This window comes from Engraulis encrasicolus, chromosome 1 (genome assembly GCF_034702125.1).
Source record: "Engraulis encrasicolus isolate BLACKSEA-1 chromosome 1, IST_EnEncr_1.0, whole genome shotgun sequence".
NCBI classification, from domain to species: domain Eukaryota; kingdom Metazoa; phylum Chordata; class Actinopteri; order Clupeiformes; family Engraulidae; genus Engraulis; species Engraulis encrasicolus.
The window spans coordinates 40,450,093-40,586,891 of NC_085857.1; the positions used below are offsets into that span (position 1 = coordinate 40,450,093).

The 136,799-nt window shown below is 43.6% G+C and overlaps 5 protein-coding genes across 6 annotated transcripts; all 5 read right to left on the reverse strand.

Annotated features, from left to right (window-relative positions):
- Positions 1 to 22,252: 22,252 nt before the first annotated feature.
- Positions 22,253 to 24,769, reverse strand: LOC134451713 (tartrate-resistant acid phosphatase type 5-like). The gene is made up of 5 exons (XM_063202120.1): positions 24,564 to 24,769; positions 24,101 to 24,300; positions 23,723 to 23,847; positions 22,981 to 23,323; positions 22,253 to 22,681 (listed from the first exon to the last, which is right to left on the reverse strand). The coding sequence occupies exons 1-5, from the start codon at positions 24,652 to 24,654 to the stop codon at positions 22,421 to 22,423; spliced, it is 1,020 nt and encodes a 339-aa protein (XP_063058190.1). The 5' UTR covers positions 24,655 to 24,769; the 3' UTR covers positions 22,253 to 22,420.
- Positions 24,770 to 26,486: 1,717 nt separating this feature from the next.
- LOC134451725 (tartrate-resistant acid phosphatase type 5-like) lies at positions 26,487 to 29,421 on the reverse strand. The gene is made up of 5 exons (XM_063202131.1): positions 29,223 to 29,421; positions 28,751 to 28,950; positions 28,152 to 28,276; positions 27,336 to 27,678; positions 26,487 to 26,916 (listed from the first exon to the last, which is right to left on the reverse strand). Exons 1-5 carry the CDS (start codon positions 29,311 to 29,313, stop codon positions 26,656 to 26,658), a joined length of 1,020 nt encoding a protein of 339 aa, XP_063058201.1. The 5' UTR covers positions 29,314 to 29,421; the 3' UTR covers positions 26,487 to 26,655.
- Positions 29,422 to 32,150: 2,729 nt separating this feature from the next.
- On the reverse strand, positions 32,151 to 39,000 carry LOC134451831 (tartrate-resistant acid phosphatase type 5-like). Of its 2 annotated transcripts, none has more exons than XM_063202232.1 (6): positions 38,928 to 39,000; positions 36,352 to 36,442; positions 35,735 to 35,934; positions 35,030 to 35,154; positions 33,342 to 33,684; positions 32,151 to 32,586 (listed from the first exon to the last, which is right to left on the reverse strand). In XM_063202232.1, the coding sequence occupies exons 2-6, from the start codon at positions 36,440 to 36,442 to the stop codon at positions 32,326 to 32,328; spliced, it is 1,020 nt and encodes a 339-aa protein (XP_063058302.1). In that variant the 5' UTR covers positions 38,928 to 39,000; the 3' UTR covers positions 32,151 to 32,325. The 2 variants fall into 2 exon arrangements, with proteins under 2 accessions (XP_063058302.1, XP_063058308.1); XM_063202238.1 differs by lacking the exon at positions 38,928 to 39,000 and adding an exon at positions 37,216 to 37,230.
- A 1,278-nt stretch (positions 39,001 to 40,278) lies between these two features.
- ilf3a (interleukin enhancer binding factor 3a) lies at positions 40,279 to 73,019 on the reverse strand. The gene is made up of 21 exons (XM_063209154.1): positions 72,977 to 73,019; positions 72,120 to 72,283; positions 71,672 to 71,792; positions 69,109 to 69,314; positions 68,294 to 68,456; positions 66,362 to 66,530; positions 64,319 to 64,410; positions 60,439 to 60,534; positions 51,232 to 51,343; positions 50,481 to 50,578; positions 49,177 to 49,282; positions 47,998 to 48,117; positions 46,974 to 47,218; positions 46,646 to 46,741; positions 45,907 to 46,089; positions 45,315 to 45,458; positions 44,170 to 44,304; positions 43,317 to 43,434; positions 43,104 to 43,184; positions 42,144 to 42,500; positions 40,279 to 41,756 (listed from the first exon to the last, which is right to left on the reverse strand). Exons 2-21 carry the CDS (start codon positions 72,230 to 72,232, stop codon positions 41,629 to 41,631), a joined length of 2,883 nt encoding a protein of 960 aa, XP_063065224.1. The 5' UTR covers positions 72,233 to 72,283; positions 72,977 to 73,019; the 3' UTR covers positions 40,279 to 41,628.
- Positions 73,020 to 78,963: 5,944 nt separating this feature from the next.
- ptger1a (prostaglandin E receptor 1a (subtype EP1)) lies at positions 78,964 to 84,418 on the reverse strand. Its single transcript, XM_063202138.1, has 4 exons — positions 84,138 to 84,418; positions 81,698 to 81,883; positions 80,098 to 80,877; positions 78,964 to 79,365 (listed from the first exon to the last, which is right to left on the reverse strand). The coding sequence occupies exons 2-4, from the start codon at positions 81,833 to 81,835 to the stop codon at positions 79,087 to 79,089; spliced, it is 1,197 nt and encodes a 398-aa protein (XP_063058208.1). The 5' UTR covers positions 81,836 to 81,883; positions 84,138 to 84,418; the 3' UTR covers positions 78,964 to 79,086.
- Positions 84,419 to 136,799: the final 52,381 nt, after the last annotated feature.

Below are 136,799 nucleotides of genomic sequence, written 5' to 3' on the forward strand. Positions count from 1 at the left end.
GTACTTTATTTTCAACATACACCGTATATGCTGCCCACATTCACATTTGTTTTTCTTTACGTGAATATTCCCCACCACCGCCACACATTTTCTAGTATTATTCATTATTAATTTTGTCAATGCAATAATGCCATTTTGTAATGTCCTACCAGTCTTACCCTACTAGTGATAGACATAAGTGACTGCACTTTGGTAAAACCAGTAAACTAGTTAGTTAATTGGAAAATATTAATGAAAATATGGGCAACATGCATTTTCAAAATAAACGACTAAACTTACATAGTACATACTTACATAGTACCTTTATAACCATTTTGGAACTTTTTAGTAGCCAACTTTAGCAGAGCCAGTCATGGCCATGCCCTATTTAAGGCCTATTACCTGTGCCTTCTGGGATGCTGGCAATCCAGCCAAGGCCAGAGTGGATGATCACCCAGTCGGCAGACGTGAATAACTGTTACCTGCTGACATCTGGAGCTGTGAGGTGTCTGTAGAGACGACGGCAGACTGCCAGCGATGACGTCTTCCATTTTGAGTACCTTGTAAAAGTGTTCATAGGCTTTAGCAGATTGAATACAGCTATCTATGACAAATAGAACTTCAAGACTTCACGAACATCTTCTCTTGAGTCAACCCAAAGGTAGGTGAACTCCAAGCTAATTCGCAATGAATAACAATTAGTTCTAGGCCAATAAACTCAAGGGCAACGAAACGTATACACATTGACAAGATAATACGGTATGATACTTTCAAATAAATGAGTACTATCTGGGCATGAGTAGCTACATTTTTCTTTAAGGACAATATTTAAGCGAACTAGCTATCTATTGAGCTTACTGCTAACATTGCTAACAAATTGTCTGCTGTTTTGACAGATGATTTGAGTTTATCTGGAAAATAAATACACAAATAACAATACTGTCACCTTGTATCGAAATAGATGTAGAGTCGTGTGTCAACAATGTCTTGTTCATTCATGTAGTCACTTACCAAGTTGTTTACAGCTTCTCAGAAGGCTAACAAGGTGGAAAGACCGAATGTTGCACATCAATCACGCGCGCACTTGGCGTTCGCGCGCAAAATTGCTACGTTGTGTCTATCACACAACTTGTTGTAGCTCTAGTTGTAGCTGGTTGTATCATGTGAACCTCTGCAACAACAAATTAACATTGTATCCACTGGATAAAAAACAAAGTAGCAATGATATGGCCAGGAAGCTTCACTTCCCCGATGACTGTGGGATCCTTTAGGTAAGGACCACGTAAGTAGAATGTGAATGCCATTTTCCTGATGTAGGGTAGGGTGGGGTAAAACGCCCCCACGGGGCAATATGCCCCCTCACCTGTTTTCCCTAAAAAAACACTAGAGGGCTTAAATATACATTTTCACTGTTTCTATGCATTACGTTGACAACGGGGATATACAAATTGTCCAGAGAAAACGACTGAATCAAAGTATTTTTTGAAGGGAAACGATTTACATGGTATTGATCTAATTTTCAGATGTGAGTAAACACATTAAATGTAGTTAAGCATTATATTGCAGTATTATATGATAGAAGAAGAGTGAAGTCTGTAGTTTTAGAGCATATAGGCTGTTTATAATGAATACAATTAAATTTTAATAACTTGACCATTTTTTGAAAAAACAGCTTGTGGGGTAAAACGCCCCCTATGCAGAGGGGCAAAACGCCCCCAGGGGACTATCACAATATTAGGCTATAATAACATTATTATTAACATTACTTTGTCAAAAAAACAACATTTTTTATATTTCATGGTGTAAACAGATGTTAAAGTCTGAATATTTGAACAAAACCTAAAATATTTAGGCTAAGTTACCTCATCTATTTAAATATGCTAGCAGAGTTAGCACAGTTAGCTCAGGCTAATAACTAGCCTATTGTATAATAGGCCTATTATATTTATTAATGCATGTATTGATTTTCATATATACATTTAGCCTAGTTATTGTGATATAGACCTATATTTATTCACAATATATGTTTATTCATGCTAAATTTAGCTTGTATTTTACATTTGACTGTTCAGATTTATGCATATTAGGCCTATATTTGTTAATTCATATCATCCTTAAATAAATATGAATACGATATACTGCACTGTTGAAAATATTACCTCTCTTTTCTTCTCAGAGGTTAAAATTCATACTCTGGTCACTTTGGTGATGATATATGAAGCAAACAGGCTAGTAACAAAGGGGGGCATTTTACCCCATCTCAGGGGGCGTTTTGCCCCACTGGTGGGGTAAAACGCCCCCTTCACACCCAGTTTTGTTTTTGTTAAAATATGAATAAAACTAATTAATTTTGTAACAATTTCCGTGATGGATTATTAATCATGTCACTGCCACCAAATACTGTGACAAAAACTAAATCATATGGCTTACTTCTGCTTAGAGAAAAGTTACACTTTCCTTAAGGGGGGCGTTTTGCCCCACCCTACCTGTAATGTAATGACGTATTGACGCTATCAGTATATTACGCGGTGACGTACTTCCGGTCACCAGTTGAGTAGTTGGACAAGTTAATGAAGACACGCTTCACGTGAGCTCTGTATTGTACTTCCAAGCTATAATAAATATCCACGACAAGAGACACATATTGTGTGCGTATCGTGACATGGTGTCAGAAGCGGCGAACTGAACGCCGACAGTACGAAGATGGCCAAGTTTGGACCGCCAGAACAGTTTGACTTTACCCGGCCAGCGGAATGGCCAACGTGGAGGCGCCGATTCGACAGGTTTCGCGCAGCTTCCAAGCTCAACAAAGAGAGCGGTGAGGTACAAGTCAACTCTCTTCTGTACTCGATGGGGAAAGAAGCTGAGGCAATTTATGAATCGTTTGTGTATACGGAGGACGACGAAAGTGATAACCCTGAACTTGACTATGAGATAGTTAGAGCTAGGTTTGACGATCACTTCGTGCCTAAACGCAACGTGATTCATGACCGAGCATGCTTCCACAAGCGCGTGCAGAAGGCGGGAGAAACTGTGGAATCTTTTGTGAGGAGCCTTTACGAGCTTGCTCAATACTGCGAATTCGGCATAACTAAAGATGAGCAAATTAGAGACCGGATTGTCATTGGCATTCTGGATACCGAGGTCTCGCAAAAGTTGCAGCTCGAGGGGGATCTTACGCTGGAGAGGGCTATCCAGCTAGCCCGACAGAGCGAGCAGATCAAGAAGCAGAGTGTGGAGCGTGCAGAGTGCTCAGTGAATGCTATTGGACAAAGGGGACAGGCAGGCTGCAGAGCTGTAGAGAAAAGAGTTGGAGCATCCTTTGATCTTTGCCGACGAGTGGTCACGTGGTTTGCGTAGTCTACGCCCACCGCAGAAGGGTCCTATACACCGGGAGCTGTCAATACATTTCATTGAGCGAGAGCGTCCTTTAACGGTAATTATATCAGATTATGCCGCCCCCAAAAGAACGAGTTCGTTTTGTTTTTTGTAGGCCATTTTATGGCCTTCATTGTCATATAAAAACATTGAAGTGTCAGTACCGTAATACGGTAATATCATTGCAGTTACACTTTGGGAGGGAAACGTCATCTTAGCTAGGAAGCTCCATTACTTACCATTGAGATGCTAATTGTCCGTAGCCCTTGATAATGTCTATTTGTTTTGGATTCAGCAGAAGGACATTTTAATGGATAAAATACTTCCAATACATAAAAAGATAAATACATAAACCCAGCATGTCCCAGTTGTAGGCCTACAGTAATATAGCATTTGTTAATTTCAGCCTTTATGATGCTGGTCATCATCAGACCTGTCAAACCACTCAATGCAGGATGCAAATGAACATGAACATGATGCAATGAACATGAAGTAAATAACCCACAGCTGTACAACCTGTGCTTGAATGGTTCAATCTTTTATTTGAAATAAAAAAAATACTCCAAATAGAAACATAAACAGCCCAAACAAAATAACTATGAATAAAACGCATGTCTGTGTACATGACAAGACGTGTGTGTGTGTGTGTGTGTGTGTGTGTGTGTGGTGTGTGGTGTGTGTGTGTGTGTGTGTGTGTGTGTGTGAAATCAATAATGCATGAAGAATTGGAATTCACTGGAACATGCTGGAACTTCCAATGCATTGAAAGCATCAACCTATGACCAGAGAGGAGCAGACAGGAGAAGAAAAAAGAGAGAGATTTATTTATATACATGGCAAGGCTGTTGGTGCTGAAAGGGATTGATTTGAATATTTCAGAAAAGACTGATCTGCTGGGATATTCACACATAACCATCTCTGGGGTTAACAAACAATGGTAAGGGGGGGAATACAGTGAGCAGCGATTCTGTGGGCAAAAATGTCTTGTTGATGGCAGAGGAGAATTAGCCAGACTGGTTGGAGCTGATACAAAGGCAACATTAAGTCAAATAACCACTCAGTACAACAAAGGTATGCATAAGAGAATCCCTGATTACACAGCACATCTTGAGGCAAATGGGTTACAGCAGCAGAAAAACACATTTGGTGCCACTCCTGTCAGCCAAGAACAGGAAAATGAGGCAACAATTTCGACTGGCTCACCATAAACGACACTAAAAAAAATGTTGCCTAGTCTGATGAGTCTTGATATCTACATCTACACTCTCAGGTGGAATTGACAGAATTTTGTCGATAACAACATGAAAAGATGGACTTCTGTCTTACATCAACGTTTCATGTAGGAGATATAATGGCATAGGGATATTTCCTAAGCACATTTTGGGCCAATTAGAACCAATTATATTTGTTTGGAATGCCACAGCCTACCCAAGACTTTGTTTAAAGGTACAGTGCCAAAATGGTAGGCCACACCCTGGAGGGACATTTATTGGAAAGTTAAATGGATCACACAGCAAGAATGGCGGACAATATTGCTCTGGACCCTTTGCTAAACCAATAATTAGCGTTCCTCCCTCCTTCTGGAAGAAATTTTAGAATGTCTTGCTGCTGAAAAAAATATATATATAAACACCATTTTCACCCTCATCCTATAGTATTGCTTCACAGAAGTGGAGAACAGTAGAAATGCACACATCTACATGGAAAGCATATTTTTTTTTAATAACCACAGAGGAATATTTTAAGTTTTTTTTTGGCAACTTAATTTATTGTACTGTGCTGCCCTAACAGCTTGAGCCTAGAGGACCTAGAGGACAAGACCAATGGCCATATTGTTTTTAAATGCCTGTTTACATGTGGATTGTGGAGAAGTGTCACGCTAGACAAATTTCTGTGAAAACAACACAAAAAGTTAGTTATCTGATCTTACAAGGGTGAAAACAGACACTAAAAGTTAGTTATCTGATCTTACAAGGGTGGCAAGACTAGGCATTGCAACTATGCGCCCATTTTCAACTTGTCATTAACATTTATTAAAGTAATACATTTTTAAATTCACTGTGACACAGTACTCCACAAAATTCAAGTGAACACTGCACACTAGAAAATTGCATTTCTGCCTCATCCATGCAAGGGGGCAGTCCCCAATGGCGCAGTGTGGCGGGACGGTACCATGATCAGGGTACCTCAGTCAGGGAGGAGGATGGGGGAGAGCACTGGTTAAATACTCCCCACACCAACCTGCGGGTTGGAGTCGAACCAGCATCCTTTGGGCTACGAGTCTGACACCCTAACCGCTTACCCACGAATACGACACAAATACCATTGTCTTGACACCCTGTCTGTCAACAGTCACTTTCACTAGTCCATACCTTTGAAAACTGTCCTCTGGTATTTCTTGACCCAGTCTTGACTCAATTAACTTGTGTGAATGGTTGTTCGGGTCGTCTTCCATTCTTACCTTGGCTATGTCTCTGAGTGCTCAATACCCTGTGCTTCTTAAAATACTCCTGTCCTGGCACACCTTCCAGGCCATTCACAATCTTGCAACTATCTTGCCTTGCCATTCCCTCTCGCTACCTCGGTTTGTCCTCGACCATCCTCCTCTCTGTCCCTCTGCCCATCTCAGTACCATGGGGAATAGAGCTTTTCAGTTGCTCTGCTCCTCAGCTCTGGAATGCACTGCCCCCTGACTTATTACCCAAGTTTCAAATGCAGACTAAAAACTCATTTGTTTCAGTTAGCCTATTCCTTAGGACTTTTTAACTACCGTTTTTATTTTTTGTTAAAAATGTGTTAATGTGTCTTCGTTTTATTATTAACTTCTCTCTGATCCTTGAATGTTTTGAAAGGCACTTTTATTCTCTTGTTACCGTAGTTTCATTGAATTCCATTGGGATGGCGTATAGAAACAAAAAAAAGACAACTATGTTGCTGTGCACATATATCCGGCCCTACTAGTCTGACCAAAGTCCTATACATTTTGCAGCTAAAGACCTCAATCACCGAAATACAAAATGTTAGACACAGATATAATATTACTTACTGTAAGGGTCCTCAAAAGGTTAGTTAGGTTACCTTATCAGTGCAACTCAAGAAAGCCACCACCTGCAAACTAAGCCATTTCTGGCAAAAGCACTTCCCCATCAACAGCAGCAGTCTCATGCAGTAGGAGCAGAATCATTTCCACCTGTAACACAACTCAATGGGAATACAAAAGACAAAAACAGTGATATTAGTCAAATGTTGAACTGGATCTGGACGGTTAAATATTTCACAGCCAGTCACTGCTGATTGAAAGAAGTGATTTTCAATGAATCTGTGGTATCATTATGACCAAGTGAATAATTACAACAGATGACAGCTATGATTCTAGCACTTGGTAGACACACCACCACCACCAGCCACCCATCCACCAAATGCACTCACAAAAGCGGAGTCCTGTGTGCTATACCATCTGGCCGGATACGTCATCAAGGTGTACTAGGCGGCTCTTTGTGTTCGGCCTGTAAGCCTGCCTTAAGGAACAGTGACGAACGCTGTAACCGGACAACGCCACACTGCTGCAGATGAAGGAGTACAGAGAGGGCGCACTTCACCAGCCATCTACGGATGTATTCCTCTTACTGCCAGCACGTTGAGCAGCTGTTCCGGGCCAGGACATCAGAAGCCCTAATGGAGTGCTCAGTCAGTGAACTAGTGGAAGAGGCCATGACTGTGAAATCAAACCTTCCATCCTGCCATGATGTCAAGAGGAGAGTGATCACCAAATACACCAGGTTGAGGCTCAGGATTGCAGGTAAATGCATCAATAATGAGAAAGGGAAGAACCATGGGAAGGGAAAAAGCTACCTTTGGCAGTAAAAGTCAAGCAAAGAAGGCTCCACCTCCTGCCAAAATCCCTTCCGATGGCTGTAGCGGTCCCCACCAACACCACCAGTCTGCACCAGCCTGCTGTAGCGGTCTCCACCAACAATCTGCTAGAACCTAGATCCGAACAGAAAAATGACAACATGAAACATCACCATTTTCAATGCCTCGCAGTTCATTGTGAATCTAGCTATCGTAAAGATACACGAGTAATGTAAGCTTAATGTCAGCTTAACAAGAAATGAGCAGGTAACATCACCATTTGTATGCTACCCAAAAACAACAAATGACATCCTCGGAGACTGTACTTGTGAATAGCCTGTGTCGACTCGACAGTGACACACGACACAGTAGTATACACTCAATGCACAAAAATCCCAAATTCTACTTAAGTAATACCTGAAGCCATGAACATCAGCATTGAATGCCTCGTAGTCCATTATTGGATCTAGTATTAGATAGCATAAAGATCTCCGTGCATCAACTAATTTGTTGACATAGCTTCCAGCTAGCTTAGAAACGTTAGCTATTTATAAATGACCGATAAGCAAATAGCTCTGAAATCAAACACAACGACTGTATGGAATATTGACAGAAGACAACAGGAACGGTATCTTATAAAATATGTGACATGTCATCGTTTAAAATATAGATTGAAAGGTAGCATCGATGTTTTGCGAACACATCAAATCCAAAGTTGAACCAGAAGCGAAAACGCTAGCTATTACCACACGATTAACGGTTTTTCACATTACCATTGTGATTTTATATTACCCAAACTGGCAAAATTACATCCTCAGAGACTGTACTTGTGATAGCTTACGCTGACAAAGACAGACAACTTTGATTAATCTCCCTATTATATCAACTTACCTGGGAAGTGGTCGACACGCCAACGACACTCAATGGCGTCCCCGTTGCTGCACAGGACCCTTTGAGCAAAATGAAGTGACGGCGAAACCCCGGATGTAGAGCAGCCATGCTCGTCCGCGGCCGTCAACGGCTTTAGGACAACTCTTTCTCTACAGCTCTGGCAGGCTGGAAGCGCGGCAAAGGCATGCGGCAGCGAGACGGACGAAATAGTTCGAAGCAAGACGAGTCCAGCAAACAAAATGGATGCCCACGGTGTGGCAGAACACACACACGCGAGGAGCGTTGCCCTGCACGCGACAAGAAATGTCGGCGATGCGGTAAGCTGGGACACTTTGAACTGTTGTGCAAAAGCAAAATGACTAAACAATTAATGGCTGTTACACACCAATATGATGATGATGATAATGATCAAGCTTTCTTTATCGGAGCTGTGACAAACCAGGCCCATAGAGTAGTTGAACAGCCAGATTTGAGTGACGATTGGCGTGTCACACTGCCCATCAACAAGAGTCTAGTGGACTTTAAGATTGACACGGGGGCAGACATTACTGTCATGACTGAGAAAACATACAGCAAACTGCCAAACAAGCCCCAATTAGCTAAAACCACAGTCAGTGCCACAAGCCCAGGAGGGGAAGTGGTGTGCATAGGCAAATTCCTGGCCACATGCCTGCACAAGGGCCAAAAGTATGCCTTCTGGATAACGGTGATTAAAGGACAATTCGCACAAAATCTTCTGGGGGGAGGAGTTGCCAAATCCATGGGCCTCGTGAAAAGGCTGAATGCAGTCAGCACTGAGTCGGACGACCTATTCGGGGAAATAGGACTGTTACAGTGTGACCCCGTCAAAATTGTGCTGAAAGCAGACGCAGAGCCCTACGTCACCACAACGCCGCGCCGAGTGCCGTTTCCCCTCCTGCCCAAGGTTGAAAAAGAGCTAGGGCGCATGTTAGAGTTGGGCATAATCGAGCACGTCACGGGCCCGACTGACTGGTGCGCGCCCATGGTGCCTGCTGAGAAAAAGAATAAAGACCAGGTCAGAGTGTGTGTGGATCTCAAAAGGCTGAACAAGGCTGTCAAGCGAGAACTGTAACGGTTACCCACACTGGAGGACATTGCTCCCAAGCTAGCCGGGGCAAAAGTGTTCTCCACACTAGATGCCTCTAGTGGCTTCTGGCAAATTCCCCTAGACCCCGACAGTCAGAAACTGACTACCTTCATTACGCCCATGGGCAGGTTTTGCTTTAAGCGGCTCCCATTCGGGATTTCGTCAGCGCCTGAAATTTTTCAAAGACTCATGACCGACCTGCTCAGCGGCCACGAGGGAGTCGTGGTCGTGATGGACGACATACTCGTCTACGGTGCGGACGAGGAGGAACACAGCAGGCGGCTGAATGCAGTCCTCCAGACCATAAGGCGGTCTGGACTGAAACTGAACAAAGCAAAGTGCCACTTCAGCAAGTTGGAGATCGACTACTTCGGACACATAATCAGCGCAGAGGGCATGAAACCAGACAAAAGCAAGGTGAGCGCAATCACTGACATGCCCAGCCCAAACGACGTGGGACAGCTGCGCCAGGTCCTAGGCATGATCAACTACCTGGGGAGGTTCTTGCCAGGCCTCTCAACCGTGCTACACCCGGTCACTGACCTGCTCAAGAAGGACAGTGCGTGGGCATGGGGTGACCTCCAAGAGAGAGCGCTGCAGAAAGCCAAAGAGATGCTCTCATCAGCCCCAGCACTGGCCTACTACGACCCCAACCGCCGCACCGTCGTGAGCGCCGACGCCAGCAGCTACGGCTTGGGCGCCACTCTACTTCAGGAGCACAGTGGTGAGTTGAGACCTGTTGCATTCTGCTCACGCACACTCACAGAGGCAGAGAAACGTTACTCCCAAATAGAAAAGGAGTGCTTGGCAGCGGTGTGGTCGTGTGAACGATTTGTACGTTATGTACAGGGGCTAGACAGCTTTTGCCTCCAGACAGACCACAAGCCGCTAGTCCCATTGATAAACGCATGTGACCTGGACAAGGCGCCAGTGCGGTGCCAGAGACTGTTAATGCGCATGATGCGGTTCAATGTTACAGCTGTGCATGTTCCAGGAAAGCAGCTGATTGTGGCAGATGCGCTGTCCAGGAGCCCTCTGACTCGGGCTGAGTCAGAGACAGAGCGCCATGTCAAGGCGTACGTCGACGCAGTGTTGACAAACAAACCCATGTCAGCAGAGAGGATGGAGGAGATAAGAGGAGCAACGCAGACCGACCCAGACCTTCAGGCCGTCATCTCCAGGGTGCGGAACGGCTGGCGTAAGACACATAACTTTCCCTCCTTCTCAGCATTCTATCCTGCCAGACACCACCTCTCTGAAGCGAGGGGGTTAGTCCTGTACGACGACAGAATTGTGATTCCACAAGCACTGAGAACAGACATTATGAAAAAGATTCACGCAGGTCACCAAGGACTGACAAAGTGCCGCGAGAGAGCCCGGCTCTCCGTCTGGTGGCCCGGCATCGGAAGCGACATCAAAGCAACGGTGTCAAAGTGCAAGTTCTGCATAGAAAACAAGCCGAAACAGAGGCATGAGCCTCTCATCACAACGGCCCTACCAGAGGGGCCTTGGCAGAGGATCGCTGCTGATTTATGCGAGCTGGAAGGGAAACAGTATCTGGTAGTCGTGGACTACTATTCCAGGTATGTCGAAATGGCACACTTACCTTCTACATCAAGCCAGCAGGTCATTACGCGCCTCAAAGCCATCTTCAGCAGGTGGGGCATACCGCTGGAATTAGTCAGCGACAACGCACTGCAGTTCACTTCAGCAGAATTCACTGACTTTTGCAAAGACTACGGGTTCACACACACGTGACCTCGAGCCCTCACTACCCCCAGGGCCAACGGGGCAGCCGAGAGAGCAGTTCAGACTGCTAAAAGACTGCTGAAACAACCCGACCCGTATCTTGCCCTGATGAGCTACCTGGCCACGCCCATTGCAGCAACAGGGGCCAGTCCAGCTCAACTTATGCTGGGACGTCAAATTCGCACCACAGTCCCCACATTGGAGCAAAACTTACAAAAGACTCCAATAAGCCCTGAACAAGTGAGAGTAAACGACTCTAAAGCCAAAAGAGCCTACGAGTACTTCTACAACCGCAGACACGCCACCCTCCGTCTCCCAGAGCTGCCAACAGGACAGGCAGTCCGTGTCAAGCTGGACACAGACAAGGGGTGGAGGACCCCTGCGCAGGTGGTGGCGAGAGCGGAACAACCCAGATCCTACATGGTCAAGATGGACAACGGCACAGTGTTGCGGCGCAACAGGAGACACCTCCAGGCGGTTCCTGAGATCACCGGGCCTGCTGAGATCACAGAGCCTCCAGAACCGCAGCTACAGCCCGGGACCAGCCCAGCACGACCCGCCAGCAGTCCAGTTCCTGGGATGGTCACCAGGGGCCAAAGAGCATCACCGGGGCCATCTGCACCAGAGACTACACAGAGTACACCGGCACGGCCTACTCTGTCTGGTGGCACAGCCAGACTGACCTCCAGGGGCCGTGAAATCCGGACACCTCTCCGGTTCAGACTCAATGATTGATTCTTGACTGCTAATGCCTAACCATTTTTTTTTACAGGTTTCGTTAAGTTGAAGAAAAAAAAACCTGAAAGGGCAGAAAAAACTGAAAAAAAAAAACCAAGGCAAATCACCGCAAGAAAAAAAAAAAAAGGGGAGAAAAGAGAAGATGAAAAAAAAATGTTTCTGCAGTTAATGTTGCAATGCACTTATTGTATTATGTTATGCAAAGTTAATGCGCTTTAAAATACTACAGTACAGTAGTATGTAATATGGATGATTGTTGATGCACTTAAGGCATTGTTTATATCTGTTACAAGTACTACAGTACAGTAGTATGGAAGTTGATGGGTTCTGAAAAAAAAAAGGAAGAGAGGAAGAAAAATGCACTTGGTAAAAATGGATTTAATTTTTAATAAGGCTTAAGTTGCTTACCTGAACCTGCTATTACAGTAAGTCCTGTTTATTTGAATGTGCTTGGGATTCTCTGGATGGACTCAGTACAGGTAAAGGTTACCTTTTGTTTATTGTCTTAAAAGGGGGAGATGTAATGTAATGACGTATTGACGCTATCAGTATATTACGCGGTGACGTACTTCCGGTCACCAGTTGAGTAGTTGGACAAGTTAATGAAGACACGCTTCACGTGAGCTCTGTATTGTACTTCCAAGCTATAATAAATATCCACGACAAGAGACACATATTGTGTGCGTATCGTGACACTACCCTAAGCCTAGGAGCCATTTTTACAAATGCATTTAGGCCTACTTGTTTGATTAATTTGATTTAAATATGATTATTAGCAGTAGTCCAGCAACGACGTTAGGCCTATAATTTTGGGGGGTCAAATCACGATTCAAATATGGTGGCCTTTGTGTGTGCATTCGCGGATTGCCATTGTCAAACTGAAGCACTGAAGTGATGGGATTCATTATTTAACAAATATTACATAAGAAACAATCAAACCAAGTCATTTGTGTCAAGGGCACGGCTTAAATCCCAGGAGAACGTTTTTTCCCCCTTGTGATCCGAACCGACATTGCAGGTTACACTTGTTACACAATACGGGATTTGCCAGATAAGCACTTTTTGGTCCATTTAAATTACAGACAAATTAATTACAACGAATACAGCCCTATTAAAATGCATAGACGGACCATATGACGAAAGGCAATTGCTGGCAATGGCATTTCCCAAGTGTGGGCCCTGGCCTATATCTAGCCTAATGAATTTAAATTTCCTTTATCTTATTCTGGTATCCGGTCGTCGGTGCAAGGTAAGGACACGGCTGACACCACGACTGTGTCCCAAGGATCAGGCTGGATCATCTGACCAATCCCTGCCTTTAGGATAATGACGATTAAATCCCTGCATGGCGCCAGAGCATGTGTTGCGCTCAGCGCCAGGAACGGTGTCACCGCCGCTCTGTCAGGGAGTCAGGACATCAGAATAACGCTGGTGGAAGTGAACAACCGCAAATAATTCGGAGGTTAACCGTTGGAATGCGTTTCTGCATGCTAACTGAAACAAACTTTTTGTGGTGTGCAGCCAATGTAATCGGAGACAACTGAAAGACAGGGACTGGCTGTGATATCCTATCTTTGCCTTGTATTACACACTGTTGGATGTTGGACTGCGCGGATGTTCATTATTGCATTATCATCACGTTTTCTAGTTCTACTGACTAAATATCAATGTGTTGGACCAAAGGAATTATCTCACGTGGAACTCGCCAAACTATGCTGAGGAAAACGCGAGACTTTTCGGAGGATTCCTGATCAACTTTGGATCCTACACACCTGTGGCACAACTTTTTGTACAGTGCTCGCATTTTCATTTTTCTTGGCGCCGGGATGGATCCTACAATTGTAGGGGGTTTTAACAGCTCATATCAGGGAGGAGGAGGAGGAGGAATGCATTCGTTTCAGTATGGCATATACGAGACGCCCATCTACAAGGAGTACAAGCCACCCCCGCGGGACATCATCCAACTCCCCAAAGCGGTGCTGTACTTACTGATGGCCGCGGTCGTGGTGATCGCCGTTGCTTACGCCATAGTCGGGCATCTCATCAAGGACCTTATGCTGGATATTCTAGGTAGGGCAGTGTTGCCTGTCGATGTATTTTTTAAAGGATATGACTTATTTCATGTTTAAATTGTCATTATTTATTTATTGATGTTATCAGTAAGACTACTGGCCTAGAAGTTAAAGCCAAGATATCATGTCCCTATGCAAATACAGTGTTTCAGACTTTTCTGTGTATGTAATGTTGTCATTGTTTAGAAGAGGTGTTAGAAGTCTTTTTTAATGCAAATATTAATCAAATGTGGTTACCATCACACATTTTCAAAGAGTGATAGTATGCAACATAAATAACTGATAGAGAGTGTGCGTTCTATTGGCAGATAATGTTAACAACACTTCCCTCTCTCTCTCCCTCTCTTTAAGAAATAGTAGTAGAATGCAACATAAGTCACTGCCACACACTGTTCCAAACATGTTAACTGGACCCACCCCCGGGCCCCCCCTTCTCTCTCGCTCTCTTTCTTACTCTCTCTCCGTGTGTAATAAATAGTGGTAGTATGCAACATAAGTCAATAAGTCACTGCTGCAGACTATTCTTAACCCGTTAAGACAAGCCGTTATAAATTTGTTGTTACCAGAATGACAATGACCAAGTCGTAGTGCGTTACTAAAGGCTCTGTGTTATGTCATAGTATTGTAGTACTATGGTAGTTAACTTTTCAATGTCTATTACAGAGTGCCACTGGAGGTACGGTGTGCATTAAGGGTCTATGACAGACATGTTAACATGTCTCCCTCTCCTTCTCCCTTTCCCAGACTGTGTCCTCGGCCCTATCGACGATGACACCAAGCAGGACGGTCCCCGCACTCCATCCCACATGCCCCCCATCCTCACCCACTCCCGACAGAACGCCTTCCACGTCTGGGACCAGGACGACGTGGTGATCCCGCTCGCCCTGTCCCCGGAGGAGAGCCCGCAGGCCAGCCCTCTGGCGTCCGTGGTGCCCTACATCTCCCACTTCTTCCCCTACTCCATCAACAGCGCCAGCAACAGCCCGGCGCTCTCCAACCTCACGCCATCGCAGTCGCTGCCGGGAGAGGGCCCCAGCCCGCGAGAGGCCAGTCACATGTACCCCTGACCCTAAAATGCATGATATTTATACTGCAGCGGCCCTTTGGGGGGTGCTATCATGCACTCGTACTCATAAAACTGCATAACATTTACCAGCTCAAGGGAGGCTAGTGCACATGTACTCGTTACCACAGCTGCATTACATACTGTATGCCAGCACTAGGGATACTATATACTCATACAACTGTATAACATGTTCGAGCCCAAAGGAGGCTTGTGCACATGTACTTGTGATAATCATCGCGTACCTGTGACCACAACATATACTAACTCAAAAGAGCGAGTGACCAGCTTACATATCACAAGCTAGCTACCTCTGACCAGAACTGAAAACATACTAAATGCATCCAGGGAACCATCCAAGGAACATGTGACCACCAAGGAAGCAGGCTGCATGTTACATACGTATGTGACCATTTCATTCACCATCTCAATGGATATATACAATACCAGCTACATGTCACCCAGGCCATAACCACAACTGTAACATACAGTATGTCAGCCCAAGACAAGAAAGTTCCAATGCACATGTGATAATTTCATCATATCAGCCATAGGAAAGGAGTTAGAAGATAGCATGCTTTTGTTCAAGCAATGGGAACTACAGTATATGTACCTGTGAATTTTTCATCTCTCTGGAAGAAACCAGCTCAAGCAAGCGAGTGGTGGTCTAAGCAGATTGCCCTCAACCCCTAGAAGACACGAGTTAACTTCGTGGTCATCTGCAGAATTCCAAGACACACATGCCTGGGGTTGTTGTGAGACTACACGGCAGGAGAATGTTCAATCTTCAGGATTGCCTTGGAATGAGGAAATAGGCTACATATGGCAGGTTTTTCTTTTCTTGCATTTTTGTTTTTTTGACTCTCTTCGACTTTTTTTTGTCCTGCCTTGAACTTGTGGTGTCTGGTGTTCTGTGTAAACATTTCCTGAATTCACATTGTTTATATTTATATTTATATATTCATGTTTATATATTATTATTCACTGTAAGTATTTATTCATTTTGATTCCTTTAAATGAGATGGACCAAATATCACATTGGTCCTAAATCATAGCCATAATCAAAATATTTGTATATGTGCACAAACTTCCTTCAGCTAGAGGCATTCAGTGATGTGCCACTGACTACTGTATTATGGGGACCATACTGCCCTAACAAAGGCAAATTACAATAGCTGCACAACATTGTAAATCAGAAAAATGCTTCCAATTTGTGACCATTGAAATATGATTTATGCAATTGCAAAACGTTGGTATACGGTTGGATATTGTGGTTATTGCAAATTTTACATGGAAATATCTCTTAAATGGGACACATTTGGACCATAAGGTTTTGTTACTATGAAGGAAGTGTTATGGCGATCATTTTCAGTCTAAACTCTATTTTGATTTTTAAAAAAAAATGTAGTTACTGCACTTTGCCTTTGTAGGGCAGCCTAGAGGACTGCCTGTAGGGAAGTAAGCTTGTCCTTAGCCATAACCTTGGTCCAACTGTTGGCCAAACCTGGACATGTGACATGGATTGACAGGACAGGGATAAATATGTCCTTTCCATGCCACATCAGGACCTGTTGTGTCTTTATTTATTTTTAAAAGAATGTGGTGTTTGTAAAATATCATCTTAAAGGAAAGCAATGTACTGTGTGTCGTTGCAGTGTGGAATATCGCGTGAATTCTCTGGAGTTATGTTGAAGTTTATTTTTTGTGGCGTACTTTTCTAAGGTCCCCTTAGGACTAGGGGGAGGAAACATTTTCTTAAAAGAAAATGTCTTGGGGTGAATATGTGATATCACAATCCTCTCTTTGTCTCTCTGTCTCTCTTTGCACTCTCCTTTGCCTCTATAAATAAAGCTAAGGACTATTAGTGTTTAGTGTTTTGGATGTTTTTTGGCACACTATGAAAACTATTTGTTGACTCAACTCAATCGAGTTACTTTGTTGCTTGGACACAGTTTAGTTGAGTCAGCGTATGCACGTTATTGAAAAGGATCACACCAACATATTTTTTAATTGAATTTTTAAGGATTATTTTGAGTGTTTCATGAACTTTCTGTTACATATTTTTCCCTGGTAAGATGATGTACAGTAGTAACTCTTATTACTTTGTTATGACGTTCCCTCAACATGACAATTGCAGTTATTCTATAACAATTCAACAAATCCTTTTTTTACAGTGTTGTCCTCTGTGTCATGATGACGTCTGATGGGCTATTTCCAGACTCATTAAGTGGCCCAGTCAGTGTGGGATTGAGTTAATAGACTTACATGAGGTGACCGTGAGGTGCTCTACTGCCAAGACGATTCTTTAAAGGCCTAATGTGTATTTTTAGTAGTTTATTTCCTAAATGTACTACTACCCATTCACAAATGTGATCTCTTTCATGAATGTTTAAGAAATAGAATACATCGTTATTTACTGGTCTGACCACCACTTGTAATTCAAATGATGGAGATGATCCACTTATTCATGTATGAAAAATACTGCAAACTTCCAAGCCATAATCAATACCTAGAAATAAAAGGTGGTAATACATGTGAAAAAGAAGGCATCTGTGAATGGGAATCATAATAATAATTCTACCTTTAACTTGTTTGACAGCAAAAGTAATATGTTGGTGCTTTTTGTGTAAAACAAATCTTTCATTGTGCCAGCTGTAAGACACGTTTGAGGCAGCATGACAACACCACACACACACACACACACACAGAAGTAAGACACGTTTGTGGCAGCATGACAACACACACACATACACATGCGTACACACGCATACTGTACACACACACACAGAAAGAGGTGTAATCTGATGTCCTCACATTATGCTCCATTGTTTCCTGCATCCTTTTATCCTGTGTCAGAACATACTTGAATCGGAAATCTTCCTCCTCCTCCTCATCCTCCTTGCATGTGGAAAGGATTATGGTTGCAAGGACAGGATTGCAGAGTGCGTTGTGCCATGCAGCTTATCCTAATACTACCGAATCCTCCATCATAAATTGTGAATGGATCACGATTTATGCCCTTCAGCAGCCCACTGTCCACAGCAGTGGCCTTTATAATCTTCTCTCATCCACAAAGGGGTTTTCGAACGATTAAATTCTCATCGCAGGTGTTTTTCCGTCAAGGGTCTGTCAGCTTGAACCAGTGATGTCATTCATTCTCGTTTCTAGTTCTTTAGAGTTAGTGACATAAAGAGACAGATGGTGTAAGCCAAACTACTGTAGTTCCTCCTGTCCAGTGGTGAAAGTAGGCAGGTGTGCACAGGTGTGTAGCACCGGTATAATGCTGCCCACATTTGAAATAAGTCTGCTATCTAAAAAGAAAACATGTACAACCGCACACTATGCCATTTGAGACAAGTGTCCTATGAAGAGACACCCTAAATAGTCATGCAGCGATATAGAGCTGTCGTGCACATTTTTATTTAGTTTGTAAGAAACGAAAAATACTTTCACCCCTGCTCCTGTCCTATACTGTTGCTCGTGCCCTCTTGCCTCAAAGTTTTACTACCGTCAACCCAGGCTGAGCAACTTTTAGTGGAGACTTTTCTCCCCCATTCAACATCCCATTTGTAAGTTCTTAGATGATGAACTTTGAATTGCGTTTTTGCTAAATATGGAATTATAACACTTTGATCATCATCAATGACACTGACCTTGTGTTTATAGTAAGTCCACAAGCAACAGGAAAGAACGGGAGCAGAGACTAGTGTGACCTCCACACAGAGTAAGTTACTGTACAGAACATGATGTGGGTGGTGTGAGGTAATCAACTTAACCATCCCTGACAGTCGCGTCCAAACCCCCGCTGTAATGCTTTCGCTGGGTCAGATGGGAAATACAGATTAGCGCGTCTCTATTGCCTTTATTTCAAATTGGATTACTGTACACAGTCTGCCCTGAGCGGGGGCCGATTCTTCAGATGCCAACCTTGAGCGCTCTCTCTCTCTCTCTCTCTCCCTGACTGTGCGACCCTGACTGCGCACTGTTCAACCTCTGATTATTGGAAAGCGCTGTCGGTCAAAAAATTAGCTCACATGGTTGGCTGCCCCTCCTCACAACATCAATGTTTGTAAACAACAAAAAACTGCATTATGAAGAATGTTAACGGTTTGGGCAGTCTGAATGATTCAGTTGTAGGCATGTGAATTTCTTTTGGGAGCTTGAGGGCGTTTAGACTCTTGAATCCAATCCACATTAGAGCTGAAGAAGACTCATGAAGCGATGAAATGTCTTCCAGCTCCCCAAAAAAAGTGCAGTTGCTTATAAAGCTGAGTGATTCACCTTAAAAAATATTAATAAAAATCACCTTCAAGACTTTTTCATAATCATAAGTCACAATTGGAATCAATTCAATCCCCCACTCCCCAACATCACCCACCCACACACAGACACACACACTCCTCATTTGGGAAGAATGAGAATCTTCACAGACAGTGCTTTGTTTGCGCAGTGATGATGTCCTGTGCTGTGTTTGAAAATACAATGTTAAGAGTCCCTAATCTACGCAGCTAACAGCGTCATGACCTGGCTGTGCCCTCCTAGTGACGCAGCACCTTCAGCGTTGCTTCTAGTCAGGCCAAGAACAATACAAATATCATTTCTGCTAATGCTAAATCGTGAACTCCTCCCACTTTGTCGGGAAACAAACAACCATTAGCAAACTAAGGGATCGTTATGCTCTTGGTCAGAACAAGTCTCGAAGAGATTTGAAAGACGATGATTATCAGGCCAAAGAGCGTCATGACCTGAGCTTGGCAGTGGGCAGCGTGTACTGTACTATACTCTACCTCGGCTAAGTTGACCTGGGTCATGTGTCTGCTAAATACTCAAGGTGATCTTCTGTTGCCTGACGCTGCTGTCGCGCTGTACTGTAACAATGTCACAAGCAATTACTCAATACAAAACAAACCAACAAAACGATCCAAAACGTTTCTTAAATGTTCAATGCCACAAACTATTGTAACCAAAACAACACCAAATTATTACTTCGAGGACGAGGAGGGGGTCCTCTGGTGCAGGTTTTCTGATGGATTTGTCAGTTTGAATGTGTGATTTATTGTGCAAATTTGCAGGCATAACTGCTTAGACCACTGTACAAACGACATCGATGTGTGCAGTTTATTGTCCTCAGCTGCAATGATATCTTGAATCACTATATGCGGTTTAATCGGCACCACAGGCAGGGTCGCTGACAGCTTTCGCTGGGCCCGGGACAAAGTCATCTGAAAGGGCCCCCCACCCAATACATACAATGTAATGAGGACCCACTTTTGGGCCCCCTATCTCCCTGGGCCCGGGACAACATACCTGTTTGTCCCCCCCGTCTGGCCTGACTTAATGGTTTATATTTGCGCAACAGTGATGCTCAGACTTGTCTCTCACCTAATTCTCCCACACTGCATTTTAAAACCCACGATCTGGCCTTGGCCCGTGTCTCTCATCCTATTTAGCAGTGCCCACAATTACCCCATAGACTGCATTCATCCAAGGTTTTACACAGTCAGCAACTGTAAGTTCAAGGATAAATGGACATCAGTGAGGTAATGGTGGCTGAACACAACTGCACAGCGATATTGAATTCTTTAAATCATTTTTGGTAAACTGTCCCCACCAAATACACCTGTCAGTTGCAGAAATGAGCAGACATGTGAAGACATTATCTATTGAAATGTCTTTTGTGGTGTTTGAAGTAGATCTGATACCATACATTTTACATGGAAATAAGTTACATAGTCATTGGACGAACATGTAATTCACATTATCAAAAAAAAAAAGTGCTTCAGTGTCTTCACCTTTTTTCCTTGGTGCTCCTCAGTGTAGTAGGGTCTCCCAAACTTGTTCAGGGTAGAAGACATCCGAGGCACTCAAAGTTGCAATTTTGTTGCAAACTTATTTTATTTGGCTACAATGCCTACGCGTTTCGGCCCATATGACCTTCATGGCACATCAAGAGCAGGCTGCTTGTTTGCCACTTAAAGCAATTCACATTGTTCCAATACCTTTCTTTCCTAATGCAAGCTAAACTTTTAAAAGTTCAAAAGTGAAAACTGACCAAAATTACTGCACAGTAGTTGACTAAGTAAGCATAAGGTCGTAAGATAATGCCGGTGCGAAGGAGAGGAAGTAACGCCACTGTAGCAGCATGTGGTCTAGGCCAAACTCCTCAGCAGAGTCCAGCCATCTAAGGTTTAGTGCGTGACTGCAGCCATCTGTCTGCACTGTAGCCTACTAAAATTAATCAGTCTAGGACTGTACTCACACGCACAGGAAACTCACCTAAGATGAACTTGTTCAAAGACCTAATGGAGCATTAGCAGACGTTGGAGCATGCTTCTGAGTGGACATCACTGGATCAGACACATAAAAACCAGTCAAGTGCAAAGACTTTTCCTCCCAATGACTTACACATTTTTTCCCCCAAAAAAACTATGCACACAAATTGGGTTGTCGCTCAAATGGAACGCCTCTGGTTATGCCACCATCATCGGTTTTCAAAACCTTAACCTATCTGAAAGTGCAAGACGTTGGAGCATGCTCCTCGGTTAGAGTGGACTTAATCTGAGATGTAAAACCGGTCAAGTGCAGAGAATGTGTTGAGAGAGGGAAGGGTTTGAACTTCAACTTCTATTGACTACATGCATTGAATTTCCCTCTCCGTTAAAAACATATTGCGCTTGTCCACAAATTTCTGCACACAAAATTGGACTGTTGCTCACACAAAATGCAACAGGTTCTTCCATACGCCACCAAAACAAGTTTTAAAAAAATCTTGACACATTGGAGAATGCAAGATGGTTGTATGTATTTGGGGAGGGGGGGAATTAAAAAAAAAAAAAAGCCCCACTATGAATATGCATAGCATTACTAAAGGCTGTGCAATTTGCCATTAAAAACTTGGAAATCAGTTGAGTCAAACACCCCACCCCCACTTAAAAAGAAACTTCTCCTGTAATTTGATTTAAAAACACCATTTAGGTGCAGCAGACATTGTAAAGTGAACAGACATGTTGGGAATTGTAATTGAGCCAAAGGATGCTGTATGAGAAGGGTTTTTTTTTTACTAAAGCCAACTGATTGCCTAGACATAAAGATTACTTCAGTGGATAAATAGCTAGAGGTAGGGGCTACTTAGCCATCCACACCAAGTGAATTGACAAGGATTAGCCACCCACATACCTCAAATGCCCCTTATTAGTGACCTGTGCCCTACAGAGCAGACGTACACAGGCAAAGTATCTGCAGTAAGGTCAGGCAAATTTAAACCCATTACGTGCAATTTTTAACCCCAATGAAGACCTCCCACTTAAGCTGAGCCAATCAGTAGCCCTCTCCAAGTATCCTGCTTTACCGTCGCCATCTAATGGCCAAGTGTAAACGCACAACCACCACAGGAAGGAAATGAAAGTGCGAAGACACAGAACATAAGTCAAAATGCAACAGTTTATTAAAACATATTTAAAAAATTAAGACTTTTAAATGAAACATTGAAAATGTACATAAAATATTTTAAAACACTTTAAAAAAAAATTTTTTTACACTTGAAGCTATACAAGGAGACGTAAAACGGAGCACTTCCAGAAATACTCGCTTCTAATCTGAATCATTTGTGCTGAAGCTCAGGTCACGTTTGGGGAGGACTGCACGGTAGAGGGACGTTCCCCTGGCCTGGATGAAGGTCATGGTCATTTTCTTTTTGTCAATCTCGATGTGCACGAAGCCGCCTAAGGTTGAGGCCTTACCAGTGAAGAACTTCAGGGAGTTGCGGGGAACGTGCTCGCGGTGGCGTGTGTTAGGATCCATGAAGTTGCCGGCTCCACTCACCACATACCCCACACCAGATTCCTTGATGTACTGCAGATGGAGGACAGTTTGTTACCATTGGGTGCACACTTGGCAGAAATCTAGAGATCAATTAGGATAATTAAAATCTTGCTCTCCTCCAAAGGATGACAATGTGTAGAGGGGCTTTTAAGACTGTTAACCTAAACTTGCTCACTCCCAAGTCAGTCACTTTGGATTGGACCAATTAATCTGGATGAAGAAATTGGTCATATCAAATCTGGTTCACACCAAAGCCTACAAGCACATGATGCAACCACAGCGCAAAAACTGTGCAAGTTACAGAAGCAGACAAGACAAATTGTACACACCTGCAGGTTATGGTCGTGTCCGCACATGTAGGCAGTGGCCTTGTACTTGACCAGCAGAGGGCGTAGCTTCTTCAGCAGGCAGTCGGTGGGGCCGTGCTCGGAGATGGACCACACGGGGTAGTGGCCGGCTACAAGCAGGAAGTCCGCCTTGGACCGCGCCATGCGCTCCTGCAGCCACAGCTGCTGCCGGTTGGCGTGGTAACCGTGCGGCCCACAGGGGGTCTGTTGCAGGAAGTCGTCTGCCTTGCCGCAGAAGAGAACCGTGTCAATCATGAGGATGGTGACAGTGCTGTTCGTCTGGGGGATCCGGAAGTTCAGCTCGTAGTAGTAATATGGGTATTGCCTGAAGAGGAAGACAGTCAGATTGGCTCGCTTGGATTGTGTTAAGATTCATTCAAGTCGTAGTTAAGAGCCTCGTTGTAGGCAATTGGACTTTCAAGTCACAAAAGTTGTAGTTGCATAGTAGCAGTATGGATATTGCCTAAAGCAGGGATGTCAACTAAAGACTAGGTGCATTAAAAAAAAAAAAAAAAAAGATTTTGGCCCACAGTGATTTAAAGTTTTACAACACTAGCCTAAAGGAAGGGTCAGGAAAAGACTGCGGTCAATCCAAATGGGGCCCTTCAGATCATCTTAGGCAAGAGTTTCTATAGGCAACTGGACTTGTTTCAAGCACCAAAAAGTACAGTTGTTAAACTTTTGATTCCACTTCACACCTTTAGACAAAAAGGAAGGAACTCACCATCTTTCAGACCTCTTGGAGTACTCAATTTGAGCCTGGACATTTCCATAATGGTCGTGGTTGCCCGCAATCACAAACCATGGCACATACAGAGACTTGGACGTGTACACCTTTTCAAAAGTCTCCTGTAGAATAGCAAAAGCGGTAGAGTCCGTGATAAGGGTTAGGAATTTCAAATCACTTAATGCCAAAGCAGTTATGATCTAGTGCACTCAATTTACATGGTTTTACTAGTTCACGTCCTTCAGGGAATGTCAGTCAACTCAAAACTACACAACTGAAATGTGAAGGATCTTATTCAGAGAACAGTTTTGTAAAATTGATACTAAATAGCACCTAAAAGAAAACAATGGTGGGAAGCAAATCAGCTATACGAACCTCAAATCTGGGGTCATTGACATCGGTCACCCCTCTGTAGTAAAAGTTGTCGCCTAGCGAGATAATGAAGTCTGCTCCCATCTGGTCGGCAATCTTGCCCATCTCTGTGGCCGTGGCCTGCTCAAGGGGCGTAATATACGGAGGGTACGGCAGACCACCCCAATCCCCGATTGCCAAGAACCGAAGGGATGACCGATTACCTAATGTTTGGATGAAAAAGAGAACACAAAAAAGGTCAAAAATGGATGTGAAGACTAATACACAATTGCAACATTCAAAAAACAAAAGACTAAAATTAAAACATTACTGGGTGCACGAAGTCAAAGACACAAATAACACCATTGATTTAAAGGCTGCTTTACAACTCCCAACACAGTTTCTAAATTTCAGAACACTGGCACATTAAAAAGGGAGTTGAAGTCATTCTAGAAGACACTTGTTCAAAAGAGCAATAATTACTTACCGCCTTTGCCTTCAAGGTCAATGTAGGAGGTTGGGTAGCAAAGGATCACTGGCAGAAGAGCAAGCAGGACAGTTAGCAGCAGCGCAGCCATATTTGCAAAAAGAGGAGAAAAGAAAGCGAAACTCAAATGCACTGATGTTCAAACCACCAAGGCCACACTACTGGCTCTCTATCTACCAGCTCCTATCTCCACCACTCTCTACCTTCTTGAGCTGCAACCTTCTCTTTTATATCAGAAAACCAAGCTCTGATGATTGCTGCATCTTGCTCCACACCTAACGAGCCAGTTGCCTATTGGTCAACTCTAATGGATCATTACAAAATCATCAGCCTACAGGTCAACTCTAATTGATCTGTTTGTCAGTTTGTATGTGTGATTTTTTTGTGCAACTTTGCAGCTCAGCACAACTGCACAATTGTCATTTCAACCGTAGTCGACTCACTTATGCAATGATTTCTTGATTCACTTTTTACGGTTTAATCGCCACCACTGTTGTGTCCTAGCTTGTTTTTATTTTTACCAGACCACATTCATTACTTCGTAATTCATTTTTGGTCTGGGTCCTCGATGCCTCGGAGCACTAGGGTGGGATCAGTGAGCTCAACTCTGGTTTGAAATGAGCTCTGACCAATCGCTGACAGTTGACGTGGTGCATGATATGCTCCCAAGTGCATTTGCTTATTGGCTGGTAACACCGGACGTCTGGCGGTCGACTGAAAACCCCCCTCAGAGAAGCGTAATCAGACCATTCGTGTATTACAAAGTAATTCAAAATTAATGGTCTGGCTTGTCAGGCTAACGGTGTCCTGCTGACAACTTAAGGGTTTATTTGCTTAAGAGTGATGCTCAGACTTTGCTCTCATCTAATTCTTCCACACTGCTTTTTAAAAGCCATGATCTAGTCTTGGCCTGTGCCTCTCATTCTATTTAGCAGTGCCCACAATTACCCTATAGACACCATTCTGCAGGTGGTACACATTCAGCAAATTGTAAGTTCTAGGGTAAATGGACAATAGTGGGGTAATATGTGGCTGAACACAACTGCACAGCGAAATTAAATTCTTTTTAGTACTCTTCCCAAATACAAACGGTATGAATGCTTTTGCAGTTGAGCAGACATGAGAGCATTTCTATTGAATTTGTTTGTTTAAAGCAGCCCTGGTACATGGAAATGCGTATCTCAATCGGAAGAACATGTAACTCACTATTGTTCAAATAACTTTTCCCAATGACAGCTTAATTTTAAAGTTCAAGTGAGGCTGGGAATAAGGCTTCTCTATGAACATGCAAAAAAAAAAAGCTACGCAAATTTGACTCAACTTAAAGTTTAAGGACAAACACCCCACCCCCACTTAGAGCAAAGTAACTCCCTGTAAATTCAGACCTTGAATAACTAGCAAAGTCAAAGGTAAATTGTAAACAAGTGAACAGAAAATGTGGTGTGCACTGAAAAATTGAGCCAAATTATGCTGTATGGGGAGGATATTTTTTAAAAGCCAACTTTTTGTCCAGTGTCAGGCTTGAAGAGTGATCATTGGGTCTTGTCAAAGACAGTGTACCGAGCGAGCCTCAAAGTACTGACATTTCTTTAAGGTCACAGATGAAGTATCATTGCTTCAGTGCCCAAGTAGCCATCCACACTAAGTGAATTGACTAGGATTAGCCATCCGCATACCTCAAATACCCCTCATAAGTGACCCGTGCCCTAAAGAGCAGACAAACACAGGCTACAGCAAAGTATCTGCAGTAAGGTCAGGCAAATTTAAACCCATTACGTGCAATTTTTAACCCCAATGAGCACATCCCACTTAAGTCGAGTCAATCAGCAGCTCTTTTCAAGTATCCTGCTTTACGTCGCCATCTAATGGCCAAGTGAAAACCCACATCCACTACAGGAAGGTACAGAAGACACAGGACATAAGTGAAAATGCATTAGTTTATTAAAATATATATAAAAAATTAAGACTTTTAAATGAAACATTGACATCTGCATAAAATATTGTAAAACAGGATTTTAAAATTGTGATTTTTTTTCACACTTGAAGCTATACAAGGCAGCATAAAAAGGAGCACTTCCAGAAATACGCGCTTCTACTTTGAATCATTCTTGCTGAAGCTCAAGTCCCGTTTGGGGAGGACTGCACGGTAGAGGGACGTTCCTCTGGCCTGGATGAAGGTCATGGTCATTTTCTCCTTGTCGATCTCGATGTGCGCGAAGCCACCCAAGGTGGAGGCCTTACCACTGAAGAACTTCAGGGAGTCACGGGGAACGTGCTCACGGTGGCGCGTGTCAGGATCTATGAAGTTGCCAGCTCCGCTCACCACATACCCCACGCCAGATTCCTTGATGTACTGCAGAAGGAAGACAAAGTTTACCATTAGGCACATACTCTGGCAGAGTAAAAGCCCCATCACTCAGTCCGTGCACCTTACAAATGAGGGCCCCAATTAGCCTTCGATTTGTGAGCAAATCAACCTTGGATTTGTGCCTTTCATTAGGCACAGCCAATTAAAATGCTTAAAAATCTTGTTTGCCTCCAAAAGACTAAATATATATTGTAGATATTAAAGCCCCTCTACACATTCTTCCTCCAAGTATGTTACTTTGGACCAATTAGTCTGATGTTCCCCCTAGGAACAGGTTGAGGAAATTAGTCAGATCAAATCTGATTAACACCTAAAGCCTACCAGCACATGTTGCAACCAAGAATAGCAAAAAGTTGTGCCAGATACAGAAGCGGAGAAGACCAAAGAAACTGGTGTACACACACCTGCAGGTTATGGTCGTGTCCGCACATGTAGGCAGTGGCCTTGTACTTGACCAGCAGAGGGCGTAGCCTCTTCAGTAGGCAGTCGGTGGGGCCGTGCTCAGAGATGGACCACACGGGGTAGTGGCCGGCCACCAGGAGGAAGTCCGCCTTGGAGCGTGCCATGCGCTCCTGCAGCCACAGCTGCTGCCGGTTGGCGTGGTAACTGTGCGGTCCACGGGGCTTCTGCTGCAGGAAGTCGTCTGCCTTGCCGCAGAAGAGAGTCGTGTCCACCATGAGGATGGTGACAGTGCTGTTCGTCTGGGGGATCCGGAAGTTCAGCTCGTAGTAGTAATATGGGTATTGCCTTAAGGGGAAAACAAACAAGGTCAAATTAGCCCACTTAGATTGTCTGTGAAGTTTAATTCAAGTTGTTAAAGTCTTAGTCAAGAGGCTTGTTGTAGGCAACTGGACTTCCAGTACCCAGAAGTTTTTAATCAACAGAATTATGAGTGGGTCTAGAGTCAGACAGTGTAACTGCACGTAGTAGGGACTGTAAATGTATTTTTGCCCAACTCAAAGCAGTAAGTGTAGGTCATGCACAATCTCAGTGCATTTTTTACATAAATATTGACCCACATGATGGATTTTGGCCCACAGTGAACTTAGGTTTGAGAACCCTGGCCTAAAGGAAAGATCAGGAAAAGACGACTGATTTGCAGACAATCAAAATGGGCCAGTCAGCTAATCTAGGGCAAGAGTTGCGATAGGCAAAAAAAAAAAAGTTTACAATTAAACTGTTGATTCCACTTCAAACCTTTAAAGAAAAAAAGAACTCACCATCTCTCGGACATCTTGGAGTACTCAATTTGAGCCATGACATTTCCCCAATGGTCGTGGTTGCCCGCAATCACATACCATGGGACATACAGAGACTTGGCCGTGTACACCTTTTCAAAAGTCTCCTGTAGAACAGCAAAAGCAGTAAAATCAATTTAGAAGGGTTGGCAATTTGAAATTACTCGATGCCGAAGCAGCTAGCTCACATCTTTCAGGGAATGTCAGTCAACTCAAAACTACACAACTGAAATGTGATGGATCTTATTCCGAGAATAGTTTTGTAAAATTGATACCAAATCCCTAGCCAGACTGTGCCAGTGACGCAACACTTTCAGCGTTGCAACTAGTCAGGTCAAGAGCAATGCAAGTATTTTCTGAGTTCCTGAAAATACGGGAACTCCTCTCACTTTGTCGGTAAGCAAACAACCATAAGCAAACCAAGGGAGGCGGGTCAACCATGCAGTTTGAGTAATGCTAATTGTTATGCTCTTGGTCAGACCAAGTCTTGAAGACATAAAACATTAATGATAATCAGGCTACCAAATCGCACCTTCCAAGTCAAACAGTGATGGGATGCAAATTAGCTATACTGTACGAACCTCAAACCTGGGGTCATTGACATCGGTCACCCCTGTGTAGTAAAAGTTGTCGCCAAGCGATATAATGAAGTCTGCTCCCATCTGGTCGGCAATCTTGCCCATCTCTGTGGCGGTGGCCTTCTCAATGGGCGTAATATACGGAGGATATGGCAGACCACCCCAATCCCCGATTGCCAAGAACCGAATGGATGACCTATTACCTAATGATTGGATGAAGATGGAACACTAAGGTCAACATTGGATGCGAAAACTAATGCAAAATTGCAACATTTAAGAAACAAAAAAGACTGAAAATCAATCACTCAGTGCAGGCAGTCAAAGAGACAAATACCATTTTAACATCATTGATTACATTTAAAGGCTGCTGTACAACTCCCAACACACAGTTTCTGAAATTCAGAACAGTAGTACATTAAAAGGGAGTTTAAGCCATTCTAGAAGACACTGGCTCAAAAGAGGAATAAATACTTACTGCCTTTGCCTTCAAGGTCAATGTAGGAGGTTGGGTAGCAAAGGACCACTGGCAGAAGAGCAAGCAAAGTAGTTAGCAGCAGTGCAGCCATCTTTGATTTTGACTTTCTTTTCTCCTCTTTTTGCAAAAACACTCAGGTTGGAACCACCAAGACCACACTGCTGACTCTATCTACCAGATCCTATCTCCACCACTCTCTACCCTCCTGGGCTGCAACCCTCTTTTTTATAGCAGAAAACCAAACTCTGCTGATTGCAGCACCTGGCCCCACACCTAACGAGCCAGTTGCCTATTGGTCAACTCTAATGGATCGTTACAAAAATCATCAGCCTATTGGTCAACTCTAATTGATCCGTTTGTCGGTTTGCATGTGTGATGTTTTTTGTGCAAATTAGCAGGAATAATTGAGTAGGGCTGCGTTTCCCAAAAAGTCTTAAGTAGTACTTCAGTCTAAGTAGTACTGAAGTATGAGGTTCCCCTTTGGCAATATATCATAAATAGATCTCACATCATCATCACTAAAAGTTTATACTGTCATGCACTATTTTACCTAGCACATGCACTTGGTGAAACCATTTTATTTGCATGTGCGAGAAAAAACATTTTATGTAGGCCTATAAAATGATTGTATGCATAAACTTTTAATGATGTGGTATATTGCCTAGGATGCCCCTCATGCTTAAGTACTACTTAAGGGTTTTTGGGAAACACAGCCTAGACCACTGTTGAAATTACAATGGCTGTGCATCTGTACCCAGCTGCAATGATATCTTGATTTCCTTTATGCAGTTTAATCGCCACCACTACATCCTGCCGTACCTCTGACAACTTTGTGCAACTCTCGCTATTTCTCAAAGTCAAGTGTTCTAGCCTTGGTAGTGCGTGAAACGCCTAGTGATTGGATACTCCTCGGAGAGCATCCAATCACTGGGCGTTTCAAGCACTACCAAGGCTAGAACACTTGACTTTGAGAAACAGTGAGTGATTCACAGACTTGACTCTCACTTAATTCTCCCACACTGCATTTTAAAAGCCATGATCTAGCCTTGGCCTGTGTCTCTATCTTGTCCTGTATATCGAGCACTTGTGTCAGTGCTCTGACGGTTAGACTAGTGCATAGTGCTACTTCAGATCATCAACACTTCACTACAAACTGGCATATTCCCAGGCTGTCTGAAAGAAGCTGTTGTAAAACCATTACTTAAAAAGAACAACCTGGATCCATTGGTACTTAATAACTATAGGCCCATATCTAATTTACCATTCATGGGTAAAATAATAGAAAAAATAGTTTTTAATCAATTAACTGCCTTCCTAACGTCCAATAGCTGCTTCGACAAGTTTCAATCAGGTTTCCGTGCCAACCACAGCACTGAAACCGCCCTGATTAAAGTTATGAATGACATACGACTGAACTCTGATGCTGGCAAAATGTCTGTTCTGGTGCTTTTAGACTTAAGCGCAGCGTTTGACACAGTTGATCACGCTATACTATTACATAGACTCGAACACTGGGTTGGCTTCACTGGCATAGTGATCAACTGGTTAAAATCATACCTACAACAAAGAAGTTTCTTTGTCGCCATTGGTAGCCACATCTCATCTCAGATGTCCCTGAACTGTGGGGTCCCCCAGGGTTCCATTTTGGGACCACTATTGTTCAATCTATATATGCTCCCACTGGGACATATTATCATGAATAACTCAATACATTACCATTGCTATGCGGATGATACCCAACTTTATTTATCCATGTCCCCCAATGACTACACCCCCCTTGAATCACTCTATCATTGCGTTGACCAAATTAACAATTGGATGTCCCACAATTTCCTCCAGCTAAACACGGACAAAACTGAAGTTATTATATTTGGGAAAAAGGAGGTAAGACAAAAGATTGCTACTGTCCTGGAAACTAAGGGGCTGAAAACAAAGGATACGGTTAAAAACCTTGGCGTCCTTATTGACAGTGAACTAAGCTTCACCAGTCACATTAAAGCCATTACTAAGTCTGCATTTTACCACGTAAAGAATGTTTCTAAATTTAGAAGCCTAATGTTAAAGCATGATTTGGAGAAGCTAATACATGCCTTCATTTTTAGTAAGCTTGACTACTGCAATAGTCTTTTTACAGGCCTCCCCAAAAAGACCATCAAACAGCTTCAATTAATCCAGAATGCAGCAGCAAGGGTACTTACTAAAACAAGGAAGTTTGACCACATTACTCCAATCTTGAGATCACTGCATTGGCTCCCATAAGTTACAGAATTGATTTTAAGGCACTGCTTCTCGTGTTCAAATCACTAAATGGAATGGGACCCACCTATCTGCTGGATATGTTTCAGCTCTATGCACCAAATAGGTCACTAAGGTCAACTGAGAAGAATTTGCTGGTAATGCCTAGAGTCAAAACAAAGTGTGGTGAGGCAGTTTTTAGCTTCTATGCTGCAAAGCTCTGGAACCATCTTCCTGATGATATAAAAAATGCACCATCTGTTGCAAGTTTTAAATCTAGACTCAAGACGAAGCTTTTTGCAGATGCCTACCCGTAACCTTAATTTTATGTATTTAATTTTAATTTTTATTCTACCATATGTTTTACCATAGCGCTTTTTCTTTCAACTTAGCTAAAATTATGTGTTTGTATTTATTTATTTCCATTTTCTTTTTATCATATGTTTTATCTTAATGTTTGAAATCTTCTTTGGCTTTTAAATACTTTTAAAGGCTCTTTGTATATGAAATCTTCTTTGGCTTTTAAATATTTTTAAAGGTTCTTTGTAAAGCACATTGAGTTGCACATGTGTATGAAATGCGCTATATAAATAAAGTTGACTTGACTTGACTTGACTTTATATCGCTTTCTAATGGCCAAGTGAAAATGCACAACCACCACAGGATAGAAATAAGTGTTAAAGAGACAAAATATAAATGAAAACGTAATAGTTTATTAAAATATATAAAAAATGAAGAACTTTTAAATCATACATTGAAATTTACATAAAATATTTTAAAACAGGATTTTAAAATCTTGATTTTTTTTTTTTACACTAACAGCTATACAAGGCGACATAAAAAGGAGCACTTTCAGAAATACTCGCTTCTACTCTGAATCATTTGTGCTGAAGCTCAGGTCCCGTTTTGGGAGGACGGCACGGTAGAGGGACGTTCCTCTGGCCTGGATGAAGGTCATGGTCATTTTCTTCTTGTCGATCTCGATGTGCGCGAAGCCGCCCAAGGTGGAGGCCTTACCGGTGAAGAACTTCAGGGAGTCGCGGGGAACGTGCTTACGGTGGCGTGTGTCAGGATCCATGAAGTTGGCGGCTCCGCTCACCACATACCCCACACCAGATTCCTTGAAGTACTGCACATAAAAGAACAAGGTTTACCATTAGGCGCATAGTCGGCAGAGATTAAATAGGTTGAATAGGTAAGAGTGAAATCCCCATCACACTATCCGTGCACCTCACACAAATGAGGGACCCAATTAGCCTTCGGTTTGTGACAATTAGGCATGCTAAGATGCTTAAAAATGTTGTTCACGTCCAAAAGATGACAAAATATAGTCTTAAAAGCCCCTCTACACACTCTCCCTCCAAATAGGTTACTTTGGACGACTGATTTGACCAATTAGTCTGATGTTCCCACTAGGAACAGGTTGAGGAAATTGAGCAGATCAAATCTGGTTCACACCAAAGCCTACCAGCAGCACATGGTGCAACCACAGAGCAAAAGTTAGTGCCAGTTATAGAAGAGGACAAGACAGAAGAAATTGGTGTACAGTAGTAAGGCTACGCCCTCCTAGTGACGCAACATCTTTAGCATTGCTTCTAGTTAGACCAAGAGCAATACAAACATTTTCACTCCGAAGAAATCGGGAAGCAATGAACTTTGTGCAGCTCCAACGGCCGTGGCTAGAGGCATGTTCAAGGCAGTGGTTTGAGCGTAGGCGTTCTATTGGGACTAAGAAAATGTTTTAAACTTTGGCACAGCCTTTTCTGGCCTCGACCAGTAGCAAACTGAGGCTGTTTGAGAAATGCTATTAATTTCCTTCTTGGTCAGACCAAGAGCTCGGTACAAGATTTGGAAGTCGATGATAATCAAGCAAGGTGTACCCACCTGCAGGTTATGGTCGTGTCCGCACAGGTAGGCGGTGGCCTTGTACTTGACCAGCAGAGGGCGTAGCCTCTTCAGCAGGCAGTCGGTGGGGCCGTGCTCGGAGATGGACCACACAGGGTAGTGGCCGGCCACCAGGAGGAAGTCCGCCTTGGAGCGTGCCATGCGCTCCTGCAGCCACACCTGCTGCCGGTTGGCGTGGTAACCGTGCGGCCCGTGGGGCTTCTGCTGCAGGAAGTCGTCGGCCTTGCCGCAAAGCAGGACCGTGTCAATCATGAGGATGGTGACCGTGCTGTCCGTCTGGGGGATCCGGAAGTTCAGCTCGTAGTAGTAATACGGGTATTGCCTGAAGGGGAAAGTACAGGGTCAGATTGGCTCGCTTGGATTGTCTGAAGATTCAGGGTGGGGGTGCAGGTTACGATGTTCCTGGTGGGGACTCCCCCTGGGTTCTACTCTAAGGTTCTATAGTCTATTCAGGAGGCTATTCAGAGACTATAGAATCTATTCAGAGACTATAGAACCTTACAGTAGAACCCAGGGGGAGTCCCCACCGTGACATCATAACCTGCAAGCTCACCTTTAAGTCATCTTAGTTAAGAGCCCTGTTGTAGGCAACTGGACTTTCAAGTCCCATACAGCATTGTAGTAGTATGGGTGTTGCCTGAATGGAGGGTCAGGAAAAAATGGGATGAGATTGGTCCATTTGGATTGTCATTCAGGGCTGCGTTTTCTAAAAACTCAACTCAACTAAAGCCTAAGTAGTACTTAAGTATTAGGTGCCCTCTAGGCAACATACCCAACATGATCTCCAAAAATTCCGTGCTCCTGGACACAGATGTTCAGGACATGAAATCCGTGTCCAGGAGCACGGATTTTGCCAAAATTGTTTTCCGTACTCCTGGACACGGAATTGTTTTCCGTGATGGACACACGATCTCTCTATACTCCCACAGCTCTATGTTTCCACAGTCTTTGACCTCAGTCAAATATTTTTTCTAAAAAAAAAAAACATTTCTTACTGACAGGTTAGGGTTATGGATTGTTTTGGTCTGGGCACAGCTAGTATTCTTTCATTCATTATATGAAATTGATAGCCTATCAACCAACTGGAAAAGGTATTTCTCAAAAATATGTCTTGACATGTTAAGGTTAGGGAATGTTTTGGTCAGGGCACAACTTAAAATTGCCATTATTTTGCCTAGGATTAGCATTTGGTATGTATTTTCTAATGATAGAGCTAACACAGTGCTGTGGGAATATAGAAAGCACTTCCGTGTGCCCATCACGGAAAACAATTCCGTGTCCAGGAGCACGGAATTTTGGCAAAGTTTCAATCGAGCAGCATAGTTGCAGTACCTTTTTTGACCATTTCCTGCACAGTGTACCTTTTAAGTTTATAAATAAATACATTATTTTACCTCGCACATGCACTTTGTGCATGCAAATGCATGTACCAGAACAAAACATTGTACAGGCCAACACAATTATTTTATGTAAAGACTTTTGTTGATACAGGTGGCACCTCATACTTAAGTACTACTTATGAGTTTTTGGAAAACGCAGCCCAGGTCATCTTAGGCAAGAGTTTCTAGAGGTAACTGGACTTATTCCAAGCTCCAAAAGTGCAGTTTTCTACATCTAAACTTTTGATTCCATTTCACCCCTATACAGAAAAAAGGAACTCAACTCACCATCTTTTGGACATCTTTGAATACTCAATTTGAGCCATGACATTTCCAGCATGGTCGTGATTGCCCGCAATCACAAACCATGGCACATACAGAGACTTGGCCGTGTACACCTTTTCAAAGGTCTCCTGTGGAACAGCAAAAGCAGTACAGTCAGTTACAAGAATGGACATCTTGATGCCAAGGCAGCTGGGATCTAGTGCAGGGATGGGCAACTGGAGGCCCCGGGGCCACATGCAGCCCAGCTCGTCATTCAGTGTGGCTTAGATAAAACACAATTAAAGAAAGAAAGAAATGATGACCAGATTTTTCAAAACACTACTGTATTGCCATTGTGATTAAACTGTTGGCAGATAGAGAACACTCCCATTCCATCCAAATTATACCAAATATCGACAGTCAGTGAAAAACCAACTGCATCTTGAGCTATGTGAGTTGCAGTCTGATCCCTGGTCATGTGGCCCTCTGATGGTGGCGATGAAAAAACATGACCCTCTGTATCACGAAAGTTGCCCATGCCTGATCTAGTGCAACAATTTAATTTACTTGGTTTTACTAGTTCACATCCCACAGGGGGACTTAAGTGAACTCAAAACTACTCAGCTGAAATGTGATCTTATTCCGAGAACAGCTTTGTAAGGCTAATACCAAACAGCACCTCCACGAACAAATGAACAAAGTTGTGGAAAGCAAATCAGCTATACGAACCTCAAACCTGGGGTCATTAACATCAGTCACCCCTTTGTAGTAAAAGTTGTCGCCTAGCGCCAGAATGAAGTCTGCTCCCATCTGGTCGGCAATCTTGCCCATTTCTGTGGCGGTGGCCTTCTCAATGGGCGTAATATACGGAGGGTACGGCAGACCTCCCCAATCCCCGATTGCCAAGAACCGAATGGATGACCTATTACCTAATGATTGGATGAAGAGGGAACACTGAGGTCAAAAATGGATGTGAAAACTAATGCAAATTACAACTTTACAAACTACTAAAATTCCCACCATGAAAAAAAATCTGAATTTCAGAATACTAGTACATTACAGGTGCACTGTTTAGAATGGTGGCCAGAGTAGTTATTGCCACTATGATGCTAATTGAATCTGTGCCGTCTATTGCCAAATTTGATCTTTTCATGAATATTTACTAATTTATACATATTTACTAGTATTACAGCAAGCTCTGCAGTCAAAAATGGCTGGAAATTCAAAATGGCAGACGTGCATTTTCATGTATGAAAAGTGCAATTCTCCGTCTGGAAATAAACTACTAAAATTCTTACACAGTGCACCTCTAAAAGAAAAAAAAACAGTTTGGAATCAGTACTTACTGCCTTTGCCTTCAAGGTCAATGTAGGAGGTTGGGTAGCAAAGGACCACCGGCAGAAGAGCAAGCAGGGTAGTTAGCAGCAGCGCAGCCATCTTTGCAAAAAAGAGGAGAAAAGAAAGCTGAAATCAAACACACTCAGATTTGGACCACCAAATTGGTGGCTCTATCTATCAGATCCTATCTCCACCGCTCTCCATCTTTCTTTTTTCAAACCCGGGTCACCCGGGGGTCATCCCTATGTTCCCCGCAAACTGGGAACTTAGGACCCTTTTTTCAAAAAAGGGTTCTACTGTATGTTCCCCGCTGCTTACAAGTAGACTGCTGCCGCATGGCAAAGCGCATGTTGTTGTTGCACCTCTGACAGGTTAGGTTTAGGGATAGTTTTGGTCAGGGCACAAATGTACAACTCAGAAAACATTGTATTACTGACAGGTTAAGTTTAGGGATGGTTTTGGGAAAGGCGTAGATACAATGCGGGGAACAGAATCCTCTTTTAGAAAAAGGGTCCTTAGTTAAGGAACATAGGACCCGGGGAACATGGGTATGCTCCCGTGACCCGCATAGCAGTCCGGTGTCCAGCCGTCAGAGCCAGCTGGGCCACCACTCTACTTTTTTGATTAGCAACTAGGGCTGCACGACGATATTAGAAAAATATGCGATACATGATAACATGACTGTATATCGCAATATCGATATTACTCGCAATATTTAATATAAACATATATTTTCCCCTCTCTACTTGCCATTCTACACTTTATCATGTATGAAACAACTGAGAGCAATGTTTTATTTCAAACATTATTTTTATTCGGAAAAAACATGGCTAATATACAGTATCAACTTAAAATGTCAACCTTTTTAATACCTTTTTTAACCTTTTCACCAAATTGGCTGTTATTAAAAATTAAAAAAGTAAATATCACGATATAACCAAGCCGTGATATTGCGATATCGATACATTTTCGAAATATCGTGCAGCCCTATTAGCAACCATCTGTTTTATACCAGAAAACCAAGCTCTGATGATTGCAGCACCTGGCCCCACATCTAACGAGCCGGTAGCTTATTGGTCAACTCTAATGGATTGTTACAAAATCATCAGTCTATAAGTTAACTCTAATTGATGATTACAAATAATTCACTCTCACCTGAAAAGCAAAGGCAGAGTGCAAGTTGTCAGATGGAAGTTTACAATTTTTCGATTAAAAACAAAACAAAAGTAGGGTGAAACTAATTACTGAAATGTGTTGTAAGTCCATCTTGAGTGTTTTACATTCCACAGGTAGCTACCAATATTTGTCTGGGTTAAAGGGAGACAGGTGGCAACCTAGCGCCAAATACCCATGTGGTTGTGGAAGTAAACCAAAACAAGAACACAGCAATCAGAGCATCAGACAAAATGCAGATGGGATTTAAACGCAGAGGGCTTCAAACTGTTGATGAAGTGCCACCAGTTACATGAAATGTTTTGTGTCTGCCACTTACAGTTGCGACTGATGTGAATTGTAGTAAATCATTTCAATGACATATATATATATATATATATATATATATATATATATGCATGGACCCATTTTTGGTGTAAAGGTTTCCTTTCTCATGATTTAGTCTTACTAGCTAATTTTCCTCAGATATCAAACGTGTTATGCTCTATCAAAGTTGGGGGAGTATGATTTTGTGTTGTATTAGTTGAATTAAGCATAACTAACATATCTGCTGCAGACAATGCTGTCTCTTTCACACAGCAATTACGTATCTGCCTTCAATATGTTTAAAATTCCCTTATTTCACACGTTTTATTCTTGTTTGTCCAGTACATTGCAGGCCATCCTACTCTACATGACAACAGCATTTAAAAACCACAATAAAACCACAATGCACATGTCTGACTTGACTAAATACTATTTGTGGCCTTGAGGACATCTAGTACTCGTCTTTTATTTTTGTTTGTCTGGTTCATTGCGGGGCATCACAAGTACTTGACAACATGTACTTAAAAAAACTCAATAGTAGACATATGCAAGACTGGACAAAACACCATCTATGCTCTTGAGGAAATGTGGGACAATACCAAAATGCAGAGTGCAAATAGGCAGAGCAATGTCATCGCTTCTGACAGTGTGCCGTAAAAAACAATCTTCAAACCCAAACACCTCTCTTAAAGTTGCCCCAAGACTAAGATAAATCCATCCTCTGCATAAACACATCTGTTCTCTTATCTATTCTACATTACTTGTATACTGCTGTACTCTGTACTTGCTTGAATGTCCTCCTTGCAAGTCACGTGTCACTATAAATGTAATGTAATCATTTTATAGTTACTTCAGCTAAATGCTCCCTTTAAATCCCACACCTAAATGTTCCAATAAATGCACATGAAGTCATCTTTAAGTAATTTCAACAGAATGCTCACAAGGCATAAATGCACATTACATTACATTGCATTTGGCAGACGCTTTATGACCAAAGTGACTTTCAAACGAGGACATAATCAAAGCCAACATCACATGAACTCATCTTTAAAAAATCATTTCAAAAGAACGCAGCACATAATAACGAAGACGATATTGTACTCACATTGATGTAATTGAAGTGGTTAAAGTGGTTCAAGCCCCAAGTGGTTGAAGTCCCGAAGTCGTGGGAGATGGTTCTTTATAGTGGCTTCTCTCTTGCCCACTCTACTGTGCGGGCTCCTGCTGTCACAACACTTTTATATTACCCAGTCGTTTAGGCGTGTATGTGTGTATGTGAGTGTGTGTGTGTGTGTGTGTGTGTGTGTGTGTGTGGACGTGAGTGTGTGTCAGTGGACGCGTGCCCTGTAGAATCCCAGTCATGAGCGTGTGCACGAGTATAGCATGAGGGCAAAGCGTGTTCACACACACACTGACTGACTCAGTGTCTGTTTGAGGATGTTGGGGATGACCATGTGACAATGGTGATGGGCCAACAGCGATGGGCCCAAGGGCCAAAGCTCTGGATTGTCTCGTCGTGGTGCTACTTTGATCTTCCTCCGTCACCATCACTGGGAGCGTCTCTATCACTATCTCTCCTCTTTCCCTCTCCCCCGCCCTCTCTCTGGGTCACATTTCTGGCTGAAACTGGACTCCCTTAAAAGAGACCAGAGGTCTGGTGGTGGTCAATACACATGTAATGGTGCTTATTGGCAAGCGTTGGTGATCAATACCCAGTACATTCAAGTTAAACAAATTTCCCTTTCTTTTAATGTTCTGTAGACATTCACAACTGGATACCTAAGGATTCTGTTGTCCTAGAGCACATCTAAATGTTTTTTTATTGTTTTTTTTTTTAATACAACAGCAACAAAACTGTTTTCTGAAAGATAGAAAGATGGAGGTATTGGCAATGTGTCTCTTAGCAGTGTTCCCACTGAAACCATAGCAGCAGGCAACAGCACTTAGAGTATTGAGGAATCAATTTATCTACAGTACTGTGCTTTTACTTATGAACCTTGGGCAGAAGGGTCCCATCTGTAGTAGTATCAGTATGTCTTTTGAAATTGAACAGGCTGTATCAAATCATTGCCTGTACTACTTTACCATCAGATGTATGCTCCAGTTTAGATTGAATCCTTTAATTTGACTATTGATTATGGTCACTGTTTCAACCTACTTTCAAATTCACTAATTAATCGAGTAGCAACAAACATGCGAGGAGTGTTGCATACACTCTCTGACCCCACTCGCTATAGCAACTGTACACGAGTCGTCGTTTTAAATGTGCCCAGCCACACTGTTAAGTTTCACAAACAAGTGTAAATTGGTGTTAAAAGAAGTGAAGTTCAAAAGTTTACAATCTCAACTTGACCCACATGCCTTGTCGGCAGCAGCCCTCGAACATGTCATATTTCACACTCTTTCACACTTTAAACTTCCCCTTGAAATAATGCTACACATCATTGCAGGTTGAAAATACAAAAAAAACTTTATTTTTTGTTCTTCCAGAAATGTCATTCATTTCAAACAAACAATAACAACCTACTCATTTTTTTAGAAATAATCTTGTAATTGATAATTCAGTTATTGTTTGAAAAGATAACGCCCCACCATGTGAGGGCAACATTCACATTAACTAAAGTGATGAACAGAGAACAGATTTGAGTCTGACAAAAATAAAGCCAGCAGCAGTGTCTTAAACCGCTTATACAACCTCTTATATACACTTTCCTGACAACCTACTGTACCAACACACACAGTTTCCAGTGGAGGAAAGAAGGCCATGACAAATCATTGATGTTTTTCCCCACCCCAACCAAAAATAAAGCGTTTTCCCCCCCTCCTCCCCTCGCTCTGTCTCGCAATGATGCATACAGTACTGACTTCCCTTTCCCATTTGTGGAACAGACTCCAAACCACTGTTGTTACAATTGATTTCCAAAGACACTTTATAAATATTGACAGATGTTTGGGAAAAATTGTTTAAAACAAACAAACAAACAAATAACCGAAAAATAAAACCCAAGACATACCTGCTGTCACATGCTGTCAACACAAGTCAACACATCAACTAAAAAACTGAACCAAAACTTTAATTGAAAACACTACAGAATGAAGAAAGTAAAAGGCCCTTCATAAAGACAAAAGGGAGAGGGAGAGCCATGCATTTTGATGACGTGAAGTGTTGATGTCCGTCCAAGTGCAGTGAGGAGGGTGGACCAGGGCTGAGGGGAGGAGAAGGTAGACTGGGCTCGCTGCCATAACTAAGGCAAAGTGCAGTGACTACACATTTTCTGTGCATTCCAATATGCGACCTTGCGTCCTCCACTTGTGCTTGTGGCCTCACGTTTTACTAGTGCCCCGCCTCCGTGGAGAAAACAATTAAGTTTCCCCGCTGTCAGACTAGCCACAACAATTTTTGGGGGACTATTCTTCATTTACCATACAGTTTGCAAATGAGAAAATGACTTTACAATTGAGCTTTTGTGAGATATTGAAATATAATGCTGTTGTCAGTGATGTCATCCTGATGTACTACATCCTGGTATGAGGCCACAAGCACAAGTGGAGGATGCAAGGTCACATATTGGAACGCAACCTTTGTGCAAACCGAGTTTAGACTGAAAATGGTCTCCATAACACCTCCTTTATGTTGTGATAAAGCCTTATGGTCCGAATATGTCCCGTTTTAGAGATATTGGCATGTAAAATTTGCGGTAACTACAACATCCAGTCTAATATTACTACTTTGACGGTACTTTTCTCCGTTTCAAATGTTGGCGTAGTTACTGCACTTTGTCTTTGCCAGGCAGTGGAGGTCTTCTCTATTTGTAGGTGTAGGTAGAGCCAGGGGTGGTGGTGGAGGAGTAGCCTCCGATGTTGGGGTAGGCCGACTGGGTGTAGTTGTAGCCTTGGGCTGGGGGCATGCCGTACGACATCTGGCTACCGTAGTCTGGAAGAGGAGCAACAGTACACAGGTGATTAATTACAGGTTGTAAAATGCTTTCAGCTTCCCCTGAAATGCGAGGGATGAGCAGCCCAGCTGATTTGTGTAATGTAATGAATGCGTTTTTTTAATAATTCACAGGTGTATAAAGGAATGTGAAGGCAATGCTCTGCCAAAGAAGACTCCTGAACTGCAACAAATATATCTATATCTATGAGCGCAATCAATGATGCAAGTACAATTCAAAAGCTTCAGGGCTTGTTTACACGTAAGTAAGATTATTTTTTTGTACAAAGTTGAACGGATTCCCATACATTTTAAAAACATACAGACGCAGAGAGAACACCCCTGTCTGAAAACCGTCACCAAAACCAGGCCAGTTGAGTTACTCACTTGCGTAGCTGTAGTCCGTTGTGGTCTGCTGTGCTGTGCTGTAGTCCATGGTGCTCCTGGGGTAGCCGTAGCCATAGTCCGGCCCCACTACCGGCGTCTGGCTGCTGTCTGTGCCAGTAGCGGCTAGAGCTCCTGTGGCCGCGTTGCCCGTGCTCTTCTTGTAGGGGGCGTAGGGCTGGCTGTAAGTGGCCGAGTAAGCGCCGGCGGTGGCGGCGATGGCGGTGTTGGTGGATGGAGTAGTCGCTTTGTTAGCCGTGTTGTTGGTGTAGCTGGAGGCGTAGTCCAGGCCGGAGTAGGTGCTGCTCGTGGTGGCGGGAGCGGAGTAGGAGGAGGCCCCGCTGGTGCTGGATGTGGCATCTGGTGAGAAGATGGAGCAAAAAGTTTAAAGGTGCACTGTGTAGGATGTGGCCAGAATGGGTACTGCAACTATGATGCTCATTGAGACTGGGTTGTCTATTGCCAAATTTGATCTTTTCGTGAATCTTTACAAAGTAATAAACTAATATTTACTAGTATGGCCAAAGTACATTGATTTTTGCAGCTAACACTGTCTATTTCTGGAAATTCAAAATGGCGGACCATGGAGATGATCCCCTTTTTATGTATGGAAAGTGCTGTTTTCTCAGTCATAATGAATACTTAGAATTTGATGGTGGTGGTAAGTGAATGGGTAGCATGAATTCTGGAAATAAACAACTAAAAATCTTACACAGTGCATCTTTGAGAAAACCTCTATATTTGAGATTTCACATTCCTACCTGCTTTAAGTTACAATTTGAAAGATTGTAAATGTAGTAGTCAGTAAGAGCCATTTGATATGAACACATTTGTGGAAACAAAAGGTGTGTTTTTGACAAATTGCTTTAGTTCTGAATAAATATTATGTTAGAATTCACCAGCTAAAATGACACGTTATGTTGTGAGTGTTATGTCGGCATCTTGACGAGATCCCATCATTACCGTATGAGGTGCTGTATAAAGATGTGGATGATGTGAAGGAGGTTGCAGTGCTGCCATATCCGTATGTTCCCAAACCTCCAGCTGAAACAACACCACAGCGTTATAGACAGCAATAATATTGCATGAATATTGCATGAATGTTAATAGATTTTCCATTAATAGTTTGTCGGCTAATATTGCTAGAAAACCCCCGTTAAGAAACATTGGTCTCACCTGTGTAGCTGCTGGTGCTGGTACTGCTAGCGCTGGAGTTGTTGTTGTTGTAGCCTCGTCCTCTCCCCCGGCCCCGGCCACGCCCACCACCCGACGGCGCCACGTAGCCCAGGCCGAACTGTTGACATCAGACACACAGACATTTAGAGACAGTCAGTTAGACAGCGTGTGTGAGTTGTTACTTTAACCAAATCAAGGGTGCATTTCTCGAAAAACATAGTTGCTAACTACATTTACTACTTTGTTAGCAATGCAATTTGGCAAACTGGCCAACAACTGAGCTTTCGAGAAATGCACCCCTGCTGTGTTTAGGATTAGGTTTCTCGAAAAGCACCTTTTGCTAGACAGTTAGCGACTTAGTCGGTTGCTAGGCTGGTTTACTTTGTTACAGTAGCTAACGTACCTAGCAAGGATGGTTTTGAGAAACACACTCCTGGATTTCTGACCCCGCCATGGAACTTCATTCATTTAACTTTACCGCGTTGTAGGGCTGTGTCATATATCGAATTTATATTGTGACATCAATATAGCTGTCAAGCAATATCAAATTTCATAATGTCGATTTGAAACAATATTTTTGTCACTTGTCTATACTGCCAAAAGATAGGTTACGCTAAGCACAATACATTCTCCTCCACTTCAGCCATTGCGAGCGCAGAGTAGACTTGCCACCCAACAGTATGCAGAACACCACGCTATGGCTCTCTACTCACACTGCTGAAAGGAGGGAAGATTTTGAATCATTGAGCACAAATATTTGTCTTTAAAAGAAATATCGTCTAAAAATGTCGTGATATCAATATTGACGGAAATAATTGTGATATAGATTTTTGTCATAATCGAACAGCCCTACCGTGTTGGGTCTCTTGGGCCTCTTGTAGAAGGAGCTGGACTGTGCAACCTTCTCCAGGGCGGCCATGGCAGCGTTGGCCTTGGCCAGCTTCTTGCTGGAGCCCACACCCTGGTACTTCTGCCCGTCTACCTCCACCTGAGAAGACAGACATACATTTAAAGGGGCAGTGTGAGGACCATGTACAGGACGGTTAGTGCAATGAATCACAATAAATGTGGATGTGGATGTATTGTGTTGACATCTTATTTGATTCTGCACAGATACCAAACTAAAAGAACATTTGTCTTTTACCTTTTCTAGTGTAACGTACAAATCAGAGAAACATATGCAAACTATATTAAAGTAGTGGCCGAGGTGCTTTGAGGAGAGCTCTGATACTGACAACATTCTTGACCCAGAGATTGCACTCACTCACTCACTCACTCACCCACCCACGCATGCCAGCCTGCCTGCTCGCAGCTTCTCGAATTTGTGTGAGCAAGCGCGTGCTGCAGTCACTACGCCAGCCTGCTATCAAACCAGTAACATGCTGATGCCAACAATGGAGGGGGATGCCGCGCCAACTGACCTCAATATTAAAGCTCTTGACATGGCTGCTGACACCAGTGGTGTGTTCCAAAGTGTGTACTACTTGCCGCCCTTTCCGCACACTGTTTGGGTATGAAGGGCGTTCCATTTCTTATCACGGCTAGATCAAGTGTACTGTACCTGGATGATACCCTCAAACCGGCTATTTTTTTTTTAAAGTGTGGCGTTTTAGTACACATTTTGCAATCAAAGCCACTATGTTGGTTATGCATATCACATCTGTCCAACTGCCGATTCTCCGTAATAACAGCACAGTTTTGATTCGCAAGACAAACGGCATAAACATATGCATAAGAGTCAGGGTTAACAAAAAAAAGTCAACACAACGAACAGTGTTTTCCGTGATGAATTGTTTGATGAACAGTTGGTAAACTCTGATGAAACACAGCAACTGTCATTTCTGTTAAGTGTAACAAACAGAAGGTGATTTGGACCAACATGTCACCCCCAGTGCAGTGCACCGCACAGAATTTGGAACACGCCACGCCACGCCTTGTAGTTCATGAATCAAAGCAATGTATTCATGTCATCTGAGGTCATCCAAGATGCCAACTGACCTCGATAACGAAGCTCTTGACGTGGCTGCTGCCGGTCTCGGACACCAGGTCGTACTTGAGGCCGCGGCGCAACTCGTTCAGCTCCATAACGGGGTTCTTGCCGTGCTTGGTGAGGAGGGGGCCTCCCAGGAAGCCAGCCTGAGCCTGGAGGGAGATCACGAAGGGGAGACACAACAAGTGGGATTATTACTTATTTATTTTAAAGATATTTGAGCTTTTTTGCCTTTATTAATGTCGGGATAGCCAGAGAGGGGAAGGAAATGAGTGGGGGGCGAGAGACTCGAGGGAAGGTTCGGCAAATGACCAGGGTCGCTGGTGTACCAGTCCAGTGCCCAGCCCAATGAGCCAGGCCTGGGCCGGGTGGGATTATGACCTCCTTGAGCGTGCACATACAGCACAGAAAACTTTGGGGAATGATGGGTGGTAAGTTGAATTTAAGAGTTGTTGGGTGCTTGTTGGAAAATGTCATTGATTTAAAACAAGCATTTTATGTCTTTTAAAACAATAGGAGTCAGGTGCAATGAGCAACCTGCGTAATGTAGACTCAAATAAGCTAACAAGGTGTCCTGTCCTCCATCTCATCTCATCTCACCTCTGCGCTGTCCTCCTGCTTCGCAGTTGCTGCTGTGAATGTAGTAAAGGTCGTCTCAGCAGTAGTCTCCACCGGCTCCTGCTTGACTGCTGCTGCCGCTGCTGCTGTCGTCGCCGCTACAGGTGCCGCTGCTGCTGGCCCCTTCTTCTTCCCGTCCAGACGCACACCCAGCCCCTCCAGAGCCTGTTACACAGCGGTACAAGATTTGGTTACCAAAAACACGGACTTGTCAAAAATCTTTTTAACTTTATTAATGATAGTATAGTGAAGATGGTGACTGGAAGAGAGTTGGGAGAGAGAGACGGGGAAGGGCCGGCAAAGGACCCAGGCCGGGAATCAAACCTGATTTGGCCACATAGTAGGCGAGTGCCCTACCATTAGACCACGGAAGGGCCGCACCACAGGTAACTTATCTGAGTAACCAGTAGACCTGTGCACTTGTCTTATCAAGGGAACCAAGCAGCCAACGAACGCCAACGAGCGCATGTGGAAAACACCAACAGACACGGATGAAATAACACACGCCAAAACAGAGAAAATATATGGCCATGTCCACACAGACTTGTTCACTCACACATGCAAACACATAAACACACATGCAAACACATAAACACACAGACTTGCTCACATACACAGACACGCTCTCACACTCTGACAAGTACGCACGCACAAACGTGCACGCACACACATGCTTGCACTTACGCACACACACGATCACACGATCACACACACCCCCTACCTTCTGTGCCACGTGCAGCTTGGCCAGTCTCTTGGAGGGCCCCGAGGCCTCATACGTCTTGCCGTCCACGGTGAGGACACACGGACACACACACACGCACACCCCTTACACACACTCACCCTCACACATACACACTCACCCTGACACACACACACACTCACCCTCACACACACACACTCACCCTCACACACACACACACACACACACTCACCCTGACACACACACACTCACCCTGACACACACACACTCACCCTGACACACACACACTCACCCTGACTCACCCTCACACCCACACATGGACACACACACACGGACACACACACACGGACACACACACACGGACACACACACACGGACACACACTCACCTTCTGTGCCACGTGCAGCTTGGCCAGTCTCTTGGAGGGCCCCGAGGCCTCGTACGCATTGCCGTCCACGGTGACAGCCATGGTGAAGACAGGCATGTGCACGGGCCCCGTCTGGGACACGAGGCGGTACTGCAGACCCGGACGCATCTTGTTCAGCTTCAGCATGACCACGATGCTCTGCCGCATGGGGCTGCGCTCCGGAGAGGCTACAGAGAGGGGCAGGCAGGGCAGGTGATCGGTATGTGGCAACAAACACAACGGACAGCTTTTAGCATGACGACGATGCTCTGGCGCATGGGGCAGCGCTCTGGAGAGGCTACCGAGAGGGGGGCAGGTGATCGGTATGTGGCAACACAACGTGGTTGTATGTAACGGACAGCTTTTAGCATGAAGCTCTCCAGTCCACAGCACGCTGTAGGAGGGGGCTAAAGTCTGGCTGCAAAGTAATGGCCCATTCCAGACACAATCCAAACTAGTAGGAGATTGCATTTCTAGCGCTCCGCACGGCAACTGCCGCGGTTCAGCTGACTTTAATGAGGTGTTTTGATACGAGCCAAAAGAGCCATAATAGCTAATATTCTGTCATGTGTTACATTTATGTTGATACAATATCGTGTAATAATATTAAGAATATGTTGAGTTAAAATCACTGTATTTGGAACAGCTGCACACGAGAAATTAAGTTTCACTTAATTATTGTCATTTTAAATAACGGCTCCATGGGCGCCCCGCGACTTCACAAGTTGGAGCTTCCACTTCAACTGGCATTCCAGAGCATTTTTCGTGGTAGGAGGTTAGATAATTGCGACCTCCTAACAGTTTGGATTATAGGTCATAGCAAAACATGGCTACCCTTGCTTGGAAGTATAACGGTGTGTATGCCTGTACTGTGCTAAATTGCATGTTATTAATTTACAGTATTTCAATACACCTGACAAACACACTTGAATTATGTAATGCATTAGGTCCAAATGTATTTGCATACCTGCTTTTTCTGAAGGCTTCTGGGTTTTCTTCTTTTTGTTTGGGTTTTTTGCGGTAGTGCTGTCTCCATCCTCCAGAGGCCTCTTAGAGGGCGGTGCTGGCATAAGGTTCGCCGGCTTCCCTGATGAAAACAAAAAAAAACACAAATCACATGTATAGACTCATTTCACATTAATCCATCAGCAGCTCACAATGCAATAACTGTGATTATTCTTCGAAAGCCCTCTGACAGACAGTAATGACAGTAATTACAGCGAAACTCGCCTCTGATTCTCAGATGAACAATGTTTCCACTAAAAATCTAATCTTAAATTTTGAAAGGTCAGAGTTTGTAAGCTATTGTGATACATGGCTGTTTCTGCGGCAGCTATGGCCTTATGGTTGTTGCTGGCATCATCAAAGCATGGTAGACCTGTGGAACTAGCAACTAGCGATTTCCCTCGTCCATAGTTGAAGCAAAGAGGATTCAAACCCCGCCCACCCAATGCAAAAAAGTGTGCTCAAATTGAGTCTCCTAAGGGGGCACTGTCCACCACCATCTACAGCGCTGAGGGGACTCCATTTATTCTCAACCTCAGGACTCCGAAGGTCTCCTAAAGGGGCGTTCACCCGACATAAAGTGGATACTGGAAAAGAACTAGAATGACGCATCTCTGTCTATAAGATCTCTGGTTGAAGTGATCCTGACTTTGCCATTTCTATAAGTCACTGACATCATAATGCATTTTGCCAAAACTGTCATTTCAGGATGAGGAAACATCCAGAACACAATGGGAGGGTGATGTGACACTAAGGTCCCGCGTTGACCACTCCCTTGTATCGGAACAAATGGCTGACCCCAGATCGCCAAAAAGTGAGAGAATGCTTGCACATCAGTAACATGGGTGCAGGACCAAACAGAAGATAATCGAAAGGAAATGATAAAGGTCCGCAACACTTATGTGGACCTTTGTGTGATTAGGGAGGTGGACTTAGGATCAGAGCGTTGCAGGTTCGAATCCCACCCTTACTTCTCCCTACACCTCAATCCATGGCTGAAGTGCCCTTGAGCAAGGCACCTAACCCCACATTGCTCCAGGGACTGTAACCCAAAAGCCTGTAAATAACTGCAAGTCGCTTTGGAGAAAAGCTTACAGCTAAGTGTAATATAATGTAATGTAATGTGATGATGTGTCCATACCTCCTCCAGATGGGGGTCTTCCGCGTGCAGCCTTTGCTGTGTATTTGAGGCGGTCCATCCCCAGCACAGTGTGGAACTGGCCGAAGGCCACCAGTCGTAAGGCTTTCTGGACACAAACAGATGGAAGAAAACGGTTGTTATTTACATTATTACGTTACATTACATAGCACTTAGCTGCCGCTATTTTATCCAAAGCGACTTAGTTATTTAGGTACAGGGTATTGGTTACAGACCCTAGAGCAATGTGGGGTTAGGTGCCTTGCTCGAGGGATGGGATTTGAAGCTGCAACCCTCTGATGTAGGCCAGTGCTCTAACCATTGAGCCATGGCTGCGTCTATTATTGTTATTTACTAATCCTTGCAGAAACGCACCCATGCAGTCTCAAATAACTAATACTTTGGTGGTTTGAAAGAGGGAGAGAAGGCAGTGTTATTTACCATCTAGATTTAGTAGATAGATGGGTTTAAAGGTCAAATCCCATCTTAGTCAATTTCGATGTCCAATTTTGTGGACACTAAAGTAACATGATGGTGCCCATTCCCTAACACGCAGAGTGCTCCTTTTAGCCATGTGTGGAGTGTAGTGTAAAGCTGCTGCTGCCAGGCCTGGTTCTCCCCAAGGGAGCTTAGTACCAGCGCACCAAATTCCCCAGCCGGGTGAAGACACCACAGCGGGCCCTCTGCCTCCTCCTCCTCCTCCTCTGCCCACTGCACTGCGCTGGCATGGGGGTCAGGCAGCCTCAGGCTCGTGACCCACATTTTGACCGTGTGGATTCTTGACTCTCCGCTCACGGGCCAGGCCCTTGACTCTTGACTGGACCAGACTCTTGGGAGCCTGCCGGGTCAACTAAAACACACCCATCACATAACACCAGCCGTCCCACTTTTTTGTTGCACAAAAGGGGGTCTGGTCCAGTCAGCTGTCAAAGCTCTTGTGCACCGATTTTGTTCAATTACATACATTATTTGACACTTTGATACACTCTTGGTGACCTTGTCATTTACTGCACCTGCAACATTTCAATGCCACACACATGGACGTTTTTGACACGCACAACCTTTTAATAAGCCAATTTTAAATTCACACCATTTCAATAGTTTCATGTACCAACATTTCTATCTGCGTGCTCAACTGAGGATCCCTCTGCAACCTCTGATTGCTTGGAAACTGCTGCCACTCAAAAAATGCACACACATGATTGGCTGCTTAGCATCTTTTCTGTAAACAGGAAACATATCTATTCACAGCACAGGCAACTGTTCTGTGACCAAATAAGGACGTATTTTCCTCTTCTCTGTATTACCTGGGCGCTCATGGTGACATTCTCCCGGTCCTGCGGCGTCATGTGAGCGGAGGCGTCCGTCGGCTCAGACTCACATGGGTCTGAAATGCCTGGGCCATCTGAGGACACACACACGCGCACACACACACACACGCACGCACACACATAGAAATACACGCACGCGCACACACACACAAATAGAAATGCACGCACGCACGCGCACACACACACACACACACACAAATATAAACAGACACACACAGACACAGAGTTAGTTATTCCATAAAGTGTGTTCATCATCACCACTTCCGTCAGACGAGAGAAAATAAAACTGTGACTCACATGCACTCACCAACACAATAGCCTAATCGCGCCACAGAAAAGCGGCAGCTTTGCATGCAACATCGTGTAAAATATCAAGGTCACTTGACCAACATAGCGTGCCAACAGCAATGCCTTGTCCAACAAATCCACCAACTGACAGACATATGGTTGGACTGACTGCCATAGCATTGTTAACTAATTACTAATTAACTAATTAGTAATTGTCAATTAATGTACTGCAATGAACTTGGTTAGATAATCCATTTTAATCCATACAACAGTGGCATTAGCTATGGTTGCACCACCCTAACGTTTCCACCACCCCTGATGTTTACGACTACTTGAACGTCAGCGACCCAAACACACTGTGGTTGCATCACCTTGACGTCTCCTACTACTTGAACGTCATTGACTGTCCTACACGTGACTGAAAACAACAGACACTTGCCTTCTAGCAGGATTCCAGAGGCGACACACTCCAGAACTCTCCGCAGGGCTTCGGCTACTCCAAGGGATCTCTCGCAGGTCCTAATGGCACGCTCACACAGCAGCTCCAGAGCCTTGGGCACAAACACAACAACCATTGGGATCAATCGACAAGAAAGTACAGCTTTGACCATAAACAATGAACTAAAAACTTCTTATTTCTGAATAAAAACATAATCAGAATTTGTGAGAAATGAAAAGCAAACAGCCTCAAACATCTCAGCAACTTTAATTGACTGTCAGAGCCATCAAATGTGTGTTTAAGCACGCGGCCATTTCAGCCAATCACAAGTGTCACAAACTGACCACGCTCCTCCTCTTTCCGTTTCGCACCTCATTTAAACGATTGATAAGACAGCTGATTTTCAACCAGCTGATTGTACTATTGAGAAACAAAAACATGCCGTCGAAAGCTTGGCTATATTTCTGGAAATATAAGGAAGGAGCGCGCTGCAATATCTGCGATAAACTAATAGGCTATCATGTAAGAATGGCAATACATCCAACCTGTTCAAACACCTGCTCTTGCATTCGATTAACTTGCGTGCAGAGAGTTGCAGCATCTTTACAACGGCAACACCGTCAACTTCAACTATGCCTGCTGCAATACCGTCAACCTCAACCATGACCTCTACTCTTCAGGAAGATGTCTCTGACTCCTTGGAAACATGTTTTTCCATGAAAATAGCTAACTTAGAAAGAACTGGTCTTGTGTTGGGGACGTACAAATGTAGCCTATTTAGACCGTCGGTTTAATTCGAGGGAACAAAGAACACAGCGACAAAAAAAAATTCCTCTCTATCCGGCTGGAGAATAACGCCATTATTTACTTGAAGTAGCGGCCGCTTAAGGTTAAATAACTGTGGATTGAAAGAACATAAAAACGTTCCGTAAAAAATTGTAAAAAGCTAAGAATCTCAGCTTTCGAACAAGCCCTAACACATGTCTATAGGTCTAGGTTAAGGAGATCGCTGGCTGTTAGGAAAAAAATGACGAGATAAAAAAAAATGGTTGTAAAGCGCTATTTTTTCACTTGCAACAGCGGCCGCTTACAGTTCAATAACTTTTGAATGAAAGAACATAAAAACGTTCCGTAAAAAAACTGCAAAAAGCTAAGAATCTCAGCTTTCGAACAAGCCCTAACACATGTATGTAGGTCTAGGTTAAGGAGATCGCTGGCTGTTGGGAAAAAAATGACGAGATTAAAAAAAAAAATGGTTGGAAAGCGCTATTTTTTCACTTGCAACAGTGGCCGCTTACAGTTCAATAACTTTTGAATGAAAGAACATAAAAACGTTCCACAAAAAACTGTAAAAAGCTAAGAATCTCAGCTTTCGAAAAAGCCCTAACACATGTCTGTAGGTCTAGGTCAGTGTTTCCCAACCAGGGGTACGTGTACCACTAGGGGTACGCGAGCACACTGCAGGGGGTACTTGGAAAAAAATTATTTTAACAAACATATGGAGCTTAGTTACATTGGGATGGAGAAAGCGATATAGAACTTGACTTAGGGGGTACTCATGGCACAATGAAAAGGCTTAGGGGTACACAAGACAAAAAAGGTTGGGAAACAATGGTCTAGGTTAAGGAGATCGCTGGCTGTTAGGGAAAAATGACGAGATAAAAAAGATGGTTGGAAAGCGCTATTTTTTCACTTGCAACAGCGCCGCTTACAGTTCAATAACTTTTGAATGAAAGAACATAAAAATGTGCTGTAAAAAATGTAAAAAGCTAAGATTCGCAGCTTTCGAACAAGCCCTAACACATGTCTGTAGGAGAAGGAGGTCGCTGGTTATATATATACAGCTCCAGGCCTTTTTATTAGAATACCATGAAAAAGTTGATTTATTTCCATAATTCCATCAATAATGTTAATCTGTCATGGATTGTAGATGCATGGCCCAGTTTTTTAACTATTCCAATCATTATTTTTTTTCTTTTTATATACGTTGGCCTTCCAGCTCAAAAAACCCATGAATTGGGGAATTCGCATTATTAGAATATTGTTATAAAATCACATTTTTCTTCATCAAAATTCGGGTCACATTAAATCAGTTGAAATTTGGTACTTTCTACATAACATGCAATGGTCAATACTTGGTTAGGACATTCTCTGTCTTCATAATGGCCATGATGCATTTAACATTGAAGTCAATGGCAAAAACAGTGCATGGGAGTTATGGAAGCCCAGATATCCTTGATGCTTTGCTGTCAGCTGTTCTTGTTTGTTGACCTGGTGCCCCACACTTCCCTCTTCAATATGCCCGAAGATTTCCATGCCACGTTTTGGTGTTAACTCACCAGTTTAATTCTAACTCAACAGAAATTAAACCCCATTCATTTTCAATGGGGTTTCATTTCTGGTTATTTAGAATTAAACTGGTGAGTTAGCGCCAAAACGTGGCATGGAAATCTACAGGGTATATTGAAGAGTGAAGTGTGGGGTACCAGGTCAACAAACAAGAACAGCTGACAGCAAAGCATCAAGGATATCTGGGCTTCCATAACTCCCATGCACTGTTTTTGCCATTGACTTCAATGTTAAACGCATCATGGCCATTATGAAGACAGAGAATGTCCTAACCAAGTATTGACCATTGCATGTTATGTAGAAAGTACCAAATTTCAACTGATTTAATGTGACCCGAATTTTGATGAAGAAAAATGTGATTTTATAACAATATTCTAATAATGCGAATTCCCCAATTCATGGGTTTTTTGAGCTGGAAGGCCAGCGTATATAAAAAGAAAAAAAAATAATGATTGGAATAGTTAAAAAACTGGGCCATGAATCTACAATCCATGACAGTTTAACATTATTGATGGAATTATGGAAATAAATCAACTTTTTCATGGTATTCTAATAAAAAGGCCTGGAGCTGTATTTAGGCCTATATGCCGTTTAGATTAGGACTCCAGCTTAGATTCACCATGGCGTGAAAGCTCAGTGTTGTCGCGGCTACTTGCAGCAGCTGATCATACGGCCCAGTTCTAGTCCCTGTATGGAAATGCGTGCGAGACAGCACCATCGAGCCCCCGTCAAGTTTCATCAATATTTATGAAGCCTAGTTGTGTTAGAACAGTTCTGCAGAACCTAGTAGAAAAGCCCCAGCTGTCGACAGACTGGGTAGCGTAGGCTACTACATTAAAAAAATCATGTCAGGCACGCTTGGCTCTGCTGTACGGTGCAACTTCACTTCTGGTTACCAATCCTATATTGGTAACCAGAACTGAAGTTGCACCATACAGCAGAGCAATTTTAATCAGACATGAGTACCATTATCAGTATCAAAACTGTTTATTATACTTGCCAAGCCATGCCGAGAGGATCATGAATGCTGTATAGAATTACAGTTTTTCTTGATTGCTTTGACACAGTTGTCACTCCAAAAAGCACATTTTCATACCAGTTCACACAATGGGCTAACCAGTTAAACCGATTCTCCAAACACAACATCTTTGTTTGCAAAAGGCTACTACGTTTCCAAAATATTTAACATATGCAATAAAAGCAAACTGTGTCTTCAGTCCAATACACAATGCATAGCAGTGTATGAACACTCCTAGTCAGTCATTACACAATGGTCGTAAAAATCCAAAACACGGCTATCATGTTGACACAATTTGCCGTTATTTAACACTGCTGTCAATTACATTGAAGCCAGTTCCATTTTTGTTTATTTTACTCAGCCACTGTCTCTGCTTGATCAGGATCTGACTGAGAGATAGCATGCCCAGTAAATGCTTTGCATAAAGATTTTGAGTTGTGTGTCTTTTCATATGTAAAGTTGTCAGTAGGCTAGGTAGTGGGTCCGTGTAACAATAATTTCTTAAGGCAAAGAACTGGATTGAGAACCAGAATGCTTTGATTTAGTTTTTGTTTGTTTGTTTGTTTTCCTTTTTTTATTTTTTGTTTTACTGTAAGAAAAAATGTACTAATGGCTGATAACGGTATTACAGAAAATATGTGTAAAGTAAAACACGATGTTGCAGTACGAAAATGCACTTACAGTAAATTTGCAAAAGGACTCCATGCCAAGAACAAACAAGAAGACACTGTGTATGAAGACTGATTGCTAAATTAAGATTTTTGAGAAGGAGTGTCAAATAGGTGCTCTGGTGTGTTCACATAACTGACGTTAATTTTTAAAAGTCAGGAGTAGATTTTTTTTGTATGGTTATCAGAGCTTAAACAATGAAATGTGCACTACTTAAATGGCACATGGGTTAACTGTTTAGCAAAAACTGTGTTATATGAATGGGAAATATGTCAAGTCAACAAGAATGTGTTAACACATATGCACAACGTGTCTTTTGCTTTGTTGAAATAGTGATCATGACGACTTTGTGTGAGTCAGTTTAAAAAATTGTGTTAAAGCGATCAAGAAAAACTGTAAATGCCTTTAACCCGCCATTGCTTAAGTCACGATGAGCGCCGCCTTATGGCAGGCAGGGAAACTCATGATTTACAGACCCGTTACGCCATCTACTGGCCACTTTGGGTAACTGCAGGTTTAATTCAGGGTTTCTAGGAACCGAAAATGGAACCGTTCTGGTACCGGAACCAAAACGAAGGAACCGGAAATGGAACCGGAACTGAAAATTGTCAATCAATACCCAGGCCTAAACATGGCATGTTTGTGAAAGATAAGGAGATATCCCGTGTTCCTGTAGCCACTCCCAGAGGCTGCCCACTCCACCTATGGACCAGGTGAAGAATCTTGCCAATGTGAAGCCGTACCAAACAAGTTCCCGTCAACATTTCATGCAAATGTATGAAGCGTTGAATCTAGCACTGTGTGCAATGTAAACCAGGCTAGATTATCCATAAGGGCCAGTGGCACAGTGCCCAGGGGCAACAACCAATTTTGACTAGTGAGGGGGGCACCACAAGACACATATTTCACACATTTGTTTATTAAGGGGGCACGAGTGAGGCGTAATACGGTCCTGAATGTAAAAGGGTTTTTTGATATGACACATCTGTGGGTCAGTAACAGTCTGCTCCTCCTACCGGCAGGGGAAAAAACTATATCAGCGGCAGATTTCCTCTGAGGTGGATAGTCAGGACGAGCTGGTGGAGAACTCGCTTGCCACAACTCCCCCTTCAGGTTTAACTGGGTAAATAGAAGACTAAAGAATTCAGCTTGTGGGCTTGTTAAACCATGGAGATGTCTTTAAAAGGTGCTGTTAATCGTTCAATCTAGGGATGCAAATTATCGATCAATTCATTAATCGTTAGTTGATTGCCTTATCAATCGACTTACGATTAATTGGCGTTTTCCCCTCGAAATCTCAATGTTTCTCGGAAAAAACTACTAAATCTAAATATTACAGTTAAAAAGTGAGATAAAATACTAGATTTAAATGAATTTTATTGAAATTCTTTAATCCAAAAGGTGATTCAAATATTCCCACTATTCACACCCCTTTTCACACACACTCTTCACATGCCCATTTCACCTGGGTCTCGTAAGTTGAATTAGCGATAAATTGCGATTAGTGATTTTTAATCGATTAAAGCATTCATCGAATAAAGTCGATTAATCATTTGCATCCCTAGTTCAATCCTATCCAAGTAACTTTGGACTGTACTCTGTCTTAAAGATTAACATTCGATAATTACGTACATCCTGTTCCTCTCCACAACACTTGTATGTTAGAATCATAATTCTCCAAGCTGTCACATACCTCCATAACTACAGAAGCAAGGCAGAGTTCATCAGCTCTCCATAAACACCATGCAAGCAACAACTCTCTAACACATGTATGTGCTGTGCGCACACACACACACACACACACACTGCACATGCATAGCAGCAGAACCAACACACACACACACACACACACACACACACACACACACACACACACACACACACACACACACACACACACACACACACACACACACACACACACACACACACACACACACACACACACACACACACACACACACCAGGGATTAAAGTAAAAAAAAATCCTGAGCCTGAACTTTTTGGTGCGTCCACGCGACCCTATACGATACACGGTGAAACGAGAATTTCATTGCTTTTTAAGCTTAGTACCGGTATTTACACTTATGTTTATCTTATTTATCTTATTCTTATGTGGGTGCCATGTCAGGGTCAAAATGATGAATGACTTGAATGACTTTTGCAACTTGAATAGGGCCTACCAAGGAGACCAAAAGGGTGTCAATAGCGCTAATCATTATTACATACTTATTATGCATAATATTAGTTACATAAGCTATTTCATCACAAAAGCATTAGAAAAGTATGTGTAGCAGAATATGAGCAACAAAGATTGAAATACCATGACATTTTAGATACATAACAGAGGTAAAAGAATAATCTTTGGTTACTTAGGCCTAAGTGTTTAATCCTGCCTTAACCCTATCCAGACCGGGCTTTTTTGGCATTCCTGGGACCGGGGGGGGGGGGCTCTTTTGACCCCCCCCTCATAACTTGGGAACCGAATGGCATATGACCACCAAACTTGGAGGGGATGATCTTCAGCCATTAATCTCTGATTGACATAAGTTTGGTGTCATTATTGGGTATTATGACGTCATTATGACATCATTTCCTGTTTTTATTGCCCCAGTTGTCACCTAATTGTATTTTCCATCTAACTTGGGTAATGCACATCAATTTTAGTTATTATGTGCATCAGACCACTTCAAATGTTCACAAGGGTTTCTGATGCAAATGAAAATGTAAAAAAATTGAAAAATTATTTGACAAAATCAGGTCGTATATATGGCAAAGCGGCTTCGGTTTCATATAACATTGCCGCAAGCAGTCAGCCCTCAACAACTGGATGCATTATTACCAAATTTGCAGGGCATGATCTACATAAGACACACAAGCAATGAAAAATAAAAAGAAGAAATAAAATTGAGGTGAAATGTGCATTGGTAACGATAAAAGCAGCTATTTGATTATAAATGTGATGACGTCGTCAAATTAGCTAAATTAGCATAAATTAGCATACATTAATGATAATTAATTAAGCTAATATTATATTAGGTAATGTTATGCTAATGTAATGGAATAACTATACCATAAGTAGTATGCAATAAGGAGTGTACACTGATGAGACTTAGATCAGTGATTTTTGGTCAGACGTACCTGTCAGAAAACCGTTGCCATGGCAACAGCAAAAACGATAAACCTAATCTTTTGGTATCACATTGTAGCCAACTTCATTTTAGGAAAAGTCACCAAGTTTCGTAGTCATAGCTTAAGTCATTCAGGAGTTATACGACATCAAAGTTGGTGCGGGCACTTTTAGCCCCCCCCCGGTCTGGATAGGGTTAAAAGAAAAGAAAATGCAAATGACTGGACATGGCTGAATAATAATGCAAAATACTTTTAGTTTTAACGAATTACAAATGCAGATCAACTTAATTCATTAATGTCATTTTGGTGGCTACTATAATGGACTGTATTGTCTGTGTCTGTAGATAGATGGGTTCTATGTTTCTCAGCTGTACAGTTAGTCAGTTAAGTCAGTCTGAATAGAGCCATGGATAGAGCTAGCTCTAGGTCAGAATTTGTGATGCCTGCCCTGCAAATATTTGGGCTACTCTCCTATTGGGCTAGTCTCAGAAAAAAAGACTGCCTTGCTTCATCATCAAGCTCAAGTTGTTCTGTCCATCACCAGAGAGCAGTGTTATTGTTAGCCTTCAATCAATGACTAGCATTCCACTGAAAACTAAAGCCCATTGACAGATTGTTAAAGCCATCAACAAGCCATTATGTGACATATTATTTAACGATCTCACAATCATCATGAAAACGGCACCTTGAGATGTGAATGTAGACGTAAAACGTACCAATGACAGGAATTATACACCCAATAACCAAACCTGTATTATACTGCAGCCAGTGGGATGAAACTTGCTGATGTTTGCATGCAGACTGCCATCTTGCTAGGCGCTATTTGAGTCACTTTAAGTTGAACACAGCGCCAATGTCAATACTTCTGCATTGTTTTTTTTCCATCGGAGATAATATCAGTTAATATGCAGGTGGTGTTTATAAGTATAACCAGACTCCTCTTAGCTAAACATTAGCATAAAAGTTCGGTAGTTAGCGCGCTAACAAAACTCAGCATGAGTGTGGCATCTGCAACATGCTGGAGCTTTTTTGTTAAATTCTAACTAATAACAAATTATTCTCTTACTGTTGGCTTTCTCACAAGTAGTTGTAGATTGAAGCACATCTTCCTACAACCTCTTCCAACAGCCCCAGAAAGTAATCTGGTGAATGATTCATGAATCACGGTATCCAGCCATTATTTTGAATGGAACTACCGGTAGCATAATGCACAGGCAGTGGTTGACATTAGGAGATGAGACACAGATAAACGTTCCGCTCGCCCGCTCCACACTCCGGGAGATGCTGTGACAGCTCTGGGTTAAGTTTTAAGTTGGGTTCAGAAATTATGAAAAGACAAAGAGGGATCGAACGTCTGTGGAAAAACCTTGAGTGTTGTTGACAGCTAATTATTAGCACTGAGCAGAGAAGTTATCGACATTCTGCATGTCCAAACACAATGTCCAATTTCATTTATGTTTTTGACGACAACGACATCACCAATCCAAAGCATGCAGTTTAGTTATCTTTACACATATTTCTGCTCATAGAGCAGTAAACGGTGCAAGGCTCCGTGCCATGTAGAGCGAGTTGTTGACACTGCTCTGTGACCGCGGCATGAGAGCGGCGAGTCGGCGATCCGGTGGTCCGACTCGAGCAAGATACTGAAGTAGCACGCTTTCCTAAGACCTGCCCCTTCTTCTTCTGATTGGTTAACAATGTTAGTTTTAGTGCGCTCCTTTGCTACCATTGGCTGACAAACGCAGGAGGGATTTCGGTTGTCTTTTTATTTATTTACTTACCGTCAATTTATTTTCGAGTACTTTTTACTTTTTTAACACGCGGTCAATCGCTGCAAGCCGGAAATCCGGCACGGGGCCGGAGAACTTTAATCCCTGACACACACACACACACACACACAAACACACAGAACTCATGTGCACTGCACGTGCATAGCTGCACCAACACACACACATACATTCATACCTGCACGCTTGTGCACACACACGAGCACACACACACGCGCACACGCACACACACACACACACAGTGCTACTCACCCATCCCCTGAGAGGCACCCAGGAGGGCACAGCGTTGCTGAGGTCCATCAGGATGCGGATGACCACCACGCAGGACTTCAGCTCACTCGCCCGGGCCTGGAGACACCCAACCAACCAGCACACAGCCACACCACACATCAGCTACCAGCATCGCCAATCACACCACGCACTTACTTACTTACTGACAGGCACTTTCCACTGCAAGAATTCTCAAAGGCGAAAAAAAAATAAAAAATGTATTTTTTTTCTTTTTTTAGGATTTTTTTCCTTCTTTTTTTAACGTTTGTATCCCAATTAATTTACAGGCTTGCAGTCAGATGTGTATTTCCGTCGTTTACATACCCAAATTTGTTGTGATATTTGAACGTCAATGCAAAGTTTTGTTGTTTTGAACATTCGGCATGTTTCGAACATGTTTCCAAACAATCAAATGGGAGTAGTTCACCCACAGTTCAAAGACTACCACAGTAGTAGTAGTTAGTGATTATCTGAATTGCTAGTGTTATCAGAAAGTAAAATGAAGAGAGGTGGAACGACACCAAAGCATTAAAGGGGCACAAGGTAGGATGACGTCGTTTGCGCGGTGCCCGTGGCATGCCTGTCTCAACGTAATGAAAAAAATGCTGTTCAAATAAACTCCCTGTGAGAATGTTTTTCATCACAGAATGCCAGCAGTTGATACAAATCTGAATATGGTCTCGCGACTAACTGATTAATTAAACTTTTAATCCTACCTGGAGCACCTTTAACTCCAATTTGTTTTATTAATGCATTGGCACATCCTGAAACCCTCAAATTGCTTTTTTGATAACCTGTATATCTCTAAGCTGGCTCTTGCCAGATCTATGCGTTTCCACACCGCTCTGCCAGCGGTGCCTCACCTCCCCTCAGATATCTAGGAGGAGTCCCCTATTTGATAAACTTTGCCGACCTGGACGTGGAGAAATCAATCAGGACTGGATTTTCAAAGATGTGACGTAACTAGGGCTGGGTAAAATAATCGATTCACAGGGCAAAAAAAACCAAAACTTTTTTTTTTGTTCTTTTTCTTTTTGATCTTTTTCTTTAATTTAGGCCTATGGAAAATACCCAGTAGGTATTAGTCATTTAGGCATAGGCCTACTTATTACAAATTAGCAATCTGTTAACACTGTCAAGCCACAGCCCTTTTTAAAAAAAAAAAGATTTTTAGGGGCTTTTATGCCTTTATTTATAGGACAGTCGAAGAAGGAATCGAATGGGACAGAGAGACAGGGGAGGATCAGGAAATGACCCCGGCCGGACTCGAAACGGGGTTGCCGTGGGTGGGCATGCAAGCCCAAATGTGAGGGACTTAGCACGCTGTGCCACAGCACCCCCAGCCCTTTTTTATATAAGGTAAGCGTACCCATTAAGCCCATGTACCCTTTAAGCCCACTTTCAACTTTGAGGTCAATTTAAAGAAAGGGAAAAGGTGAATTTTGTTGTTCATCACCCTATCCAATTAAAGGGTTTAGTAACTGACAAAATGTTTTTTATTGCAAACAAATCACATTTTTTATCGTCGAGTTATCCCCGTCCAAGTGAATCCAGTCTCAGGACTACTGACAAGAAGTTGCCTCAAAACTTTGCTGTTTTGGGACATGTCAGAAATCATAGAATATCAGCTAGTTTAAGTCAAATGTTTTGAAAATACTTTCATATTTAGTGAACTAAGAGGTAAATGTAATGATTTTTATATATATACATGCAGTGTTTTACTAAATTATAGCATTTCCCTTCAAATGGAAAGATGTGTTTTATGAGCGAGCACACGCCGATATTTTCTTGATACAACCACACACCATCTTCATCTTACTCTACCGTAAGACTTAAGGTGGTTAGGTATGAATTCTAAGCATATTCCAGTTTGTTTGGCATTGGTCTTTAAAGAAATGCATCATGAAATGTTTTGTGGAGTTGATTATTTCCATAAAATAGCTTTTTGTATAGGCGGGCTTAATGGGTACAAGGTGGGCTTAAATGGTACACCCCATTGAAATGCATGCAAGTTTGCATGCATGCTTATGAAAAATGCCTTTGAGGGACATAAAAAGTGCTGTACAATCCCAAGTTGTTGCTCTAAAAGGCGTAATGTAATGAACTAACAATAATCAATAAGAAAAAATACATTTCTCTGTTTGGATGAAGAATTTTATGAAGTATATGAAGTAAAAGATGCCGTAATATTTAATTAGGTTTTATGCACTATTTTTTGAGCAAATCTTACATTTTTGGTCTGAAACCATTTATGCCATGTAGGCTCCACTGTTTAAACTCAATTCACACACCTCACCAGGTATTTTGATAGATAAATAACAATATGAACTTAATTGGAAAACAAGTGGGCTTAAAAAGGGACCAATGGTACCCTTCAAGCCCATTCAGACTTTTGCCCTAATAATTCTTCATTTTGTACTTTGAAATATCCATCAACTCAGTGACAAACATTGAGAAGAGAGGTAAATCTTACTATTTAACAAAATATTTCACAAAAAAATTATGTGAAGATGATTGAAAAATAAAGAAATTTAGATTTTGGTGGGCTTAATGGGTACGCTTACCTTAAAAATAGGCAACAGCGTCTTTTGGGGGAAATCCTGGCACTTCAGAATAAATCGAATCGAATTGAATCGTGATTAATCGATTCAAAGCCCTAAGAATCGAAATCGAATCGACACAGGAACATGGCTGCAATACCCAGCCCTAGACGTAACCAAAGAGGTTAAAAAGTAGCGGAGGAGAAAAAGGGAAAAAAGTCAGCGAAAAGCAGCAGTTGCTTCAGGCAACACAGTGCCTCACACATCTGCATCAATTTTGCAATTTCCAAATGAACAAAGATACCATGTTAAGCTTTTCAGCATGGTTCAACCACCGTCTATCACAATATTTTTCAGAGGTGCTACCGCCACCTGCAGGATAATGTGTGCATCGTCTGGTCACCAATTGATGGTAACATTATGCCATTAAAAATAACAGACAAGTGGTTCCTGCAAGGATTTTTGACAAAGCCACACGGCAATTGATCTAGATGAGTGTGTGTGGAGCAGTAAGTTCATATATGTTAACAGACTAAAAGGGCTGCATGAATTGACGACCAGTGGTCCGTAGAATAGACAGCACAGAAACAATGAACCAGCTTTAGTCCCATCATCACCATTCGCCCCAAGAGGATATGAAATGATGATATGGTGAACTCGGAGCCATGGAATTCATAGCTGTGACAACCAGGGTACCCGAAAGTAAACTTGCCACTTGCTTCAGTGTAGATTGAATCAGTGCCCGGAAGCGGCTTTCTTTGCGTAGACTAACACAGAACGACTACATAACAAGCCAATATTAAGGAGAAACACACTACATTTCTGGGTCAGCGTATTGAATTCGCTGACATTACGTATATCTGTACAATAAGACCTATTTTATGATATGGGCTATAGTACTACACCATGCCACTTCCTGGAACTGAAAGAGCACCGTGGGCAGCCCGATAGAGGGTGGAGTTTAGCCCGTAACTGTCCTTTCCCCCCAGTATACATGGGGTTTTTTTTTGTCTATAAACATGGTGTTGTGAGGAGGGGCAAGACACTGGCAGCCAACCATGTGAACTAATTTTTTGACTGACAACGGTTGCCAACAATCAGAAGTTGAGCTGTGCGCATTTTTCTGAACGGGTCAATAGGGATTACTCTGACTCCCCCATGTATAGAGGGCTCTGGGTGAACTACTCCTGAAATACACATGTGACTGAAGTCTGAAGGAGAAGACACTTTTTTTTTTTTTTAGTTTTTTTTTTCTTTTTTTTTTTTAGATTAAATAAAAAAATAATCAGAACAGGCATGGACAATAAAGGCATGGTGCAAACCTGAAACCACTTGGTGTGGCGTAGAGACGCCAAGGCATCCAGGCATTTCTGCCTGTCCAGGGCGTCCGGCGCCGGGCTGACCGATTGCGTTTCTAGTGGCGGAGTGGGAAAGTGGGAGAAGACAAGGCACAGTTTGACCAAGCGGGGTTCTGTTACGTGTCCCGGGAGGGTGGGGGGTGGAGGAGAGGAGGAGCCAGTGTTCCCATGACAACCACTAACAGTATCACAATCAGGGCTAGAGGAAGGGCTTCTCCTTACTTACAAACGTGCTTCTCAAACGCACCTCAGCTATCCCACTTACATAACTACCAAACCTAGTAAATAATGTGTAAGGTTTGTAAGAACATCTGTCAAAAAAGCAATTGAAGAAAATGTGGTTGTACTATAGGCTTATCCACAGAATGTTGTGTAACATTACAGTATTTCGTTTACTGTCACACTCAAACCAAAAGACAATGCAGGGGAGCATTTCTCAAAACCAAAGTTGCTTACTACATTAGCTACTTTGTTGTTTTCAATGCAATTTCCCATTGACAACTACAGAAGTTGCTAACTGGCTAACAACTATACTTTCCAGAAATGCACCCCTGGCAAGCGAGGACATTTTTCAAGGAATGCATAGCTTATTAAATTGTGCTTCACTAACGCTTATGTCAACGCTTAGTCATGTCCTATCATTCCCCACCCAGAGCCCCTCCACTCTCCATGATAGTTTTTAGGTACACTGCTCCCCGCCCCCACCCACCCTCCAAAGACAGTCAGCATCCAGTTGGTCAAAGGTCCAGCATCCCTAAAAAGTGGACAGACTTACAAGTTTGGATGAAAAGAGTCAGATTTTGAGAACACAGGCAACAATGTGTAAACGACTAAAAAAAATACCAAAATAGGTTATCAGGTCCTTACTGCAGCAAAACAAGAGTGTTAGGTGGACTTACAATTCCTATTCCATGGCACTGCAAAAAAGGAAACTTTACTAGTAAATGAAAATAGGCACAGCTATAACAAAACTACCATAAACACTTCTCAATTGAACGAGTAGCCTAGTTGTTTAGTCTGTGTCATCGCTCAAGGTCATCGCTCAAATATCTTTCAGGGTGTTATGGCATTGTTTAAAAAAAAATATATATATATATACACTGTATACACTTAACAATGCATTTCTTAGTTCACAACTATGGTAATCGATTAATATACTCTCATATGCAATCGCTCAATGACAAAAGAAGTGTGTTGAAAATGTTCTACTATGAAAAATACTTAATCGTTACTATAATTATACAATCATTTACTGAAGTCCACCTTCATTAAAACATATAGAAAAGCATACGTTGTCAATTCTTTTGCTGCAATACAAACCACTGGAGCCACTAAGGTAAAGCAAACGCGTACCGTACTAGTGTTACCATGGGAATTTGTGTTCCGAAAAAGCCTGCCCTGCATAGAACCCTACCAACGCACGATGAGGTTTTGTCTAGAAGGGAGAAAAAAAGAGGTGGGCAACGTCGGAGTGGTGCACTGCCCGCTGACCTCTAACCTCGAGTCAGTGCTGCAGGAGGGAAACAAATGAATCCCAGAAGAGCAGTAACCCTGCCAACAACACACCAGACGCGACCTGAGCTACAAAGAATCGCTGGACTGTATTTATAGCAAGAGTGGCACGAGCGATAGAAGCGACAGAATATCGTTAAAAGCAGAATGCAAGCATTCCGACATTCCAGATGGCTACGGTGGCTGTCGCGGAACTGCATCATAGCTAATAAGCATAATATTTTCTGAAGTTCAACTACAAACTGTCGCTCAAGTCGCTCAAATCACCTCTTGTCGCCCAAATTGCTTTCGTCTCTTCTGTCGCCAGCGACTCTTCTGTCGCCAGCAATTACTTCCGTCGCAGGTGTTGCTCTAGTCGCGTCTGGTGTATTTGTGCCATAATGATGGAAAACTACAACGACACTACAGAGTTGTGGTTGTCTTTTGCACCATTAGTGACTATAAACCAAAATAAGACTGTTACGAGGCCAGCGCGACTGATGTGGACTCGCGTACCTTCTTCTTCTTCTTCGCCTTCTTTGGCTGTCTCCAAAAGTTGGCGGCGGACCTCCGGGGAGGTGACGTGAACTTTGAGAGTGAGCGCCGGCTCCTCCACACTGGTCTTGATGCTGATGCAGGCGTCTTCTGGACACGCGGTGACCACGTATTCCTCCTCGGTAATCTCCTGTCACGATTACAACAAACTGGTCAGTCAGGAGAGAGCTTTTAAATTAAAGTGTTCATCTTTACCATTAAATCCAGATGAAGCTATTCTCAGATGCTGTCTTTGTTAAAAAGGTAACTTTTGTGAATGGGCAGCATGGATTCCAGAAATGAACTACAAAAAATATTACACGGTGCACCTTTAATGACTTCGATGTTTAGATTTGTTTTTAAACCTCATTTTTTTGGCTTCAATTCTTATATTCATATGCTACGTTGTTATGCTTTTATCTACTAGAGTATCTACTAGACTAATGCTTGAGCTGACCTAGCCCTATGGCAGACATGATGTCTTGACAAGATGTGTGTGTGTGTGCGTTTGTGTGTGTGTGTGTGTGTGTGTGTACTCGTTATTTAAAAAAAAAAAAATGAACCCTTCTTAGCAACTGCACTTGTTGTTCTGTATATTTCCTGTGCACTTTGTATTTGCTTGTGATGTTGGCTATGATTATGTCCTCTTTTGAAAGTCGCTTTGGTTAAAAAGCGTCTGCCAAATGCAATGTAATGTAATTTATGTGAGGCATATAGAGCTGCTCCGGTGTTTGAATGTGTGACCACCACATGCTCCTCATCTGTAATGTCCTGTCAGGATTACAGCAAACTCATCAGTCAGGAGAGAGATACACGCTCATCTGTGCTTTGGACTCTAGACTTTTGACTTTCTCGACTTGTATTTTTTTTTTTACTATTAACATTTTCATTTTTTTTTAAAAATAATTTCATTCTTATTTTATCTGCCATATTCTCATGATCTTCTTGTGTGCTAAACCAGTGGTTCACAAACAATTTCTTCTGAGATTCTCTACAAACTGAAGAAGCAACCTCAATGGGCGAAACGTCGTTGTACAATGGAATAAACTTAACTTAAGTATTTCAAGTGTGCTGACGCCTCACTCCAAATCCTTGACAAGTGTGTCAGTAACTCCCCCAGGGCCCTTATTCTGTAGATAAGGAGGCCACCTCAACAACACCACGCCTCCTACCTCCCAAGACGTTCCAATAATAAACTACTAAAATTAGACCCGTCCTTATAAAATTGGATCTGGGGTGATAAACATGAGGAAATAATGCATAGTATAATACATAAATAAATACAATGAATACGCAAAATAAATAAATACATAAAATAAACAGATCTGTTGCACTGAAAAAGTGGACATTGAAAAATCTAAAATAGGATCTAAGTCAGCAGAAATGTAGCTTCAATACAAATGAACATGAAGGTATCTGCGGAGCTTTGGCTTGTTGCTATGGTACCTTAAGCTGCATGGAGATATAACAAAGTAGACTTTGTCTGAATGCACAGTACCATGTCACACATTTGAACAGTCTTGTGCCTCTTTTCCACTGCCGGTTTTCTGGTAGGCCTACAGCTTCACACAGCGCGACTCGCCCGCCACTTTTTGCTTCACGATTGAGCTTTGTTGTGCCTACGTATTCGAAAAGCAAAAAGTGGCAGCCGAGTCGCGCTATGTCGAGCTGTAGGCCTACCAGAAAACTGGCAGTGGAAAAGAGGCAATTGTGGGCATAAAGTTTGCTACAGTTGAGGTGAAAGTTTTCACCCGTCAAAGTGACTAGTGGGTTGAAAAATTTACCAGCCACAGCTGAAATTTACCCGTCATTACCCGTCATTGACGGGTGGAAAGTTCCAACCCTGGTCTGTAGGCAAGTCAAATGACAAATGTCAAGTCAAATGGCTGGGCTTGGCGCTCCGCTTCCGCCTACCTTGAGCTCCATGGAGAGCTTGCCGGTGACCATCATGAGCAGGGAGTTGGTGGGGACGTCTTTACACAACAGCACCAGCTCCAGGTCCAGGCTGTCCTTCAGCAGCAGGCCCTTGGCCACCGAGCCCACGCGGAACACCCCACGCAGCACAGGACTGGGCTCACTGAGGAGGGGAGAAGGGGGAGAGGAGGAGAGGAGAGGAGGGGGGGAGAGAGGAGAGCAGAGGATAAGGAGACGAGGAGAAAAGAGGATAAGAGGAGGAGGAGGAGGAGGAGAGCAGAGGATAAGGGGAAGAGAAGAGAAGAGAAGAGAAGAGAAGAGAAGAGAAGAGAAGAGAAGAGAAGAGAAGAGAAGAGAAGAGAAGAGAAGAGAAGAGAAATCACACCAATGGCATGGAAGTGTTGTGCATGGAATGTATCAGGAGAGGAGAGGAGAACAGAGGATAAGGAGAGGAGGAGGAGGATAAGGATAAAAGAAGAGGAGATGAGAGAAGGAGGAGGAGGATGAGGGAAGAGGAAGAGGAGGAGGAAAGAGGAAGAGGAGAGGAGAGAGGAAGATAAAAGTAGAGGAGAGTAGAGGATAAGGACAAGAAGAGAAGAGAAGAGGAGAGAAGAACAGGTCACACCAATGGCATGGAAGTGGTGTGCATGGAATGTACTTGTTTAATTAGTAACAACAACGATAAAACGAGTGTTATCTCTCTCTCTCTGAAAAAAGTTATGGTCGTAATGCCCACCTAACGTCGTCCACCTCTGCTGATTCCGGCCTGAGGTCCTTGAACTGTTAAAAGCTGTAGTCGTAATACTAGCACCCACCTAGCGTCGTCCCCCTCTGCCGCCTCTGGCTGCTCGGTGCTGGGTAGCGTGTTCATCCAGTCGGAGACGGCCTTGAGGCCCTGCTCCACGTGGCCCACCATGGTCTGCACCGCCTCCAGGTCCTCCGCCGCCGGGTATATTTCCGCATGCTTCACCATCACGTGCCGGTCCGCGCTGGCAAACAGGCGGTTGGGCGGCTCGGGTGGCTGCCAAGGTCGGAGAGAGAGAGAGAGAGAGAGAGAGGTTTTAACACTCATTTAAAGCAAATCATTGTCATCAGCTAGAAAATGCAATGTTACATTCCATAGACAACACACAACAGAGAGAGAGAGAGAGAGAGAGAGAGAGAGAGAGAGAGAGAGAGAGAGAGAGAGAGAGAGAGAGAGAGAGAGAGAGATTTTACACTTATTTACAGCGAGGAAGAGCAGGATTTGGTCTTGGATCTGTGACACCTCGCTGGCAGAAGGCTCCTATAACTGAGCGTCGTACCCTGGTGGTGGAGGAGGTGCGGCGACAGGAAGAAGCAGCCAGATGCACCAAAGCTGTGGCACAAGCCAAGCAGGGCCGCTGGATGAGATGGGAGGGGGTCGAGAGAAATAAGCTAAACTGGAGTGAACTCTGGGGAATGGAGTCGAACAGGTTGAGCTTCATCATCCGAGCGACCTACGATGTGCTACCCTCTCCTACTAATCTCCAGCTGTGGCTTGGAAAGGACCCATCCTTTCCCCCTGTGTGCAACCCCTGCAACACTTAAACACATTCTGGTTGGCTGCAAGACCAGCCTCACTCAAGGGAGATATACTTGGAGACACAACCAAGTCCTCAAGTGTCTGGCAGACAAGCTGGAGTGCAAGAGAGTCGTAACGAACAACAAGCCCAGCAGCATCCAGAATGTGCCACAAGCAGCAGCTACTCTTTATGTGGGAGGGGGGTAAGCACAGGTGCGGTCCCTCAAACCAGGATCTCTCCTCACTAAATGCCGCCAGGGACTGGCAGATGAGAGTTGATCTAGTCCAGAGGCTGATTTCCCCCCCAGAGATCGCAACAACAACTCTGCGTCCAGACATCGTCCTCTGGTCTAATTCCTGCCAGCTCGTCTACATCATAGAGCTAACAGTCCCCTGGGAAGATGCCCTTGAAGAAGCCTTTGAGCGCAAGAAACTGCGCTATTCCAACCTTGCTGCTGAGGCAGAGGACAAAGGATAGAAAGTAAGGATGCGTCCAGTGGAGGTGGGATGTAGGAGTTTTTTGGCCAGCTCGGTGGCAAAGCTCCTCTGGGAAGTTGGAGTAAGGGGTCGGACTCACAGACAGGCCATTAAAGAACTGGCCAGTACAGCAGAAACAACAAGCCATTGGCTGTGGCTCAAGAGAAGCGACATCACCTGGGCTGCTAGGAACAGCCAACAGTGGGACACACACTCAGGCCTGATCAACCTGTGGTGGGCCAGCCTCAGCGTGGAGTGTTTTGTGATTAAATGGCCGAAACACCCAATGACGTTCAGGTACAAAACTGATGATGTGTCCCGCTGCAAACGCTGTGTAGCGCCTACCCATCCTACTAGTGCAATACTTGGGATATTTAACACCAAATCCTTTCAGCGAATCTAGCAAATCGTTATTATCAGCTATAAAATGCACAATATTACATTCTGTGGAGAACACACAACGACAGAGAGAGAGAGAGAGAGAGAGAGAGAGAGAGAGAGAGAGAGAGAGATGGGGGGGGGGGGGCACTCATTACTTGCAAATTGTTGTCGCCGGTTAAAATTACACATTATTACATTACATAGACTTCCATTCATCCATACCGCAGAGAGATGCTGTCGAGGCAATTGAACATGCGAAGTCAATTTTGCTAGCCAGTGAAAAAAAACATAGCTGATAAGAGTTCCCCAGTTCATGAAGGCTAAGCAGCTATAGCAGTGTGGGGAATTTTGAGCTAAAGTACTTATACATTAGTAATGTAATGTAGTGTGTAACTAATACTAGAGAAAAGCCTTGGATTATTGCAGTCATATGGGAGAAGAGCACAACACCAGTGTGCCTAAAACTGATCAACATTGTAAGGCATTGTATATTCAAAATGCTTGACTTGTTTAATATCCTTCAACAATGTTATGCAGTAACTGCGCCAACATTAACACAGAGAAAAGGGCCTTCAAACTGTGGGTATTAGGATATATTGATATATGGATATATTGTAGTTACTGCAAATTTGACATAGCAATATCTCTTAAAACGGGACACATTTCAACCATGAGGCTTTGTCACAAGATAAAGGGTGGTGCTACGAAAAACCATTTTCAGTCTAAATTTTGACAAAATATGTAGCTACTGCCTTTGTAGGGCAGAATAGTGTTCAAATGCAAGCGTCTTTGCCCTTCTGTGGCCTAACGGTGGGCACTGGGTCACTACGTCGGCGACCCAGGTTCGATTCCTGCCCGGGTCATGTGCCGATCCTTCCCCGACTCTCTACCCACTTTCCTGTCCCTCTTTCACCGTCATATCTGAATAAATTCTAAAATGTCCAATAAATACGTTTTTAAAAATGCAAACGTCTTACAGCTTGTGCAGAATACGCCAGCTGGGTCTCATGCTCGTGCAGGGCTGCGATGTAGTCGTTGTAGTTCCTCATCTCCTCCTCATAGCACAGGCAGTCATACCAGTAACGCAGGTCCTCATATCTGATAAAGAGACATAGAGCCGACAAGATAACATCACTCAACATACCTAATATATAGCTTCACTTGTGTGTATGACCGCTTCTGTTGACTTGCACAGATCCAGGTATTAGTTGTAGACATTGCAGAAAAAAACACCTCAAACTAGCCTGGCAAACTACTTTGTTGATACCAAGGGGGAAATTGATGCGTTGAGTAGCTCACATATAGTAATTTAAAACATAAAAAAACATTGCAAGACAGGTTAACATAAGGCACACCTAGACAATATTCTCTGGGGTTGGTTTTTTAGTCACTAAGCTACCTTCACTTTACAGGTCCCCATTGTACCTGTCAAAGTCCTGAGGGTGTAGTCGGCGACCCTCCTGAATTAGACTGTCCCAGTACAACAGTTCTTCATAGGCCTCGTGTTCGTCCCAACGAAGCGCCGCTTCGGACTGCATGTTGTCTCGGTCTTCCTTTTTGACTCCCTTCGAGCAACGCAGGACTTTCCTCTATTTTGCACAGGAAAAGGTACATTATGAGTTGTCCTTAAAACTAGGCAAAATGTAGACCACCAAACCAGAGATACAGTAGCCTATGCGGTGTGGTTTGAGAGAGAGTGACAGGACAATCAACACCATCATTATTTTTGTCCCTCTACAATATTTTGTGGCGCGATTAAAACATGCAATCTTCAGTATGCCTAATCTGTGACAGGTGTGTTATGTGGTGTTGCCATAACGGCACGATGTACCGGTAATGGAACACTTTGAAGGCGTCTGCGAGGCGAAAAAAACAAATTACAAATTCGACAACGACAGAAACTGAGGTCAGATGTTTACAGAATAAAACGCAGTCCATATGTTGGTGTATTGCATTACGCAACATACGTCTCCAAACATGTATGAACGAATTTTAGACTACTTCGAGAAAGCTAGTCGATAAGTTCCTTGCTAGCTTGTGAGCTAAAGGAAATAGCTTGCCCTTATCATGGCAACCAAACGAGAGAGCTAACCGGAGCTAACCTGTTCAGATTAGCTGCGTATTTAGAAACGGTAGCCCAGTCGAGGAAACACTAAAAGTTACAGTCTTTGGAACACCATGCAGTACATGGCTTGCATGGTGAATTGAAATGTCTGGTGTTCTGGTCATCGAGACCGTTTTGTTAATTTTGACATTGTTAGCATTGCAATGGCACCACTCACCTCTGCTGTGCTGTGCAGTGTGCAGTCTTCGTTGCCCGCCTCCTGCTGCACACGTGAAGGGTTGGAAGGGGCGGGGCGATACTGTATTTGGCCCAATGCGGTTGTGTACATTCCTCACAGCAACAGCTGTCTTTTTTGACACTTTCATAATTTTCCACTCCATACTTAACCAATGTCAATGGACTTCTGTAAAACCATCTAGGCCCTATATCTTTTTTGAATGACTATACGTTTGCTTGCTTGGGCTCTCAGCCTGGTCCACTCCTGTCTATGGGTCCACATGTGTTATTGAATAATTAACATAAAGGTGTTTACTGTCATAAAAATCCAGAATGTGTAGGCCTAAGAAAATCACCATTGTGTTAATCCTGTGTGTGTTTTTGTTTTGTTTGTTCATAAACTTTGTAGGCCTAAAATGAGGGACCACTTCGAAATGTTGCCTTTTTTTCTGATTTTACCATGGATCGGTAAGTAAAATAAACATTTACTGTTTCATTCCATAAACTACCAACAACATTTTCGAATGACAGTATTGTCATGTAGCCTAGAGCATTTTTTGGCAAAAAAAAAAGACAAATGGTCGAAATAGCATGCAATATTTTCAAACCTAATCTAGCCTAATCTACATAATAGGGCAGGCTATATTATACACGTACTGTATATATATTCTATGTATATATACACATGTAAATTCATTAGGCTTGCCAATGTCATTACCATTTATAAACTGATGATTACATTCTTATCCACTGGGAGACGCTATCAGTCCAGGATCAGCTGAGGATCTCTCTCTCTCTCTCTCTCTCTCTCTCTCTCTCTCTCTCTCTCTCTCTCTCTCTCTCTCTGTGTTTTACACTTCACCCATATCAGAGAACATTTCTTACAAAGATACTGGCTACTCTAATTGCCAGTGAGAACTGGAAGGGGGGTGACCAGAAAGGTCTGCAGCTGAAGTGGAGTGAGTGTGGGAACATGGTGGGTCTGGTACGGCGGGTAGGAGTCTTAGTTCTGTGAACAATAACGCTGCAAGAACTCCTGGGTCTCAAATCAGAACATCTCCATTCACTTCTCTGTAAGGTCAATGGTATGAAATGGTATTCAGATATGACATTTATTACAAGGGCTCCCCCGTCATTGTCACGCCCTCCGACACAGAGGACACAATTTTGGACACCAAACAATAATTTGCTGAGAAAGCGATGCATTTTTCCTTCCATTTATTTCTCAATGACATGGTCCACATTTTGAAAAGTGAATTTCCACCCTTTGTGGCTGTGACTGATATGGCTTCTCCTATAGATGTATTCGGTTTGTTATATATATCATTACCATTACATTACTTCAACTCAATACTTATGTTATGCAATACCTCTTTATATCACAAAACACACGTGGTATCTTTAAATAGTTTAATTTGATAAATTTTTACTTTGTTATAAAAGTTCCCCAGATAATTGAGGAGAGAATTAACAGGCAATTTCTATGCATTGCGTTCATACATTCATACATATACATATTAATGTACATTCATAACCTTATACACATGTATAAGCACAACAAAAGAATACATAACAGTTTACCATTGTCTTTGATAAAACACTGCTCACAATGCAATACAATACAATACACACAGCTCAAGCTGTTAACAAACATGTATTAGTCCAACGACAGTTGAAACAATGTCTTTTCTCCAAAAAACATGAAGCGTTTTTTTATAATTACATTTTATGATAGTTCAGTCAAAATGAATAACATTGTATGCAATCACCATAATTTTTGTTTATGTCATGATGACCTTTGACCTCTCTGCTGATTGACGGGCCACCGTGAATGTTTAAAGTGAGGAGTCCACGTTTCCAGCTTCAACCATTGTCTTCAACGGCCGAAACGTAATCCTGCCATGGAATAAAACAATAAGTTGGGTTTCGCCACCGCTCATCTGTTTAGAAGGTGCAGGATTCAGTTGAAATTTCTGTATATAAAGGAGACAATCAGCACACTTCAGGTCTTTCTTGACTTGCAAGCTTTCGGCAGAGCCTGATGAAGGTCTAAAGACCGAAAGCTTGCAAGTAAAGCTTCTTCGCACAAAAAAATACCTGAAGTGTGCGGATGGAATAAAACATAAAAGAAAAAAATGATTTTAAGCGTGCAGACTCTTCACTCTAAACTTTCAATCAACCTTTTTCCTGCTCCTTTTCCTGGGATGTGCAAATTTTTTGCCCTCAACTGACAGGACAACCTGCCATCTGGTTTCGCTCAGGAGTGTCTTTATGCATGCTTGGGAAGACGATATGAAGAGCTCTTTTCGTAACGCTAAAGGCTATACATTTGTTATTGTTTTATTGTTTTTATTGTATTTCTCTGTTAATATCACTGAAATCAGTGTTTTAATCATTGGAATTTGTTATGGAAATAGCCGATAACATTAATTGAGTTCCGATTTTCCTGGTGCTGTCTTAAAATCAGATTTAAAAATATTATTTATATGAAGTATATAAATGACTTTTGCTTTTTGGAAAACGGCTCTTCATATCCATCTCATAAAAAATTGATCAGATAAAAATGAATGCAAATGCATGCAACCACCACATTATGTTAATAATTAATCTTCTGAGCTTTGACCTTTCTGTGAATTGACAGTCAACCTGCCATATAGTTTGGCTCAGTTGGTCCTTCAATATGCATGGGAAGACAATAGCCATCTCTACATTTAAATTTGATATCAGTGCAGTAGTCTTTGAAAAATAATGAATGCTACCGTATGCAGAAACCACATTGTGTTAATAATTAACCTTTCTGACCTTTAACCTCTATGTTGATTGAGAAGACGGCCTGTCATGTGATTTGGCTCTGAGTGTCCACAACAGTATGCAAAATAACAAGACCTCAATGACCTCAGCCATTAAAAATGAATGCTACTGCATGCAGCCACCACACTGTGATAAGTGAACTTTGACCTTTCTGTTGATTGACAGTCAACCTGGCATATGGTTTGGCTCAGGGGATCCTACAGACTGCATGATGCGTGGGAAGGGGGGCACAGTATCAAACTCTGCACTGTATACATCTCTGCATTTTCAAATCCCCTTAATGACAAGACACTGGCTGGTGTCCAGACACTTGTGGTGCCGTGAGTAATGTAGTTTCCACTCTGCGAGTAAATACTCCATTACAGTGCATTGGGGATGTACTGTCCTCAAAACCGAATGGCGTCAGTAATGCAAGTTGTGGCAGAGTGCCTTGTTGTTGACAGATTTCTGATGCGTTATTGTGCAAAAAAAAGAAACGTGCATAAAACCGATGAGGAATAAGAGGACATAATCATCCACGATTTAGTTTTAGTCAGCCTCCTTGCATCATGTGTATCCAATTCCATTATTACCCATACATTACACATTTCAAATGACATTACATTATGTAATGTAATGTAATGTAATGTTATTTCCCCTCCTGCAAATTATGTTCCAGGACAGCATTATCTTTCATGATGCAACTGCGGTCGGATCTCGAAAAAAAAGTCAGGAATGGGTATTTTACTATTCGGTTCATATTTTGAATTTCTGGGACAGAGATGTATTGAGGGTGAGAACATTGCCATTAGAGTTATTTGTTATTCATCACATGCCACTCTATACATCACTATGTCGGTCAGCTTTTTGAAGTGTCGGCAGGCAGGGATGTGGTCTGGGACCACAAAGCGGCCCGATCATTTTTGGCATAGACCAGCCCCCCACCCCCACACTACAATTAGGATGGGCTCAGTATATTTAACCCCTGAAGATACAGCGTTATAAATTTGCTGTTCCCAGAATGGCAATGAGCAAGTCGTAGTAAATATGCGTGTTATGTCTTGAGGGCAATGTTTTTATTTATGTGTGTATGCTACTTGACACCTTAATTTCCCCCTGGGATCAATAAACGATACTCTACTCTACTCTACTCTAGTGCATTACTAAAAGCCCTCTGTTATGTCATAGTATTGTATATGGTACTTAAGTTTTCATTGGCTATTACAGCGTGCCACTGGAGGTACGGTGTGCATTATAAGGGGCTACGGATGCACTGATGGGCCGCCCCATCTAAATTGTGGGCCGGTCTCTGTGGGAAATTTTGAACAAAAACAGAAAAGCATTGGCTCCTGATGACTGTCGGCCCATGCCTTGTATGCCAGATTACCAGTCCAGCCTTGCTGGCAGGTGACCAGAAGTAGGTTTGTCAACTTTGTTTTTTTTCACCCAGCATTCAGAGCTCAGAGCAATAAGTGTTTGTTTAAGTATCCATTCCCATTGGGGCCCATCAAAGCAGATGTTTTTTGTTTGGTTGTTTCTTTTTTTCAGTCACGTGCAGCGACTCTATACACAATTACGTAGGTCAGTCGGTCGGTCAGAGGTTTGCTTTTAGTAGGGCTTGCAGGTTAGCAGTTCGGTTGACCTTGTATTTCCCAGCAGCTGTTTCGGACGTTGTTGATGCGGTTTCCTCAGAGCTTCGGAAGAAATTGGATGTTTGGATGATTGGATGTGAAATTGGATTGTTTGTTTTAGTATCCATCTTCACTAGGGCTCATCAAAACAAATACTTCTTTTTTCTTCTTTTTGCTTTTCCCAAAACTCACAGCCTTACTATCACACAGTGTTGCTAGATGTACGATAATTTTTTGTCCTCTGTACGATCAAAAAAACATGATTGTACGATAATTTCAGAGTTGTCATTCAATTCATTTAGATGCCGTGAAACAACAATTTCGGTCTTGTACAATAATTTCCCCCAAAAAAGCCTCCAAAAACGATAATTTTGATGTTTGGTACGATAATTCAGCATTTCCATCTGGCAACACTGCTATCACATGTAGCAACTTGCGCCAGTATGTCAGTGGGTCTGTTACTTTTTGAAGGATTAGCAATAGGCCTTTTTTGTTTTCTGCGTCCCAAGTCTTCTCCAAGCTGCATGATGAAGAAATGCATTGAATATTTGTGCAGCCATGTTGGGCCATGAAAACAATGGCAAATATCTTGATGTGTCTTTTTTTTCCCTTCCCATCAGTTACCGACCTTCTTGACAGCTGTCTATCTCAGATTTTCTTGACAGTGGTCTTCTGTGAGCTTCTCCCAATTGGAATCTTAAAAACAGATGTGTCCATTCTTGTCTGTTAATTTCTACAACAGACCTTCTCCAAGCTGACGAAGAAATGTTTTGACCGTTTGTGTATCCATCTCCATTTGGGGTTCATGAAAACAATTAAAAACGTCTTTTTAATCTGTTATTTTGCCTCAGACTTTCTTGCAGGTTATTCCTCTCAGACCTGGGGAAGAAATGCACTGTTTGTGTATCCATCGCTTTCTTTAATGTCTTTCTTTTGACATTTTCTTTTCCCCCACCAGCAATCTCAAATCAGACCTTATTGACGGTGGTCTTCTCTGAGTTTCTATTGTCAGATCTCAGAAAAGTGTTCTTGTGACTGTCTTCTCTGTTTTTGTTTCTGTTTTTTTTTCTCCCCCACATTAATCTCAGACCTTCTTGACAGCAGTCTTCTCCTTGAGAATGACATTGAGTGTTTATGGATTCATCTCCATGGGTGGGGGTGGGGGGGGGTATGAAAACAATCTGTCAGCGTCAGATCTTCCTGGATGGCTGTCTGTCTGTCTTGATGGCGGTCCTCTTTGAGCTTTTCCCCATGGGGGTCACAAAAACATCTGTATCTTTTTGTTTGTTTGCTTGGTTCCTATTTTCGAATAGCTGTCTCAGACCCATAGCTGCATTGTCCATAAGGCATACAGGGCATTCTGCCCGGGGCACTATAGATGATTTTGGCCTGCTCCTCCCCTCAATGTATGGCAACAGTCCTCATGCCACTACAGCGGACCTGTCCGAGTCAGATTTAAATATTCATTTTTCCTGTTTAGGTCAAAACAGCTCGTAACGGATGACTGAAAATATTGTCACAGGCTTCATTGTCTCTCTCAATGCCTGGCGGATCGGTCTTGCCCGGCCTGATTTTTTTTTGTCCCAGGTCCAGTCCTGCATCAGACCTTATTGATGGCGGTCCACTTTGAGCTGCTTTGGGCCACAAACACTTGTTTGCTTGCTTGTTTCTGTGTTTTCGCATGGCTGTCTCAGACCTTCTTGACGGCGGTGGCGGCGGTCTTCTCGGAACTGGGGAAGGAGCCGATCTCCCAGCGCCGCAGCGTGCTGGCCTTGAGGTCGGCCTGCCGTTTGGTGATGATGTAGATCTTGCGCAGCACGGCGCGGCGCAGCAGGATGTAGACCCAGGGGTCCAGGATCTGGTTCCAGGAGGCCAGGCGGACGCCCATGATCATCAGCGTGCGGTAGGTGGCCAGGTCGTCGCCGATGCGGTCGCCGTACGAGTGGGTCACCGTCATCAGCCCGAAGATCTGGTTGGAGCAAGATGGAAATGATGACGCAAGGTTAGTTAGCTAAAAATATACAGTTAGCTAAAAATATGTATTTTAAAGAAAACTATTTTTGCCAAATGGCATCAGACAACATGGAAATTTGACCCATGGTGTCAACATTTTATGTAAAAATAGCAACAAACAACAATCAATCTTTTATCTTTATATAAGGTCACATATTTAGTGGTGCAAGAATAAATACACAGGGGTACAGCACTTTTTAATAGCCTAGTATGCACTAAAGCTGTTTTAACCTTTTAAAGAGTTCCCTGGACACTTCATCTTTAGTATTATTATCCTCTCTACAAAACAGCACATTCACATAGCCTACAACTCAAGAACTACGGCCCTCCTCTCTGTTCAGTCCTACAGCACTTACACTTGCTGGTGTTTGTCAGTAGGTTTGAGGCAGGTCACAATGTATGTTCTATGTGGCAGTTAATCAATTTTTATTAAATTCAGAGAGTTTGAAATACAATGTAAGTAAAAAGTGAAGTTAAAAAGTAAAGTTTTAAAAAAAACTTTTTGACAGCAGGTTTGAGTTAATTCCTCAGATTTACCAGCAGGGGGCTCCAGCTACACAATTTAAACATGACACAACTTGAACAGTACCTATAGGCCTACCTGAAATACTATAATACAATTTTTTGTTTGTTTGTTTGTCAACAGGTTTGAAAAAATAAAAACAACAGGCCATTTCCTCCAACTCACCAGCAGGGGGCTCCAGCATATACAGGAAGTGACCATGATCCCCACCAGCTGCACCACCATCTCGATGTCGTGCGACTTGGCCGACGTGCGCCGGTGGTGGCCCATGTATGACGAATTCCTCCGCACCCGCGCCCGCACCAGGGTCAGCCCGCTGATGGTGTTGCACACAAACGCCACCGCCAGCGACGCCAGCCCCAGGCCCGAGAACAGCATCACGAACGCCACATCGGCCTGCCGCGTGTCCTCAAAGACGTTGATGAAGCACCACGTGCCCGGGTGCTGGTACTTATACGAGCCCAGCTGAAAGCAGGGTAGTAGGGCCACGCACAATGCCGCCAACCACACCGCCGAGAGGGACAACTTGGTGCGCGTGGTGCTGACCAGGCGCGCATGCAACAGAGGCTGCGTCACGCCCAGGCAGCGCTCGGCAGCCATGGCGCAGCCCAGGAACAGCGGGCAGAGTCCGAAAAACACCATGCTGCCGCCCAGGAACTGGCACAGCGGGTCGGACGAGTCGTAGTCCTGCGGATAGGCGCCGCCCGCCAAGTAGAGCCGCAGCACCAGGGCGCCGGGGATGATGTGGCCGGCGAAGTCGGTGGCCACCAGGGAGGTGGCGAAGAGCAGGAAGGTGGCCTTGGAGCGCCGGCGCACGTGCTTGGTGGCGTTGGCCAGGATGATGAGCGCCACAATGTTGGAGAGGACGCCGAGCGTCATGGAGAGACCGGCCACGATGATGCCACTGGCCGGGGGCTTGTTATCCAGGGTGATGTTGATGGTGCCCTGTACAAGTACAAGCACACACAGCATAGTGAGGTTTTTTATTTTATTTTGTTATTTTGTATTATTATTATTCTATTATTATTTTCTTTTATTTTTACGGGCATTGTTGCCTTTATTTTGAGACATTCATTCATTCATTCACAGGACAGTGTAGACATGACAGGAAGCAAAAGAGGAGAGAGAGGAGGGGAAAGGATCCGGGCAGGTAATCGAACCCGGGTCGGACGCATAGAAGACAAGTGTCCTACCATTTGCCCACAGTAGGGCCATTTTTGCCTTTATTTTGAGACAGGATAATGAAGACATGACAGGAAGCAAATGAGGAGAGAGAGAGAGACGGGGAAGGGTCGGCAAAGGATACGGGCCGGGAATAGAACCCAGGTCAGCCGCATAGCCGACGAGTGCCCTACCGTTAGCACCACAGTAGGGCCCACACAGTACAGTGTTAATTCAACACCTAGCCCCTTAACACACACCGTTCCACCAGTGGAATAGTCACTGAAAAAACTTTACTATCACAGTACTACACCACTATGACCACATCTCCCTCTACCCTGACATTTACAGCTTTCTCTTCATGGTCTTGTTGAAATAAATCCATAAGAAAGGCCCAAGCTCCTGCCGTGGCTACCCAGTAGGGCACTCGCCTGCCATGCGGCTGACCAGGGTACGATTCCCGGCCCGGGTCCTTTGCCGACCCCTCCCCATCTCTCTCCCAATTCGCTTCCTGTCCACCTGTCACACTGCCCTATCAAATAAAGTTTAAAAAAAGACCAAAAGAAATTGGGTGAAATGCACAGCCTTGTATATAATACCCTACCTGGTGGTGATCTGTGGAGAGGGCGGACATGGCCGCCCTGTCCTCCTCTTCTCCTCCTCCTCCTGCTGCTGTCAGCTGGAGCGACGGAGGTCCGATGAGGGGGCCCGATGAGCAGTTGCAGTGGTGCACCGATAACATCACTCACGGGGCTTTTAGGCCGGAGACGTCCGTCAACCAGAAGGGATACTGAAGCAGCAGGGAAACAATGTTGTTATGTATCAGCAAAAAAAGACACAAAGACAGAAAGACCCAAACATCGGAGAATCAGGAAACATACTACAGTAATACACTGTATATGTGAATTGCAATTAAATTATTACTGGGGTGCAGCAGCTTTTAGACTGGGGACATCCATCAACATTAAGGGATACTGCAGCAGTGGGGCACCAATGTCGTTATGTGTCAGGAAGGAGCCATTATCAGTGAGAATAATGTTGTATATCTGTAAATACCCCATTATAAGTGACAAAGACATAAATCTTTTTTTTGTAGTCTGGGATTGTGCAAGAAAATAATATTGTCATGCAACAGTAAAGACCCCAGACAACTAAGGCCGTGGCTTAACTTTGGGTTAAACATTGGTGCCGTTCAAAATAAGGAAAAACAATATAAGTAAAATAAGTAATGCTGTTTTTGTTAATTACAATGAAATTGTTATTGGGTGTAGGGGCTCTTAGGCTTAGGGCGTTCATCATCGAGAAGGTGTTGTCATATTAAAGACCCTTTTAACAGTGATGAAGGCCCATTTTCAGATACGTTTTTGTTGTCCTGAGTACTGCAGGGGAAATGATGATATGTATCAGTAAAGAAAGGCAAAGGCACAAAAATGTGACAAAGGCACTTTTTCGGAGAGTGGATTTAAGATTAGGGAGTTCAGAATCAGCATAAATTATATACGTAATATGTGTTTAAAAACACAATGAAATTATTTCTTAAGGATTATCGGGTGTGGGGGTTTTAGGCTTGGGATGTCGATCAACGGGCCCCTTATACCCCCTGAGAAATGATGCCCCCACTTAAAAATCTTTTGAGATCTGTTGATGAAATAAAATACAAACAAAATAAACACAACAGATGCTATTCTGTCAGGCTTGGCTCAAAGCAAAAGATTGGTTTACATTTCTTCAAGAGTATTTTAACCAAACAAAAAAATACACAATTTACTCCTACATCTGGGGAAATGTGTGTTCTCTCTCTCGACAGTCAAATGAGAAAAAGGACAGGACATTCGCGAATTAATTGGCATACATTCGGCAGCAGCACAATATATTGTGGTCAGCATTCTGCACTGACAGGTGGAAGTGAATGGAAAATTTTAATCATCGTACGTAGTCTGACTGACTGTACAGCTGCTGTCGGGGGAGGACAGCCAAACGGCCCACAGAGGGTTGGAGAGACGCCTCAGATTATAATGAATGAATTAATTTATCTTATATTCATTATATAATAAGGTTGCTCTTCTTCAGTTTACTTTCTATATATTCAAACAAATTATTTAAGCCAAATATGCATGCAGCTTAAAGGGACACTGTACAACTTCTGCAACCTGTCCAACCTTTTTTTTATAAAAGGTGACAAAGGTGACTCATAGACAAAGGTTTCTCATGGTCTTCTTCTTCTAAAGACTTTTTTATTTTAAAATAAATTATCCAAACTTATTATACATGCACAGTATCTTAAAATTTGAGTTATGCAACATTTATACTGCTGTTGGGGAAGATGGCCAGTAGTGGGTTGGTTGGAGGTACAGCTCAGATAATAACACATTCATTAATTTATCAAGGGTGATTATAGTCAAAGGTAGCTCCTGGTCTCCTTCAGATCTTTTGTTTATAATAAATCAAATGGTGTAGCCTCTTCTGCACTGCTGATATGCACTGTGTCGCCAGTGGAAGGGTGTACCTATCTTACCAATGAAAAGACTTCACTGTGTCATAGGCATTAGTAATACTGTACATTACGACTTGTTCATTGCCATTCTGGTTACAGCAAATGTATAACAGGGGCCATGTCTTAACTCATTAAAACTATTATATGCAACTCAATTTGTGACACTTCATAGGTTACTGGTTACTGCTACTGGATTTTGTGAAAATGAAACGGGCTCACCCAAAGCAGGTGGCTCAGAATAATTCTTGCTTTGACAGACAGGGTTCGTGTTTTGTAAACGTGGTAAAGGACATTTGTTTGTGGAACACTGAATATTTCCTCCTCCATCGGGAAAAGCAACAAATAGTTGTGTCTGTCTGCGTCCAAAACCAGACTCCCTTATGAACACACACTCATCTTAACCGTAAACCCAGGAATTTTGTCAGACATGGTAAATTGTGCAATCGAGCTATTGTTTGCAGAAGTTTCCCTTCTGCTATGGTAAACGAGTAACGTTTGCAAATAACTTATAAGAACATGAAATAAGAACTTGTCGGGGTGGAAAACTCACCATTATTTACTGTATCCCCTGGAAAGGAATATCCACGCTGAGGAGTCACGGACGATTCTCCTCTGCCGTTGTCTCCAACGTGTTTTATCCAAAGAACACCTCGAAATAATCCAAACGCGCACGGCGAGGTTTACGCAAACACAAGTCCTCAACTGTGTTTACCCTGCACCATTTTAATCAATTAAGTCTGGTTTTAATTTATCCCATTTTCTTCTTGGCGTTTTGCAGGTCTGGGAATTGACACGTGAAGCTTCTATTCCATCTCGTGCACTTGGAAACTCCTCATGAACTTCTTCAGCGTTTTATATCGCGCGCGCAAGTACAACCCCTAGGCGGCTCTCTGAGTCACTTTTAGTGCGGCTGATTGATATTTAGGCTATACATCAAATGAGTCACCTTCTGACCCGTACTGTTGCACACAGTATGCTATGTTCACTTGACTTTACCATTGATCCGGATGACTATTTCAAGTGTAGACGAGAAGCTATCGATAGTCATTTGGTTGTTTATGATAGCTACAGTGTCGCTGTTGATGAGCCATTTGCTGATCACTGTGATTGCTGGAAGGGGAAGAGAGGTTTCTGTAAATGACCTCAAGAAATGAAGTAGTCTATCACCCCTGAAACATGCTGGCGGTGTTGTGTTGAAGCCCATATTTGATCTGTGAATATCTTGAATATAGCCTGACAGAATGAATCATGGAGCGTGCACCCTGTGCATATCTGAAGAAATGAGGTAGGCTACATTGCAAAACCCCTTTCACATTTAGACAGACCACCTTTAAAAATGCCTGAAAAAGTCATTATGGATTGAAAATATTAAGCCAAAATGTCTTGTGGGTTGCAGTGGCGCATCATGCCTCATACCATGATCCGGCTACTTACCCGTGGGGGCCCAGGTTCAAGTCCGGCTTGGGTCATTTCCCAGGCCCTACCCTATCTCTCTCTCACACTTTCCTCTTGTCCATAACCTTAATTTTCCTATCAATAAAAGGCACAACATCCCCTAAAAATAGAATAAATAATAATATCATGAATTTCCATTAGTTCTCTAAGTCGGTGTGAGGCCTTGGCTTTGCACCAGATCAGTCTGATGATGAAAGAGGCCTGTTCTGTTCTTGCACTAATCCATTAAAGTTTGGAACTGTGGAACTCTGCTGACGCATGCTGTGCTCTTCTGGATGTGGTCCGGATGCTGATGCTGGGAAGGGGGGGTTAAGGGGGGAGTCTTCAATTTTGCCAAGTGAAGAGTGTCGTAGTCTCTTACTGCATATGGAGTATCCGGCAAGCCTATTCACAGTTTGCTGAAAATACTTAACTGCATCATAACATCATTGCTAGGACATTGCCGAGCCTTAAGTAACAGATTAGGCATAGCCATTATAATTTGGGTGATTTTAGGGTTATAACATAGGCTCTGTGTTAAGGGCTTTATATCCTTGCAAATGCTCGGGGCAGCTGATAGCTTTTGCTGGGTCGAGGACAAAGTAATCTGAAAGGGCCCCCAACCCAATACATATAATGTAATTGGGACCCAATTCTGGGCCCCCTACATCCCTGGGCCTGGGACAACATACCTGTTTGTCCCCCCTGTCGGCGGGCCTGCATATGCTGCATGCTGTTGAGAATTGAGGAAGTATGTATGCACGTCTACTTTAACTACCGCTTCATAATCCCTGGCAACGGAAAGTGAGGGGGGGTGGGGGGTGGGGATCTTCCTTTAATCAAGCTATCCATACAGTAGCTTAAAAAAAAAAAAACAATAATTAGTGTGCTCCTGAACTGTTCAGAATTGAGGAAGTACTGTATGTACACATCGTCTATAACTTCCATTTTATAATCCCATGCAGTCTTGGTGGAAAAAATGATATACAGTAAGCCATGACCATTTCCCTCAAAGTATACCCCACCCTCCACATCACCAGCATCCCCTTCCCCCACCAATGACTGACAGTGGCACAGAAAAGGTGCGGGGGCCTGGTCCCAGGGTTGGACTGGGACCAGAAAATGACCCAGGCATTTTTGGTGTAGACCAACGCCTCACACAGCCCCCTGTTTTCTACGACATTATGATTGGCTCAGTCCAGGGTCGATTTTAACGAATGGGCTAATAGAGTTCTTCAGTAACGCGGAAGCATGTAGTAGATTGTAGTCTTTCATGTTAGCATTTAAGGACTTCCTGGTTCGTATCGGCTTCCGGCCTCCATTGGGAATGAATAGGGGCCAGTTTCAAATAAGCTCCGAGTGCAAGCACGCGCTTAGCGAACCCCCGCAAACTGTCGAGGGTGTTAAAAATAGGCTGTAGGTATGACATGGTTGATCATTTTGTGTCAAACTTCGACATAAATACGATGTTGCGTCCATATGCTAAACCCGGAAACTTTTGGCGACTATAGAAGCGGCGCCTGTATCTAACGTCATGTACGTGCGGAGGGTTGTACCCATGGCAACCAAAGGAAAGCATGTAGTTCGGAAGTTTTAATGATCAGAAAAGGGTTAGCAATATTGAATTAAAATCGTCATGATTTAACATGTGAATACACCAACATGATGATACGATCCGTTCCACTAATGAGAAAGGGATGCGGGGACACGCTAATGTTCGTTGTTGTCGTGCAACTTATATTTTTGCCAAACCTGAATCTCTATGGCGTGTTGCAATGTAAAAAAATCGCCATAGAACCGGAAGTCCAAACGCCGCATACAAGTTGACGTCAACGCTGAAGAACTCTATGGGCTGCCCCATCTAAATGGTTGGGTGGTTTCTAAGGGTAACAAAAAAAACAAACAAACAAAAAACCCAAAAAACAATAGCATCGGCCCCTGATGACTGTCGGCCCACCGGGAAAATGCCCTATATGCCAGATGACCAGTCCAGCTGTGCCTGGGCCCCTTGTTTAATCAAGCAGAGCTAGTGGTTCCTTATGCATGGTAGACAGGTGCACGTGTTTGTTTAACTCCAACACCCTTTGGCTGCAGCTCGCCGGAGCAAACTGAGACTTTGTGGTCTGGAAGCCGTCTTTAGAACAACATTTTACGGCTACACGGGCACTGCCTTCACCAGTCAGAGCTGAGGCAGGCGGGCGGGCAGACAGGCAGAGGCGATTCTAGGATAAGTTGGGGCCTCAATCAAAAATTCTAAATCTTGAATATTTGCAACAGATCACTACTGCAGTTTATTGTCTTAGCTGTTATTCACCACCTGTAGCTTTGGGGGCCCCAAGAGGCTGCCTGCCTGGTGACAAGATATGCCTCTGCAGGCAGGCAGCAGGCAGGTAGGTGGGTTGGCAGGCAGGTGGGCGGGTAGGCAGGCACGCAGATGGGCAAGCAGGTAGGCAGACAAGCAGGCAGACAAACATACAGGTAGGCAGACAGACAGACAGAGACAGGCAGGCAAGCAGATAGACAAAGAGGTAGGTAGACAAGCAGACAAGCAGATAGGCAGGCATACAGACAGTATGTGTGTTAAGGCCAATTTATACTTATTGACGCTGACGGTTGCAGAGCCTGTGCAACTGTCTGTGCGCGACCACGCGCAGAGGCTCTGCAACCGTCGTCGCGCGCCTCAAAATAATCCTAACTACGTGACAGACGGTTGCGAAGGTCGCAGAGAAAAGGCGAGAGCCAAACTGTCAATATTCTGTGGAATACAAACGCTTTCGAGAGCCAAACTGTCAATATTCTGTGGAATACGAACGCTTTCGAGAGCCAAACTGTCAATATTCTGTGGAATACGAACGCTTTCTTTCTAGTGTGTGTAAATAAATGAAGCTACAATGACTGAATAATTAGTAAGTAACAAACAAACAATACATCAGTTTAGCACTCGCGGCACAATGCCTGCATCTGACTACTGTACTGTAGCCTTGTAGCTATGTAGCCAAATGTGGCTAACGACATGAAACCTTGTGCGCAGATCTATAACGTCAACAGTGGTTAGCGACCGTAACCAACAGGCGCCGTTGCGGAACTATAATCTGCCCTTTAGGTGGGTGGGCAAGCAAGCAGGCAGGCAGACATGCAGGTGTGCGGGTAAGTGGGATGGCAGGTAGGCAAACAAACAGACAGGCAGGCAGACAAACACGCTGGCAGGCAGACAGACAGACAGAGAGACAGGCAGGCAGATAGGCAGGCATACAGACAGAATGTGGGTGAGGTGGGTGGGCAGGCAAGCAAGCAGGCAGACAGACAGGCAGACAAAGAGACAGGCAGGCAGACAGACAAACAGTCACGGTACATACACACACAGACGGCACGTTTCCTTATTGTCTCCATGAGCAGTGCGAGTCCGAGAGGCTGCCTTTCACACTGCACAGTTAACGTCCACGTTCTATCCGCGGGCAGTAGCCATTAATTTTCAATGGGAGCCGCGCATTGAACGTGGACGTCCGCGCAGGAAAATAGACTCGAGTTCTATTTTCGCTTACACCGCGTTCCTGTGTGCAAGGCATGATCTGTTTTCATGCATTCTAACTGTTTCGGACTGATAACGGACACGTGAAGTGGAGGTACTGTGGACGTCCGCGCCGTTGGTGTGTATGCACCGTCAGACAGGCAGGCAGGCAGGCAGGCAGGCAGGCAAGCAGATAGACAGACAGAGAGACAGGCATGCAGGCAGATAGACAGAGAGGCAGGCAGGCAGACAGACAGAGAGACAGGCATGCAGGCAGATAGACAGAGAGGCAGGCAGGCAGACAGACAGAGAGGCAGGCAGGCAGATAGACAGACAAAGAGACAGGCATGCAGGCAGATAGACAGAGAGGCAGGCAGGCAGGCAGACAGACAGAGAGGCAGACAGGCATACAGACAGAGAGGCAGGCAGGCAGACAGACAGACAGAGAGACAGGCATGCAGGCAGATAGACAAAGAGGCAGGCATGCAGGCAGATAGACAGAGAGGCAGGCAGGCAGACAGACAGAGAGGCAGGCAGACAGACAGACAGACAGACAGAGAGACAGGCATGCAGGCAGATAGACAGAGAGGCAGGCATGCAGGCAGATAGACAGAGAGGCAGGCTGACATGGCAAAGGGGTACTGCTGGGACAGGGCCAGATTTTCTCCAACGATTCACTACTGGCACAGAGTTTCAAACAGAAAACACACATGGGAGCAGAAACAGACATGGAAAAACACACACACAAAACTTGGACACACACATGCGTGCACACACGCGCACGGACACACGCACGCATGTGTACGTGTTCACACACACACACACGTGTGCGAGCGCGTGTGTCCACACACACAGACACACACACAGACACACAGACACACACACACACACACACAATGGATGTATTATAAACTGGTGAATATGCAGTCAGTGATGTAGTCCAAAATGGAAACATTAGCACTGACTTAACTTGACTTACCAACTGTAGTCCTTTAAATCATATACAGTCTATTTAGGATGACTGTCCTCTTGTTACTATCTGTGGTGCATGTAATTCTGCAACACATACAAAGTAGTGATTTGGAATACAAGCGCATATGAACATAAGCATCATACGGACATTTGTCAGTTTGGTTACCACATACAGTATAAACCTTGCCTAAGACAGCACATCAACACACTGTGAACATTTCAGAAGCCGAAATAGCTGAAACATAAGTAAGGAAAGTAGGGCAGACCAAAATATTTGAACTTCAATGTGACATGGGTCGAATTTATCACTCTTACTCAAGTCCTTCTCTGTAAGTGCTAAATTAACACTGCAAAACATACTGTGATACCTGTAACATTAGAGCAAAGTAAAATACTGCTGGCAGACCAAAATATTTGAACCTCAGTGTGTCAAGGGGGTATTTATTGGGCGCCTAATGCAAGCTGACAGCCAAAACAGAGACCCAGCAGCAGACTCGGGGAATGTTGCACTTCAAAAGCTCGCAGTCGCCGCGGTTTCTTTTCATACTGTAGGCCCCGACGAGCTTGATAACATAGCAGAGGGTCACCTAACAACCACACCCTCGTTTTTTTAATGATTTTTTGGGGGTCTTTTTCGACTTAATTGACAGGACCGTATGAGAGGTGGACAGGAAGCGAATGGGGAGAGAGATGGGGAGGGGTCGGCAAATGACCCGGGACGGGAATCAAACCTGGGTTGGCTGAATGGCAGACGAGTGCCCTACCAGTTGGCTATGGCAGGGCCAGCCACACCCTCTTGAAGTACACAAAAAACATCCAAGTAGTTCTCAGAAGTTCAAGTCTCTCTCTTTCTCTCTCTCCATTAGTATCTCACTAAGCCCTCTCAAGCCGAAGTCCACACTTGAATATATTGACCTTGGATGTGAAATGCAGGATGGAGACCACAGAGTTCTTTTATATTTTTTCTTCTGTTCCTTTGGCTTTGGGGAAGTCAAACGTCTCTTGGCCCATGGCATGACATCCGCTCCCATTCCTCTTCGGAAAGGAAGATGAAGAACTATCCTCCCATTTTCTTTTCAGGAATTGTTTTCGATTACCATGTTGGCCCTTGACACCTTGCAACCCTCCAAGACCAAGTCTGCACCCCGAAAAATCTTCCATCATTTGCTCCAGGCAACCACAAAACAATCACAGGGTGAAAAGGAGAAAAAAAACACAGACTGTTTCGTGATCTTTCACGTAAACCTGCAAAGTTCAGAATGTCTTCTTCTAACCTGGACCACTAACAGCTTTTTCAGATCGATGGGCAACCACAAAACAGTCACTGGTGTGGTGAGAAAAATCTGCAACGTTCAGAATGCATGCCGTCTTCTAACCTGGGGAGCAAAAATGTCTCAGATAGGCAACCACCAAGCAATCACTGGTGGAAAAATACAATAACCCTGTTTCGTGATCTTTCAAGTAACCAGCAAAGTTCAGAATGGTTCCTTCTAACCTGGAGAGTTAACAACGTCTCCAACAGGCAACCACAAAACAATCACTTGCAGAAAAACTGTTTCGTGATCTTTCGAGTTAAGCTGCAAAGTTCCTAAACAGCTTTCTCAGATAGGCAACCACAAAACAATCACTTGCAGAAAAACATTCACTGTTTCATGATCTTTCAAGTTAAGCTGCAAAGTTCAGAATAATGCCTTCCTCTAACCTAGACAGCTTTCTCAGATAGGCAACCACAAAATAATCAAAGGAGGAAAAACTCAGGAAAGTGGCTGTTTCGTGATGTTTCAAGTTGTTGTTTGAACTTGAACTTGTTCAACAGAGCAAGCCCCTTTTATTTCCTGAGAAGCTGCTAACTCTCCAGGTTAGAAGATTAGAATGCGCCATTCTGAAACTTTGCAGGTTTAACAATTTAAACCTGCAAAGTTTCAGAATGGCGCCTTCTAATCTTCTAACCTGGAGAGTTAGCAGCTTCTCAGGAAATAAATGGGGCTTGCTCTGTTTGACCTTCAGCGCGCCCCGTTGATAGACTTGGAAGCGAGCCCTCGCATGTTGGAAAAGGAAAGGCGCTGGTTTGGTCCAGGCTGGATTGGCTATATAGAATATCATTTTTGAGTGAGAAGTTCACTCTGGATTCCAAGGTCTCTAGTCTCACCCCTACTTTATGGTCTGTTACTTCGCTCACCTCTGTCTCTCACCCACTCATTTATGCTCACAACTAAATCCCATTGCCTCAAATAATGGAGCAGACATCTGTGAAATGGACGGCTATGGCAAAGCCATTAAATAATATGTGATTTATTGTAATTAAGTCATATCATCAATATTACCTTCTCAAATTGAGATTTCATTTTAAAGCCTATTGAAATGAAATGTATTTTCCAAGTCTCTCATTCTTATTCCACATCCACAATGGTAGACTAATTCTGTGTTGGTGGAAGATGAGAACTTGAGCATGCAGAGGATTTTTTCCCCAGGAAAATTATACACACACCGTTTGTCTGTCCAGACGTCAGCATGTATATGCATATGCGTTGGCCCTGCTGTGGCCTAGCAGTAGGGCACTCGTCTGCTATGCGGCCGACCCGGGTTCGAATCCCGGCCCCTTTGCTGACCCCTCCCAGTCTCTCTCCCAATTCACTTCCTGTCCACCTCTCACTCTGTCCTATCAAATAAAGTCGAAAAAGACCTAAAAAGAAGAGAACTTGCGCATGCAGAGGATTTTTTACAGGAGAATTTGACCCATGCCGTTCGTCTGTCCAGATGTCAGCCATAGATATGCATATGCGGGGGGCGTCGTGGCGCAGCGCGCTAAGCCCCCCACATTTGGGCTTGCATGCCCACGCCACGGGGAGTTCGAGTCCGACCGGGGTCATTTCCCGATCCCACCCCGTCTCTCTGTCCCACTCGCTTCCTGTCACCATCTCAGACTGTCCTATCAAATAAAAGCATAGATGCCCCTAAAAATATTTATATTTTTAAAAAGATATGCATATGCGTTGTAAACACATGAGCAAGAGATTGGAGTGGAATCTGTTGTCTTTGGATTTTCTTTGGGGAAGAACAGATCTGGCTTTCTTAAACACGTCCGCCCAACCCAGACCAGTCCAGACACAGTAGTTCATGATTTACCACAAAGAAAGAAGGCACACAGCTCTATGCTGGCGGCCAGCCTTTTGAAGGAAAAAAAAAACCATCCCATGTTCGCAAATTCTGATTCCAACCTTGGAAATATAGAGCGCTACCTGTTTACTCTGGCCTGCGATAGCCTTCACCCGGACACCAGATGAATATTTTACTGAGGAGTGGGGCACAGGGGCCTCCTATTCTGTCCTAGGCCTAGTATAGACATTAACCAGCAATAGGTCAGATGTGCTGTAAACCCTCATATTAAGCTGTCGGATTCTTTATCTATCAAATTTTAACAATAGTAATAATCCATAACAATGCACTGACTGGCCAAGCAATGCAGAGAAATAGAGTATCAGTTACACAAGTACTCTGACATGCCCACTGCAAGACTGCAGAGAGACATCACATAACAAAGCATTCACTGGATACATTTCTATTTAGAACAGTGGTTCTCAACCTTTTTTGAACAAACGCTCCCTTTAACTCAGCATAACCCTGCCAATGCCCCCCTTAGTATTGAAAAATACAATAGTGTGCCCCCCAATGGGAACTACTGTAAGTCCTGCCTCCACTCAGCTGTATCCTTCTCAACGCCCCCTAGGGCTCCTCAACGCCCCTTGGGGGTCTGTAGCGCCTCCTTTGAGTAGCACTAATTTAGAACTATTGGACGGCTAGCGAAGAAGAGAAGAGTTGACCCGCCGGGATCTCAAACCTGGGCCTTGGGGGTACTGAACTGGGGTTCTTCTGACTAATGCACCAAATATGCCAGGCTCTTTGGCATGACAGTCAGGGCACACCCACAACTCTAGTGATGGTTATGCCATCATAGGACCACACACACAATGCAATGAAACATTGTTTGCTGGACCTGTAAAACTGTAAAAACAAATCCACATGCAATGTTCTCTGTGTGTGGCAGAAGAAAACATGTAGGCTACTACCACTTGCTTGTTATTGCTAGCTGATAGTAAATTTTGTTAGTATTATTATTCATTATGCTACAATAACGTAATAACCTTAATCCTATGAAATAACAAACATATGGGGATGTTAATTTGGTCGGTCACACTTGTACCTGCATAGGTGGATAATATGAGTGATGCCTACGGACACTCATATTAAAGATGGAGTAGGTGTGGGCATCCAAAACAAATATTAAACACAGGTGCTTGACAAGCAAAGCGAGTATTTTACAAGAAGTGGTCTGCACAGTGTTCTGGTACAAAAAATATATATTTTACTTCAAAGAAAACAAGGTGGAACAGGCCCGGTGATGACGCCGAAGAGTTGATGGGTTTGAAGCGTAAAAATAAAAAGTCAAACAAAACAGTGAACAGACCACCTTTCTTTGAGTGAAACATTGTGCAGAGCATCTCCTGTAAAAACGTCCAAAGAAAAACACTTTTCCATGAGGATTTGAATCTCACTTTTGTTTGAGTTTAAGATCTTTACTTTGCTAAGCAGATTAAAATGCAACCAAAGTCAGTCAATCAACAGGCACTCCTGCATTGTTGGTAAATGAACACTTTGAGAACATTTTCGAATCTGAAACCACAGTATTGCCTGGTATTTAAAAAAAAATCATAACCAAAACCATTACAGTACTGTAGTTTATTATTGTAAATTGAAAAAAAAATCTTCTTAAGTGTGAAGTAGACAAAAGCATGTAAATGAATGTAAACCCTTCTGGATGAGAGCCTTTTCTAAGTGATGGTCTAATAGGTGGTCTGACTGACGTAACAAAACGACCCAATATGAGAGTCTAGAAAGATTAAGAGTATGTTTGTGTGTTATGATGTGAATGTGTGGGGGATGGACTCTTAAAAGCACGTCTTCTCTTGAGCCAGAATTCCATGGCGTGGAAAAATAAAGTGTTTCTGGCACCCATAGCGCGTTTTTAGGACAGCCATGACTTTGCTCAATTCTTCTCTTGAGGGGGTTGATGATCGTCACACAGCCTTTCTGATGGATACGATTCGGATTTGAAGTGCTTGGCTAAACATGGCTTTCACGCCGCATTTCCCCTTTTATGACTTTTTATTGGCAAAAATCCCACGCCCAGCACATAAACACAACACATACTTCAATTATTGTGTAACGCTTGTTAGCGAATCGCCAACCAGTTCCCATACGTCTATTGATAGTCATAAAATCCCCCCAGAATCTCACAGGGAGCCCCTCTAATAACGCCGCTATACAAACTCCTCGCAAAATATTTAAACAAATTTGACCTATACGCACTGTGTGTTAGATTTGTCACGTCATGACATTTGCAATTCAACATAAACATGGATGTTTGAAGGCAAGTCGTTTCCTTTCATTTGGCATGTAGCCTATTTTAAAGGGAGCTGCCCTATAGATTGACAGATTAGAGCAATTTCCACTGAGTTTTCTGTTGAAATATTCACAGGGGCGCTGACAGCTTTGGCCGGGCCCAGGACAAAGTCATCTGAGAGAGCCCCTCCAGCCCCATAGATAATGTAATGAGGATCCAATTCTGGGGCCCCTCTCGCCCTGGGCCCTGGGACAGCTGTCCCCTTTGTGCCCCCCTGTCGGCACCACATATTCCACCACTCCCTCTTCCTAATAGGCCTCTGAGAAATCAAGGCCATGCAGGCAGACCTTCAGGTTCGGTCATGTTCAAATCAGCATGTCATTTTCCCTCATCACGATTAATTGGACATGGTGTTTATTACACAAACACTAATAGCTTCAAAGTGCGCCGTGCACTCGATGTGCGTTCCGCAGCCAGGTCTGAAATATAACTTTACAAGACAAGGCCCTCGATCTTACCTCTTTGAAACCCCTGCCCATAACCCCAATCCCCAAAACCGTCAAATCTCTATACCCTGGAGGTCTAGGTCTCGAACATTCGCAGAGGGTTTAACCTTTTTTCACTACACGCCGACCACAAAGTAGGCCTCTAACTTCTAAATGTCTGGAAGGAAGGAAAGGAAAGGGGGGGGGGGGGGGGCAACAGAAGAAGCCCCAAAGTCATCCAGCAACATCCCTCCCCACACCCCCCTCCAAAAAAATTCCAGTCAATACATCTCCCAGGAAAACCGAGGCCGGTACACCGCAGGCACATAAAAATGTCGGGGGGCCTTTTGAAAAGCCCTTTCTCTCCGCTCCGTCCACGACTTTTTACTCCTCCTCGCGATGGAAAGCCAGTGTGGTTCTGTGGCTTGGACGGCGCGAGGTACAGGAGCCAGTGATTTAGTAGCTCCAAGCATTAGAACCATGAGAGATATACAGGGCTTGCCTGGCCATCTGGCATACCGGGCATTTTCCGGTGGACCCTGAAACCTTGTGTGCCCCTATTTTCAGTTAACATTTCTGAAAATAGGGGCCCACGAGCGTGCGGGGCCCACCGGTGAGTCAGTTCTGCGCTGCTAATTATGAGGGGGGCCCCTTAAAACCAAAAGTGCCCGGGCCCTATTTCTCCCCCAGGCCAGCCCTGGCCATGAGACATATAGTTTAGCGAAGCTTGAGCTCCGTAGTGTACCAGAAACCGTTTCGCAGTGACCCCTCTGGGAGCAAGGCCAGATGCAAACTGTAGTGTAGTCAGGGAAGCTGACTGGGGGCGGACAACGGGGTCACTTGTCCCGGGCCCAGGGAGAGAGGGGGGCCCAGAAATGGATCCTCATTACATTGTATGTATTGGGTTTGGGGCCCTTTCAGATGTCTTTGTCCCGGGCCCAACCAAAGCTGTCAGTGGCCCTGAGTGTAGTGCCATATCGTATAATAGAGGAGACAAACCTGGCCAGCTTTCAGGGTAGATAAAAATGTACACTATGTCTTGTTGTCATCGTACAGTTGAATTGTGCCTGCCAAGGCCCCAAGTGCAGTATGTGTGGTGGCTGATTGGATGAGTCATTTTGAATAAAAGAAACAACGTGCAATGCCAACACTGAATAATTATTACATTACACTTAGCTGACGCTTTTATCCAAAGCGACTTTACAGGGTATTGGTTACAGTCCCTGGAGCAGCGTGTGCGGTTGTGTTTAGCAGATTAAAAAGTATGAGGTCAGTGTATATAACTCGCGTGCCAAACATTGTGTAGCGAAGTAGTGTTTCAATATGTGGAGGGACAATAATCATTTTGATAGCTACACTACATTACATTACATTACAGTGTTATAGTGATTCTTGTTTATAGTGATTGTGACGTGTAGAGTGATTGTTGCTTATGGAGATACAGTATAAGAACATGAAATAGAGTTGTATCCCAACAGTCTGGATTGTGAATTAAGGGAACAAGAGCCAACTAAACTGTTTACCGACCACAAAACATGCACACACATATGCATGTACATGCAGACACGTCAGAACAACGGATAACAGGCAAAATCTGCAGAAGACCCCTCTCCCAACAACGTCAATATGAAAATACATATTCACACACAGAATCTCAGTTACTGAACACAATGTCCAGTTGCTTTTTGTAAAAAAAAAAATACAGTAGAGAGATGAAATCACATTCAAGGTGTTGTTGTCTTTTGGTAAGTTTGTCCTCAGTCTACACATTCAGTGTAGTCGATACACATTCCTATCCCTTCTATTACGGTTAAGGAAATGGCATATACCTTTATATTTATAGCATGGAACATTGTCTTTGAGTGTGACTCTTGTTCCTGAATACAATACAGTAGAAAGATGAAATCACATTTAAGGTGTTGTTGTCTTTTGGTAAGTTTGTCCTCTTTTATAGCATGGGACATTGTCTTTGAGTGTGACTCACTCACTTGTTCCTGAGTGAGTGACAGCTTCCTGCAGATAGTAGGCTATGTCTCTACCGTCACGTACCATCCCTCACAGAATCTCTCTCTCTCTCTCTCTCTCTCTCTCTCTCTCTCTCTCTCTCTCTCTCTCTCTCTCTCTCTCTCTCTCTCTCTCTCTCACACACACACACACACGTACACACACACACACACACATGCACACACACGCACACATGTACCCAGACAGACAGACAGACACACGTATACACACACACACACACACACACACACACACACACACACACACACACACACACACACACACACACACACACACACACACACACACACACACACACACACACACACACACACACACACAAATGGAACCCCAAACTCAGAACCATCACAAGTGTGAAATTGACTTCCTACAGCTGTCAGACCTCGTGGTCTTGCGTAACTGCAGTATAGAGAGAGAGGGACCAAATATGGAGCTGGAGGAGCAACATAGGTTCAGGAACTGGAAAACAAACAAATTATCACCATGACTGTGGTGCCTGCAGACCTGGAGCACCCCTGTAGAGAAGGTTAACAAGACACATCCAGTCTGGGGGGATGCCCATGATATACTGTACATATAATGACTGTAGAAATGAAATTGCCTCCATAACTTTCTTAGCCTGTAGTGACAAGTCAGGCCATAACATGAAATATTCGAGTCGTGACTCGTGCCAAACCATGGAGCCAATAGTTAGGTTATGTATGCAAGTAATGGACAGGCGCAACCAGGGCTTTGAACCGGTTCAAGGAACGAAAACGAAAACCGGGAACTTTTTGTATTTTACAGGGAACAGAAACGAAACCGGAAACTTTATTATTTTTTATGTTCTGGAACAGGAACACTTATTTAAAAATAAAGGTAACCGGTTAATACCGGTTAATACCGTTCCTCAAACAAAAAAAAGTAATTATTTTCCTGTGCTCGTTACCATGACGGCCGAGGTTCACGTCCTGTGTGACATTAGACATTCTCTGACTGAATGGAGAGAGCTGTGGATTACAAAGTCTCCACTCCACATCTTATAAGAGAAACCACTGTCATACAAAAAGGCCAGAGTTTCCATTGCATCATTGTAAGACATTGCAGAGAAGCGTGTGTAAAGCGCATCGAGAATGTTCTACGTTATTGGGCATCCATGGCAGCTTCAAATCACAAGCTCACAATGCTCACAAGCGCTCCCTGTGACCCAAGTCAGCGTGGAGCACGCATTTTCATCATTGAGGTTTATTCTCCGCTTCTCTGCTTAGGTCGTCCCTGAATGACAAAATTCTGGAGGATATTCTTTTCATCCACTTGAATAAAATGAATAAAATTTTGAATGTAGGCTGACTCATTTGCACTTCCGTCTTTTTTGGTTAACGTCAGTTAAGCCTATGGGTACTAATCAGCTGACAGGAACGAAATTAACCGTTCCAGGAACAATATTTTTTTGTTCGGGAACGTCAATTTATTGGTGGAACTCATAACCGGAAACGTTATAATTCCGTTTCTTTTCGGAACGGAACGTTTGGAAAAAAATAACGGTTCAAAGCCATGGGCGCAACCCATACCTGTCAACTTTGAGGTTCAGAAACTCTGGATAATTGCCAGATTTTACGCCAAAAACCGTGAAATTTTCAATAGGCAAAATCCTGACAGTCAACGGGGCGACGGTGACAAGTTGGACGGTGCATTCTACTCTGCTTTCAATGACAGTCCGCGTCGCGTGCAAGGCCAGTCCTGTCCAAAATCCCCCCACTGTGCATGTTTTAAAAGGAGCATGTATATCGTAAAATTAAATGAAATATGCGTTTCTCTTTGTTGTTTTGTCACTCAAATTGTCTGGGGCTGATGCAAAACTTTGTGCTGGTTCAGGTTGGTAAATTCGCTGTTCAGAGGCTTGTGTTCACTATATGAATATCATTGTTTGTATCAACCGAAGGTTTCTGCAAGGCAAAGAGTGGGCACCTGCGGAGCATGAGGGTGATCTCGTATTTTAAGGTGCATAAATTCTTGGTGGTATCTTTCAAAAGACCCTCTCTCCTTTCGTACGGGAATAAGCAGGCCCTAGGTGTGGCTTGTCGGGCTAACTGACAGAGCCGTGGGTAGAATTTCTGGACCAACGGTTTTTTTTTTTGTTTTTTGTTTTTTGATAATGTGAAAAATCGTGATATTTTTGGGGAAAATACCAAAGACAGCGGGAAGACAGCGGGAAATACGTTAGAAATGGGGAGTGTCCCGTGAAAAATGAGAGGGTTGACAGGTACAGTAGGGCGCAAGTTGCAACAATGCCGTTACTGTGGTGAGAGGAGAAAAAAAATCTCACAAAACAATCTCACATCTCTGAGTTTTGAACAGAACATCCAATACAATATCTTTTGAAGTACAATGAAATTGGGCATTCCTTGTTGATTGAAGCAATACATCAATAAAATAAAAAGGTTAGAAAAACACTTTAAAATAATGTCACACAGATCTCATCTCATACCTATGTAGTCCAATCACACACACCCATATGTCTATTATACTTCACAAACCTCACACACCCCATCCACGAATATCACAGTCACACACGTCTACATATGCTGTAGGTATAACACTATGCTGTGGTAGCATAATTGTGTTTGTGGGACAGTGCCAAGCACTAAGCTGGCTGAGGCACGCTAATTTCCCATGGTGCAACCCTAGACCAACCCACCAGGCAAATTTGTTTGGCACAACGCTATAGGTTTCATCTAGTTTACTGTTCGCTGTAACAGTCTTCTTTTCTTTCCCATATCTGTCTCCTGTTACAGCGACACAAAGCACTTGGAGATCGAATCTGAGAGAAATCAAGGGTGGTTTTGCAGTCTGCCCTTAAGCCCTTAAATCGCCAGAAGAAGGTTCAGCATTCAGCATTATAGTCCTTCCTTTACCTATCACTGCGGATCACTGTTTGGCTGTATGAAGAATCAGATGAGAGATGACGGGCCCCACTTTACTGAATAAACTAAAACAACGGCAGCTATGCAGTGTCTGTCGACGGTCTGGTCTGGTATACCGTACCCTACCGTAGGCAGGCACACTTTTTTCCAACAACTGATTCAATATTCGCTTGGCCGGGACTGGCCCGCAGCTGCAAAGTAGAGCCAGTGTTGCCAGATTGGGCAGTTAGTCGCCCAATTGGGCTACTTGGGATAAAAACGGGAAAAAATTGGCCATTTGGTGTTTTTCTGCAGTTTTGTGCCCGTAGAAGTCAATCCAATTTGTTGAAATTGGGTGGAATTTAGCACATTTTGGCAGTTTTTGAAAACCTTTTTTGATCAGACACATCTGACAACACTGAGTAGAGGCCAGACAAACAAATCGTCCCTCTTCCTCTCCTTAATGAGGCCTGGTGGTGGTGGAGGGTTTTTTTGTGATTTTCTTTTTCTGTTTGTAGAGTTACTTGTGCACAATCCCTGGTGCTGAACAAAAAAATGTCTTATTTTTTGGAAAAAAGGTTCGCACACTCCTTTGGATTATTTTCTTTTTATTCATTCATTCATTCAATGGCAAGCATGAGGACGTTTCGACCTCTCGGTCTTCCTCAGATTCCAGATTTTCTTTTTCTGTTTACCATCCAACCTGGCAGGGCTGGACTGGGACAAAAAAAATCAGGAGTGCATTACTCAAAACCTAAGTTGCTTACTACATTAGCTACTTTGTTGTTTTCAATGCATTTTCCCATTGGCAACTACCGAAGTTGATAACAGGCTAACAACTTCTCTTTTGAGAAATTAACCCCAGGCCAGGCATTACTGCCAAGACCGGTCCACCAGGCATTGGAGAGAGACATTGAAGCCGTGATAAAGTTTTTTTCAGTCGTCTATTACAACCATCTATTTTGTCTGTGTGTATGCTATGAATTAATGTGTCAGTGTGTATGTGAGAGAGACAGTGAAAGAGAGAGAGAGAGAGAGAGAGAGAGAGAGAGAGAGAGAGAGAGAGAGAGAGAGAGAGAGAGAGAGAGAGATTATTGTCAATGTCTTATTTAAATGTTTTTAGTTAAACTGCACATTGGAGACTGGTCAAACGCAATTTCAAACTTCTGTGCTAACCCTGTTACATAGATTTTTGACAATAAAGTACTCTTGACTTGACTTGACTTGACCACAACAAGCAAAATTAATATATAAATCTGACTCAGAGAGATCAGCTGTAGCGGCATGAGGTCCGATACCACTAAACATTGAGGGGAGGACCAGGCCAAAAGCATCAGCAGGCCACCGGGCAATTGCCCTGTATGCCTTATGGCCAAGCCAGCTATGCATCCTGGGTAAGAACGAAGATGGCGTGAACAGACCCCGAGAGCCCCAATGCCGGCCGCTGGCCGCCGCCATTAGTTTCCAGTCATTCTTGGCAGCTTCAACGTTTTTTGTGATTGTCCGCTTCCAAATACTTCGCAGATGACCCGCTCCGCTCCGCTCGCTTACAAGTTATTCATATGTGTGGATTGGTGCGATGTGCCAACAGACAGAGAGAGGGAGAGAGGGAGTTTCGAGGAGGAGAATGAGGAGGGAGGATAATGAATGCTTGGTCAGGGAAGGGCATTTCAGCTGTCTGGGTGCAGGCCCAATTCCACTTCCACTCAATAAGAGAGAATTTAGGGGGAGCGGGGGGGGGGGGGGGGGGGGGGGTGGAGAGAGAGAGAGAAAGAGAGAGCGGTGGCGAGAGAGAGAGAGAGAGAGAGAGAGAAAGAGAGAGCGGTGGAGAGAGATACGAGGCAACTGCAATAGAGGCAATGCCAGTTCTACTCATGGGCCCAAGGTAAAGTATACTGTAGATATCGGGCCCCACTGAATTATTTTTGCTGGTACCAGTACTAACCATGAACCGGATGCAGTGGATGTGTACTAAACTTGATGCAGTGGAAGTGAGAGAGAGAGAGAGAGAGAGAGAGAGAGAGAGAGAGAGAGAGAGAGAGAGAGAGGGAGAGAGGTGGAGAGAGAGAGAGAGAGAGAGAGAGAGAGAGAGAGAGAGAGAGAGAGAGAGAGAGAGAGAGAGAGAGAGAGAGAGAGAGAGAGAGAGAGAGATGTGGAGAGAGAGAGAAAGATGGAGAGAGAGAAAGAGAGAGAGGCAATGCCAGTTCTACTCATGGGCCCAAGGCAAAGTATACTGTAGATATCGGGCCCCACTGAATTATTTTTGCTGGTACCAGTACTAACCATGAACCGGATGCAGTGGATGTGTACTAAACTTGATGCAGTGGAAGTGAACTAAACTTAATGCAGTGGATGTGTACTAAACTTGATGCAGTGGAAGTGAACTTACTTACAGTAACTTGATGCAGTGGAAGTGAACTTACTTACAGTAACTTGATGCAGTGGAAGTGAACTTACTTACAGTAACTTGATGCAGTGGAAGTGTACAGCACTACACTACCTGTCGTGGGGAACTGGTGCATGTGTACATGCAGTAGCAGCAAGCAGCAGCAGGAACAGCAGCACAAGCAAACACAGCTGCGATCTGCAAGAACAACATTGGCACTCTTAAAAGTGAGAAATGAACAGCCACGGTGGGCGCACTCACTCACTCACTAGACTAGCTGCAGGAGACCAGAGAGGCAGAGAGACAGAGAGGCAGAGAGGCAGACAGACAGAGAGACAGAGAGGCAGAGAGGCAGAGAGGCAGACAGACAGAGAGGCAGAGAGACAGAGAGGCAGACAGACAGAGATACAGAGAGGCAGAGAGACAGAGAGGCAGAGAGGCAGACAGACAGAGAGACAGAGAGGCAGAGAAGCAGAGAGGCAGAGAGGCAGACAGACAGAGAGGCAGAGAGGCAGAGAGGCAGACAGACAGAGATACAGAGAGGCAGAGAGGCAGAGAGACAGAGAGGCAGACAGACAGAGATACAGAGAGACAGAGAGACAGAGAGACAGAGAGACAGGCTCAGAGAGGCAGACAGACACAGAGACAGAGAGGCAGACAGACAGAGACAGAGAGGCAGACAGGCAGAGAGACAGAGAAGCAGACAGACAGAGAGGCAGACAGACAGAGAGGCAGGCTTGCAGAGCAACGACTTACTGCAGAGAGATTTATGAAGCGAGGGCCTCTAGTGAATTTAAGCACAAGTACAGATTGATGAGCGAGAACACACATCCATGCTTGCATGCTTGCTTCCCCCCCTATAACGGAGCTCGATAACGGAACGGAAGGGAGGTCTGTCGCAACCGGGCAAGCAAAGAAGGCAGTTGCCTGGGGCCCCCTGCTGACAGATGGGCAGGGGCGTCGCTAGACCTATTTTACAGGGGCACGTGTCTGGGTATTGATTTGCTGTGTCCCTGTATGAGTTTCACAAAAAAGACAACCTTGCTACCTTGGAATTTAGCTCAAGTTTAGCATACGGCGTAATCTACAAAATACACACAAAATAGCGCACATGCACTATGTGCAATAATATAATTAATCTACGAGCTTTTTCAAATAAATAGCTGCAAAAAAATGTTACCTCACGGTGCCCTACTGTGCCCCTGTATAGCATCAGGTCAGCTGACACCCCTGCAGGTGGGCAACATGATCTCCAAAAATTCTGTGCTCCTGGACACGGATGGTAGGGGCACAAAATCCGTGTCCAGGAGCACAGATTTTGCCAAAATTCCGTGCTCCTGGACACGGTATTGTTTTCCGTGCTCCTGGGCACGGAATTGTTTTCCGTGATAGACACAGAGAAGTGCTCTCTCTATAGGTTATTTCTCAGGATTTTTCTTATTTCAAATATTTTGTTCTCAAAAAATACATTTCCTACTGACAGGTTAAGGTTAGGGATTGTTTTGGTCTGGGCACAGCTAGTTTTCTTTCATTCATTATATGAATTTGATAGCCTAGCAACCAACTGGAAAAGGTATTTCTTAAAAATATGTCTTTAATGACAGGTTAAGGTTAGGGAATGTTTTGGTCAGGGCACAAATTAAATTGCTATAGCATTATTTTGTTTAGGATTAGCATTTGGTATGTATTTTCTAATGATAGAGTTACACAGTGCTGTGGTAATAGCCTATAGAAAGCACTTCCGTGTGTCCATCACGGAAAACAATTCCGTGTCCAGGAGCACGGAAAACAATTCCGTGTCCAGGAGCACGGAATTTTGGCAAAATCCGTGCTCCTGGACACGGATTTCGTGTCCTTAACATCCGTGTCCAGGAGCACGGAATTTTTGGAGATCAGGCTGAGGTGGGCCACCTGTTAATGACTGGTTATGCACTTGTATTGAAATGACAGTGATGACGAGTTTGTGAGTGTGGCAAACACATGCCTAAATTCAATTACTAAAAAGTGTAACTAATGATAGCTATCGAAATCTCTCTTGCTCAATAGCTTGAAGAGAAAAAAGGCGCCCCAAGACTCTCTTTGCCAAGGGCCCCCCCAAAAACCTTGAAATGACCCTGATGGGCACCACTGTTCCATTCCGGAAGCCCCTCACTCACTGTGAGCAGCACCATGGAGGCCTCGAAGCGATCCTTCTTGCTCTCCCCCGTCTTGCTGAGATAGTTCACATCGCATTCTCTATCCAGCAACATTAGAGCCATCTGAGAAATACATGGACAACAAACTAGTGAAATAATACTAGTGAAATCTTACTTTCTAACGTATGACTGAAATCTTACTTTCTGTATGCCAAGGGCCCCACTAGTACCTTGAAACGGCCCTGATGGGAGCCATACGTGAATGAGGCACCACTGTTCCGGAAGCCCCTCACTCACTCACTCACTCACTACCGGGAGTTATACCACCAGATCAGCGCGTGCCACACACACACACACACACACACGTGCAATTAACGATTAACGGCTGGGAACTCAATAAACGAGGTCCAATGACTGATCGTTCGTGTCGGGGGGATGTTTATGTACCTGAGGGTTTAAGTATTGCTGATTACACGGGGCTGTTTTTCTCTTCTTCTTCTCTCTGCACAGTAAATCCTGCAGTGTTCATTCAACACTTGGAGAGAAGCACCAACTAGAAGAGTGTTACATTAACACCGCAAGATTTACTGTGTTCTCGAACAGTCTTTCTCTATCTCTCTGTATGTCTGTCGCGGAAAACACATGGACACACGCACACACACATTGACTTACCGGTATTCACTCTCTCTTGCTCACTTTTCTCTTCTCTTGCTTACATCTCTGTCTCTGACACACACACAAACACACACGCACGCACACACACACACACACACACACACAAACACAGACACACAGACACACACACACACACACACTCACACACACACACACATATTCACTCTCTGTCTCTCTTGCTCACTTTTTCTCTCCATTGCCTGTCTCTTGGCTACGGCATTTCTGTAAGCATGAGAAAGGTATGCCTCATTCCTCTATGAGACCATGATGTCACAATTTCCCCTTCCCGTAACAACCAAGGCATTATGCATACATTTCAGCACAACCTAAATGTGATGTAGTGCCCTGCAGTGAATGCTCTTACATTCCTACATTGCGTTTTTGCAACATTTCAGTCAATGAAATAAAATCTGTTGTTAATATCTGATCAAGGAGAGGAGAAACATTTACAAAATACTACAGCAATAAGCTCAACCATAAACGTAATGCCATCATTTCTGCCACCTTGAAATGTAGCATTTTTGGGAAAAAAGTAAACGCAAACAGGTAATTGGAGTGCTTCTGGGTCTTCACCTTTTTTCCTTGGTGTTCATCAGTTTTGAGGCACTCAAGGAAGCATTTTTTAATATACTCTTTATTTGGCTACAATGCCAATGCATGTTGGCCCTTATGGCCTTCTTCTCTGCGTATAAAGTCTTCAACATTAATGGTTATGCAAACTCTTGAGTGTCTGTTCGATGACACACAAAAAAGGGATGTGACTGTTCTTGGTTTCTCACAAGCAAGTGGCTCAGGGCCAGACAGAGGCTCCAGAAACTCCAGCCAAAAGAGAACAAATCTCCGCAAGGAAGGAGGTCTGTTCTTCATGGAAGTCAAACAAATCACGCCCCTGTTTCTGCAACAGGGAACCATCCAGTCTTCCACAGGGTGGTTTCAAGGTATGTAAGGGGGGCCCCAAACTATTGAGGAGTTTTCATTCTCAATAGTATCACTGCACTTGTCAGTCATTGAATTTAGGGAGGTGTGTCCACACTTACCACATTGCCATTGCTGTCATTTGAAGTATGGGCGACATTGTATGCGCATAACTCAACCTTTGATTGTTGGAAACCGCTGTCGGTCAAAAAATGAGCTCACATGGTTGGCTGCCAGTGTCTTGCCCCTCCTCACAACACCGTGTTAATAAACAAAACAAAAACATGTATACAACCAGTCCTTACCTGGCCCCCTTTCAGCTGAGGGCCCCAGATAATGTTCTAGTTCGCTGGCCTGATTGTGACAGGCCTGGCTTTGCAGTACATTTGGTGCTGAATCACTCCCACAATTAGCCACAACAGCATGGACAAGGAGCAAACAGCAAAGATGCTGCTGCCAACGTGGATCTGGCAGTCATTATCGACACACCTTATAAAGGCCTTTCAGTGTACTATAGAGGGGAGTTCTGTGGAGATTAAATGCTACTGCTGGAAAACCACACAAGGACGAGTTCATGGAACAAGGGGGCTTGCTTGTTTCACCTTCATTTCAACAGAGCTGTTGGCGCTCTGGAACTGGCGGCATAAATGGATGCAAACTGCCATTAAATGGGGAGGAAGAAGAAGAAGAAGAAGAAGAAAAAGAAGAAGAAGAAGAAGAAGAAGAAGAAGAAGAAGAAGAAGAAGAAGAAGAAGAAGAAGAAGCAAAGCTCTTTTGTAAACACGACAGGACTCTGTGAAACCTCAGAGGGCGCGAAAGAAAAACATTCTGCTAGCTACCAGAAACGTTCCAGTGATGAGACTGAGACGCAATTTTGTGTGGGTTTTTTAGTTTGTTTCTTAAACACTGCAAAACAGCTGCTTGCTTTCAAGATAGTGAGGAGGAGGAGGAGAGGCACAAAGGAGGTGAGGCGCCAAAGAGCAGACAGCACTGCTGAGCTTGATCTCAATCGCTCGATAAGTGGACTCCACCATGACCGCTCCAGTGACAGCAGAGGTGTTACAGTACAAAGCTGCCATGCATCTCCTGCCAAGTGAAGTGACTCAAAATGTGTGAGCAACACACACAGCTCAGTGAATCTCTAAACAAAACTAAAAATAACAACTCCCATGACTTATAGGGAGCAGCATGCAACAAAGAAAAAAAGTATTACATGACCGGTGTTGACTGTGTCCACAATACCTTTGCCACAGGACTGTGACAAAGGTCAGCTTTGTGTTGTTATGTCATAGCTAGTGGTAGTACATGTGCACTGTAAAAAAAAAATGTGTTAATTAACCCCTTAGTGCAGAGCCTACAGGATGTTATAACCTTACTGTCACACAAATTGTAATGGCTATGTCTCAAAGGCACCCAGAACTGCCAGCCAGCAAACTGGTGCTATGGGAACCATCATCACGTGGGTGTTGGTTAAGAGGACGTCTCATAACATACAGTATGTGGACATACTCAAGAAGGACGCAGGAGCCCAGAGTAGGAATACCAGCGAACTGAAGAGATGTATGGAGAAACGGTATGACTGGAAGCAACGATGGAAGACTCGTCTGAGGACGACCTAGAGAGAGAAGGCTCTCAGTAATGTCATAGCAATGTTGTTATGATGTACCGTAGTTGAGTATTTCCAGCAAATAGTGAATAGGCCGGCCGACAACCCCATCTGCATTGAGAGGCTACACACTGTCCTGAGTATAAACTGGTCCCAATCAACTTATAGTGTTATATCAACTCTTTGATCATATATGGCTTTGCTGTCTAAATCCAGCACTTAAAGAGGTGAATTTAACACTTAACCTGTGAAGGCAACCCGTTGTAAATTTGCTGTTACCAGAATGACAATGACCAAGTTCTAGTGCATTATTAAAGGTCATGTGCTATGTTATATTAGTGTACTACCGTTAACTTTTCAATGACTATTGCAGCGTTCCACAGGTGGAAGGGCATGCATTATGGGGCTAAGTCGAATGGGACCATGCATTCATGCATTCATTCATTCCATGCATTCATGCATTTTTACAGAGTAGTATATTTGAAGAGTTCATCGGCATTGCCTTCCTAAACAGACCTAAACAGACCTTTAACAGGCGTCTTGCCTTAAGAGTTAAACCAGGTTCCAATTGGCCCGGTATTACCTTAGATTAAAGTTTTTGTCCAAGGAAAATGCTAACGCTATCTTCTCCTCCACCTCTCTTCATTCCTGCTTGTGCGTTAGGTATTTATCATTGAGTGGCCACCTGAGTTTCATTAATGGGGGGAAAGGAAGAAAAAAAAAGAATTAAAAGTATGTGATGAAAAAGCCTGCAGGAAAAGGGAAAATCCCTGTTGCTCTACGAGCAGAGTAGACACCGAGGCTTAGGAAGGAGAAACACCATGCAATAAATTCTGCAATGTTAATTCAACACTTTGAGAGGCGGATTTAACTCTCCTAGTGTTGGTCCTAAGTGTTGGACTAACACTGTGACATTTTACTGTGGCGAATGGAGCTTCAGACAGCCAGATCAACAAACACATGGAAGAAAAGACGGACAGAGAGCTCTTCACAAGGTTTGCCAACTTACACAAATCATTGTGTCAAAAAAACTACACACCCCTCTCACTTCACTAAATCTTCTAGGAAAAAACTGCACGCTTACATTGTTGTTTAACGAAGACAGCGTGGCGGTACATCATTTTCAACGCAGAGGGTTTATTTTTTCGGGATTATATTTTTTATTTGAGTTTGTTAGAAAGAAACAAACAACTCAGGAACACAGAAACATTTAGTCACCATAGCCAATTAACCGCAGCGAAAATGTATACAACACCTAAGACCAGCAAGAGAAGAAAAATAAATGTTTTTCCTCCCCTCTGTGTTACAAGAGACAGAGAGAAAGGCTCGCGAGGCAGGGGGCCAGGCATTCCATTACTTTCCATTATTTCTGACTGACTTTCTAGCCACGAATACCATTGATGAAGCCAAATCCACTGTGGATTGGAGGGGAGGGAGCAGGGCTGGACTGATCATAGGGCATACAGGGCATGTGTCTGGTGGACTCTTGATGATTCTGGCCTGTCTTTTTTTTTTGGTCTTTTACGACTTACGATTTAAGATTTGACAGGACAGTTTGAGAGGTGGACAGGAAGTGAATGGGGAGAGAGATGGGGAGGGGTCGGCAAATGACCCGGGCCGGGAATCGAACCCGAGACGGCCACATGGTAGACGAGTCCCTCCTCTTTATGTAATGAAGAGGAGTCCCTCCTCTTTATGTAATGGTATCACTCCTCATGCCGCTATATAGCCTACAGCAAACCCCTCCGAGTCAGATTTAGATATTTTGCCTTTTGTTGTCAATAAAACTCTTATTAGCTGACTAAAAATGTTGTCACAGGCTTCATTGTCTCTCTCAATGCCTGGCGGACTGGTCCTGGCTGAAAATGCCCGGCCTCTTCTTTTTGGCCCAGACCAGCCCTGGGAGAGGAGAGGGGGTGAGAGGTCTGAAGCCAGTGAGTGTTCACCCAGTAGGTCATTTGAGCTCTTCTTCAGCAGCCTTGATTTATATTGCCATCCCAGAGGAATTTTATTAGGTCTCCATTTTTTTTGTCCTCATCATTGTGCCCTGGATACAGTAAATATCATCTTGCTGTCATCCGATCGGTTTCTAAACTGCTTAGGAGATAATGAGTTCTATTGGGCATGGCTGAGTGAGACAAAGACTACTTTAGGTCTCACTGATGTTTTTTTCGTCAATCGTTGCTCCTAAAGCCCTCTGTATGGGATCTTATTTGTTTACACATTCCTAGAATTCTTCAAAGGGTTAAAACAGTTAACAGTCACGTTATTCAGATATGAAACTAGATGGGCCGGATGAAATCTGATCAAGGCCTTCACGACAGAAACATTGTGATTATCATGAAGATCGCATTGTGTATGTATGGCCTCATACGGTTTGCTACATAGATAATCATACTTGATACACTTGAATTCACTCTCTGCGAAGCATATCCCAGGCTAATTGCAACTTATTCTCAAGTAAAAAAAAAACCCATCACCCTGTATTTTCCATTAGCTTTCAAACCTTGGTAATATCATTGAGTTATGGCAAATCCTTGACAGCAATAACTCAATGTCCTATTACTCAGCCAGTGGTTTTTGGTGACCTCTGTTCTACCTCCAAGGGTGCTTTAGGAAGTATTTAGGTTTTGGAGAGGGCTAGCTCAGCAATGGCGCTTCAGTGGCATATCTGGCCAAGGTTAGAGCCCTGGTGATTTTATGAGCGCTCAAAGCAGCCATTATTAGTGGTTAAACATGGTCGTAGGCTAGTCGTTTTAGTTGAGTGACAGCACAGAAAGTGTAATAACTTTTGCATATATCAATGTCTGAATCCCATATTTTTCACCTAGGACTGCTGCTTGGATAGTCCCAGTCTCCACTAACCTGTCCCAGTTTGAGGCTTACTTGATTCATAAATGGTCTGTCCGAGGAAAAAGAAAATCCCCTGGACACTGAATAAAAAGCACCATCTTTACCAGAAAAATGGCCATTTGGGTTGTCGAAATGTCTATTTTTTTTGTCAGACAGAGGTGGCAACCCTAGTTCAGAATGAACCCGTGTGTGATCTGAACAGTCTCTCTCTCTCTCTCTCTCTCTCTCTCTCTCTCTCTCTCTCTCTCTCTCTCTCTCTCTCTCTATCTGTTTTGATCTACAGCTCTTCCAGTCTTTCTTTTTCTCAGAAGTCACGGCATACTTTGATTTGTTTGACTCCAAAAAGGTTTGTCGCAGTAAAGTCATACCAGTCTTGCCAGAAAAGCACTCGTAAGTGCTCTCAGTTGAAGCTGCTGCTCATAGGCACACACATCCATGGTGGTGAGGAGTAAGTTGACATAACACAAACTAGTCTCGATTCACCTTTTGTTGATGTAATGTTGAGGATATAAGCGTAGTTAAACCATTGATTTTCTTTCGGCTGTGCATTATGATATGAGTGATTCTCCGATTCGGCTACGCTTTTAAGTCCATGGATTTTATTTGCCAATTCCACTATTAACTGCATCCAATGATGTTTTGGACATTAGAAAACATTTATCTTTCATATAATACAGAAAGTGTAGACATGGCATTATTTCCCTCCGCAAGAATGAATATTTAATACTGGTTTTGGACGTTTTCATGCCGTCCTGTTTTCCAAATGTCAGATTCAGTCTTCATATTAGCATGTAAAGAAACTTGTTTTGCCCAAGACGATTACAAATGTTGATTCACAGTAATCATCACAATATGACAAAACTGTCAGAAAGACCACTGTCCTTTCCATTATACATGAAATTTGCCATTTTGTGTGTGTCCACGAAAACTGTGTTAACCGTGTCACAGTCTGAAACCCCCTCCATAAATCAGTAATGGTTTGGTCTTAGGCCATACGAATAACATCACGTGATGTCATAACCTCTTTGGCAGGATATGGGAAGACTTTTTGGTAAGCTTTGAGCTCCATCCTTCCATAATTTAATCCATTCTTTTTCATGTTCTCATAGCGGGAAAATTGCCTGTCAACTGTGTTATCAACATATTCATAAGAATCTGAATTAGAATTCACATGTAGAAAAACACAGATAAAGCATACAGATACATGAATTGATTAAGGTGTTGTGGTGGAACTTCTGAGGTCCTCAGTTAGCACAACACCATAAAAATGGCTGAAATGTCAACTGTGTTACCGTCAATGGTGTTACAATTAGCTATGACAGTCAGGGATGCCAGATGAGGCTGATGGTCTCCATATTGACAGACAAACAAACAAAATAATTTGTGTTCTAGGGAGATGGGTTTGTCTGCTCTGTTTTTTCTCCTAAAAAAGTGCCGACTTGTTCCCCTGCACTGTTGACCATAACACAGTTGAGTAACACGGTTGACTGTTTTGAAAGTGTTTTTGAGCTATTGATCCCTTATGTGTTGGAAAAATCATATGAACAGACACTAGGGATTATCTCTGGAGAAGGAAGTCTTGTGTAAGGAGGGTGACTAAATTCAAATCAGACGTTACAGGGATTTATAATGAAAAATGTGTCAGTATGTATCACAGTGAATCATAAAATCCTACTTATGAAGCTCAACAATCACATTTTCTATATCAGTTGCACAGATTAATGACAACATTATTGCTAAGGGACATAAGCACTTTCAAACGTATATTGTTTCAACTCTGTAGTATTTTTATATATGTTTGAAATTACATAGTATTTGTCCATAACACTGTTGACAAAATAATTAAGCAAATGTTTGCTTTCATTAGAGTATTTATCAAATGATTTAAGATTAAGCTTGGCAATTTGTTTGTTTGGAAACTTAAATATATACACTATGTAAACATCTAGGTCATTTAGTTGGAAAAAAAAAAAAGCTGATAATTGAGATTTTGCTTTTGCCAAAAGTGTAGGCGAATCGTAGAATCACTCATATATGCAGAGAGAGAGAGAGAGAGAGAGAGAGAGAGAGAGAGAGAGAGAGAGAGAGAGAGAGAGAGAGAGAGAGAGAGAGAGAGAGAGAGAGAGAGAGAGAGAGAGAGAGAGAGATACATTAACCCTTATTAAGAGTACATTTGGGATAGAAGAGACTGAAACCCTTATGACAACAAACCCCATTCCACCTCATCCCTGTTAATATTTCCAGTCTTATCCTGTCCATACAGTTTACACACCTTCCCTCACACCGCTTCAGTACACACAGGGCCGCTGACAGCTTTAACTCAGCCAAGGACAAAGGGCCCCCCACCCTGTACATACAATGGGGAAGCTATGGCTCAATGGTTAGAGCAGTGGTCTTCAGATCAGAGGATTGCAGGTTCAAATCCCACCCTTACCAGCACCTTCATCCACGGCTGCAGTACCCTTGAGCAAGGCACCTAACCCCACATTGCTCCAGGGCCTGTAACCAATACCCTGTACCTAAAATAATTGTAAGTCGCTTTGGATAAATAAAGCGTCAGCTAAGTGCAATGTAATGTTAACAGGCCCCTTCTCTCCCTGGGCCCAGGACAACTGTCCCGTTTGTCCAACATTGTCGCCTTTCCACGCTGCTTCATCATCACTACTATACATGGATGGCACCAATGTGTCTGTTTCTTCTTCTCCTGACTCATAGCGGACCTGTCTTCTTCACAACGCCACATTCTTGGCATAACCAGCTGCTTACAGTAGTTACGCGTTCGTGGTAGGTGGCCCTGCGCTAATTGAACCGCGAACAAATCCCTACGGGGATAAACAGACTAGCGATAGCAAAGAGGTGGGAATAAACACCCGGAGCTGGAAAACACAACCTGCACTTTCCACAAAATGTACCAGCGATGTGCCTGGCCTGCTTACTTAAGTTAATATGATATCATGCCGTGCCAGGTTGCGGAGTCACCTCTGGTGGTGTTGTGCTCCTGAGGACAGTGTGTATGTATGTCAATAGCCCTCCAACGGTTGCTTACTCCAACCTTCTGCAGCGTGTCTTGAGGCTTGATGTCAAGCAGAACATCTCAAACCACAGAAAGGTCAAGGATGAGGAGTGAGGACAAGGGAGGTGAGATACGGTAAGTATGATGTTTGGTTCCTCCAAAAACATGGGGGTGGTGTGAGGGGCTGGTCTGCGCCAAAAATGCCCAGGCCGCGTTTGGATCTCAGGCCAGCCCTGTCTGTCCATCCCTTCTTCGTTTCCTCTATGTGAGGAGGGGCTACTTACAACACAGCACAGGGTCTATATGTGTTGTACTAAGTAAATACCATGAGTATGAAGTGCATGTACCCACTATTTTAGTCCATTTAAAAAAAAAAACAAATGTTGAGTACGGCCATAGGTTTTGATTTTGGCCCCAAACTCAGTTTGAGTTTGACAGCCCTGGGTTACACCGCAGCACAAGGCCAGGTTGAATCATGAGGTCAGAGGCTGAAGGAAACAACATGAGGAGGGATAATGATATGCAGCCAGAGTCTCAGCATCTGACACCTTACACCAGGAAAACATCAAAACATTTCACATGGTGTTCCTACAGTTTGTACTATGCATCATATAGTGTGACCTATGGACAGACAGGGAGTCCTGTTTGTTATGGTGTATCAGGTGGTGACCTCTGCATCAGTACAAAAGGGTGTTGAGTGTACACTGAGCGCTAGGTCAGACACAGGCTTTATTTAGGCATAAATACAGAGAGAGAGCCTCAAAATACAGTAGCCCCCAGGTATCGTGTGTCCAATCATAACACATTTAGTACAAACATATGAGAAGCATATACAGGGCTGTGAATTGACAAGCCATCTGGACTGTCAGTCCTGAGTACAAACGAAAAACACTCTTTTTGTAGCTTGAAAACGTTTCACGTTGCTCATTTTACAATCTTTTGACTGTTTTGAGTCAAACATGACCTGGGTTAATGACACCTTTCAGGCATACTGTATACATATACAGTTAGACAGATAGAGCAGATTGGTGGCAGGCTTGCGCTAGATGGAGCTAGCGAATTTAGTCAAGGACTGTCAAATGCCAAATGTAAAAATAAACTGACAAAAATATATAAATATCGTATATTAAAACTTAAATAGGCCTATATTTATATATATAAATATATATAAATATATTAAAATATATTCATATAAAAAATGAAATAATGTAAAAGTATATTTTAAAGATCCCAAAAGAGTACCAGGAAAGTGCTGCATCGGGTCAATTATTTGGAGAAAAACATGGTGCTCATTGGAAAAGGACATCATACATTTAATCAGGTAACTTTTGACGATCCCAAAAACTGCAGGTCCATCATAAAGGCCTAATCGCATGCTCCATGTTGTAAATCAGTGATTCTCAAAGTGTGGTCCGGGGACCACTGGTGGTCCACGACAGAACTCAGGTGGTCCTCGAAGGGAATTCTACATCTCCAAGACAAGCTAGCAGCTATATTTGTAGCACAATCACAAAGCTAATCATAGCTTTAGTCTTATATTCACCACAATAAGACAGGCTTGTAAATGTGAGTAAAAAGTAAGTGATCTGCATCAAAATTAGCTGTGTCAAATTAGCACCCGTCAACTGTCAATTCAGTTGACAGGTGGTATCTGAACATATTTTGGGGGGGCAAAGTGGTCCTCGGTCTGAAAATAGTACATTGATTATGATGAAAATGTAAAAACTTTACATGCCTTATACAGGATAACGTCTAAGCATCTTGACTGCACAGAGCCTTCCTCAAGGCTAACTAACAAAGATCACAATTTCTTTTTTTTTTAGATCTGTTTTTTTTTTCTTTTTCGACAGGACAGTGTGAGAGGTGACCAGGAAGCAAATGGGGAGAGAGACGGGGAGGGGTCGGCAAAGGACCCGGGCCGGGAATCGAACCCTGGTCAGCCGTATGGCAGTCGAGTGCCCTACCGGTTGGCCACGGCAGGGCCCAAAAATCACAATTTCTGAAGACACGATATCATTCCACCATTGCCAAGTCAGCTAGCTTGCAGCGTCACCATTCTGGCCCTGGGTGAGGAAAAGCAATGGTTGCAACTTCAGGGAACCAATTCCAAGAGTGAATGTTGGTCCATAAAACAACAATTGGCTCTTTCATGCTGTGTGGCTGTCTGTCTGTGAGGAGGACGGGCTGACGGGTGGCAGACCTCTCCAGCTGTATCCTGTACTCATTTACAACGTCTATACAACATCTGTACAACGTCTGTACAACGCGTTTACAACATCTCAAAAAGACAACAACACTCAAGGGATGTGTTTTGTTTACCGTCAGCCCATTCCTCCAAGAGGAAGTCATGGGAAGGACTTTTCAATACAGATATTTCTTCCAAAAAAAGTTGCATAACATAACCACAGAAAAAGGGTGGTAGCCTACTTTTCATATTTCTCTCCTGGATTCAAACAACGAAGGGATTGTTTCAGGAGATTTGAGGGAGATGACGTCAAAAGGATTAAATATGATCAATTAATGGGTAAGTGGTTAGGCCGTCAGACTAACCCAAAGGTTGCCGGTTCGACTCCCGACCCGCCAGGTTGGTGGGGGGAGTAATTAACCAGTGCTCTCCCCCATGGGGTACCCTGAGCATGGTACCGTCCGGCCGCACTGCTCCCTTGGGGTGCCATTAGGGGCTGCCCCCTTGCACAGGTGATGCATGAATGCAATTTTGTTGCAGTGAACACTTGTGTGCTGTGTCACAATGATAATGGGAGTTAGAGTTTCCCAGTTGGGATTTCACGCTTTCACAGGGAGATGAGGGGAGTGTCTCCCCAAAATTCTGAAAGACATGAATGACAAGTGATAAGTTATATCATTAAGTGAATTCAAAACATTAATTGCCCCTCCATAAAAATGTATTACTTAGTACTTATCTACTCCATAAATAACTGATTCGAATTTGAACAACTATGTTTTAAGACTACACATTCACAAAAAGACCTTGCCTGGTTTGCACGACTACCAAAGCTCTAGTGTTGTGTCACACTTAGGATGGGCAGGGCCAGGCTAAAAAAGACCCCACCCCCTACCCCCATTTCTGACATCAGATCCCTAATGAAGATTAAAGGTTTCACTTAAAATCCTTTTCTTCTTTCATCTGCAGAGGCATCTTTGCAAAGGTCCTTAGATTTTTATCAACAGTAGCACGGCTTTGATGGTTATCAGATTCAAGACGGGGGAGTGGGATCCGAACTCAAGTCAAATTACAAGGAGTGAAAACTTGAGTCGCGAAAACCAAGACAACGGTGCGTTTTTAATGTCCGCAAAGCTGCTTAGTCAGTCACCCTCAATTGAATGAACACATAACCCCAGTACGTAGACAGAGAAGAAAGCACACACACACACACACACACACACACACACACACACACACACACACACACACACACACACACACACACACACACACACACACACACACACAGTAAAATAAATGAAAGCTTCTTCAAAAGCTTTCCTTTGGATCGTCGGGGAACCGAACAGTTCTGTCCCTGAGTTCCTTGAGGTCCCTTCAAGAGAATCCCGGGGTTCTTTTGAGAACCAATTTGTCACATATACAGTGTAAGACAAGTTCCTTGGAGAACCTTAAAGGGTTCCTTTACAGTGGCAAAAATGAAGGTTCTTCCCGAAACTTCAGATTTTTCACAGACAATGATCTTATGGTTCTCTCTGTCTCGTAAAGCTCCGGCTCTCCTCTTGTGGGGAGGCTCCTCTAGGTGTAACTGGGCGTTGGAGGACGGGCGGGCCGTGAGGTGTTGGCTGCAGGTGGAAGGTTTACTGGCCATCGGTTGAAGGGAAAGAACGTTCTGGAAACATTCTCGGCCTGACCTCTGAGTTCAAATATCTGCTTTAGTTCCACCACTCCAGTCCACTCCGGCCGTGAGCGTGAGTGTGAGGGAGGCCCTGGCTAGGCTGGGCTAGGCTGGACTGGGCTGCCGTGGGGTTTAAGCTCACGGCATACGGAGGTCGATTCACTCACACAGCTGGGGAAGTCGAGAGCACAGATGCGGGGTAATGGTTTGGCAAACAGAGGTGCCAATAAGGAGGCCGACTCGAAACCCCTTTGATGTCAGCTCTCCTCCGGTGCGGCTTTGAACTCTCTCGCTTCTTTCTTTCTTTCTTTCTTTCTCTCTCTCTCCAATCCAATATCTCACTCTTTTTGAGGTACTTCAGCTTCAGAAGTCTAGGAAAGTGAAATATCTTTTTGAGAAACCTGAACAGCCTCCACCCACCTGTGGCAGGCCAAAAAAAAAATCTCTCAAAGATGTAAAATGATCAGATTGAGATATGACGGTGGATTTAATGAGAAGGAATATGGTCAGAAACAGCACGGTAGTTTTAATAACATAATTCAAAGCATAGACTCAGCAGATGGACTAAGCATGTGTGTGTAAGAAATAATTTTGTGTACGAAATAATTTAACAAAATTCAATAAGATTGTTCCGTATCAAACATCACATCTTGGAACTTGGGTCGGTAGAACTGTTGTTTTTTTGTGAGGCAAATGATATGCAAACACTTACAGGAGCGTGGAGCAAATAGACAGACCCATCGTTCGAAATATAAATAATTAATCTCGCACACATCTGGAAAATGAAACCTAATAAATCATTGTCAGCCCTCCGTGTTATTAGCCCACAGTGGCTGGATTCATTCTCCTGGCAATGGCGATCGGCCTGGGTTTTGGACAAAGGAGGCCCCCCAAATCATATGCTATTGCCCCAAGAACGCTGCTGAAAGACCGGACTTCCAGAATGCTCAAATACGAGTCCGCTGAGACAAAAGAACCGTTTCATTCGACACAGCTAATGCTCAACAAGCACGCAGAAAGACCCCCTTTTTTCTCTCATTGACTCAAGACTTTTCTCTCATCGACTTTTTTTCTCATCGACTTACCCTCCATTAGCTTGTCTACCACTCACGTCAGTCTCTTGGAGTTTAATGCAGACATCATTTTAACACAATGTTTGTTTCGGCTCACAGGACGGCAACAGCACGCACAACAAAAATTTGATCAACCTGATTTGATCATACGCAGGTGCTCCACATTACCCACTCATTTTTTTCTATGATTTTTTTAAAGAATTTTGTTTTTGGTCTTATTCGACTTTATTTGATAGGACAGTGTGAGAGGTGGACAGGTGGAGAATTGGGAGAGAGACAGGGAGGGGTCGGCAAAGGACCCGGGTCGGGAATCAAACCCGGGTCAGCCGCATGGCAGGCGAGTGCCCTATCGCTCTACCCACTCATCATCCAGTGATTCCCAAACTAGGGGTAGGGACCCTGGGGGTCAGACGGGTAGGGTAGGGTGGTATGGGGTGTCGCGGAGGTACAGTACTGCAAAATTGCTGCTTGCATACAACAACCCATTCATATGTACAGCAAACAGTATACGGGCATATTATGTCTGAAACATTTTCCGTTTGGAATATGGCAGGGGGAGGGGGGTTGCGGAAATATTCTTGTTCCCAGCAGAACAAGTTCAGGAACCACTGCCGCAGAAGATAAATCCCAGCACACAGGCCGAACCTGTGGGAAGGTAATAGATGCGTGACGCCAAGTCAACCATGCCAGGCCCGCGATTTCAACAACGCACAGCCAAGTACAGTTTGTTCAGCCATGATCGAGGCTCACTGAGCAAGCTGTGTGAGAAATGGCCTTAGTGCAGGGGTCAGGAACCTTTTTGGTGGAGAGAGCCATAAACGCCAATTAAAAAAAAAAAAAAATCACAAGAGCCATACCATGGAGACAGCAAGACTAAGTACATCTCTCACAGCCTTCAAGAAACAACTAAAGACCTTGCTCTTTCGAGAGTATCTACTAGACCAGGGCTATTCAAATGGCGGGCCTGGGGCCAGATGCGGCCCTTGGACAGCAAGGTTCTGGCCCCCCACAAGCACCATGAAATACAGAATCATTTTTCGGAATTTGGAGATAAAAGTATGGGTTCTGTATAGAGCTGAAACGGGACACAGGACGTTAAAATGCAGGAAATTAGATTTAAGAAATGCAAAACTTTCTGGGGGAGGACCCCCTAACCCCCCCACTTCAATGAAGTCTCCCATATATTTTTCATTGACAGTCGGCAACTATAATACATAGTTCGGCCCCTTTACTGGGAGGAATTAGAAAAACTGGCCCTCGTTGACATTTAATTGAATACCCCTGTACTAGACTAATGCTTGAGCTGGCCTAGCCACAGGGTAGACTCTTGACATGATGTTTAGTATAGTTTGTGTGTGTGTGTACTCGTTATTTACTCTTTGAAAAAAAAAAAAAACGAACCCCTCTTTGCAACTGCACTTGTTGTTCTGTATATTTCCTGTGCACTTTGTATTTGCTTGTGATGTTGGCGTGATTATGTGCTCTTTTGAAAGTCGCTTTGGTTATAAAGCGTCTGCCAAATGCAATGTAATGTAATGTAATAATGTAATTTAAAAAACACTGAATACATTTAAAAGCATGTATTTCAATTGAGCCCAAAAAAATTACAGTTACTTTCATTGATAACAAGTAAGTATGGAGTTGCCAACTGTCGACTTCATTATGGCAAGGGTCTGGGAGTCCTCGCCCTGAAAATTTTGTATTTCTTAGATGTAATTTCCAGCATTTTAACGCATTTTAACCTCCCATGTCCTGTTTCAACTCAATATGGAACCTGTACTTTTATCTTTAGATATAGGACGATTCCTTAGGCCTATTTCAAGGGATGGTTGGCAACCCTAGATAAGTAAGAGCCATATACAGTTCCCAAAAGAGCCACATGTGGCTCTAGAGCCATAGGTTCCTGACCCCTGCCTTAGTGGTGCATACGTCGATTACAGTACACCAGAGTGATTCATGAGGGTTCCTCCTCTCCGGAGGTAGAGTAAATGAGGAATCGACCATCGCAACTGGAGCACACACAGCTGATTTCCATTCCAGGCATTTGGCCATTTGTCATTGTGTCATCTATAGCAGACCACTACATGTACATTTAACCCAGTACATAGGCCCACTGTAAAATTTCAAACCCAGATTGGCTGAGTGTGGGGATAGCACCATGCCTTGGGGTCCCTCGTTGGGTAAGGGTAGCATTTCTGGGAAGTGTTGGTAGATTCAACCTCTGCTCTGACCATCTAACAATGTCACCTGTGAGATTCAAAGCCCCCACCCTTTCTGCTGCACATCTCTTATCAATGGTTAACTGACAGGCCACCAGTGATGGTTTAAGGGACCCATCCATTGTCATTCTTTTATTTTCCACCGGCAATACATGTAGTAGAAAAGTAAAAACGATTTGTCCCGGGGCCCTCCTAGCCGCGAGTCCCTGGGTTTCTTGCCCCTTCACATCCCCTCCCATACACTTTCCCATCTCCACCAATAACCATCTCACATTGTCCCTGATGATCACGCTGGGGCCAGGGCTGGACTTGGATGAAAAAATGGCCCGGGTATTTTTGGCACACACCGGCCCCTTAACACATTCACAAGCTACTTTCATTCACTTGTTGAACACACTGTCTATATTGTCGATGGAACAATGGGTCTCCCCCTCTAAACTGTGGGCCAATCCCCATGAAAACAAACAGCATCGGTCCATGAGGACTGTCAGCCCACCGTGAAAATGCCCTGTATGACAGATTACCAGCCCAGTCCTGTCTGCGGCCTACTTGACAGCGTCCTGTCATAAGTGAGTGTGGAAATACTAATAGGGTGAAAAATTGTGATGAATTGAATTGCAAAGCATTCTGGGTGGGTACCCCTTCTAAGTGGGGAAAAACACTATTAGTCCATTCACACTGCATTAAGCCCATTCATAAATGTTCCTTTTAGTTCATACAGAGCTCCACTAAATGCACATGACAGTGTTGGCTGCCGTTTGACCATTTCTGGTTCATTTCCATTAGAGAGCCGAGAATTATAAGTCTTTCAATGGCGTTGGGTTTTAGCAGTGCTATTACAGTGAATGCCAAATGTCTTTGGGTTATAATCACTCTTAAACACCAAAGCAATTCCACTTTTCAAACTGCCATTTCTGGTCCACTCGAATTAGGTAGCCTAGATAAACATACTTGTAGTGTAAGACTTCAAATGGCGTTGGGTTAGAATCACTACAGTTGGGTCGGAATCGTTTCTGAATGCCAAAAGTAGCTCCACATTTCAACTGCCATAGTGTGAAGCAACTCAGCTGTGTGTTTAAGTGACGCTGGCTGGGGACAGGGTTGCCAGATGTGTCCCAATAGGTTCTAATAAAACGCCAAAATGCGCTAAATTCCACTCAATGTCAACAAATTGCACTGATTTCTATGGGCACAAAACTGCAGAAAAAAAACAGCTAAATGGCTATTTTTTCCCGTTTTTACCTGCAGACGGCCATCCCAATTAGCCCAATTGGGCAGGTAACCGCCCAATCTGGCATCACTGTCTGGGGAGAAGCAGAGTTAATAAGGCTGACAGGATTTTTTTTGCGGGTGAAATGAGTGCAAGTATCAGGCCATGAGTCATTGGCGCATTGACTGCCAGAACAGAGCACCAGTTAGGTCCCCCCTTCCCTTAAGAAAAAAAGAAAGGGGGAGAGAAAAGGAGGAGAGGAAAAGAAGAAGACGGGAAAGACAGAGCGAGTGGGAGGTATGAACTCGAGAGAATGTTTGCAGAGTGTTAACAACATAAACAATCCCAATAAACAAAAAAATCCATAAATGCCTTGGCCCTGAATCGCAATGTCACAGTTTGCGATATTTTTAGCGCTCTGTTTGGAAGAGGCCTTAGCATCTGCTTTATGTCTCTTTCGGGTTAAGAATCGAAAGGTGCTTTGAACGCGTGTGACTGAGAGATATTTTTGGTTATCGAACTTTATGAGCTTTTTATTCCTGTCTCTAGTGTCCTTAAGACGATAACCATCTTTGTTGTTGAGTGACGACAGGAAATGGTCATTACAGACTCTCTGGGCCGTGTCTGGCTCACACATCGCTTACATGTTTGTCAGCCCTTTGGCCCCCAAGAGGACCTTTACTGGAACACGTATATGCATAACAGCACAACGCTGACTCAGACCAATACTGTCTCTTTAATACGACAAAGACCTCCGCCTCTGGTTTGCTTTAGAAGCTAACAGGCAAGGCATACCTTTTATTAACGATAAAAAAAAGACCAATGTCTGGCAAACACGACCATATTCCACAAATTTAACATTGAGAAGCCATGGACATCTCCAACTGTTGTATGATGTAAGTCCATCGTCATGGTTAACCATCTCACCTGGTTCAGTTTGATACAGCGTCGACTGACGCCATGCGATGAAACTTAGGTCATGGAAAACACTGAGAGGCAATGGACATCTTCGACTTCCGTGTGACGTATAGTCTAGGTTCATGGTTAGCAATCTCCTCTGGTTCAGGTCTTATACAGCGTAGGCAGACACCATGCGTAGCTAATAACTAGGTCATGGAAACGTGAGTCAGGGGACCCATGAAGAAACTACAGTAATTAAGATGTATTGTTCTGTCAAAATGGGTTGCTTTGTCAGAATGAGCTACTAGCAGCCTGTTAACATAGCCCTAATCCCTGGCCCAGGAGCAGTTTGTAGCCCAGCTCGACTGGTAGGCCATATGGACAGGACGCATATACCAGTATATGTACAGTAGTAGTGCTCAATGACATAGAATCGCAGCAGTCACTATTGCCCTGATCTTTAGAGGAACCCTTTAACCCTGATGACATCCGCACTAAGGTTATTAAAGGGGCTGGGCTGGGCCAAGAACGGACCATAATGACATTGTAGCTAGGCTACTTAAAGATGGCCTCTCAACGTCATTTGATTAATATTGCTGTGTTCCCCATTGTTATTGAATGTGTTACGCGTTGGTCCTGTTTTAAAAAACGTTCTGGTTGCTTTGTTTCAAGCCGTTTTTGTAAGCCAGCAAGGTGGCTTGTGGAGAAACGAGAGGGTGTTCCGCGTTTCTCGTGGAAATGCGTCTCTGATTGGCTCACTCTTCCAGCTCTCGTGGAAATGCGTCTCTGATTGGCTCAGTCCTCCTGTTCTTGGAGAGAATGTATTGGGAAACAGAGTCGCCACTTCCCCGGGTGGTACTGCACTATAGGGGCGCCAACGGAGGCGTGCATGCTCCATTCAGGGCTGTGCTCTTTCGACAGCGACCCCTAGGCGAGCTGCAGGCACGGAGCAACCAGAGTGGGCTTGCTCTATGGATGAGGCTTTGTGCTGTGTGTGTACCTGAGAGTAGCAACCAGCTGATAGCTAAGCTAAGCTAGATTTCGGACCACCAGACGTTGCTTGTATTGAAAACAAGCAGAAAAAAATTACTCGACATGTTTTTAGAAAAATGGGTCGACATAAACCTTTGTGGCCAACGCCTTCTTTCGACGTGACGAAACACAGAAAGGCTTTCGTGATTCGCTCGTTTCTCTGCATTATGTATGTCAATTGGGAAACACCGGGAAATACAGCCAGGCGAGGTGACGCACCGCTATGAGAGCCTTGCAAGTGAGTTTAACTTGGGGTGACCGTCCGATCTTCAAAAGGAGTGAGTAAAACTGTGTTTTATCGGAAGTTGGCCTTTAATGGAGAAACTAATGACAAATGTTGGTGCTCATTCATAGAGAATCGCAAAGCTCACCAATGCCCAGGACTTAAGAATGAGCTTTGTGTCCTCAGCATTGAGGTCAATATGAAGTGTCTGGGCTGGGCTGAGCTGAGCTGGCTCGTGCATAGGGCCGTAATGACGTTGATCATAATAACGTTGTAGCAAGGCCACTTAGCTTCGGGCCTGTGCAGGTCATCAAATTAACCTGCAAGACCGATGACAAAATGGCTCCCTTTGTCTGGCAGTCTGGTGCGGAGATGGCGGCCGCGCACCCAAACAGCAATGGATCAGATTTTAATATCTTTTAATAAATACGCCGGCCCTTGAGTTGTGGACTGTCCAGGGGCTTGCCTTTTATTTTCATTAAGCTGCCCCCAAATTTTATTTCATCAATTTTTTTTTTCTTTATTTGGTTTAATGTTGTTAGGAATGCTTAATGGCGGTCTAGAAGGAGAAAAGGCAGATAGGTTTCAAAGTCAAGCACTTTTGCAGGCATCCGTCAATTTCTTCTCACAGTGCTTCTTCTTGCCCTACTCCAGTGGTTCCCAAACTGGGGTCGGGACCCCTAGGGGGGTCACAGAGGTACTGAAGGGGGGTCGCGGACAAAAGGGACATTGCATAAAAACGGGAAACCCACAGGTTAACAGCGAATAGCTGATAGATGTACGTATTTGCTGTCCTGTGGATTTCTAGCAATATTAATGGACAAAAAAATTGCCTAAAATAATATTCGGGGTCGCAAAAATATTCTCAAGTTCAAAAGGGGGTCCCCGCTGAAAAAGTTTGTGAACCGCTGTCCTACACCATCTTTCCTCTTGGTGGACGGCATAAGCCTCCACAATCCTATTGCATAAGCCCCTTACAAAGAGGAGCCATCACTCTTCTTTTAAAAAAATAAATAAAATATTTTTTTGGTCTTTTTGACTTTATTTATGATAGGACAGTGAAGGTGGTGACAGGAAGCGAGTGGGGAAAGAGACGGGGAAGGGCCGGCAAAGGACCCGGGCCGCAATCACTCTTCTTGGCTGGCCACAGAGGGAGAGACAGAGACAGAGCTTTCTAACAATCAACAGACCAATGGATACATTGAAGGACATTTCAGTGCTGACGTTCAAAGGCAGGGCAGGCCCTATTGATTTAATCATAAAGAAAGTAGCTTGGACCTTGTAATTTATAGGGGAAACAACAGAAGAGATACATTGAAGGACATTTCACTGACAGTAGTCAAAGATATTGATTGAATCATTGATAAAGAAGCTTGGACCTTGCAAATTATGGGGGACAATCACCGTGACAAAATGGGAGGGAGAGTGGGCAAAGTAGGTTTGAAAAACAGCAGAAAACTATCAATAGCTTAGCTTGAGAGAAAACTGGCGCCTGATCTTTGAAGGACAGCCTTGCATGCTCTAGTCTAGTCAATAATTGGAATGAAGGGGGGTTGCCATGGCATTTATGAGTCAGTCACGTCAGGGCGGCACCCAGAGGCGGGGCAATCGCTATTCCGAGATACCGCTATTCCAACATCCGACATGCCGTAGGGTTACGGTCAGGGTCAGGGTTAGGATTAGGGTAACTGCATGCACTCTCCCTAAACTGATAAAACCGGAGCAACGTAGCACAAACCGCAGACATGACAGATTTTGGTGGGAAACATGCCGGTATTCAGACAATAGACATCAATGTCGGAATAGCGGCATGTCTGAATACCGCCATGGAACTGCGCAGAGACAGCCAGTGCCACTATTGTATGGATTTTTTTGTTTTATTTTTAGTGTACTATCCAAGAGGCATAGTCGTTGCAGCATGTCAGCCACCAATTACGAATTCATTTATGGGCATTAGATGTCGTTGTGCAACCTGACGTCTGAGCCAAAAAAAAAGTATTTGACCCACATACATGCAGGGCCGGTTCTGGCTTATTTGGCGCCCTAGGCGAGTTTGAGTTCTGGCGCCCCCCCCCCCTCTTTTTTATACCTTACAGAACACAAGAGTAATACCGGTAGTAAGCTTAACTAAATAGCATCAAGAACAATAACTGTTTTGCATCAAATGGATTTTGGACAGCCGACCAACACATCAGATTGAGTCGCATGAAAGTACCTTCACTGTGTGGTGTCTTGGATGTAATGGTGGTGGTGCCCCCAACCCCAGATGAGAGGGAGGTTATCAATGTGTTTGAATTGTAAAATGGAATTGAAATGCCAGGAGAGTGGTACAGTACATTTGCATGTCAAATGCATGTGTAGACAATAGGCCTACCAAGGAGGTCTAAATTTAAAGCCTATCTACACTACCTACAGCATCACAAAGCATGGCAGCATAACAATTTTAATAAGCTACACATTTGTGCTGTCTATGATTCCAAACCAATTTCATTTCTGTAGCCTACTGGAAATAGTGGTGCATTTGTGAGTAGGAGAATGAGAAGGGGGCTATCTATGTGTTTGAACCGGAGGGACAGGGTGAGAGAAAGGGAGAAAAGCTGTCACGCTTTTGAATTTCATAATATACAAAATGTGCATGGTTCTCTTACATGATTAATGTAGGCCTACCGGTATATGTCATTCTGGTCTGGAAACAATGTTTTTTTAAGCTTACAACAAGCAGGTAATTCATTCAAGTGGATGGAAGGAGATATGGCAGCTAAACTTGTTTTAAACATGGCACCAGTCTTACTTTACACTGCTGGTCAACCTAAGCAAGTATTATGATGTCAGGTGGGTGTTAGTGAGTAGGCTACTAACAGCTACTTTACTGGATTTCATTGCTTGGCATACTTGGCTAATGTTAGCATGCTAACTAGCGATTTCTCAGATCAAAAGCAAAGCTCTTTTTCCCTCTAATTCCAAACAGTAGCCTCATAACTATTAGGCTTTACATTACCACAAACGGTTTCTGATTAAACCACATACTTCCAAAACACCCTCTGCAACTCCTGCATCATGCAATGACTGGTTTAATGAGAACATAACAATTCTCCACCCGGCAGAGCGGCTTTGCTGTTCTCGCTTGCCCTCTGTCTTTCGAGTGAGTCTCCAAATTCAAAATAGAGCGCAGGCTGTCACTCGTCCCGCCCCCTTTCTCAGGACTGTCTGTTTATTGGTTCACAGACTTCCCAGAGACAGTTGAAAGCGATACTATTGGCTGAGGGGCGCTTTGCCGTGAGGAGCGCTTTCGCCACGCTTTGTTGATTGCGACTTCATAAAAAAAACCTCCATATCGCAAAATTACGCATCGGAGAGCGCCATTTCGGCGCCCCTTCTTCACATTGCGCTCTAGGCGACCGTCTAGCCGGCCTATGCTTATAACCGGCCCTGCATACATGTTCCCTATTTCAGGGCCCTGAGTTCACCTTCATTTAACTTCCTGATCTCATCTCCTCTCTCCCTCCTACCACTTTGTGTATCTTATCTAATAAAAGGTTGAAAAAAAACAACATGAAAGGAAGGAAAAGAACAGGATTCATTGTGAAAAGGCTAGTACGGTACGGCCTTTGAGACCACCCTAGTATGAAATCTGTACTCCCATTAGGCTCTTGTAGATTATAGTACTGGACTTATACTGTATATAGTACAGAAAAAAAACTCAAAATATGAAATAATCTACTAGCCTGGCATTACGCACACAACAAATCCTCCTGCTGTAGGCCTACCAGGCTTGTACGAAATTCCGAATGGAAAGAATTTCATTTCAAAGTAATGCCATAATACGAACACTAGGTGGTGGTCTTCTATGTACTTTCAATGGGTGGTGTTGATTAAATTCAAAGAAATTCAAGGTAATGGCACCACCTAGTGTTCGTATTATGGCATTATTTTGAATTGAAATTCTTTCCATTCGGAATTTCGTACAAGCCTGAGGCCTACTGTAGAAAGAAAGTAAGGGTTACACTTGTGGATCTACCACAGGGGTCCCCAACCTTTCTGTGTCTGAGGGCTACTCAAGGGCTACCAAGGGCTACTCGAGAGCTACTGAGAGCTAGCAGAGGGCTACCTGTTTGATCAAAATCCTCCACTGATGTCTTGACATCATTCCCAAATCACACTATGATTTAATGATAATTTGCTTATGGGTTATAAAGACATAATCTCATATTTAAATTAAGAAAAACATTAACTGTGACTAAGTTTTAACAAGATTTGATACCATGTAATACCAGTGTAACACTATGTACCAATTTTGTACTTACATCAAGGGTTAGGGTTAGGGTTGGTACATGGTATTACACGATACACTGTATCCACTGTAATAGTGAAGCAATAAAATAAAGTGTTACCAAAGTAAGGCTGCCCACAAAGCTTGCTGCGGTCTTTAGGAAGCCCATAATTAGTACAGCTGGGGATTTATTGGACAACATGCCAACCACAAGTAACACTCCCGAGAAGAAATAGGCTCTATAATTTAACAATTTAACAATCTCACGTCTCACAGTTCTGGCTATATGTTGAGAAGAACGAGAGAAAGAGAGAACATGTGGAAATATGAACATGGCTACAAAATGAAGAACAGTTACAGGTCATCTATCAGGCACACTTCATCTATCTCTTACATGCACACGCATGCACACTCGCACACAGACACGCACGCACGCAGCACACACGCACACACACACACACGCACACACACAAACACACACACACACACACACACACACACACACACACACACACACACACACACACACACACACACACACACACACACAGACACACACACACACGACAAACCAGAGCATGGTGTGTGTCTCTGACATACTCCAGACATATCATATATCCCACAGTGTACAGTAGCCTATTTCTCGGACTTTCACCACTTTGCGTGTCTGTATATGGGGTTGAGGATGGGGATACGAGGAGGAAATATACGGGCCACTTAATATGTGTTATACTATATGACTTAAATATCTCCGTAGCCTACGTTTCAAATATTTGTTTTCAATATGAGAGGTATGAAGATGGGTCAATGTTTTGGTGCATGTGTTAACAACTTGGAACACTGGGATAGAACTTGGAACACTGGGATAGGCTAGGATCATGTAAAGTAAACCAGCTGACTAAACCAGCTATTCCTCTCATTTTGTGATCTGCACTTATTGGAGTTTCACTATCAAACTGTCAGTTTGAATTGGTCCTTTAACGAAACTAATGATCACTAAAACCGTTCTCACGCCTTTTCTTCCAAATGATTGTAGCATTTTACAACACAGTAAATGAAACTTTTCAGGGCTGGAATGGGAGCAAAATACAGCCGGGCATTTTCTGACCTAGACCAGCCCCTCACCTAAGGCATCTTTTTTTTTAACAATATTATTTGTTTGAACTTTTTGTGATAGTATGGCTCAGTCCATTGTATTAAAAATTGGCCAATGGGACGGCCCTTCTAAATGGTGGGCCAGTCTCTAAGGGAAAAAAAACCAACAGCCTCCTGAGTACTGCTGGCCCACCAAGAAAATGCCCTGTATGCCAGATTGTGCCAGGCTCTTATAATGACATGTGAGAGTACGCACCTGAAACTGTAGTTTCTGGTGGGCACGAGAAAGTTTTTGGTGGCCATGAGAAAGTTGTGGTGTGCTCAAGAAACCTTAGTTTTGTTTTTTTACTTTCACATGTCCTTTGAAGGGCTCCGTAAGATTGCCAGTCCATCCCTGAAACCTTTTTTATATGTGTGTATAATTGTCTGTCTCTACAGTGATGTGTTATTATAGCATCTCCTGTATAGGGTGAAATCAGAACATGGTGTGTCATGGTCTTAACATTATTTTTTTTGGTCTTTTACGACTTAATTTGACAGGACAAAGTTTGAGAGGTGGACAGGAGGCGAATTGGTAGAGAGATGGGGAGGGGTCGGCAAATGACCCGGGTTGGGAATTGAACCCGGGTCAGCTGCATGGCAGGCGAGTGCCCTACCGGTTGGCCACGGCAGGGCCTATGGTCTTGACATTCATATCAGAGAGAGTAAAGAATCTCTGTTCATATAGTTTAGACACAGCTTTTAAATCAGTTTATGTATCTGTTATGTATCAGTTACATATCAGTTTATATAACAGTTAATTTCCTATATCAGGCAATATAGGCCTACGCTATGTCTCTGACCTTTTCACTGCAGTGGAGTATGATGGGAAGCCTCATTGTTTTCTTTCCTGTATGTTTAACAACTTGGAATGCTAGGATAGGCTTATCAAGTAAGCCAGCCCAACCAATAAAAGTGTTAAGAAATGCTCTACTCCAGGAGAATGGGTCCAGGTGGGTATTGTTCCCGCTGGAAAGGGCTGCCCGCTGGCCGCGTTGGCTGAACTATTTATAGCCTGGAGCCAGTTGGGATGTTTTTCATTACGGAATTAAAAACAAACTACGAGAGAGAGAGAGAGAAAATAATAATGTTGATTTCATCACAGAAGAATGGTGCTGATTTTCTTACCCATGAGACTTAAAAAATAATTTATAATAGTTATTCATTATAAATATTGCATTAATGCATTCATTAATTCGACAAATCCTGGAGGCTATTTTTTGGCTTGTGCCGGACAACTCCTTAGTATTGTCACTCTGTTGTTTTCATAGCCATTCTAAGACAATGGACTAAGATATGCAAACATTCTGTTGAAAAAGTTTGAGGCATATTGATGTGTGATTTTCTTGAGGTGCGATTTCCTCTCCTAACGCAAACAGCCCTACTGCAGAAAAGCTAATGAGAAGCATGATGAGCATGGAGTTTGAGGGAAACAAATATGTGTTGGATGGATCGATACCGGTTGACATAACCTTTACAGCGAGACTCCAATATAAATAAATGAATCCCGTCATTCATAGCATTCACTTGTCTGAAGTTAATTTTTTTTGGTGTGTGGGGTAAACATTGAAGGTCATGGAAATTCAATTTGGGCCATTGTGAAAGGAATAACAAGGGACAAATCAAACAAACATTGGGGTAATAAACCATGACCGTGACAATAATGGTTATTTTCTCCAAATACATTCCCTGGCTCTTAGTGACCCTAATTATCACATCGCCCGACATGTGTCCCCATTACGGTGTTTTATTTAAATGTGACGACGGGGACACTTATCAACAGAGACATGGGTGAAATTAAATGTCAGATTTTTTCCCCTTCTTTTTGTCTGTGTGTCTGTTTCTGGATCTGTGAGACTGCAATTGGTCTCTCTGTGTGTGTGTGTGTGTGTGTGTGTGTGTGTGTGTGTGTGTGTGTGTGTGTGTGTGTCTGTGTGTGTGTGTGTGTGTATGTGTGTCTGTGTGTTAGTGTGTGACTGAAATTGTTGTGTGTGTGTGTGTGTGTGTGTGTGTGTGTGTGTGTGTGTGTGTGTCTGTTTGTGTGTGTGTCTGTGACTGCAATTGTTCTCTCTCTTTCTGTGTGTGTGTGTGTGTGTGTGTGTGTGTGTGTGTGTCCGCCTGTGCCTGAGAAACAGACTGTGCCTGAGAAAGTGTCTGTGCCTGTGCTTTTGATTAGCTATTGACCTTTTAATCACCTCGGGAGCCGGGTGGAGGGGGACGGGAGCTGATTTCCTTGAATCCAAGAGGCCATGGACGCCAGGCGGCCAGCCCTCTCCACGCCTTTCCTCTCTTCACCTCTCCTCTCCGCTCCTCTCCTCGTCTGGTCTGTTCCCCTCCCCTCTCCTCTCCTCCCTCTCCTCGCCTCTCCTCTCCTCTTTTCTCTTCTTCTCCCCTCTCACCTCCTCTCCACTCTCTCCTCGTCTGGTCTCCTCTCCTCTCCTCTCCTCGTCTGGTCTCCTCTCCTCTCCTCTCCTCTCCTCTCCTCTCCTCTCCTCTCCTCTCCTCTCCTCTCCTCTCCTCTCCTCTCCTCTCCTCTCCTCGCCTCTTGTCTCTCATCTCCTCGTCTAGTCTGCTCTGCTTTGTTTACCGTATCATTATCCAGTTTGTGCAGCGGCGTTTCGGCACCCTGCTCTCACAGCTGGATACGGTACATCTGCCATGTGTGCAGCACGTGGGGAACAAATGGTCAAGAGGAAGAAAAGGAGAAGAGAAGAGGAGAGAGGAGGAGAGGAGATAGGAGGGGAGGAGATAGGATAGGAGGAGAGGAGATGAGAGGAGGGGAGAGGAGAGGAGATAGGAGTAGGGCAGATAGGAGGGGAGATGGGAGAGGAGAGGACAGCAGGACAAAAGAAAAGAGGAGAAAAGCACAAAAGAGAGGAGAGAAGAGGGTGAAAAACATACATAGAAGGGAGGAGATAAGAAGAGAGGAGATGAGAGGAGAAAAGAACAAAATGGAGGAGAGCAGGAAGAGTTGAGATAAGAGAAGAAGACAGCAGTCTTCAGGAAAGGTGAGGAGAGGAGATAAGAGAAGAAGACAGTAGGACAAAAGACAAGAGAAGCACAGAGAGAGGAGAGAAGAGGAGAAGAGAGAAGATAAGAGGAGAGGGGGAGAGCATAATAGAGGAGATGAGAGGAGAGGAGAGCAGATACGAGGCGAGGGGGAGAGCAGAATAGAGGAGATGATAGGAGAGGAAAGGAGAGGGGAGGAGAGGAGAGGAGTGGAGAGGAGAGGAGAGGAGAAGAGAGTAGATAAGAGGCGAGGGGGAGAGCAGAATAGAAGAAAGGTGAAGACAGGAGAGGAAAGGAAAGAAGAGAAAAGGAAGGAGAGGAGAGGAGAGGTGAAGAGAGCAGACAAGAGAAGAGCAGAATAGAGGAAAGGTGAAGACAGGAGAGGAAAGGAGAGGAAAAGAAAGAAGAGAAAGGGAAGGAAATGAAAGGAGAGGAGAGGTGAAGAGAGCAGATAAGAGGAGAGGGGGAGAGCAGAATATAGGACAGGTGAGGACAGGAGAGAAAAGGAGAGGAAAGGAAAGAAGAGAAAAAAGAGAGGAGAGGAAAGAAGAGAAAAGAAGAGAAAAGGAAGGAAAGGTGAAAAAAAGAAGAGAAAAGGAAGGAAAGGTAAAGGAGAGAGCAGCATGTTGTTTTGCTGCCTGGTCCCCAGAAGCACCTCAGCCGTAACAATATTAATACTTTGGCACAGGACACTCATTCAGGTTGGCAGCAGACATCAGCACACACTCACCCTCAAGCACAGGAGACACTTTCTAAAGGGTGTGTGTGTGTGTGTGTGTGTGTGTGTGTGTGTGTGTGTGTGTGTGTGTGTGTGTGTGTGTGTGTGTGTGTGTGTGTGTGTGTGTGAGAGAGAGAGAGAGAGAGAGAGAGAGAGAGAGAGAGAGAGAGAGAGAGAGAGCGGGAGAGAGACAGAGAGAGAGATTGAGGGTATATGTGTGTTGTGCGTGTGCGTGTGTGTCTGTAATTTTAAGTGTGTGTGTGTGTGTGTGTGTGTGTGTGTGTGTGTGTGTGTGTGTGTGTGTGTGTGTGTGTGTGTGTGTGTGTGTGAGAGAGAGAGAGAGAGAGAGAGAGAGAGAGAGAGAGAGAGAGAGAGAGAGAGAGAGAGAGAGGTGTGACTGTGAATGTGTGTGTGTGCATGAGAGAGAGAGAGAGAGATAGAAAGAGAGAGAGAGAGAGGGTACGTGTGTGCCATGCGTGCGCGCGTGCATGTGTGTGATTATCTGGAATTGTAAGTGTGTGTGTGTGTGTGAGAGAGAGAGAGAGAGAGAGAGAGAGAGAGAGGGGAAAGAGAGAGAGAGTGTGTGTGTATGTGTGTATATGTGTGTGTGTGTGTGTGTGTGTGTGTGTGTGTGTGTGTGAGTCTTCTATATATATGTGTGTGTGTGTGTGTGTGTGTGTGTGTGTGTGTGTGTGTGTGTGTGCGTGCGTGCGTGCGTGCGTGCGTGCGTGTGTGTATGTGTGTCCTCATCACCTTTCCTCTGCCGTGGCTTTACTTTCTCCTCTTCCCCGGGCAAGAGAGTGCCGACTGCCGAGATGGAATTACATTTCAGAACGGCAGCGCATATAACTGTTGCCTTCAATTAGGAGTTAATGGCCGCAAAATAAACGAGACAGTGCTGTGGAATTAATGACCTGGCGCTCTTTTCATGCCGTGATCATCTGCACTTTATTAGGTTTTTTTTTTCTTTCACCATCACCCTATCAAATTGCTGGCCGGAGCGGTTTGAAACCCCCCCGCTTTCTGGCACGTTGGTCCATAAAGATAATATTTAATAACCACTAAAATCATACTTGTGTGCTTTCTTCAAAATAATTTTATCTTTTTTACAACAGAGAAAATGAAAGGTTCTTGTGATTGTATCTTCTCTGGGGTGCATTTCTCAAAAGCGTAGATGTTAACCAGTTAGCAACCTAGGTAGTTGCCAATAGGAAATTGCATTATAAAACATCAAAGTAGCTAATGTAGTTAGCAACTATGGCTGCGAGAAATGCACCCCTGATCTGCAAAAAAATAAAATAAAAAATGCATTAGCAACAAACAAATCAGTGCAAAGTAAGTTGATCCAACAATGTCAACGTCGTCCATCCTAGGAAATTATTACATTTAGTATTACTCAGTGTTGCCTGCCCTTCTTTATGGATCACTTTCAACCAAGACATGATCGTGACACATGGGGGCTCGCCCGGGAAGGAAAATATGCTTAAACTCCTGCGTCTGTCATTGAGGGCCTAACCAACATGGAGATGATGGACTTTCCTTATCCGGTTACACTTGTCTGAAACGTACAGTACTGTACTGCACACCCTGTGCCTGCTATGTCAGGCAGCTGGCGGGCCATTCAGATACATCCACAGGTCATAATCACTGACTTAGAAGGTGTAACAGTATAAGCAACAAATGTATGGCAAGTCATCAAAAATATTTCCGATATGTCAACAGAGATTGTAGCATGTTAAACTGCAAGCACTGACAGCCAACAAATGTCAAGTTGGTTTTATTGTCAATTTCTTTACATGCACTGGTCATACAAAGAATTTGAAATTACGTTTCTTGCTTTCCCATATACATAGACTAATCTAGGTAAGGACATAGACAGTATAGACATAGACAGTACTCATACATGGACATAAGACAGTATGGACATAGACAGTGCTCATACAGACATTTAAAGTGCAAGACTGGACAACAGAAGACTTGTAGAGAACATACATGAAGAGGAGGTATTTGTTGTGCTTTTTCTAAAAGTCCTTTATAGCGTTCTGACATAGTAATAGTAGCATTTTGAAGAAAAATGCTGTTTCTATATCTATATTTTCTTGCATGTCCGACCTCTAGAGGGGGGGATGATGCTTTCCAACATTATAGATTTCATAACAGTACAAGTTTTGGCCATGCCCCAGCTCACTGCACCTCTCTAAGGTGTATGAAGAACACCACCGTGTGTGTTGCTGTTGACAAGCCAGCCCAATCTCCAGTCACACAGGTGGTGGTGAGAGGATGAATATAAAACGGGTCACAAAGTGATGAAGGGGAAGAGGGGAAGCGGTATTGCGTTGCGTTGCGTAAGTGGAGTGATCAACTTGGCTGGTGATTAAGTCTCCAGAGGAGTCACCTTTCCAGTCAGCGTGCTTAAAACTAAAAGGCCTGGCGTCCTCAACGCCGCCACACCGGACCGGACCGGACCGCACGCCGCGTGTCCTATCTCTCTGTGAGGCCTCTTGCACGCGATCCAATGCCGGTGGAGTGTCTGTGCTATATGCACAATCCTCTCTCTCTCTCTCTCTCTCTCTCTCTCTCTTTCTCTCTCTCTCTCTCTCTCTCTCTCTCTCTCTCTCTCTCTCTCTCTCTCTTTCTCTCTCTCAGCCCGTCTGGCGCGCTGTCTGCTTCCTGACTCAGTGACATGGACCATATGCTGAGTCAAATATGATTAATGCAAGAAAGAGAGAGGGGGGGGGGGGGGGCAAAAACCTATGCGGCTAGACAGACAGGAAAATAAGAGGAAACATATACAGCAAAGGAGAGAGGGAAAATGGAGAAAGTGTGAAAGGAGGGAGATTAACCTAAGAGAGAGAAGGCAGAGAGAACAAGTTAGATAAAACAAATAAGGGAGAGAGCAACAGAGACAGACAGGCAAACTAGAGATGAAGACAGAAGGGGAGAAAGTGAGAGAGGAAGGAGATAGGAGAGAGAGAGAGAGAGAGAGAGAGAGAGAGAGAGAGAGAGAGAGAGAAAGCGAGAGAGAGCAAAAGAGAGAGAGAGCAAAAGAGAGCGAGAGAGAGAGAGAGAGAGAGAGAGAGAGAGAGAGAGAGAGAGAGAGAGAGAGAGAGAGAGCACAGATGAAAAGTATCAAAGCAAGGACAGTGGAAAACATCTCTCTGAAGGAGAGGAGTATACGTGACATGCTTGGAACAGAACAGTGCTGGTATGCTAAGCCTGCCCAGTGTGAATTTGAGAGCCACGCATGTTTGGAAATATTTGGATGAGCACCACC

What these genes read in the sequence shown, in the direction of transcription:
- LOC134451831 (XM_063202232.1), bottom strand. Translation starts at nt 36,442, where the DNA reads ATGGCTGCGCTGCTGCTAACTACCCTGCTTGCTCTTCTGCCGGTGGTC. An exon ending in TGACCTTGAAGGCAAAGGCA is followed by an intron (nt 35,935 to 36,351) that starts GTAAGTACTGAT and finishes TCCAATCATTAG; the next exon opens with GTAATAGGTCATCCATTCGG. An exon ending in GACACGACCATAACCTGCAG is followed by an intron (nt 32,587 to 33,341) that starts GTGGGTACACCT and finishes TTTTATGTGCAG; the next exon opens with TACTTCAAGGAATCTGGTGT.
- LOC134451725 (XM_063202131.1), bottom strand. Translation starts at nt 29,313, where the DNA reads ATGGCTGCACTGCTGCTAACTACTTTGCTTGCTCTTCTGCCAGTGGTC. An exon ending in TGACCTTGAAGGCAAAGGCA is followed by an intron (nt 28,951 to 29,222) that starts GTAAGTATTTAT and finishes TCCAATCATTAG; the next exon opens with GTAATAGGTCATCCATTCGG. An exon ending in TCAATGACCCCAGGTTTGAG is followed by an intron (nt 28,277 to 28,750) that starts GTTCGTACAGTA and finishes GCTGTTCTACAG; the next exon opens with GAGACTTTTGAAAAGGTGTA.
- ptger1a (XM_063202138.1), bottom strand. Translation starts at nt 81,835, where the DNA reads ATGTTATCGGTGCACCACTGCAACTGCTCATCGGGCCCCCTCATCGGA. An exon ending in TCTCCACAGATCACCACCAG is followed by an intron (nt 80,878 to 81,697) that starts GTAGGGTATTAT and finishes GTACTTGTACAG; the next exon opens with GGCACCATCAACATCACCCT. An exon ending in TATGCTGGAGCCCCCTGCTG is followed by an intron (nt 79,366 to 80,097) that starts GTGAGTTGGAGG and finishes TGCTCCAACCAG; the next exon opens with ATCTTCGGGCTGATGACGGT.
- ilf3a (XM_063209154.1), bottom strand. Translation starts at nt 72,232, where the DNA reads ATGCAGTCCGAAGCGGCGCTTCGTTGGGACGAACACGAGGCCTATGAA. An exon ending in GCCACACCAAGTGGTTTCAG is followed by an intron (nt 60,535 to 64,318) that starts GTTTGCACCATG and finishes GGGTGTCTCCAG; the next exon opens with GCCCGGGCGAGTGAGCTGAA. An exon ending in CAGCACCAGCAGCTACACAG is followed by an intron (nt 43,185 to 43,316) that starts GTGAGACCAATG and finishes GTGTTGTTTCAG; the next exon opens with CTGGAGGTTTGGGAACATAC.
- LOC134451713 (XM_063202120.1), bottom strand. Translation starts at nt 24,654, where the DNA reads ATGGCTGCGCTGCTGCTAACTGTCCTGCTTGCTCTTCTGCCAGTGATC. An exon ending in TCCAAGAGGTCTGAAAGATG is followed by an intron (nt 23,324 to 23,722) that starts GTGAGTTCCTTC and finishes CTTCCTCTTCAG; the next exon opens with GCAATACCCATATTACTACT. An exon ending in GACACGACCATAACCTGCAG is followed by an intron (nt 22,682 to 22,980) that starts GTGTGTACAATT and finishes CTCCATCTGCAG; the next exon opens with TACATCAAGGAATCTGGTGT.